The sequence below is a fragment of the Momordica charantia genome (assembly GCF_013281855.1).
Source record: "Momordica charantia cultivar OHB3-1 chromosome 4 unlocalized genomic scaffold, Mcharantia_2.0 BLBB01000004.1, whole genome shotgun sequence".
Taxonomy (NCBI): Eukaryota; Viridiplantae; Streptophyta; class Magnoliopsida; order Cucurbitales; family Cucurbitaceae; genus Momordica; species Momordica charantia.
Genome location: NW_028275162.1, coordinates 26,527,227 through 26,664,154, shown reverse-complemented (window position 1 = coordinate 26,664,154; position 136,928 = coordinate 26,527,227). Strand labels below are relative to the sequence as shown.

Below are 136,928 nucleotides of genomic sequence, written 5' to 3'. Positions count from 1 at the left end.
ATAAGTCAAAGCAAGTCTAGGTAAGTGGTAATTGAAATATATCTCCAACCAGGTTGTGAGTTCGATCCCCGACCCATTTCACATGTTGTACAAGAAAAACTACACTTACATAAATTGGTTTAGTCATTGTTTGGTATGCATGAATAACAAAAATGAAACCATTTAAATAGTGAGCGTTAATATAAAAAAAATCATATAGATTCTTCTTTCTATAATTTTATAGTGATATTCTTTAAAAATAATTATTTGGTTTAGTTTTATGAACCAATTATGTATTTATTATATACTTAAACATCACATTTGTATATTATAAATATACTAAGTAGGTGCTACTCTTTATTCAAAAAGGAGAAAAAGAAAGTGTGTTGCATTTCAACTTACCCTTGGATTTTGTCTCCTAAAATTTAGAATAAAAAATAATTTGTATTTTAGTTTAAACTCTTGTAGTTATTATGCCTTCGTCTCTCTAAACTATATTAGTCTTCCAAATTATATTTTAGTCTTTAAACTTTATATAAAATAATACTTTAATCATTGGAAAAAATTTTGAATTATTTCAAATGATAATAAAAAATTAAATTTTATTATTAGGACAACAAAATGAGATTTAAATCTAATTTGAGGAATAACAATTTTGAAAAGAAAAAGTGATGGCCATCCAATATGGGAAGAGTCAATTTAAGTGGGCAACCAAAAGAAACAAAAAAACAAAAAAGCTTTTGATGGGGAAGCCATGCAGTGAAGGCCTAGAAACCACAATGTGATTTTTTTTTTCTTTTTTTTTTCTTTTTCTTTTTTGACTTCTAGAAACCACAATGTTGAAAAAGGGACTTTGGAGGCTAATAATAATCCAGGTCTTGTGAGAAAAATAAATAAGTCATTGGTGTGGAACTCTTTAAAGCTAGCAGCCCCATACTTTAAAAGTACCATATTTTTGGATGAAAGTGACTTCATTCAATGTACCACTTGAGACATGATTTATTAGGACCACTTCCATAGCATAATGTAAGGTAAAGATGAACCAAAAGAGTTGGAATCATTGGCTCGTCCATTGCCTTGTTGGGATTTTCTACATAAAAGTTGATATTTTTTTCAACTTTGTGGTCAAATATTTATGACCTTTTTTAAGTACTACTTTTTATTAAAGATAGGTGTCTTGGCCGATTGAGATATGCTCGTATTATCAAACGTTTATGATTTATTAGACTATGAACAATAAATGTGAATATAAAAATATATTATATTTGTTGGAAATTTCTAGATCATGGGAATTAATGATCAGCTCGTCTGTTACCTTGTTGGATTTTTTTTTTTTATTCGTGAGCGTCACACCTCGATTAAATGTTACGGGACAACTGTCTGATCTTACAACATTTGATGTCGAGAAACACATAGGAATTACTGATTCCTAAGATAGGTGACCATCATGGGATTAGAGCGCATTTCCTCTTAATTAATCCTAGTCTTTTTGGACCAATGTGCCACCTATGATAGTTACTTTGTTGGAATTTACTACATAAAAGTTGATGTTTTTTTTCAACTTCGTAGTCAAATATTTATAATTTTTTTTTAATACGATATGTGGTAGAAATTTAAATTCACGACTTTTTAGTTAAACATAGGTGTTAGATTATTGTCAAATGCTTTTAGATAGTGAACAAATACATTTGAACATAAAAATATATTATATTTGTTGGCCTAAATTTCTAGATCCATGGGAAGGAAGTTTCCTTAGACGTAAAATCTCAACCATTTGGCCCTACGCAATATCTTTGAAAGTTTTATCAATTCCCTTTTATTAAAAATGTTTTCATTGTCTAATTGGACAAGGATATTCAAAAGAAAAACAAAATCATCACTTAATCTAAATTATAAATTATACAAAACAACCAGAGATTTGCCAACGTGCAATCTCTCGCCTTGCACGTTATTGTTTTTTAGATGCATGAAAGTTTGAATTCTCGCTCCTTTATTTATGATGATTAATATTTTAAAAAGTATATATTAATTCACTTTCACGAAAGGATATAATAAAATGAATATTGACGATAAATTGAATATTTTGGACCACTTGTATAATGTACTAAGGATAACATGTAAGGTCAAGATGAGCAAATGGAACTTCTTGCCTTTTTACACTTTATTCTTTGGCCCCATCTAATTAAATTTAAATTCTCTACTTTGTATTTCAATTTTTTTAGTATAATAAATTTTTTTTTTTGAAGTACGAGAGTTTGAACCTCCAATCTCCGATCCTAAGAGAATGAATAAATAATGTTGAAACTCTATACTTGAATTTTAGTTGTATATGTATGTGTGTATATATAGTGAAGGTAGGGATTCAAACTCTTTAAATAATATTTGAGTGGCCTATAAAAAGCTATATTATCTGCCATATTCTCAAAGTACACTTAAAAATGCATTTTCGATTTTGATTTTATTATTTTTCTTGACAGATACTATTATTATTATTGTTTTTAGTTCAAATGATTCTCTAACGAATCTCTCTAATATATAAACAAATACCATAAAAAATTTTGAATTTTCTTTACGGCAATGCATTTTTATGATATCAAAAATAGAGTTCTAAACTTTGGGTAAGACTCTCCTCGTAATTTTTTATATTGTTATTTTCTTAGTATACTAAATATGAGGTATGAGAAATTTCAACCTCTTACTTTAAGTGAAAGTATTGATGCCATCTCCATGGTTATCATTTTTCTATAAAATTTTACTATAATTTTATGATATTTCACCATTACACTATAGATGGAAAATGATTAACATTCAAGTTGTTTAAACTTTAATATACCATTACCCATTAGCCTATTAAATTAATAATATATGGCCATACTTTAATATATTAAAATACTAAGTTAACCAAATTTTACTAAGCTTAAAATGCTGTAAATTGAGTAAGTATCCGGAGATAAAAGTAAATATGATTGAAATCTAAAATGTAATTGGTTTTTTTCATTGAAACTACAAGATAAACTATTAGTTTCACCTTCAAAATAATAGAGTTGAAATGAGAAATTAAATGGATCAAATTTATGCTATCTATTTTATTCACGAACAAAGTAAAAAAAAAAAACCTCTTACAATATTTCAATGTTGAACCTTTGAAGTATAAAAATAAAAAGTTCGACCTATTTATTTTGGTTAAGTTATATTGTTAGTGATTTAGTCTATAGAATTAGAGAGCTACATTTATTTGGTCCTTAATACTCCATTTAGAAAAAATATAATTCTTTAAACTTTAGAATTATATTTTATTTAACTAGTTTATGCACTTTAAAAATAGTTTAGGAAGACAATAAATTTTTAAATTTGTATTCAATCTCTTCCTATTAGCTAATTTAGTGCTTACTATTAAAGGTATGAACTTTCAATCTTTCTTTTTAAATTTTTTTTTTATTACAATGAACCTACACAAAATTAGTCCACCACATAATTTCTTAAATAATATTTTCAACATATCAAATAAGTGTTAATCATAGTATAGTTAAAGTGATAAGACACTTTAATATTATCCGAAAGCATAAGTGTTCATTTTTCCGGCATGTATGCATCTTAAATGGGATGAGGAATCCCCATTTAGTCTCTTTAGAGGGTTGGGATAAGAGACATTTTGTCTTCATCGATCTCCGTCCCTATCTCTTTTTTAAAAATAAATATTATAGGCTTGTTATGATATATTTACACTTTAATACTTATGTATATGAATAATTTTATGTTATTTAGTACAACAAATGAGGTGGGGGATTCAAACTCATAACTTCTTAGTAAAAGACGAGACAGATGTCAATGAACATTAAGTTATTTAAGTGATAAATCATGTAAAAGGATATTAAAGAACCCATCTTTGTCCAAATCCTCGAACCCAAAATATTAGCGGGGAATTCCTCTTATCCAACGGTTCAACTTTCACCCTCGCAAGGATTAAATTTAACAAAAGGAAAAAAAAAAAAGGATTAGTTAAGCATTCAACCGATGAAATCTCTATTAATTATAACATAAAAAATTGGAAAGTAAAAAAAGTTGATAATTTATTTATTTATTTGTGTGGGTTTATGAACAGCTGAGTTTGGACAGTGAGCGACACGTAACTCGGATTCCTGAGGGGTTTGAAAGTTTCTTCCACCAGAGAGAGATGCGCGGCCAAGATTTCAGAGGTTTCCGTTTCCCCCAACCGTCTGCTTCATCTTCACTCATCTTCTTCATCCTTCATCGTCTCCTTCCCGGACCTACTCTCTCTTCGGTTTGATCCGCTCACCAATTACTCCGCCCGGCAATGGGAAATTGGATGAACAAGGAGCCTCCGCCGCCCATGGTTCTCGTTCCCCCACTCTTCGATTATCCTCCTCTTGCTGCTCGTACCAGGTATAATCGCCTCCATCACATTTCTCGGCAATGCCGGAGACTAACAGTTTAGCTAACCATTTCTGGACTTCAGCTGAGTTTTGCATGTTGATGTTGCCGTTTTCTGTTATAGTCTTACTTGTGGATTCCATGGCTTAAGCTTTGCCTGTGTGAATAGCGCCTTGAAGTTTTGTTGAGTTTCAGACTTCGAGCTTCGAGATTGTATTTTTCTGAAATAAACGTATCAAAATGCTTTTGTGACATTTTAACGCGATGCAGGATGTTGGAGTCGTCGTATAACTTGTTGTTTGGGAAGCTTGCTTTAAAATGTCTTTTCGATGATTATTTCGATGAAGCTAGGCATTTTAGCACAATGATCATGCTGAAGCCCATTGATGACCCCCACGTGGATTTGGTCGCAACCGTATCCCTTGGAATCTATATGTTCCTTAATTTACTATCCCTTTGCGATAAATGAATGTTGTTAAGAGTAAATTGGGTGCAAAAGGATCTTGGTTTCTGCTTAACCTGTTTAGGTATCAGGTCCACTCGATCATAAACCTGAGGAGAAGATTGTAGGGAATGCACTGTTTCGATGGCAAAGGTAATCTTTTATGCTTCCTATACTGCCAACGGTTTCCTCTTTGACACTTGATTATTTCTTCTTGAAAACAAGATTCTTTCGTTGGGCAGTAACATTGATGATCCCCATACATTCGTGGACCTTTATGTATCAAACTCTGACCCGTAAGAGATGCTCCTTCAAGTTAAATGCTTGTTCCATTGATGTTTTCCTGCTTATTCGCTGTGGTGATTTGTATATGCTGGCTTACGGCTTCAGGGTTTTACAAATGAGGTCATGTGCATACTATCCTAAATATGGATTTGGAGCTTTTGGTATTTTCCCACTGCTACGGCAGCAAAGGTTTGCAACACTTGAACACCTATTAACACATGCACATATTAACATAGTGCAAACTTTTGTGGACAAAGAAATGTGTCCTAGAATAATTTGGTGGACATCTTCAAGGCATATGTTGACATGGTTCACTATCTGCAGATTATGTTCTGAGGACTATGGTCTTATGGGACTCAGATATGGCTCAAGGAATCTGTCACTTGGAGTCACACTTATGCCTTTCTCCTGTAATTAATGAGTTACCTTCTGATAAGCATGTTGGTGTGGGAGTACAGTTCCATAATATATGTGTCAGTTATCTTTTGTCTTATATTCCAACCATTACATATGCACTTATCGAATTTTTCTTCTTCTTCTTCTTCTTCTGTTTTTGCTGGTGAAGCAAGGAGTGGGTTATGAAATATAAAGCTAGCCTTGGGATGGGAGAGAATATACTATGATAGTACTCAGATATCCATTCTTAGTTTTGATTTGTGCAAATAGTGTTATAATATGAAAGTACAATATCGTTTCAATCGGAGGCAAGCTATGAGTTGTTTTTTAACTCGTAGCTTTAATGGTTTGATGTTCTGCCATTTGTTTTGTTTTCAAAAAAAAAAAAAAAGAAAAAAAAAAGAAAAATGAAAGAACAATAGATTTATAAGTATTACTCAGTACTTAGTACTCTTGTAAAGTAAATGTTTTTCCCTTAAAAGAAAAAGTAATATGTAGTAAATCCTTAAGCAGTTATAATATTTTTGTCTTGATGCACTTTTATGCTTATATGTATTGAGCTATAATGGTTGGAATTTCATGGCATTGTTTTTAACTCTCAAAAAAACTTATAGTAAAGAGTCATATACCTCTGTATTTTCTTCATAATGCTTTACAGCGAAAGATGAACTACCAAAAAGTGCATGGCTGGTCAGCAAGATGGGGAGGCTAACTACTGGAGTGCAATATGAACCACAATGTAAGTATTACTAAGCATTAACCCATGTAAATAACCATCATAGGTTGAGCTAATAATATCCTAAGGCGCAACAGAGATCCTAAGGCGAAACAGAGATCACGTTAGATTAGTTTAAGTGCGCATGGACCAACATCTACAAATGTTGGTTTCAATTCACTAAATTTGATATTTTTCACTCCAGATGGTGTTAAAAAAAGGATCATAGATACAAAATGAACTAGAATGAGTACAACAAGGGGAACTCCAAAAAAAAAAAAAATGGTCCAACAAGGCAACAACCCAACTTAATCTTTTATTGTTTGAGAGAAAAACCATGAGAAAGTTGTTTCGCATGTGTAAAAGTTCTGCTGGGAAACATCATGAAAAACTGAAAGTTTTGAGAATTTTAATATAAATATTGTAGTTGTAAGAGCATTGAAAGAAGAGAGTATGAAATGATTTAACCCTAGAATCTAATCTCTGAGAACAATCAAAGTTTTTTTTTTGCAAGTGTAATCAAATAGTAATCATCTCTTAAATTTCCTATTAAAAAAAAAGAGTAATCAAATAATTGGTATTTTAGCTTAAAAGAAGTTTCTTTTGTCTTAATGTTTGTCAAAAATTTTATATTAATAGTTAAATGATAGGAACCCAATAGTTAAAATAGACTGAAAGATAAAAGGATAGAAGGATTACAATAATCCCCAAGTCATCTGAGGTACTTGAACTCTCCCTCTTGAGATCACTCAAGCCTAAACCACCCTACACAATTGCCTACCTTCCTTCCTACCCCCTCACTCTATTTATAACAACTCTCACTAACAACTTCCATATCTAATTATTAACATACCCTCACTATTCTATCAATAACCCTAATTATCTCCAAAGGTCATTCTTATTATTGAACTTGTTCATGTTAGAAAAAATAACTGATCTTGTTGTTTTGTTTCTTTCAGATGGGAATAAAGATGGTGTGTCATATAAAAATTTAATGAATTGGAGTTGTGCAGTTGGCTACGATGTGGGTTCAGGGAGTCCTTTGAGCCCGTCTTTCAATTTTGGTCTTGAACTTGCTAAAAATTCAAAGGTTTGTTTAAACATAAATTGAATTAGTGGTTTCATGTTTTATTACTATCTTTTTAACTGTAAGATTTGGTTAGGTTTATGGATGTTAGAAAATATATATCATATTTATGTTTGAAATTTGGGGAAGAACTTAAAGGAGATGGTATTTAGGTGAAAAAAATTAATGTTTAGGAAATTAATGTGATCTCTCCAACTCTCATACAGTCTGAATCTTTGATTTTTGGTTTATCTAAAATAATGGAATAGACATCCTTCCAATCATACGAGACTGTAAAATAATGTAGTCCATAAACTGATTTAAATGGGTTTGATCATAGTGCATACAATATTTGAAATTTTGATGAAGAATAACGGGAACTTGAATTCAAGACATTTGTTATTTTACTTCATCTTTTGCAATGTAACTAAAATTTTTAGCTGCATTGCTGTGTTCAAGGGGCAGTTAAGATTCAAGAGGAACTGAAAATACAGTCGAGAGGCTTCCTCTTCCTCCCTTTTTCTAAACTCTCTTCTGATTTAATATATTGGTTCTGATTCACAAAAAACAAAATATAATGAAAAATTAAAAAACATAAATAAATAAATTAAAATAAAAAGAGGTATTGTGGAACTGAAAGGGGATAGCTTACTGGAGGGTGATGCTTGGGTGTGTCTATGACTCTATGTATTCATAGAATCATAATGAGAGCTGTGTAAAGTATAACGTGTTGGTTATGATATTGCAAAATGCCAAAATCTCGACTCAACATGCTGTCCAAGAGTCAATTGTTAGTGAGTGTTACAGTGCTATGTCTCAAAGTTGGAATCTTAATTTCAGAAGATCACTGGTGGAGCAAGAGGTAGAAATAATTGTGTTATTAGAAAAGACACAAGTAAAGCATATATTCAATAGTGGTGGTAAGAGAATTGAGGACATGCAGTTGACATGGGATTTTTTTCAAGTTGTTGGTTTTTAAACTGCTACAAGTAGTACTCTTTGGAGATAATCTAGATAAACAAGGCTCCAGGATAAGGTTACTTACTAGTTTGGACACTGATTCATGGTGTAGTCTATATGGTGGACATTGTCATCTGAGACCAGATCTGGTAATAAATTTCGAAATTGGTGTGTGCTCTATTTTGTTAATGGAGAAACTCAATCACTCATTTTCAGCTGGCAGTATAGTTTATTTTGTTGGAGGGTCCTGTTTCAAGTGCGGGGAGCACAATGGATCTTTCTAACACGTAGATGCAAAAGAGAATTTAGAGCAGTTACTTCCCAGTCACAAGTTTAAAAGGAAGGTGGGCAGTTATCTGGAAAATTCTATTAGGGTGAAATAGTAGATATTTTCTCGGAAAAAGGAAGCATTGGTAAGAGATTTGGATCTAGCTTAATTTTTGGCTTCTAGGTGGTGTGCTCTCGCCAAATAACATTTGTGGTCATATCTTTTATAATTATTTCTTCTTTGAGCAGTTTTCTGTGAGCTATTTTGGGTTGCGGGAAGATTTTCCATTTTGTGTACTTTTCATATATATTAAAAGAAAATTATTGTTTCTTGTCCAAGAAAGAAAGTACTGCAATTTCTTGAAAAATACAAAGCCGTATATATAACTCAATGCTTCCAAAGCTCCAGAGCTTCATATTCATTAACTTTATCATGCACAGTAGTCTTATGAATGGCTCTTAGAAATGTAATGTCTGGACTCATTAATGCAATTACTGATAGGTTGTGTATTGATTTCGATTTGCAGTTCATTGCCTCATTCTATCAACATGTTGTGGTTCAACGGAGGGTATGACTCTTTTCTCCCTTGTGTGTTCACCTCTCTTTTCTATCGTAAATATACTTAACATGCAGATGCAATTGCTACTTGCCTCCTTTCTTATCAATTACTGGGAACATTTTTAGAGGGCTAAACTTCTTCCCGTGTCCAAAAACATCAAACATCCAGTGTAACTTCTAAATAATTACGCAACTGCCTGTCATACTTTATCACCAAAAGTTGATTGAAACAACATATACTGGAAATTTCAAGATGTTATCCTGGTGCATTACTAATTTACTAATTTTGAGAGATTAACATATTTATGAACTCTAAATTTGGTTGACCATGATCACTTTTAATACTTTTAACTTGAATACACTCTACAATCGGCTCTGGCCGATAAATTTTATGGCTGCGTCTTTCATTTTAGCTGGCTTCAGACTCTAGGTACCAAATTGTGTGGTCAATATTAATTCTTAATGATGTTATTTATTTTCCTTCGTTTATCTAGGGTGCAGGGGAGGAGATTATATCTAATAAGTCAAGATGTGCAATTTTAGTAAATGTGTCGTTTTCTTTCTTATACTGTTGCTGATTTTGTTGACTGTACTTGTATTGTCTGTTAATTAGATTCCAGCAGCATTGTAGCTATATCCTCTTCTGTTTTTCTCTCCAAGGTAGCGGTTTTCCTTTTTCTTTTTGTAAGTGGTAGGAAATGATATTTCATTCATAAGATGAAATACTCATATAAAAAGAATTCATAAGATGAAATATAAGAAAAGGAAAAGGTGAAATACCAAAGTTAATGGAATTACAAGAAAGCCTTTGAATTAGACAAAAGATCATTTAAATTGTATGTAGAAAAAGGTGAAGAACATGTACACCATGAAAGAGCAACAGCAACCAAATCCAAAAACACATCAAAGGAGACCGCCTTGTCATTGCAAGTTTGGCTTAGTTTGAAGTGAAGTCCAGTGTTATTTAAGTATTGCTCTGAGTACATTTGTATGAGATATCTATGATTGTCACCTAGGTTGTGCATCTGCATCATTGATGATTCAATTACTGTACTTTCTTACGAATGTGTTTAGTCCTTACCATTTCTCTCATATATAATGTATATACCCTCTTTTTTTGACTAGGGATTCTATCTCTTGTTATATCTGCCATTGCATCTGTAGGCTTGAGCATGCATCCTTCTTCTACTTGTATCCAAGAACTTACAATATTTCAGTTTCTTAAATCAAATAGGTGAAGAACCCCCTTGAAGAAAATGAAATTGTTGGAATTACAAATTACATCGACTTTGGCTTTGAGTTGGAGACTAGGTATTAAATTTCAAGTAGTGAGTGAGATAATAACCAACCAAATGGTAGTTTCTAATGTTCCTATAATCTTGTTTCAGAGTTGATGATGTCAAACCAGAAAATAATATTCCCGATTCCACTTTTCAAGTAGCAGCATCATGGCAAGCCAATAAAAATTTCTTACTGAAGGTAATACAAGCGTATGTTCTTTTTATTTTTTGTACATTGTGGAAAAAACCAAGTTCTATAACTATATTTTGCCCTTAACAGGGGAAGTTGGGCCCTCTTAGCTCTACACTTGCTATGGCATTCAAGTCATGGTGGAAACCTTCATTCACTTTCAGCATCTCAGGTATTATCTTTAGGGGTTTTGTACAGACCGTAGGGGTCCGTTGGTTTATGTGGTAGCTTATTAAGAATATTTTGTGTGCTACTAAATCATACACTGATAAATGCCAGGCTATGCCTTTTAATATAACTATATGCTGCCTTAATTTTATTGCCAACACTCTAGTAAACTCTAATGGAACCACTCCCAAAGTCGTTTGTAACTCTAGACAAGTAACCTAATATCTACAAGTTTCAGTTATACCAGGTTTCTCCATGCATGAACTGTATATTATATCCAGATTTTGGATGCGTGGAACTGGGTTCTTAATTTAGCACTTTCTCAGCAAAGGACACTTCAAGTAAAAAGAGGTAAGATGAGAAGACAAAAAGTCCTCACATGAGACACCTGCCACCTAAAGAGCTGACTGGAAAGCAGCCCAATTGTTAAAAATGGATGCTGGTCGAGTCGCTATTAAAATTTCTCAATAAACAGCTCCATGAGGTAGCTACAGAAAGAATACCATCCAAGAAATTGTCAATTGAATATTCTAATTCTTCAGAGATCCTACAACTCCTCTCTATCCACAATTTCGAGGAACAAACATTAGTCCACAACAGTCCATCTTTTTTCCTTTAAAAGGTTAATCTAGCATAGCTTGATCAGATAATTCTCTGGTTGCACCAATTAATATCCACCATTTATTTCCTCTGAAGAAGAGAGAACTATATATACCATTTATTTGTATATTTGTGTTGTAAATCGAAAAGATAAGAGGTGCTGAAAACAACAGTTAGCTGAGGATTGACACTCGAGGAAAAGGTGGTGTGATCTCAATCTCTTATTTAAAAAGACAGCATCAACTCAGAAGGAGATAATTTAGCTTATTGATTCAGTTGGTCTTCATGTGATTTGGTTGAACTTTCTATTAGTTTCATATTAACTCTTTCGGAAGGGTCTTGACCTGTTATGGATGATTGGGAAGTAGTACTGTAGCAGAGATGAATTATCTAATTACATCTTTCCCTTGAATCTAATATACCACAATGGATCATACATTATCATACAAGTACTAAACGATTACATGGACTGTTGTGCAGCTACCAGGGATCGTACAGTTGGAAGAACTGCATATGGATTTGGCATCCGTGTCGAAAATCTTAGAGAAGCCAGGTTGTTTGAAAGCTTTATTTACTTTTTACTTTTATCCTCTTCCATATACAATAAGCATTCCTGCACTTTGTGATCAACTATTGTTGCAATATCAGAGAGTAGAGTGCTATCTGAAATATGAATTTCTGGCTTGCTCAGTGATTCTCAGTTACTGAGTTTTGAACCTTTGAGCTCTTCTGCTAACTGTGGACTCACTTCACTGTTTTTCAGTTATCAAAGAGCTGATCCAAACTTTGTGATGCTTACACCGAGCAAGGAGCACCTTGCTGAAGGCATGGTTTGGAAAATTGGGAAGAGACCGATGCTGCAGTCCGCTATAAATGCTGGAAATTTTGATGGCATACCAAAGGAATTAAGACCCTTGAACAAAATTTTGTGAACTTTGTTGCTTCCTTGCAATTTTTTACCTGACACAAGCAGAAATTTCTTCTTATCCTGAAGAACAGAAGATGCTGCCTTTGTAATCTTGGATTAGAGTTGGCTCTGCTAGTAGTGTAGTAGTGACTTGCAGAATTGTTATTCCTTTCCCTCTTTTTCCACTTCACTGACAAGGAAGCCTAGACTGGGAAGCATCTGTCATCTGTCAAAGGAATTAAAATGATCTATTTTTCAATAGTCAGGTTATGAATTATGATGGCTCATTACCTGTTTTGCCTCATATTTACTCTTTTTGCATCTTGTTGAGTTCATAAGGTTCTTTTTTATCAAAGATAGCGAATTTCAGGTATGTTTGTTATTTGGAAATGATATTTTGTTTTGGGCAAAAATTACGAACTTAGTATAAAATGTTGTGAAATGGTTGAGTTGACACGAGTTGGTTTCAAACGGCCTTCAAAAGGTTCTTGCCATCCCAATTCGTTCAAAATTTTTATATCTTTGTTTGCATTACTTTTATATCTTTATTTCTAAATACCGATTAGTTTACTCATGAACTTTCTATCCCCTCCTTCAAAAGGACTTAAAAAGACTACTTTTATTTAGAAAACATGTTTTTTTTTAGTAAAGTTTATCAATCATGTTAGAAGTACAAGATTATTTTAAAAACTAAAATACATAAATTATGAATTAGTTATACTAAATTAGAAAATAAAAGAAAAATAAGATGAATATTACTCGCTCTTAATTTAAAGATGTTATATAAACCTTCAATCTGTTCCTTCATAATTTTTTCAGAAACCCATCCATGGATCTACAAAGATTGCACCTCGAAATTATTTTCAATTGATAAAGAAAAAAAATTCAACACGACCGTTATATTTATAATCATTGTATGTATTTTTTAGGATCATTAAAAAATGACTTTAAAACCGCCATTTAAAAAATCTGAGAAATGTGTGTCCCGTCCACCAATAAGTCAACAGTTGCAGCAGCTAGCTCAGAGGATATAAATAACAAATTTTATATTGGCAAAAGTTATAAAAATAATCTATTATCATAAAACAAAACTGGTTGAATAAGAAGAATTGGATTCAGCGATCCAATTTGCGGCAACTGTCCAAACAACAGAAAAGTCATGGCTGCTGCATATTCCCTCGCTTCCACTTTCTTCCATTTCTCTCCACTTTCTCGGCCTCCAAACAGACGATCCACTGCCTTCCTTCTCCCTAAATCCATTTCTCTTCACAATTTCTCCAACCCCACTTGCCATCTTCGATTCCCCATCTTCTCTCTTCTCAAGAAGAACTCCCAAATTTCAGCCACAAATGCCCCAAAACTCACCATTCCCTCGAACCCCTTTGCTTCAATTTGGGAGTCGCTGCTAATTTTCTCCACTTCGGTTCTCTTGTCCTTCTCTCTCTTTGTTACAGATGTGGATCCGGCGGCTGCTTTTGTCGTCACCACGCCCAGGAAATTGCAGACCGATGAGCTCGCCACTGTTCGTCTCTTTCAGGAGAATACTCCTTCTGTGGTTTATATCACCAATCTTGCTGCAAGGTAATTGTACCTTTTTGGAGCTGAGTTCTGATTATAAATTGGGCGTTTCTTACTTTTTCTTTTTCTTTTTCTTTTTTGGGCACGATTGTATGTTTGAAATGTGATTTTGATGTGGGTTTAGGCAGGATGCTTTTACTTTGGATGTGCTGGAGGTACCACAGGGGTCAGGTTCTGGATTTGTGTGGGACAAAGATGGCCATATTGTCACCAATTATCATGTAATTCGTGGTGCTTCTGATCTCAGGTTAGTTCTGAACACTCTAGATTTCTTTGCAGTTTGTTTTCCATATGTCTAAAGTGGCTGATGACTTTATGCTTAACTTCTATGGTTTGAGGTTTCTGATTTTGGTTATGTTTGGAGTATATTTATCAGTTGTTTTAGCATCTTGAGCTACTTGAGTTTGTACTGGTTTGTGTGTGTTTATTACCTCAGGGTCTGTGAAACTTCTAGAAGAACAATACTTAGGTGTCATCTTTTGCCGACCACCATTACAGTTTTGATATGCAGGAGAGAGAAATATAGAAAAAGAGATATATATTTTCTTTTTTCTGATTTTCAAAAGAATGTAAGGGATGTCAAATTTCTAGTGGTGGTCAGTAGCGAGATGAGTGTTGACATGTTATTATCCAAGTATTTTTCCTTGTAAATCACTCACGAACATCATTGAAGCATTTAATTGTAGAACCTCCATGTTGCTAATGGTCCTCAAAGAACGCTTTTAGGCTTTATATTTTTCGGAAATTTACGACCACATTTGGCTATGTGAAGAAAAAGAGATTTCTGAGGCTTGCATCGTGGGAAATTTCCTTATGGAGTTTAATGAGTAAATTAGATTCTCTCAAGTTTGATATATTAGAGATTTGCTCCTTTGCCTATAAAGGGTGGTCTTTCTTTATGAAAAAATGTGGTATTGCTGGATGCCTTCCCCGGTCAATAGAGGATTGGCTTCTAGAGGTGGCTCGGAGGATCCTTGAAAGAAAAGGCAAAATTTTTGTGGAGTTGTGTGGCTAGAGCTTTAATCTGGGGCCTTCTAGAGGAACCAAAGAATCTTCAACAACTCATCGTTATCCTTTGATATTTTTTGTGATAATGTACAGATGACTATAACCTCATAGAAAATTCTTTTGTAATTACATTATAGTCTGTTCCAACAAGATTGGCAAGCTGTAATGTAGTAGCTCTTTGGGAGGGCCTCCTCGGCCCTTGCCTCTAGAATGTTGTTCCCCTTCTTTTTGTTCGTTATAATATATCTTCGTTTCTTATATTAAAAAAAAAAAGGATATTTTAGAGATATTTCTCTAGTCAACACTCAATAGCTTTTTTCTAACTCTTTCTTGCCTTGGGAGAATGATTTCAATGAGGTCCTTTTTTATCCAAAAAATATCATCAAGTTCTTTTATTCCTTGTATTGAGCTAAAATTTTGGATTTGATTTTGGACTCTGGACTTAGAGGTGGCTCCTTATTATTCACATTTAAACTGGTTTTAGTTATGTACAGAGTCACTCTAGCCGACCAAACTACATACGATGCTAAAGTTGTCGGGTTCGACCAAGACAAGGATGTTGCTGTCTTACGTATCGAGGCGCCCAAAGACAAGCTAAGACCTATACCTGTTGGTATCTCAGCAGACTTGCTTGTTGGTCAGAAAGTGTTTGCTATTGGAAACCCTGTAAGTTTTCCTATTCACTGCTTTGGCCTTCGTGTTCAGGTTATTCATTTCTTAAAACAAAAAATGAACCATCAATCTATGATGGAGCATTGTTTGGAAAACAGAATTCACCATTAAAACCATTCTCTCAGAATATTACTATATAATACAATGTTTCTTTGTTCTCTTGTACGTTTCCCATTTGATGTCCTAAAGTATGATCATTATGTTTGTGCAGTTTGGACTTGATCATACTCTTACGACTGGCGTAATCAGGTACGAAGCCTATTTAGAAAATTTTCTTTTAATTTGGTTATACAAATCTTATACTATAATTGAGCCCCATAAACATTTTAGAGCATCATAGTCATGGACGATAATATATTTATCTTTTTGTGGTCGTCGAAATGAGAAGTGAATTCGCGATTCAGCGTATATGAGATATGTTAATTTTCTACTTTTACTGTTTGATTGCTGTTAGAACCTGTATTTCCAAGCTTGGAGAACGGAGAGTGTTGTTCTAAGCATTCATCTTGCTCTTGACAGTGGCCTTCGCCGAGAAATTAGTTCTGCTGCAACTGGTAGGCCAATACAAGATGTCATACAGACAGATGCTGCAATTAATCCGGGCAACAGCGGAGGGCCGCTTCTTGATAGTTCGGGAAACCTTATCGGAATAAACACCGCAATATATTCTCCATCAGGGGCATCCTCAGGCGTTGGGTTTTCAATCCCAGTTGACACAGTTAGTAAACAATGACTTATATTTAACAAGCTGCTGAAGTTCCCTTGGTTTGAAGTCGGTTATTCATCAATATTCTGTCAATGTAGGTGAGTGGCATTGTTGAACAGTTGGTGCAGTTTGGGAAGGTGACGAGACCGATTTTAGGAATTAAGTTTGCTCCTGATCAGTCTGTCGAACAGTTGGGCGTGAGCGGAGTGCTCGTCTTAGATGCTCCTGCAAATGGTCCTGCTGGGAAAGCTGTATTCATTTCCTCTCTTTTTTCTCTTTTCATTTCTATTCTTGTACCTATAGGCTATAGTTTTCAATATTCCATTATGGTTTCAAGAACTCCATCTGATCGCTTCACGTTATGCAGGGCTTGCTACCAACTAAGCGGGATGCTTACGGGAGACTTATATTGGGAGACATAATAACATCAGTGAACGGGAAGAAGGTGACGAATGGAAGCGATTTGTACAGAATTCTTGACCAGTGTAAAGTTGGTGACAAGGTACTGTGAACTCAAACTCTTAACTTTTGATGGAAAGGCCTTGTTCTGGTTTTATGTTGAGATGTTGGGAAAGAAATCAGAATTTTAGCTCATACTTGAGTGGATCCATCATAAAGTTAACAAAGAGGCTGGTTTGATAGAATCTGTTGGAAGTATGCTCTGTCTGCCATAGGGACTAACTTGGAATAACAAAAGGTATCAACTAATCATGTTGTTTCTGACCAAAGAATTAGGGTCAGTTTTGAGTGTTTCTCTCTAAAATATTACAATATAAATTAATATATTGAATACCACTTGAATTAATGAATTATCTTCAAAACTCTGGGTCCTGAAAAAGACAGCAAGACTCCATGTGATGAAACCAATTGCCTTAAGATATATTGCCTCGTGATCCAGAACAGTAGCATTGCATGTGGCTTTGAGTGACATTACATAACCACAAACCTTTGAATTAGGCTTTTTAGATAGGACAAGAAAAAGGTATCCTATTGTTCGTCATACCTATTTATTTTTGGTTCCTAAACTTTTAAATATCCTGTCTCTAAACTCTACGTAAAAGAACTATTTTAATTCATACTATAACTTAACACATTGAACAAAGCTTCCCAAATAAAATATATCATAATGAAACAATGAAACAAAATGTTTGAAAGTTTATATACCGAAATAAAACAAGGATGGAAGTTCAAGAATTATAATAGGTATCAAACAAATGTAATACAATAAAATAAAATACATCAAGTCTGCATGGATGATGATGTTCCCATTAAGATGAGAATTATGAGTGAACTTGAACTTTTGTTCAACAAGAAAATGGTATGTTTTGATGGATGTTTGGAGTTGGAGTAGTTAGTTTGGTATAGCTAAGAATTGTTTGGTGTTCAGGTTACTGTGGAGGTGCTACGTGGTGATCACATGGAGAAAATTCCAGTAACTCTGGAGCCAAAGCCTGACGAATCTTGAGCCAAAAATAGGCAGACTTGTTTGTATTTTTGTACATTACATTAATCAATATCAGTATACTGTTGTAAATAGTCCATTCTGGCTGCCACTCAATTAATCATATTTATACTTCCAAGCTTTTCGTCTTTCGACTGGAGAATTGAATGGTTGTAAATATAGTATGATGGAGACAAAATGCTGTGCAAGTAGCAGCTAAATAAAGAAAATATTGGTAAATTTAGCAAACTGTAAAACACACAAGTAAATGATTGTTATTATTATAATTAGTTAATGTTTAGGTTAATTAGTAATTGTAAGGAGTATAGTAAATTAATATCTAAGTTATCTACCTAAGATTCAAAGTTTTACGAATTTCGATGATAACTAAATAAAGTAAGATCAGGTGTTGTAGTTCTATCGTGAAATTTAGCATATAAATTGGTCTAATAAAACCATCCATTCAAATATTTGGCAGATAAATGAGATGGTTAAAATTATTGGGGTGTGATATATGCAAGACACTCTCATGTTTAAAAAAATTTCTATAATATTTTTTCCTCTGCAAAATAGTTAAAAAGTCAATGAACAAATAATTTGCTTAAAATAATTTTTGTCTGCAAAGTTTACAAACTAAAATGGTATAATTACAAAGGTCCATGAGTTATAAAATAGGATCTGAACCTAAACAATAAAATAAGAATGAGACAACTTTTTGAGAAGAGGCTTAAAAAGAAAAGAGAAAAAGAAGAGGAAGAGGAAGAAAAAGAAAAAGAAGTGTACAGCTGGTACTTGATTTTGTGGATAATGTGGGCTTTCTTAATTCTGAATCCAAAAAGAGATATCAGGTGTAGCGTTGGAGAAGATTGTGGCATCAAATCAAATCAACCCCACTTGCATTGCATGTCCTCTCCCCCAACCCCAACCCCACCCCCACCTTCTTTCCCAATTTCCTAATCTCACTTTTGCTGCACATCCCACCTTCCATCATCATCCAAATTTCCATTTCTTTCAACTCAGCCTCAGGCTTCCTTGCTCCCCTTACACGACAATGGAATCCGGATTCCAATTACTTTAAGTATTTCTATAATGATATGATATTGTTCGCTTTAAATATATTCCTCATAACTCTATAAACCAAGCACTTACTTTACCCACCATCAACCAGTCGGGTCTTTTAAAATGAAAACACTACTTCTAGAACTGCTTAATTAAACTAATCATATTTTGGTCAACTCATCCATCATCAGACTGTTTTCTTCTGCCTTGTAGTACTTAACACTTCTTGATTCTCTACCGAATACTACTACTAAAAATGAATCAGAAAGTCGAGAGATGCCACTTGGTGAACAGAAACTGAAATTTGGTGAGGGATTAAATAAATTGTATAGATCTCTACCAGTCTGGCCTTATTAACAAAAAGAGCATTAATGGAACTATGGAAGGGTTACGAAATCACAGATTATGTTATATATCTCAAACAAACATGAAACATCAACTATATAAATATATAATCATATATTTATATATACAGCCAAACAAACCAATCGGTTCTGTGTTTAAAGATAAAAAATCTTGGATGTATGTTAATAACTACGATTATCAAAATTAACAAAATAATTACTCTAAGCAATCCAATTTAGTAGAACCTGATGAGAAGCCCTAGAATGGAGGGAACGCTTTGCTCGCGCTGTTTAGATTGGCCCAGAATCCGACGAGTTCTTGCCGGTAGGGAAGGTAGGATCGTCTCCTATCTCCTTCCTTCAACATTCTGTTCCTCATGTAAAATAATTCGTGCGCCGATGATGGCTTCTCGACGGAGCCTCCTTTGACCTTTGATTTTCCGGTGACGACGTTGGCCTCTGAACAGCTCTTCTTTCCCTTGACGCCTTCGCCTAATTTCTTTGATTTCTCTTCTTTCTTCCTCGTCGATTCCGCCGCCTTCGAAGACGGTGTTAAGAAGACGAACAGATTCTTTCCGCCTTCGCTGTTGCTTCGTGGAAGCAAATTTCGGAGCCTCCACCGTCTTGAAGACGAGGATCCTGATCCAGTGGACTTGCTCTTCTTGCATTTTCCTCGCTCCGCCTCTTGCTCTGGCTTAGGCGTCCAAACGCAGTATGTTCCCGGTGGAATTCCGTCCAATTCGTCGGCATCAGACGACGACGACGACGGAGGATCACGATCGCGGTCACGTTCCCTATCACGATCATCAATTATAAGCTTCTCCAGAGAAATCCTTACAGTCGGAGCATTTCCGTGGTTAAAATCATACACCTCTGCTCCATCACTCTTCTCCAATAGGTCGTAATTGAAGATAGGAAAAACAGAACCAATCGGACAGTCGAAAACCATTTGTTCTCCAGTCTTCTGAAACGAAACAAATTCGAATTCATCCTCTTCACCGCCGCCCATTCCTTCAAACTCCCTGGTAACTCTCGCAGCAGTATTTGCAAGTCCGTCGATAGAATAGCTGTTGAAGCTTGGACAGAAATCCAAAGCACCGTCGTCTTCCATAGTTGGAGGAGAAGTTAGTTCCTTCCAAAATTGAGGCGATCCTTCTTCCTCTGTCTCTTCTGCTTCCATGGCCGCCATTGAAGAAGTTAAAGCGGCCTTTTCATATTTATAAAGGGGAGGTTGTTGCAGAGAGAGAAGAACATTAAAGAAGAGTCGGGTAAAAATTAACACTAAAATTAATATCAAATTTTAATTTTCACTAGTAATTAATAAACACCTATATGACTTGCCTCAAGAAAAATAAATAAACACCTATATGACTCCTGTGCAAATAAGGTTTAAAACCACATCGTAAAAAAAAAGTTTAATTATAATTTTATTATCTCTTAAATACATTATTTAACTCATAATTTAAACATTTTTATTTTTATATTTTGAAACTTTTTGTTGGCTATAATAAGCGATTAAACAATATCTTTATTTTTATTTTTTTAATGATGTTCCATTCTAATTATTAATAATAAAAAATTTCATATAAACATGTTAACTTTTTCTTTTTAATAGCCAAAATTATACATGGATATTTAGTTATAACAACTTCCAAAGAAATAGCAATAATCATTTAATAATTTTCGATAATGATTAAATTCTATTCAATATTTTGTTTTCAATAATTATTGAATGATATTCCATTATTATTGAAGCACATTATTATTTTATAAATACAGGTGAAATCATAAATATATCCAATTGAAAACATGGTGCAACAATACGATTTTATAATATTTTCTCTACATAAAAAAAAATTGTTTTTTAGCAAGTAAACTTTATACTTTATTAGTAACACAATTAGTCTTCCTTCATGACTCCATAATTTTGAAATCTTAGCTAAATCTATCTTGAAATAAGTTAAAAAAAACCAAGTTTACAATAATTTAAATATAACTTAAAAAGTAAATTTCTTCCTTTGATGGTACAATAAACGCAAGAAACTTCGTATGAAAGTGGGATTATTAGTTTTCAAAGAAAAAAAAGTCTCGATGGATTAAAAGTAGTAAAATATCATTAATTATTATCAAATTGAAAATAATAGATTTTTTTATTAAATATTGAAAATAATCGATTGAAAAAGAAGTTTGGATGGATTAAAAGTCCAATATATTAATAATCCATACTATATATAAGGAGAAATTTTTAATTCTAATTTTGCCCTTCATTTGTTGCATTATTATTTCTATATTGTCCTTCATTTTTCTATTTCTTTTTAATACATATTATCCTTTCATTTTACAACACTTAAAATGGATCAAACTTCTTTTTTATCTCTCATGTATCTCATGACTATGGCGGAAATTTTAAATAAGTTTTTTTTTTTTTAACCAAGAAAGATACAATTTTAAAATTTGTTGTTTCCACATAAACTTTTTTTTCCAATCAAATCCATATAAACTTTCTTTTTCAATTAAATGAGTAAAATTAATAAAGTAGTATTTTGTTTTTATGTTTTTTGAGTCGTGAGGATAGGGATCGAACTCACAGCCTCTTGACTGGAGAAAATGAGTGGAGGGATTGCACCCTTCAAGATAAGACAAGTGATGTCACTCACGATATTTTAATCGGGGATAAATGTCTTAGGTTCAAGTTGGCTAATTATTGCATATGAGATTATATAAAGTGGGCTAAGTATGAGATTTTAAGAATGTGTATGTCTAATCTAGTATATTTTAATTAACTTGAATACCAAATATTTTGACTAACAATAGTATAGTGTAACTAATTAAGGCATCAATAATCTACTAGTTAAAATTAGTTAGAAGTTTAAATCCCGAGAAAAATATAAAGTATTTGTAACTCAATTACTATACTATATTTAAATATCACGTTATTCATTTTATTAGTAAATTTATGTCACCGCTCCTAAGACTTTTATTTTTAAAAAAATTAGTGTAAATAAAATTGCAAAGTAATACAAATATCAATAACAAAAGTATATATATTTAGCTGAATTTCTTTTCAAAGATAGTGGGCAAACCTAGGAACTAATGAATGTGGCTTAGCATTAGGGTGTGATTTTGGTTTCTAGAAGGCAAAGAATAGTAGACTTTGGAATAAAAAATATCTTCCTTAGAAAAAAGAATAGAAAATATTCATAAATGAAGGGGGAAAAGAGAGAAAAAAAATAATAAAAAGAAAAAAAAAACGTATGCTTGGAAAATAAAGTTGACCCATAATCTAAGGTAACTGTTTTTGGGAATACGTAAGAGTCAATATTATGCTCACTAACATTAATTAATATAAAATTATTTATTTATTATTCATAAGGAATACTAAAAATATATAATATAATTATAAATCTTCCTTTTTCTTTGTAAAAAAAAAAGAAAAGAAAAGAAATCTTCCTTATATGATGTATTTTTACATGTCTTATAATGTATGACTTGATTGTAATAATACTTGTAATATTAAAGATTCACTCGTTGTATTTTTTATTCTTTTTATATTGAGTATATAGATTTACTTGCCATGAAAAAAATATTAAAAATCAAAACATTTATAACCAAGGATGTTTTTTTCATCGAACAAACGTGGAGATGAAAGATTGAACCTCCAACTCCTAAAAAATGAATAAATACTTTGAGGTATGTTCCTTTTCCACGTATTTAAAATTTTAAATACTTTTATGACTTATAAATTTATAAATTATACTCTTTATTATAGTTAATATTAACGAAATGGATAGATTTGGTATTTACAGAATAAGCAGGTAATATTTGTAATTATCCAACGGAAAAAGTAGGTAATGCTTTGGACTCCCCCTTGAAGGTCTTTTATTTCTTTCATTTTTGAATAACAAATATAAATAAAACTTAAGCAACAAAATCAGTCATTGTGCGTTGTTTAAGCCTTTAATAAAGGTAGAACACGCCACAGCCTCATTGTCGAAGTCGATGAAGAAATGCATTAGGGACTAATGACAAATATATGATTTTGTTTCTGTTTTGGAGAAATGCATTAAGGATTAATGACAAACATATGTTTTTGTTTCTATTTTGGAATAGATTAATTTTGATCCGAAAATTGACTAAGTTCAAAATCCAAATAGATCGAAATAGTTGTGACGATCCCTCCTCTTTTCATGAGGAACATGCAAGATAAGGTTAGCACTCCAACGAGTAAGTCAGTCAATATATGAATTTACGTATCTTGTATAAAGAGCATGCATCTCTATTTATAGGGATGAACTCCGACAAGACCCTCGACAGCAACATAACTGCCATCTAACTGTCCATGAAATACGGTGTGCTATCGGAATAACATGGTATCTACATTCTTGTGGACAAAATAAAATAAGTTGGCTTGTACCTTTGTTAAGTTACGATAGCTCGGCTTGGTGTTGCACCTTCAAGCTAAAGGAACTTGTCATAATCCCAATTGTTCAAGTAGAAACATCTTTAAATTGTTGACACGTGACATTTGGTAAATAGCTTCCAATAGATTAGAAATGGTAACAAGAAACAAGGAATTTATTTTCATTGTTTCCAAAATCGTTTCTAAAAGATGAGAAACAAGAAATATAAATACTTGTCAAATGTCTAGATTTCTTAATAAAACTTGAAAGAAAAAAAAAGAAACGAGAAGTTCGCTAGGTGGACTCGGAGACCTTTCTCTTAAAAGGTGGATAATAATGTAAATGGTCACAAGACCACAAAGAAGGCAGAGTTTCCTTCCCTACTTTTACGATTACTCGTTCAAGCGAAGGGGTATAATTTAATCATTATGTTGAGTAAAATTTTTAATTAGTAATCAACTGTGTGATTTTTGTTTAATTTCCTATTTTCACCTACCACCATGATTTACTTAATTTTTTTTTTTTTTGTGGCCTTTCTTTGCCATTGGTGGATAATGTTGATTTTGATAGAAAGGAAGCTTCTGATATGTCATGAGCTAATCAAATCATTTAAATAATTCATTAGGACTTCGCTTGAGATTTCAACTCTATACAGTAAAAAAGAATTCTATACCGAAAAAATAAATAAATTAAGGATTTGATTATTAAGACCGACGAGACTTCTCATATTATTGTTCTTTAATCATAGAAATAAATAAAAATTATAATTGTTGGAAAAATAGGGAGTAAAAGACTGATCAAAGAGAATAATTTTAAATATCTATGTTGGGACAATGACCCTCCACATTTTCATAAACATATGATATTATTTATTTTGGACATAAGTCTTCGTGACTTTATTCTTTGTTTCACAAAAAGAGTCTCATAATAATAAAGATGTTGTCTCTCACTTATATATATGGATCTTCAGCTTCACTAGCTAATAACTGACTTGATCGCATTTCTAATCATTTAGATCCCTAAAAATAATTGTGAGTAAAAAGTAATTTGTGCATGCCACAAAGATAATGCAAATAGGTTATATTTGGACGATAATAAAAAGTATTTAGAGGGACTAGTAGAATTTTTTTACTCCTTTATGTTTCTAGGGCAAAATGGTCATTTTGCCCTCAATCATTCATTAATGCTATGAGTTTAATTAGCTTGGTCGCCCTTCATTTCTCATAGCCCAAAAAAAAAAAAAAAGTTAAAGAAGCTCTTTCTCTTACTTTATTTTGTGAACCCAACCCTGGTATAACCATAGTTGTATTTAAAAAATTTAATAACCTAAAATATATGGCCGACTCAAATTTAATCCATCAAACACCAACGTAGCTTTTAACAGGTCATATAAAGATGAAAGTTCAAACTTACAATTTTTAGATCGGAGATACGTGCCTTAACGATTCTACTTTAGAATTAGTTTAGAATCGAGATTCTCAATTCCTTAATAAAAATATTATTGTAAAAAAACTTATTTATTAAGTCTCCAAACTTGTTGTTTGGGAGTTTAGAGTTTGGTTTTATCATGATGTGATGTGAATTAATGTTCATCACCTAAATTGAGCAGATAAATAATTTTAGATCTTTGCAAGCTTTTAAAGCTTTTACTTACAGGCTTATTTTTCATGGAGTTTGGTTATATATTTGAAGATTATTTTAGAAATTTTAAAAATATTGTATTTTAAAGTCCTTTGAAAAACACTCCATTGTTCTTGTATTTAAAAACATTATTCTAAAAAGGATCCAAAATTCGCTTTTATAATATATAGTTAATTTTGATATTTTTCCATTAAAAAAAACTTCTAACAAAAGCTTCCCACGAACACATCCTAATTAAAGAAAATTTTGATGAAATTTCCCTACAATTATTATGAAGTCATTATCATATAAAACAAGCAACAATCGCTACCTCTTTCATTATAATTTATTGTTTACAATAGAAAAAATGGGTAGAAAATTTAGATCATCACCAAACAATCGCAAACACACGCATTCTAGAAAGTTATATATAACACCTCAGAAAAAAAAGAAAAAAAATTAAATAGAGGGAGAAAAAGACCTAGCCCGTGTGGTAACATTTTTTTTGTTCTTGTTTTTTTTAATAAATAAAAAAAGAGATGCAATGAGTAATTATTTCTTGTTTATTATTTATTTTATTTAAAAAAAATAGAAACATCCTACCTATTCTCTAAAGTTTTAAATTTAAAAACTAAAATTTTTAATATGAAAATTAAATATTTAAAAAATTTATCTTATATTTATTTTTAATATTTATTACACATTTTATAAGTTAAAGATAATAAAATAATATTTTTATTTATGTGTTTGGAAAAAATAAGAAACGAGACAAGAAATAACAAATTTCATTTTGTTGTTTTTGAAATTTTTACACAAGTTAGAAAAACGTTTCTTAAAATGAGAAATGAGAAATAGGAACCATTACCGTAGCTTATGTTTCTCAAAACCTAGAAATGAGAAATGAGAAACAATAAACATAAATATTAGGACATATTTGATAACGTTCCTCGTTCTTGTTTATTGTTTTCAAATTTATCTACAAATTTAATCATTTAACAACTATTTATATTTCTTGTTTTTCAATTTTTAGAGACCTTGTCAAAATTTGTATAAAAATTTTAGAAACAACAAAAATAAGTTTTTTGTTTATGCATGTCTCTAGTCTTTTCCAACATAAAAAAATGTTGCTTTATCATTCTTGAATGTATGAGTTGTTGGGTTGTGGGATATTTAATTATATTTTTCCTTGTGAAAATAGAAGAAACAAAAATGAAAACGTTACCAAACATGTCAACAGATAATGAACGTCTCTCCTCAGAATAAGTATGACTTTGATTGATGAGCTAAATGGCTTGTCTAATGATAATGAGATCAACATCAAAATTCCGCACCTAATTTTTCTTTCTTGTTTCTATATAATTTAGAACATTTGGATTTGAATATAAGTTTTTGAGTTCTTTTTCCTTGAAAAATAATAGATGGGGAAGGAAATTCTAAATCTTTGATTTTTTTTTTATGCCAATCACCCCTAAGCAATACTAGTTTTTACCTAAATCTTTGATTATTAATATAATACACATGTAAAAGTTTCATGCTAACAAAAGTTTTAATTTATGAAAGAAGCAGCAACAAAAATAAATATACATATCATTTGGTTTTTATACAACATTATTTTTCAACTAGGTGATCCTTATTAAGTTTTGTAAAATTGAATAATTAAATCGTGATTTGATAGTTAATAACTTTTTAACCGTTAAAATCTACTTTGCACCCATCATTGAGGATCTTTATCTGAAAAATTAAATGAACTCACATATGGTATTGAATACATGACGCGATATCATAAGGTGTAATTCAAAAATAAAATTATACCAATTTAAGTCCATAGTAGATAATAAACATAAATATAAAGTTGAATAATTTGTATTTATTAAATTTCTAACTATTTATTAGGGTTGCTCTCCTAAGATTTTTTTTATTAGGGTTGTTCTCCTAAGATTTTTTTTTTCACGCTAAAGGTCAAGTATATTGTAAAGATGGATCAAGACACACAAAAGAATAAGGAGACCGGTTTGAAAAAGTTCTAGAGATCAAACACTAACAAAAAAGTCAACAATGCAACTAAAACATATAAATAAACTACACATATACCTCATAAACTAGGCCAAAACATATAACAATCACACAAAGCTCGTAACATTTTCCCATCTCGGGACCCTAATCCTATACGTCCACTATTAAATAAGGGAATCCCTACCCTACTCCAAGGTCTTCAACAGAGAAAAACAATCCTCCATAAAGAGCAAGAAACCACATGGAAACTAAAAGAAAAGAAAACAAAAAGAGAAAAAAGGGCCATAACTTCTCAGAAAAGCCACATATTCTCAGCCCTGGCTGTCTTCTTCATATGTCATTCTCCTATATCTCATTTTTTCAATATTTTCTGTCAACCATGAAAAAACTCAACCAACTTAATAAAGCTTCCTCCTGATGCCAAAGCAAATTACTTGGGATATACCTTTTTTTTGGGCTGAAATAGGCCTTGTAAGGGAGTGGCTGTATTAATACTTTCTTGGGCTGAATTCATCAATGAAGTTCATGGATGATTTTTCACATCAATATAATACATCATTCTCTTCTCTGTAGTATCATGTCTAGCTAGCTATGACCATAGGAAGTTAGGAAAAATTGGTAAGTTTGATATTGCTTTTAGATCGATAGTAAAGATGTTTTTAACAAAGTGGGCAAAGTGAGTATAATTAGGTACGTAGTTAAAATGAAGGAAAAACCAAACGAGTACTCATAGCTTGAGATATTATTTGAGAATATTGGTCCTTGAGTACTTTCTAAAACAAAAACATCGAGCATCAGGACAAGGCTCTTTGTATCGATAAAACTAATTTTGATTTCTTTATCCATGGAAATGTATAGTTGTTGCATTCGTCAATAAGAGTATTCGACAATTTCTCTAACGTTGGAAGAGTTTTCTTGAGGAAGGTGAGTATTATTTCTATTTATTTAAATTTACAACAATAACTCCAACTCCTATCCTACGACGAGAGAGAAGCAGATTGAAGTGTCTATATTTTTAGATTATTTCACATGATATAATGAATGAAGATGTTTCTACGTTTTTTTTGTAACATAATATAAATAGTTAAATCTACTAGTCAACTACAAGGTCAAAATGTTTTCCATGTTGACTTCTTGCACTCAATCCACACATCCTTTCTCCTAACTTGATTGATGCAATCGTCTCAAAAAATGGATCTATTCCTCCTACCCCCTAAAACTCAACTTATAAATCGCTATAAACTTTTCCATTATCTCTTAGAGAACTTTGATTTGAAATCATATATTGCACTCCCAAATCACACGAAAGCAATCTCATTCTTGGCATTAGTCTTCAATCTCCATCATTCTCAATCATATATAAAAAAATAATAGGAAGAAAATTATTAATAGCGTCATTCCAACTAAAAACTTAAGCTTTCATCAAATTGCCACGTCCCCATTCTATAAATGATCTCGAGGACTACATTTTACCGCTCAATCTAAGTAGATTTTTGGAAAAAAAAATTCCTAAAAATGAATAACTATCAAAATAATTCTAAATAATCTCTTAGACTAATTTTGGTGGTGAACAATTGACCCCTTAATTTTGTCAATAATGATAAACTCACACTAAATTTGAAATCATTTAAAAATAAACAAAAATCCCTTTACAAGTCATCCGATTTTGTGAACACGTTTTATCTATAAATTTGCAAGTTGGCAAATGGCATAAACTAAACTGAAACTGAAAAAATCGCCGATCTAAATCCAGTGCGGCCGATGTTTTCAACCGCTGAACTGAGAAGCCCTTCGCCTCTGGGGCGGGCCCCACCTACCCAGCTCCACCTGCACGATCTTATAACCATAACTATTTTTTATTTTCATTTTTCATTTTAAAAACTTTTCCTCTTAAAAGACCATTTCATTTGCATCTAATGCGTCTCCATTCATATTTTCTGGGATTGTAATTAAATTCCAGAAAATATATTTGATTATTAATTGTCATTTTTAATTTATATTGTATTTTTTTTTTGTTTCTCTTTGATATTTTTATTAGCGGCGACGGCGAGAGATTCGATCACGGGAACTCAGGCTCAATAATTAGTAGTTGGATGCAGAGAAAAAAAGAAAAAAGGAAAATAGGAAAAAAAGAAGGTGAAATTCAGTCACTGGAGAGCCCAAATCTGGACCTTCATCGTCTGTTTCTACTTGGACTGCAAACTGAAATCCACTTCGATGCACTTCTCTGCTGCTTTTTCCGCTTTTGTTTTCGCCGGAGTTTGTTGTTAGCTTCACTCGTCTAACCCTAGCTGCGTTTGACAATTGCGGGAAGTCAATTTCTGTGGTATTCTCTCCTATCTGATTGCAATTCTGTTCTGTTTGTTCCAATCTGATGTCGACTTTGTTTTTGTTCGTTTCAGCTGCTTCTCTTATCTGATATGCATTTGTTTTTACTTTAAACTAAAAGGATTTAAGCGATTGCTGATGTGGAGTGTTAATTGTGCATCGTGAAGTTAGAATTTTGTTAGTTACGAGTTGAAGTTGGAATTCGTTTGTTTGCGCCAATTGAATGTGGTGTCTGGATTTGGGAATTGGAGATTTTTGTCAGTGTTTGCTGTAGATTTTAGTTTGAAGATTTGAAAGTTGGAACACTATGGTCTTTTTATCGAAAGGTTATTCATTTATTTGTCGTTCTGCTGACAGGACGTATTTCCTTGTTAGTGAGGTGATGAATGGGTAGTCACGAATCCAGTGTTTGAGAAATTTTGTTTGAAAAGCTATGTTGGGTTGGGGGCTAGAGCCACAATAAGTAAACATAGCTTGTTCTGTAGATTAGCATCCTTCCTGTAGCAAGCTCTTAGGAGAGCGTGTTAGAAGAGTCAGGTCATGCATAAGCGTGCTCCTAGCCTCTATCATTTGATATCCGTAAAGGATCAAGGGTTTTTACACCCCTTTCCCTCCCCTTATTATTTTTTTTTTCCCAGTTATAGGAATCACACCTTCAATTAACAATTAAGAATACAGAATAGAGGGATAGGGTAGTAAGCCAACGGATATTTAAGAAGAAGCATTGAGGACTGTATCAGAAGACGATCAGGACATACCAACCTACCTAAGGAAAGATACATGCATGTGTCCATACTTCTTCTGTGGGTAGTGTGGGATGGCAACATACTTGGGGTTCGGTTGGATTGCAGTAGAGGTAAAGGATATAATGGTAGATTGGTAGTAATACCAAAATGCCTAGGGATAGGAAATTTTGGGTACGAGTCTCTGGGTTTTACAATGTAAGAGAAAAATCACAGTTGGGCTCTATGATTGATGGTCAATGCTGTAATTAGGGTTGGAGTTCTAGCTTTCAGTAAGACGCAGGGAAATAGCATAGCAATACTAATATAACTAAGGTTGGGACTAGGTTGATCGTTCCACTTTCCAGGTCAGATGGAAGCCATTGGAGTTCAGTGTAGTGAATTTGGCAGGAGTGGCAGCAAATGTACAACTTGCTGAAGTTGGAGAATCTTCCTAAGCAAGCAAGCACACAAGGAAGGTTGGAACTGGAAGTGGTTTACAGGTGGGATGGAAGTAGTTGGAGTTTGGTGTAGCAAATTCGGCTGGAATAGTCGTGAATGAACAACTTCAGCAAGTTGGCGAATCTTTATAATAGAAATCTTAAATGTAGGAGAGAAGGAAAGAGGCTAATTACAAGTATAATGTTGTTAGGAAGGTCTGTGGGGTTTTTATTTTTCCTTATTCTCCCTAAGGGAGCTGTTATTATAACCTTTGACTGGTGTATCCATTAATGAAATTCGTTTTTGTTAAAAAAAAAACAATACAAGTATAACCGCAATGTGGGGGCTGGATGTTGCCAATTGTGGCCAACTAATCGTAGATGATATGGTATATATTCAATGGTTAAGGATGATGACAGAAAGGAGCCAAATATTATTGTGCAGGACAGCAGGAGTCGAAAGGCAGCATTATTTTAGGGTTGAGATGATGTTATGCAAGCTGCCATTGTGCAGCAATGGGACATAGTTTGGGAGAATGTTGGGTCTAGAGCATCCTTTCAGCCTCATACAATTTGCCCTAGTCCCTGGTAAAAAAATTATAGTCGATTGGCATGCTTCCACATAAATCACCATGAACTTGGGAGGAGATGGTGCCAATCAATTACCAACACTTGATGCACATCTTGATGACAAGGTGTGTTTTGGGAGCTCAGTAATGATAGGATTTTCATTAATGTTATATTAGTCATAATCAGGGAGTTTGTTAGTCTGAAGATGACTATATAAATGGAGTGTGCGAGAGGGGGTGATGTTTGGAAATTTGTAGTTTGGGATTGAGCTTGCTCAAGAGGGAGGTATCAAAGGTCCCTGGATTACTTAAATTATTTCACTCTATTTTTTTGTTCTATACAATATCCATTCTAATTTTATAGTTTCTATCAATATTGAACAACGTTTCTTGGTGTGGCTAATGTACCATCCTGTATTACCTTGTATGGCCTCTGGGCTTGGCTGTGTGGTGTTTAACAAGTGTTAAAATACATGCATTAGTTGCTTATTCTTGAAAGCTGTTATGATGGAATTATTGAATGTACTTCTGCAGTCATATAGTTCCTATCATTTTCTACATATATGATGTATACTTTTAAATTCACATCAGTCATGAAATGATAATTACTAGAATAAACAGTTAAGAAAAGTAGCTGGTTAAATAATTTTCGATCTTGGCAAATTTGACATGAAAATTTGGAATTTTGTGCATATATTTTGACCCAAACTGTTGCATGTTTCAGAGAGTTCATGAAGTAAAGTGACTTTTGATTTGTCTACATTCATTTTCAGTTGTGAAAATCTAAAAGTAAGTCTTTGTTGGAGCTTTGTTAGATTTTCTAAATTTCTTCCCCTTTTGAGTTTGTTACCACACTTGTTCCTTTTGCCTCTAATATGCCTTGTTCTTCATCATATTTATATGTGCAGAAATTTTTTCAGTGGTCTTGGGAGCTTTGTTCAGTTGTTGGCATGCATATTGATATCAACTTTTTGGGGTTCATCGGATGAACTCATTTTCCAATTGTCTTGATGCAGTTACGAATTATTTACAGTGTCCTGCTGCTCTGAGAAACATGCCATCGAAATGGAAGATGCCTTACATTGATTTGAAGATTATTTCTTCAGAATACATTCTATTTAATTTTACATCAGTTGGGACATCGGTGGGCAAAAAAGGTTCACTACTGTAATGTAAAAGGAAAATTATGGAGAATCCTTCAGAAAAAAAATATCCATTGAATGCAAAGGATTATAACTTACATGAAGAAGTTGGTGAAGGCGTCAGTGCCACTGTGTACAAAGCACTGTGCATTCCACTAAATGAGATTGTCGCTATAAAGGTTCTTGATTTGGAGAAGTGCAACAATGACCTAGTATGTTGTTCAACCTCTGGGATTTTTTTTCTTTCTCATTTTAATAACACTTGTGGAGCTTTTTTCACCTTTTGTATGTGATTACCTTGTTTCATAAGTCCTAACTGTATCTTTCAGCAAAAAGTTATTTATATTTCTTATATATCCGAACTTTAATGTTTTTTTTTTTTATAAAGTGGAGTCACCGTTTCTCAAGTAAGCAATGTCATCATTTTGGGGGAACTGGATTATTCTGTTCTACACAGATTGTTCTGTTATGCCTGCTATTGTTTTCCCTTCCGTTTAATGTGTTTCTTTATCTGACCTAGCATTTAATGTATTTAACCATTCAATTTACATTCCAGAAAATTTTAAGTTTGCTGTATTAGGGATATCACTTTGAGGATATTCTCTCTCCCCCTTTCTTTCCTAATATCCTCAAGCATAATTCTTATATATATATATATATTTTATTTACATTAGGAGCATATTTTAGATTTACCCGCGCAGTATTTGGCAAATTTGACAAAGTCATTTTAAGACAAGCAACTAGTCTGATAAAATTTTTCTAAAAACAATTGTTATGCATTGTGTTTTTACAACTAATGTTGGAAGAAATTGTTCAGGATGGTATTCGACGAGAAGTTCAAACAATGACTTTGATTGATCATCCAAATTTATTAAGAGCACATTGTTCATTCACAGCTGGCCACCACCTCTGGGTTGTGATGCCTTACATGTCTGGGGGATCTTGCCTTCATATTATGAAATCTACTTATTCTGAAGGTTTTGATGAGCCTGTCATAGCTACTTTGTTGCGCGAGGTTCTGAAAGCTCTTGTTTATCTTCATGCTCATGGCCACATTCATAGAGATGTAAAGGTTGAGTACAGCTCCAAGATCTTATCATATTTTGACAAACATATTGTTAATAATTGAATAGCACTGCTGGATACCAATGCAACATTTAGTAAAAGAAATAACAATAGCATCCTAGAAACTAAGGTCACAAGCATTTAATATAATTTGTTCAAAAAACATGTAATGTGTTTGACAGGGCTAGAAATCTTTATTATGGAGAATGCAGAACCTTGTCTCTAAATTTAGTTTTTTCAACTTATGAGCTTTACCTGGAGAATAGCTAATTTCATTCTTTATCCATATGAACTCCAGTAAGGAGATGAGAGGTGAAAGACCTTCTCGTGTTAGAGATAAAATAATATTCAAGTTTTCAACTACTTCCCACCTGAGATAACTGATGCCTTGCATTGAACTACACCTCCATGCAGTTGCTAGCAACGATGGTAGTCCCACATAAGTCTCTTGAGTTTCCTATTGAACTAAATGTTAATGGACGACTACATACTGAACAATCTAGCTCAATTTTGTACTTTGGCCATTGGGTGGCATTGGAGTTTCTTCTCCTGCATGTCAAGACATTAATTCAAGACATAATGTTGTTAGGTGATTTGTCCCTTTTCTAGGTAAAGTTATTTACTCTGTTGTTTTTGTTATTTGTATTTTGCCTTATTTTTTGGCAGGCTGGGAATATTTTAATTGATTCTAATGGTACGGTCAAGTTAGCTGATTTTGGAGTCTCAGCCTGCATGTTTGATACTGGAGATAGGCAACGCTCAAGAAACACATTTGTTGGAACTCCTTGCTGGTACCCTTCCATTCCTCACTAGATATTTTGGGGTTGTTCTGTTATTCGTTGATTTAGAGCTGTAACTAAAAAGAAGGGAAGTAATGCTGAGACATTTCCTCTTTTGAAATCCTCAGGATGGCACCTGAGGTTATGCAGCAATTACATGGATATGACTTCAAGTGAGTAGGTTGCTTATCTGCATGTGATGTGATATCTCGTCACTTATATTATAGTATTTCTTCTTCTTCTTTTTTTTTTTTATTAGTATCGTGCAGAAGGGTAAGGCTAAGCCAGAAGTTTTTTCTGTGATACGCTTTCTTTTATGTGTCTTTTTCTTCCTTTCTGAAATAGGGCAGACATCTGGTCATTTGGAATAACAGCACTTGAACTGGCTCATGGGCATGCTCCATTTTCAAAGTACCCACCAATGAAAGTATGTTCTCAATGTCCTTATCAGTTTTTTCTGTGAACATGTAAAAACTTGTGAAATTACTGATGTATATGACTGCTGTATTTGTCTAAGTTCAACCTTCGTATGTTACTCAGCACTTTGGCATTATCAATTTTTTCTGTGGAAACGAAAGCATTGTGAACTTACTGGTGTATATGACCGCTGTAGTTGACTAAGTTCAACTTTTGTATGTCACTCGGTTCTTTGGCATTACAGGTTTTGCTAATGACATTACAAAATGCTCCTCCTGGTCTCGACTATGAAAGAGATAAGAGGTTCTCTAAGGTATGTGATCTCATAGGGAGCTTTAAATACCCACCGATTTTTATAATTTTGTTTATGTTTTGTTATTTCAGGAGCCTTCCTTTTATTTTCTCTCCCCTCTCTTGTTTATATCATTTTTTGTAATAAAAATTTCTTATTATATATATATATATATATATATATTTATTTATTTATTTATTTATTTATTTATTTTGGCTTCAGTCGTTCAAAGAAATGGTGGCTACATGCCTAGTGAAGGATCCTAAGAAACGGCCAAGTTCAGAGAAGCTCTTAAAGCACCCATTTTTTAAACAAGCCCGTTCAGTTGATTATCTTGCTCGAACAATTCTGGATGGCCTTTCTCCATTAGGGGAACGTTTTAAGAAGCTACAGGTCTTAAGCTTATCTCAGGCCTTTCTTTTCCCAGCTTGGACAACTTTCTAGAAAACATGGATAGTTCGTTCAATCGTTTGTCTTTTTCCTTTACAGGCAAAAGAAGCTGATCTTCTAGGGCAGAACAAGGCTTTGTATGGGGACAAGGAGCATTTGTCACAGGTGCTAATTATAAAAACTTAACATCTGAGATGTTGAAGGCTATATAATTTTTGTATGATGGTTTAAGATGCATGCTTGTGCTATTGGCATTTTGGCTTTGGACCCTAGATTTCAGGTGTGTTGTACTCAACACAAAAGCATATGACTCGAGTAAATGATTGCAAACACCACATGAAAATCAATATAACTCAAGGCTTCTTCAAGAAATTGCTTCTAATAGTTTTCAGGAAAACGACCCATGTCATGGAGAACCCCATAGCGATCCAAAATAATTCTTGGTTGTTTTAATAATTGTGAAATGATACCTTATCGGACCATTGATTGGAGACAAATAATATGTAAAAGTAAGGGCAAACAGGAACAACTAGTTTTCTACTCCTCGGTTTATTTGTACATCTCAATTGCTTGATCTGAATGTACTTCAAGTTTGTTAATTGTATATTGTTTAAAATAAAGAAAAAGTTAGTATCTTTTGTCTTGGCTTTGCGTTATTGTTATCTAAATTCTGTTATCCTGCACAGCAAGAGTATATTCGAGGAATTAGTGCCTGGAACTTCAATCTTGAGGATTTAAAGAATCAGGCTGCCCTTGTAAGTATTAATATTGCCTAATTTAGTGTTTACGGAAATTTATGCCTCAATTTCTTAGCAGAATTGTTAGTGAAGTCTTTTTACATTCTGACTATTGAGTTTCCTGCAGATTCAAGATGATGATATGTCAAACATAGAAGATTTAGATGTACATACAACAAAGCAAAGAAACAAGAATAATGATTTTAGCTTTCCAGTAGAGGGTTCATCCCTTGAAAAGCCGAATCACCTAACTGCTGCAGCTAGTCAGGAGGTTTTACTGCCTATGAATTCAAAACCTTCTTTACTAAAATCTTTTATTGTTGACATGGAAAAACTAGCATCTGTTATTTGAATCAATAGTTCAAATAGTCTGTTGACTATAGACCAAACATTTTCTGACATCCTTTTTCCTGTCCGTCTGTTTTAGGATGGTTTCAGTGATCTTCATGATCTGGAGAGCTCCCTTGCTTCTTTCCCTATAAAACCTCTCGAAGCACTGAAGTATGGTTATTTTCTATTAACCCCCATAGTCTATTAGTTATTATGTAAATTTCCCTAGAACATCTATACTAAATAAACGTCAAGAAATTAATTTTGTACTCTGAACAATTTGTAAGTTTTTCATTTTATGTTGCATTCATATTTTACTTTACAATTTTGGAAAAACTAGTGAATTTTGATCTGATATTTTAAAGAGAAACGGAAATAACAATTTCTATTTGTTGTAATGGTGCATTTTGATAATTCAATGCAGAGATTGTTTTGACATCTATGAAGATATAAGCACAGACAGTGTAAGGCCAGGGGATCGAGAAAATGGAAGAACTGAGGGTGAAAGTTCAGGGCAAAGTGGTTCCTTACCACGTCATTACATGGCAGAGAATAAGAGGTCCTTCAGTGGTTCACTAATCTCTGACAATGCAGTTTCCCCTAAAAAGATTATTGTAGATGGTGATAGGTATGCTTTATTCTGATTAATATTGATAGTGTTGTGTATGCAATTGCGCATTATGTTTTTGTGTTCATGGTTCGTTAGTTTCAGAGAAGCCACCGTTCATCTGTCCTCACCCACTATATAGATAATAAGCTTGTTACTTGAGGGTGAGCCTTTTTGTTCAACTGATTATTTGAAGGAAATTGACTTATTATTTTATTTTCTTTATTTTAAGTCCGAGGGATCCTTGGCCATCTCCTCACACTACAAACACCATTAAGGCCAAAGGCAAAAAGCAGCCAATATTCTTAACAGAAAGAAAGGCAGCCACCGTCCATGATGTTGCTTTTAAATTTAAATTTGAGAATGAGCTTCTTTTGGTTGATTTAATGTTTCTTTTTTGGATGTTCACAATGTGGTTTAGGCAAGTATGGCCTTGACTCGTTTTCTTCAATTTTCAATGAAGGGACTATCTTCAGTCAAAACTTCCAGCTGAGCGTAGTTACAGTGGTCCATTATTATATCGCCAGAAAAGAGATACAAGTAATATTTCAGCTGGTATGTCTTTAGGAATCTCCTCTCTGGTTTTAAATTATTTCATATTTACAACTTAAGGTAATAATATTCCTTCATATCTTTTTTAGTCGATGATACATCAGATGGAACAGTTGTCCAACGCAAGGGGCGATTTAAAGTTACTTCGGCAGAGCTCAGTCCAAAGGTATTTTTGATTCAATTTTGATATCCTGTACTCAACTCAATCATCTTGCAGATTCTGACCATGTCTAGAAGGGAAGTATCGTAGAGATTAACAACTTAAAGGTTCTTTATACACAAAATCTGACATTCTTTTGAATTGGAGCCCCTTTATGTAATTTGCTTGTCTTGTTTCTTTTCTTTTTTCTTTCTCTTGTTTTGGTTGTTTCTTGGCCCTTTAGACTTTTTTTTTTCCTTTTTTTTTAAATATATATTTCCCTCTTGTAATCTTTCCTTTATTCTCAATGAAAGTTTTGTTTTTCATTAAAATAAAAAAATCTATAGTAAATTGGTCCATGATAGAAAGCATGCTAACTTTTGTCTCAGTTTGTTTTTCCTGGCCAACGCTACCTTTTCTAGTGTGATCCTTGAAATACCATCAAGTTTGATCCTCATTATTATGTTTATGTAACCATGTCAGGGAGAAAAAAACTCAAAGGTCAGGAGTTTCAGTTTTGTTCTTTCATGGGCTGTTTGAACATTTTCAGAAAGATGAACTTTCTTTTGCAAATTTTCATTATGCTCGTGAGCACATGCTAGGCTGCTCAAGTTTTAGTTAAATTCCTTTGTATTTGTGAAACATTTTATTTTGAATAATTTGAGAAAATATTGTGGCGTAAACCAATAATAAGAAAATATGATATTATTGAGTAACCTCAACAAGGGAGGTAGGCCTCCTTTTTATAGGAAGAGGACCTCGGACAGATTAGAGCTAGCCGAAACAAACTTAACAAACTAACAGAACCTAACAGCTAACTAACCTATAACTCAAATTTAGAATTGACTACTTCATAGATCACATCATATTGTGACGTTAAGATATTTCTCTCTACACAGAAATTGGGGTTTATTATCTTCTGTTCAAGTTTATTTGTTACAGTGAACCACTTTGATACTTGATTTTGTTTCCTGTTATTTCAATTTCACGTAATGCATGCTGTTCGTGCTTGCTTTTGCAACTGATTTAGTATATTGCATTTCCTTCTACATTATTGACTAGTTGAGGCTCTTGGTACTTTTTATTGGTAGAAAGTTTCCCCATCAAACATAGCCTTGTTTTCAAGTGAAGTTTTGATTATGTCAATTTTTAATTTTAACTCATGTCCCAATTTATCAATTTAGGTATGGTGCAACTTAGGATATGACTTATTTTGAACAATTTGAGCAAAATTTTGTGACGAAATGTTTCTTTACATAGAAATTGAAGTATGTGCTCTTTCTAAGTTTACATGTTATAGTGAACAAGTGGTGGTACTTGTGGATCTGTTACCGGTTATTTCCATTTTATACCTTGCATGCATTTTTGTTCATCTTTGCTGGTTAATTTCATGCACTTTATTCTGCATTATCGACTTTTTATGAGGCTCTTGGTACATTTGATTGGTAAAAAACTTTCCTGTCAAATGTATACCATTGCTTTTAAGTGGACTTTTGATCACTAGTTTTCATTTGATTTCCTACATCACCAGTTTGGATATGGTATGACATAGGATTTTGTTCATTTGACTTCTCAATAACCAATGAACTTAGACATTTACCTTTTAGGCAATGGCTTTGTAACCATTGCCATTCTCTTTTTGTATTTAGGGTCCTATGACGGGCTCATTTAGTCCAGTCTGCGGAGGGACGATAAGTCCGACGTCCCTGAACTTTACACCTGCTCTGCTCCTCCCACCGATGCAATGCATTTTGCAGCAGAACATCCTGCAACGGGTCTGTTTTGATTACCTTCTTATTTCCAAGGGCAACGCTTCAAAATAAATTTCTTATTTTTCTCCATTAATGCTGACAGGAAGAGATCGTCAAATTGATCAAGTATTTGGAACAAATGACTGGTATTTCCCCATTTTTTATTTTATAAATGGCTTTTTGGCACCTTTTCTTCTGCTATATCTTTGTTGACTGACTCAGGCAAGAATCCAGATGTATCAGAGACAGTCACCAGTGAAACTCTGCAGGTATGTAGATGAATTTAAAAGCTGCTAACTAGTACATAATTGAGCGCAACCAACTTCCAGTGAAAAGAAATGAATGCAACTATTTGTGCTTTGAACGTGACAATTTCTAGGCCTCAAAGTAATAGTTATGTTTATATGATGTCCAGATGCCTCCGGCTTCCTCTAGGGAAAGAGAGTTACAATCTCAGGTCGTTCATTTGCAACAGAGGTATTACTTCAAGTCCAATGAATTCAACTTGCCTTTCTATTTCCAACCAAACTTTCATGGAACTAATGTTATATCTGTTTTTCGAATTTCAGAATCGATAATCTTGCTGAGGAATTAGAGAAGCAGAAGTTGAAAAACGCCGAGGTTTTGCATCATACTTGACTGGAAACTCAAGTTTATTTTGTTTCATTGCCTCGAATATAGTGCGCTTTGTGATGCAAGTGATCAGTCTTTTTGTCTCTTTGGTTTTCACAGTTTGAAAGACACATGATGCGCAATGGGTAGCTCTCATCCTGAGGCCTTGGTTCCTGGATTATTCTTTAGCAATTCATGTGAGGCTGTCTCTGCCTGCAAATTTCAGTGGATGATGATGATATGGCCAAATCTTTATTGTATTTGTAGTGTACTATAAGTGTGATGTCAAAAGGCAGACACCAAAAATTTTGTGATGTTCTTTAATGTATTTCCTATGTATCTTGTAATGCTGATCGTGTAATATATTGCAGTTTCTTTCTCTTGCTTTCTCACACTTGCTTCTAAGCCTACAGTTAATACACAGAATATTGAATCATATTCTCGTGCAAAACAATAGCGTTAAAGTTCAACATTTCCACTACCAAACACTTGAAAACCTATTTTAGAGATTCATTTATTGCATTTGAAATAAGTAGCCATGACTCTTGTTTATTGATGTCATAAGTTTTATTATGTGCTTCAAAGCAAGTTTTTACGTAATTATATCTCAAATATAGGACAAAATATATAATTGATCTACAATAACAAACCATTAGCTACATCAGTTTTCTTTTTAATCAAGTATTTTAAATAACTAAACCTTCGTAAAAAAGTTGCATAGAATAAAATGACTTGCAAGCCATATGTGTGCACATTGAACGGTTGGTATCTAGTTAAAAGGCAAAGTAGCGAGGTCAAAGGTTTAAATTTCCACTTTTACCCATCGTTGATTGCTATCGGTGCACAAACTTGGACCAAAAGGATATTTTGCCCAAAATCAAGACTGTGATTGAGGTCAAGAGAGGTTAATAGACGTTGGTGAGGGGTAGAGATAACACTTTCCAACTACTGTTGAGATGCAAAAGGCTAATAGTGAATTTTTATTCATAGAAATTAATTTTATACTATTTTTTAGTAATGCAAACATATAAAAAAAAATCTTTATATTTTTATTTAGATATAAACTCTTCTCTCTCCATTTCTCACTCCCTCCATTCCACTATCCAGTTCCAGCCACAGTGGAATACAGTACATGTGCAACATCATATAAAGCAAGTAGAAATCTAAATATGTATTCCTCACTAAATAAGAACAAACGGGGGTTTCCAAGGCAAAAGTTTACCAAAGTCGATTCTCAGACACAGCAGAAACAATGCCTTTCATCGTCTCCTGCAAAACATAAAACAATCCATTTTAAACTCAGCTCAACTCCCGAAAGCAGGGAAATATATAATTGAGTAATTACCACAGAATGGTCTTTGAGGCCAAGAGAGATTAGTAATGGCTTGTAGGAACCTGACAAACTGCAAATACACAGAAAAAAAAAATAAAAATTCAGCAATGTTATTCGAATATTGTTATCTTGATGGGATGTAAAATGTTCTGAGCTTCGAATACTCAAGCCGTTCAACAAAAATCAAACAGGCTCAAAAACACCAAATATGGAAAGTATCCTATCCATCATAAGGAACCCAAAAAGTCAAGATCCCAAACTTTTACAAGTAATTACTACTTTCATAGTCAGATAGATTATCCACTTTCAAAAGATTCAAAGAGGGCATGCACGCACACACAAGAAGTCAGATGTCCGGAAGGCGTAGGTGAAGAATCCTAACTGTAAGCTTCCACAATGTTGAATTGAAAGGTTTACCTGATTTGTTCGATCAACTGGCGGGCACATGCGACCAGCATCGGCTGCATATTCCATGTATCAGTCACAGCAGTATTCAGTAACAAACTACTAAAACGCAGCTGACTTACCTCATCTCTTTTGCCAAAAACGGTCGAAACTGAGAAGGTTGGCTGCATTGCCATCCCTTCCTCCTTCCTGGGAATTAAAACATATAGATGTAAGAAGCTTCTAATATAGAACAATCAAATAACAAAATCCTATATTTTAGCCTTTATTGCAATGTTTTATTTGTGCCTATGAATCTCAAAGTTCTAAAGCCATTATGTAGGTTTCTTGCAGATGATCGCTAAAAGGAAAAAAAAAAGGCCTTTTATGAATTATGATGATATTGGAACCATTATATTCTAAGGAAACAAGTCATGTATCATGGTGTTAAGCATATATCATGGGTTTGAAGAACTTGAGTAGTTAAGTTTTGATTTCAAGGAAAGTAAACATTATTTAGCCATAGGGATTGTATATTTTAAGTCTATGAAGTTGTAATAGTTGTGATCTTAATTGGGGGCAGTTTGATCACAAAAAATCACTCTGCTTTGCAGTAACGACCGGTAATTGCTCACCTGGCTTGCAGCATTGTCCCCATTGCTCCAATTTGAGTTGCGATAACCTTACAATCAGTTTCAAACATCAGAGATGAAATAACACACTTCTAGTTACCAGAAACCCCATTTCCCCATCGTCCCCAACAAAAACATATGTACTACTAGCAATAATAAAAACCAAACTCCTTTACTGACAAGATAGTGATCATCGTGACGACAAATGACTATATCCGTTTTGATTCCCTGCAAGCACAAAATGTACGAATGAGGTCACTGCCAGATGGATAGTAAAGTGCCTGGAACTAGAACATAGGCAATGGAATTCCCCAAATCATATAACCGCATAGATGAAAGGCAACTAGCCAGAGGGAGAACTATTAGTTCAGCCAGAATGCAGAATGAAGCATTTCTTCAAATGGTTAATACGAGAGTTACTTTTTCCAAAAAAGCCATTTATTTTCGGTACACATTCTGCATATTCATAACTTGAATTCACCAAAAAGCGAACAAATTATCCATTTAACTTTCAAATCACCGAACCCCACTTTAAAATTCGTTTCTATTAATCCAAATTCAAGCTTCCCGCCCGTGATTCACCAATCCGTTTAATAAAAGCAAATAAAAATAGCAGCGGCATTAAATCAAACAGGTTGTGGGCAAACTCGAATCCTTCATAAGAACCCTTAAGAATCAGAACTACGTTTCTACAGGAAAAATCACGAAACAGAAATCCCGAATTCGTTCGGGGGGCGTGGAGGATGGGTTATTTCAATCGGGGGCAAGTAAAATAAAAAAATTACCTTAATCTCGATTGAGACCTGCTTGTGGGAAACGGGAAAGCGGGTACCCGAGATTTCCATGGGGGAAGTAGAATCAAAGTCGTTTAGACTCGGGTCAACTAAATCAGCAAATCAAGTAGGCCTCGCCCACTAACATTTGTAGAATCAAAGTCGTTTAGAGTCGGGTCAATGGGAAAATTTTCAATAATCCACTATGATTTTGGTTTGATCTTCTTTCTTCGCATGTTGGCATTATAATTTTATCTTTATAAATAAATTTTTTTTTAAACTTTTTTCTTTTCTAAGATTATAGGTCGGCGGTTGATCCTTTGGCTTTTACGGCGATACGAACATATTTAAGTAATTGTCGTTCTGTAAGACCATAATGAAAACGCAATTTTTGTTTTTCTTCTAAACGAATACGATATTGAGATTTTTTACCGGACCGCGATTGGTTTTTAAGATCGTTTCCGGTTTTGGGCCTTTTACTAGTTAGTCCCAGTAAAGCCTCCAGACGGCGTATTTTTTTGAAACGAGGCCCTCTGGAACGCAGTATGAAAAGAAATTGCAAAACCGAAGACCAAAATTCAATTGAGAATTAGCTAGTTTGTTTTGACCATGATGGACATGTAGGAAGTTGCACGAATGGAAAATGCAAGATCTCGTCTTGATTTCATAAATTCAAATCCGATATGTTCTTCTTCCAAATACTCTGAATCGCTACAATAAGAAAGATTGCGTAGGGAGAATCTGATTCAACAATTAACCGTGAACAATCCAAAGAAATGACAAATTTGACTCCTCAAGAATGGCGAGGAGCTCATCAAATAGGGACAAATAAGTAATTAAGTAATTAGAATTCCACATTACTTTTAATAAATTACTTACTTTAAATAGTAAATGAAAAATAATATCAAACATTTTTTTCCAAGTCAAGCTGATGAAGTCAATTATCCCCCAATTGTTTTTCATTTTAGTGTGTATTCTTATAGTAAAACCACCCTCATGGGTTTGTTTCATTTTTGTGGACCAATGACAAGGACTTTGAATTTGTTAAAACAAAACTTAAACCTCAAATTTAAATTAAATTTTGACTATTAAATTTTTTAGTTTGAAATATATATTCGTTATACTTGCCTTGGCTACATGTATGCATTTACATTTAAGTTGTTAATTGTTAAATAAATTTATAGCATGTGTTTTAAATTTTCATGAATAAAAATTTGAAAATCTCTTTACCTTTCTATTCAATTAACAAATATTGAATTTGAGAAATTAAGTCAAATTTCTTTTGTCACCTCATAAAAACTTTCGTGGTAACTTGAGTTTATCTTAGACCTTGAACTTATATTAATTATTTTTTATATCTAAATTTTAAATATTTTATCTTAATTCCAAAACCTGACGTATGTGTGAGTTTTTCTTAATACTATTTAGCGTAGATATGGTATAAATATATTTTTTTAATATTTGTTCAATCAATCAATATTTTATATCAACTTAGTGCACCGATAATTGGTATAAGTTATGAGTTCGAATCTCCCCTACGTATTTTATTAAAAAAAAATCTAATAAATATGGTTTAAATCTATTCTTTGTTTAAATATTTACTTAATCAATCAATATTTATGTGCTCAAATATATTAAAAAGCCAAACGTGGTAGCTAGCTATCATATTATGAAATAAATCAAACTTTAATCATCCACAAAAAAATTAATTAAATCTAAAACAATTTTTTATGGAAAACTCAGAGATTAAAAATAGCATTTAAAGATTTAAAGACTAAAATAAAATAAGTAAAAGTTAAGGAACATGTAAAATGAATAAATATACTTAATTTTGTAATTTTGATATTTGTAGAGAAAAAAATACCAACCAAAATAAACTTAATTATCAACATTATTCCAATTTTACCGACCTAAATATAACTCAATTGGTTAAGACATGTATCATCAACTAAAAAGCCGAAAGTACAGTTCAAATCCCTACCTGAACTAAAAAAAAAAAATTTAATTTTAGATTTGGTACAATGTAATAGCTCAACAATCACGACATACATTTATTTATTTTCTTGAAGTAGAATGTTCTTAAAAAAAAAAAAGAAAGAATTTTTAATAATGACATGAGGTTTGAAATTTGGCTTGAGTTAGTCAATAAAACTTGGTATGACCATTGAATGTGCCACAAAGTCGATTGGCTGAAGTTTAAATTATATTTGAAAAACTAGCCTTCTTTCTGCATTTTATTTTTGGGTTGGTGCTCAACTAACTACCCATTGGGAACAACTTTTACTTGGTCGGAATGAAATGAGACAACCTCAAAATCTTCATTTTAAATAAATATAGTAAGATCCATACCTCCTTTAAATTAAAATTAAAAAATTTATTAACTAATCAATCAATAAATCACACAAAATTAAACTAATTAAATGCTCCAAATCAAACCATAAAAGTTACCAAATTTAATCTTGAAAATACATCCAAACATGACCATAAACTAGTAATCACACAAAAATCACTTCATCCAACCACAAAAAATGCCCATAGGTCATAGCTAGGGCATAAAAACAGACATTTGTGACTAATTAACTACATTGATTTCACTATTTCCTCAAGTTTTAGAATCAAGTTTGTTGAGGGGAAACCACGCGGTGCCAAGTGGAGTTACCTCTTGGGAACACGTCGTTATCCTTCTCCACTTGCAAAGTGGGTGAGGGGAGCACATCGAGGCAACGCCGAGTGCACTGAAAGAAGGACAATAAGCATATTGGATAGAGGCACCCAACAGACGCTCCCAACACGGTTTGGGGTACTGTCAAAATGGTGTCATGAACGCGCACCTCATACGTTGTCGCACCACTCAGCGATAGCTAGAAAGAAGATAGAATGCACTCAGGAGGAGTCCCCGCACCCTCAATGGGTTATCCATCCTACCTCACTCGACTTGCCCGCTCTCCATATATAAGGAAAAGGACAACAAGTCAAGGTAAGCCATCTTACCTTTACATCATAACTCTTTGTTTTCTACCTTTTAAAATTTTGAGAGAGGTTACATTTTCTTTAATCTTCTTTGACTAATGGACTCGTTTAAATGTTAAATAACAATAGATTAAATTATATTAGTTTTTTACTAATGCTACCTTGAATTCTAATGCTAAGGATTGAATATGAAGACTTGAGAAACTAAAATAAATATATATATAATTTTTTTTTTTTTTACTTTAAAGACCAAGTTAGAAAATGGAGTATATCAATATTATAATGAAATATCATTTTTTTAATTATATTATGTTTCATAATTAAATCATAATTTTGAAAGAGTAGTTTTATATATATCATTTGTCTGACTGCAGTAGGAAAAAAATTTCTAAAATAAAAATTATCCAAATACATTTTCATAAAAATTTTACTTTAGAAAATAGAAAATCTATTTTGAAAACAATCTCTAAACATTTCCTTGGCTACACAATAACCAATTAATTAATAGCTCTCATGTGATTATTTTTTAATAATATATACTTGTTAAAACAATTATCAACATACTAAATTTAGTGAAAATATGAATGGATCATAGAAAATAAAATTTTCTGTGATCATAAAATAAAATTAAATGTTGAGAGACATGAACTAAAAAATTGTAAAGTTATATATTTTACCATTTTAAAATAAACTTATAATTCACATTAAGAAAATATTAGGTCCAAATTAGTGATATTTTGATGATATGTATTTTTTTATATATTTCATCGACCTTTTTATAACATAAGAAAAATATCAAATCATGTCAAATAAGGTATTAAATGCACATTGGATATGTCGACATTTCTATTGACATTTTCATATATTTATGAATTTGATATCAATATAATCGACATTTCCACAGTATTGTAAAAAAAATCGACAAAATAAAAAATATTAATAAAATATCACTTATATAGACATAAAATTAATATTAATATTTTTAACTTATTTAGAAGAGTGAAATAATTATTTATTAATTTAAATATTTTTTTTCTAATAATAATATCCCTCGTTTGAGGTGAGGAAATAATTATTTATTAATTTAAATATTTTTTTTCTAATAATAATATCCCTCGTTTGAGGTGAGGTTTGAGGTGAGGATGGAACTTACCACCTTAGTTTTGACAATCACTTATATTTTAACTATATTTCTATCGAGAAAGTCACATTTCGACCTTTGATGTCAATGAATTTAAAAACGCACGTGACTAAAAAGGGAAAAAAATAAATTAAAAACTCACTCTTAAATCCCTTCTTTTGTGTACTTTCTCCGAAAATGAGGTTATGGAAGCCGACGCGGATATTTCCGGCGACTATAAATTATATTATTATTCTTCCGCAGTCTAATTTGAACGCACCCAAAATTTATTTATTCTTTTTTTTTTCTCTATTTTTCTCCTCAGTGTTCCGTTAGCTCTGTTATAAAAAAAGGGAAGATCCAACGCAGCCAACGACCACGAACAAATTTTCCAGCTCCAATTCTCTCTTTCTATCTCTCTCTCTCTCTCTCTCTCTCTCTCTCTAGATTTTCAGTGTACTCGGAGAAATGGGTGTTGTTTTTCGGGCTGAAGAGACCTTGGTGTTGGAGTTGGAGCAGCTCCGCCGCAAGCTCGTCGCGTGCGGCGGCATCCAGAGGAGGAAGGACGGCGACGAATATAGAAACCTCAAATCGAAGCCTATCGACGACGCCGAGGAGAAGATCGTGTGTGTAACTAGCGGCGCTTCCTTTCTAGGCGCCGCCCTCGTCAACGAACTCTTGCTTCACGGATACTCTGTTCGAGTCATTGTTGATAATCCTGGTAAGTAATCGAAGCTTCAAATCTTCAATTTTAACTTCAATTTCGAATATGAAGTTACGTATTCGATGAATCTTCATAAATGACATTCGATTGAGTCCGGTAGGGAGAGATTTCAATTGCTAAAACTCCGATTCCTTGTTTTGTGAATAAATGATTAATCGAGCTTATCATGAAAAAATCGATCACTAATCGAAGCCCTGAATTGCAGAGGATGTGAGCAAATTGGAAGAGACGATGAGCAACCGCCATGACGTGACGGTGGTTGCTGCGAAGCTTACAGATGTAGAGAGCTTAGTGGAAGCATTCGATGGCTGTCGTGGCGTTTTCCACACCTCTTCCTCCATCGATCCTTCTGGTCTTTCTGGTTACACGGTGAGTTTCTTTTCAATCGCATAATATAGCTTTGAATCTGTAGGCATTGCTATTTCATTGTCAAGATTCTTTTCAAGTTTTCTAAACAGAGATTTGGGGATTTGGACAGAAAATTATGAGCGAAGTGGAAATGAAGACCACTGAGAATGTGATGGAGGCGTGCACTAGAACAGAAACTGTACGAAATTGTGTGCTTACATCTTCTCTCCTGGCTTGCATCTGGCAGGATCAAGCCGGTGAAAGTGAAAGTGAAACCTCAAGAGTCGTTGACCATGGCTGCTGGAGCAGTTTACAGCTCTGCCAAGACAAAAAGGTCAGCCCCTTTTCTTCCTCTTCTATTGCTCAAACCATTATGAAACTCAATCAAACACTTGATGGCTTTAATTTTGACGTTGGGTGTATGAGGTGAATTCAAACAAAGTCTCACGTTAGTTAGAGACGAGCATGATCTATGATATATAAATACCGACAATTATTTTCATTGATATGATATCTTTCAGGTGAAACCAAAAGCAAAAGCAAAGTCATGAGATTATACTTAAAGTAGACAATATTATATCATTATATAGATACTTGGAGTATTTGATATACCATTGCCCTTAACATTTTAAACACAAAATTAGATCAAAATAATATTACAAAAATTTGAATCCGAAGCTATTTACGAAACCCAAAAATTTACCTACCAAGTTGGGATAAGGTTAAATTATGCAAAATACTCTTGACGCATGTAGTTAATTTTAACATTTTACAAAGTAAAATTGAAATAAACTACAAAAATTTGGGAGAAATTTTATGTTGATGGGTTTCTAACAAAGAAAGTTTGGTAAATGGATTGTGCAGCTATGGTATGCATTGGGGAAGCTGAAATCTGAAAAAGTAGCATGGAGAATGGCACAAGAAAGTGGCCTAAAACTGGCCACCATCTGTTCTGCTCTCATAACTGGTCCCAACTTTCATCGCAGAAATTCAACTCCAACCATGGCTTATCTCAAAGGTAGAAATTCAACACCAAAACAACAAACTTTATCATTCATATCCATTTATCAAGAACCAACTTTCATACTAAAATCAAAATCCTTCTCCATTAGGAGCTCGAGAGATGTACGCAAATGGTGTGCTAGCAACAGTGGAGGTGACCAAATTGGCCAAGGCTCATGTCTGTGTCTATGAAGGGATGAAGGAGAATGCTTCCGGCAGATACATTTGCTTTGATCGGGTGATCTCGACGGTCGGTGAGGCGGAGAAGTTGGCGGCGGAGATGGCCGTCCCCGTCACCACCATGCTCCAAACAACCCCTCCAACACACTCATCAATTCCATTTCAATTGTCAAATAAGAAGCTCTCTCATCTGATGTCTAGAACTGACCTTCCGCGTACTTGTTTAAATGAAAGTATATTTCTTTAAGAAAAAAATAAAGAAATAAATATATTAGTGAGATCTACTTATTCATCAAATCAAATATAATATAAGTCAACAATAGTATATCATAGAAATGAGCTTCTAAGCTTTATTGATTTAGAAAGTAAAATGTGTACTTTTTTTAATACTTTGTTTATATTGAAGAGGGTGCAAACTTCTAATCCCGTATTCTTGATTGTTTTTTTTTTAATCGACTTTATTGTTGATGTTACAAAATAGTCACTTTTAAAAATTACCAAAAAATATAGGGACTAAAATAAATTAAAATAAAAAATACAAAGACCAAAATAAGAAAGTATTATTTAAATATATATATATATATATATATATATATATATATATAAACAAAGGGCTATCAATGACCTAAATGCCAAGTAAAAAGAACGAAAAAAAGAAGTGTCTAGAGAAAATATTAATGTGTAATTAATACAATATGATTGGTGCCACTAAATGTCAAGGAAATTATTGAAAAAAAAAATATCGTGAAGGAAAGAAAAATAAAATTATTTGTAAATTAATTAATAACGGACTTTGAAAGAGTTGTCAATCAATGAGCCATAAGCTATATCGTGCAAAGTCTTAATTATTAAATAACTACTCTACACTTACATCACTGTAATCTGCTAAATTAATTAAGTGTGTAGGCTTAATTAAATTAACCCCTAAGAAAAAAGACAAGTCATTTAAAGAAAAAGAAAAAAGACACTCAACTTTAAGTTGTTGTAGAAAAAAAGTCACTAGTGAGAGTAAAAAAAAAACAAGCTAAAAAGACTAACATAGTTCGGAAAATAATTCAACAGTTTTACTTGAATTTTTATTCTAAAAATTAGAAATAAAATTTTAAGGGAAAATTGCAAATTTAGTCCTTATAAACTTTGATGATTACACTATGTTATCTATAGTCTTTAAAAATTTTCAAGTTAAATTTTTAATCACAGTTAACCAAATAATATTATAACATATTTATTGAATAAATGTTGATTGGTTTGGTACAACATAAATAATAAATTAAGAGTTTTGATTTACTGTTTAAAAAGAAGGTAATATATATTTTTTTTCTCCTCTAAGTCTTGATTGAAGCATGTGGTAGGTGGAGTAGAATTTAACATAAGGACAGTCTCTTCAAGATGACAATTTTCCTTCAATTCTCCGTAGAATTTAACTTAGTGATACGAGACCGTTTCAAATTGATTATGAAATAATTTTAATTGTTTTTTTAGGAAAATTGATTATATAATAATTTGGCAAACTCATTTTTCTCTATTATGTTGATTAGAAAATTTTGGTCATAGGCCTCTTCTGAGATTAGATTTCCAGAAATCCAATACTTCTGACAAAAATCTGTTTTTGTTTTTCTGCTTTACTATCTATGTATTTATTTACCTTGCATTTATTTCTAAATCTAAACCAAAATTTAAAAAAAAAAAAATTGTTTTAAAAAAGTTCTAATTTGTTGTTTTTTTTTTCTTTTTAAATTCGGCTAAAAGTTAAATTTGTTTTTAAGAAATGTTATTAACAAATAAAAAAAATTTGTGAGCAAAACAATATAATTTTCAAAAATAGAAAACTAAAAATGAAGGGTTATCAAATAAGTCTACAAATTATATTTTTTAACCCATGAAGGATTCCCTCGATTAAACTAGGTAGGATTGATTAATATAAGTGCTTCTAAAATTACTTTTTAAAAACGCATTTAAGTAATTCTACTTTATTTTTCCTAAACTTTTAACAAAATATATATATATATATATATATATATATATATATATTTTGTTGATTAGCTAAATCACAACAATTTAATATCAATTTATCAAATACTAAAACCTAAACTTTTATGTTTAAAATTAAAATTCACCAAACAGTAGTTTACTTCACTTTGCAGTCCATTTTTCTAAAAGCAAAGTTGACAACAATTATTTACGCATTTATACAGCAATCTCAAGCTAGATCGTTATAGTCTCTCCCAACAATTTCCTTTCAAATCTCAGGTGGTAGTTGCTAGAAAGAATTTTGAAAACCCTTAATTATTCTTTGACAATTGCACAAGAAGCTATATTCATCTTCTTCATTGGGGGTAGGTCACTTAATTAAATGTACAAAATTCAAAATTCTAGAGAAGAATATCAAACATATTAATATAATTGGAATATGAAAAGTATATTATAAGTTGAAATTAGTTTTGAAGATATATATATAACTTTAACTATATAGTGTGATGATTGAGTTGAAAGATAACTACTCCCTCTAATTAATAAGAAAAAAATAACCCAAGAGATGAGAGGATCAATAATTTGTGTTTTGACAACTAAATCTCTTTCTATATAAACTCATACTCAGTAATTATTATTCATTTATTTTTCATTAATGCTTTACTACTAGGTGTTTTAGTACCTAATTGCTTCAATTCTTTTTCTAAACTTTTCTCTTTTGTTAGAATTGTAGAGTTTGAATCATAAAATTAAAAAAATTAAAAGGTAAAATTGGTCAAAATTTAAATAGAAAATTAGTTCGTGGACATTTATAGGGTGTATCCATAATTATATTAAGAGCTCACGTCATAGTACTAGAAGGAAAAAAATTGATATTATGGTTTCTACGCTGAAATTTTAAAGAGGAGAAATACGTGCCATTTGAGTTTAAGGCTAATCGATCAAGAGATAAAATAAAGTTTTTTTTTCGGATGTGAGATGCAATTTTGAGGAACTGCATGAGAGTTATTTTGTCAATCTTGAACATTTTTTCACGGTAAAATATTAACCAAAAAGCTTTTAAATTTTTCAAACAGTCGATGCCCAAAATTTAATGGCCCAATCTCTTGCTCATACAATTGTTGAACTAAAAAAAACTATAACACGTCGAGATATATATATATATATATAACAATCCAATCCACGTTGGTTACATTACAATTGATTTGTAAAAAATTATACCAACCAAACTTCTAGGAATGGCCTTAACTATAATTGGTGGGCTGAATTTAATGCTTATAAATAAGAAGAACCAAAATAAAATTATTGTATATGTTACATTATTATATGTTGTTGCATGCCAAAATCTTAGGGGCCTGCCCTTTAGGTGTGGGGCAAATTTAGAATTAGATTATACTTCCAAGTCCAGCTTGCCTTTATGTTTCTTGGGTTCTTTTTCTCGGATTTGTGCTTACATTCTCGTGGAGTAGATTAGTGGGGTTAATTATTTGAAACGTATTCCCTCTCTAAGTCCTTTTCCTTCATGTTTTTGTAATGTATTATAATTACAATGATATCGCCGATATTTATTAATCATAATCTTAAGTTAATTATGACATATTATAGGTCTAGTATTTACGATTGGTGCACGTGATGAATTGACTATAGAGTAATTTGAGGGATAAAAATAATATTGAATAGAAATCATTATACATTAATCATCTTATTCATAATTATATAAATTTTTGTGCCTAGTGTTAATTAGAATTAATGTTTTGGATGGGGATTAAGAAGAAAAAATTATTTCCTATTATGCCCATTCAAATAAAATAATGTTCATATGAATTAGGAGTCAAAAAAAAAATGTTCATATAATATCATTTACGTGTGTGTATTTAGTGTAGCATTTGAAATTCAAATATTATTAAAGGTTTAACATTTAAAAATAATATTTCAATTATTTTTAGAAAAAATATAAGGTGGGAGATCGAACTCACAAATCTTGATTGAAGATGTATATCAATTACCGCTGAACTAGGTTCGCATTGACATGATATTTCAATTTTAAAATTAATGTAGATAGAGAAATGATAAAAAAAAGTGCAAACTAATATTAAATATATATATATATATATATATATTATAACCCTTACTAAATTGTAAAAAATACCGACACCGAAGTGATCGTTTTTAGGGACAAAACTTGAATTCTCTTTCATTTTTAGAATGAATTATCAAGGAGCTAAGTTTCACCTATATTAATTATATTGATTCATTTTAATTTAATGAATAACGTCAAATACTTCCACATTCCTTCGTTCAAATGTAGAAAAATATCTTAATTAAATCGAACAAATTTTTGACAAGCATGTCGTTTAACCTAACCAATATAATGAACAATATGGGTCCAAAGTTAAATTCGATATAGATTAGAAATAAAATGATAGAATAGGAAATGTTGTGTCATTGTTTTGTGTTATTTAATCACACTCATGTTGGGCTTGTCCCTTCATAATACCACATTGCATATATGTTGTCACTCTTCATATTTTATTTTGGTTGATTTCTTTCGTTCAATCACATGAGATTCAAGGATTAAAGATATATAATTTAACGATCGGATTGGCGTTAGGTTACGATTGAAATGAAATGATATATTTGACTTCACATTTCAACCAAAAGAAAAGTACAATTATTATACACCAATTATACCATATTGTCTCGTGAATGATCGTATTCATCAAAGGACAATTTGCTTTGTTTTTATTCCAATCTAATTTTTAAGAAATTTTAGGAATCGCTTTCATAAGGTTGTTTTTTATTTTTTTTTATTTTTTGCCGATTAAATGAAATAAAGTATTTTGATAGCATTTTTTTATAGGTTTAAAAAATATTTTCTTCTATTATTTATTAGAATATAAAATTTTAGAAGTGGATAAAAAATATCTTTTTAAAGGTATATTGTAAAAAAAAAAAAAAGCTTAAAAGAGGTATAGATAAAAGGAAGTTATTATCAAATATCGAAATACTAGAAAAGTGCTAATGATGAGTTAGGGGAGAAATCGTATTCCAAATAAATTAGTGGAAAAAGTATGTTTATATATATATTGGAAAAAAATGTGAAAACAAAATGAAAATAAAGATTATATATGTTGAAAAGTTATCACTTTTCAAAAGGAAAAAAAACGTATACTCTTAAAATTTGTAATTTAGACAATAAAAAAATAAGAGAGAAATAAACAAAACCTATTTATGGAAGAAGAAAAAGGAAATAAAATTGTTTATCAAATTGTTTGACTTATTTTTCATTTGCAGATTATTATTATTAGAGAAAATTTTTGGTCAATTCTAATGACTTTCCTAATCATTATTTCTATGTTGACATGTTCTCGAAAATGGTGACAAAGAAATACAACAAAATGAATAGATTGAATGGTAAAATTCTAAAATTTCTTCCACTCTTTCACAATTTTTTCCATAAGATAAATTTTTAGTATGAATTAAGAAAAGTTTCTTTCCTTAGTAATGAGAAACATAACATTGAGGTAATAAAAGAATTCGATAATTAAATATTAGATAATTTATTCATAATGTATAAAATAAATTAAAACATATAACAAAATACCACACCTGTAATTTTAAGAATTCATTATTGAATCATTCAAATTATTTGAATATGGTTTAAGTTTAACATCATTAATTTAAAACTCTAAATTAAAAAACATAGATGCCGGAGACATCATATCTCCAACAAATTGGGCATATGTTTGTTCCCTAATTTCTTTGAACATATCGAAGTCCAATTATTTCATTTCATGTCAACCTATCAATTGATTTTAACACTTATATTTTCGATCAAAAAGTTGTGATTTCGAATATTCGTTAGGTATCTTATAATTAATACGAGCATAACGAAGTGAAGATCGATGATTTAATCCTATACCTCCACCTCACAATTGTTGAGATTAAAAATGAAAGAAAAAAAAAGTTATCCTCTTACGGGTCTCATATAAGCACACAAAATTATAACTAACAAATACCAACCGTTGCATAACTCTATGGTATACTGGTATACTTTATTTTAGTTCTTACATCGATATTGATATTTTATTGATACTTTTTTAATTTTGACAATGAGCATCTTAATATAAATTTAATAGTTAAATATTAGTATGAAAATCTCCAGACAAATTATTAATTAACAAAATCTGACGTACAAAATTGAGTAAGAAAAAAAGTGGTTCAAAAAGCAAGGAGTCGGTTGGATGTGGGTGCACGTGCCGCGGCGTCCCCTCCGAGTGCAACACCATGAGCCATGCACACTAAAATATACAGACACATTATTTTATTATATAATTTATTTGTTAAATATATAATTTAACTCCTAATTCTTTTGAAATTTTTAAATTTCATTTAGTCTCTAATCTTTTAAAAGAAAATTATTCCATCCCTCACATTCTTACTATTACAAAATGTTAAAACTCATTGACAAGAAAATAATAGTAATGTGACGTGCAAATACGTTTTATAATTAGTTTGAACGATCACCATCCTAGAGATCAGGATTCAACTTCTATAAATAGGGAAGTAAGTCAAACCTATGCTCACAACACTCTACATTTTATATATTTTATACTCAACTACTCCACCAAGCCTGTGTGGCAAGAGCCACACCGGTCTTTAATACTATTTTGCAGGTCTCGTCGATCCTTTTTATTCTTGAAGATTGGTGCGACAAGAGCTGGTCTTTAATGCGAATTTGGCAGAATGTGAGGAGACCAAATTTCTGCATCAACAGGTATGATTGATGAGACTCATAATTTTATCCATCAAATTCTATATTTGAGGAACATGGGAGACAAAAAAAAGAAAGACTGATAATTAGTTAGAGTATTAAGGAAAATGATACTCTAAGTATCTTATAATATTGTTTGTTTTGTTTTTTGTTTCACAAAAAATGCTCATATTAAAGGAGATCATTGTTTTCACGTATATATTATAAGTACTCTCCTCCTTAATCAATCTAAGGCTATGTTTGTACATCTTAGCAACTCCAACTTGAGAGGAAGTACAAAATTGAAAATTTGAAAAGATTGAGGACTTGATATAAATATTAGTGCAAAAGTGTGCGTGGCATTTAAAAAGGAGAAAAGTGAAAGTGAAACTGTTTTTGAAGGGGAGAAGCAGTTCCCAATATTCGCTGTCAACTGCCATCGGTACTCATCAAACCCCAAAGATGCCTTTAATTTTAATTTTAATTTTAATTTCTTCTTCTTCTTCTTCTTCTTCTTCCCTCTCCATTTTTTTAATTCTCTCTCTGATCTCTCCATGAATCCACCAGTTTTTTAATGCATGCCTCGCCATATTATATTATAATCCCATCGTTTTTTTTTTTTTTATAAATCCAAGAAATGCTCACGCATTTATTTAATATATTATTCTCACTTCCTCGCACCACATTCCACATCTCTCCATATATTACTTAAATCACTGAGTTTATAAGAACCTCTGAATTATATTCAGAAAGTTAAAAAATCACTCCCAAGAAGAAGAAGAAGAACTACTACTCATAGTCATCGCAACAGTTGATCTGGAACGACGTCGCATTCCTCTGTTTTCCGGTGAGTTCGTTCGTTCTCGCTTTCTTTTAATTTAATTCTTGGGTTTCTCTTTTTCCTTTTTTCTTTAATATTCGGATGTGATTTCTGCTCTCATCTCTGTGGTCTGTGTTTCTGATGTTTATTATAATTTGAATAGCAAATGCAATTCAAATTGTAAGATTATTTCTGTTTTTTCTGCATTTTTTGAATTAATTGTGATATTGTTTGGATGTTGGAAACCACTCTAGAAATTATGGCCATCGGATTAATTTCTTTATCCTTTTTTCCCTATATTTTGACTTATTAAATCATTTATTTTCTTATTTTTCTCTACTTTTGGTATTTACTATCTAATAAACAACTTCATTCATAGACTTTTGGAACCCTTTTTTTTATTTATCCATAATAATAAATACAAATATATGGGGGTGGGGATTTGAACTCACGATCTTTTGGTCATGATCGTGAGCTGAGCTAAGTTCATTTGTTTAATTTCGAAAACCATTTTGAGACTTAAACTTATTTTGTGAGTGAAGTTATGTGTAGTTTATGAAATCGGAAAATTAATTCTGCTAATGGTTTGAACTAAATAAATTTAATTGTATATAGTTTTTATGTTTCATACTATGACTATATAATTTTATGGCAATTAAGAAATCATACCTCCAGTTAAAAGAAAAAAAAAATCCTACTTCCAATAAAAGTCATAGATTCTAACTTCCTCGAATAATATTTTGAAATATATATACACACTAAAAAATTCCTAATGAAAATATTGGATCAGATTCAAACTAGGGAGAAAAAACATTAAAATAGGGAGAAATCATTTGAAAGTATTTTGGGCTTTATTGGGTAACATTTGCGTTTGTTTTCCCTCTTTTTATAATAAACATAATTGGAATTGCGATTATTTTAGGTTCTCTAAAATTTTAAATAAAATTAATTTTTATATGAACAATACTTTTTAAAAATTAAATATTAAAAAAAATTATATATATATATATATATTTTTTTAATATTTACTATAATGATAAAATTATGTTTTGGAAAAAATTGGGAATGAGAATAAGAAGTTTGCTTTTTTATTGTTTTAGAATGAATGGATAAAAAATAAAAAATAAAAAAATAGGAATAATTACCAACCACTTATATTTTCTAAAAATTTAAAATATGAAAAAAAATAAGAAACATTTGCTAAATACCCTTTTTAATGTCATCCCTAACATGGAAACAATAATCTCAGTCAAATTATCGTGGAGGTCGCCAAATATATAATTTAAAAATTATTTTTCAAATTACTCTCCCTACTATTGACTGGTAGCTCAATTTTTTTTTAATTATATATATATATATGGCAGGATTATATTTCCAAGGATGATATAACAAATCAAAAGCATAGTACTTTTTCGTTTTATTTATAAATTGCCTCTCCCCTCTTTACTTTAAATATCTTTCATATATATAATTTTTCATTTCACTCTTTCAAGATCCTTAAGCAAAGTTGATTAATACTAATATTATTCTATCATCTTAGAAATAAATAAATAGCTTTATTTTTCTGAATCCTAGAGATATTCTCAGCATAGTTTAATCAAATATTAAACTATATGTTAGTTGATGGGCAGGGGAGTAATATTAAAAAAAAAAAGATAATATTATTAATTTAAAGACAAAAGAAATATAAATTTTGGTGGGGCATGTTGTTGGGGTATCCTAGTCATGGAGTTTGACCCCATAAAAATAAAAATCATGGCATGTGAATAAGAGCATCCTTCTTCTATTATTATTGTTCAATTTTTGCTTTGTTTCTTTGCTGCCCATAACAGACAAATCATACACTTTAATGCCATGTTATTTACCTCATCTTCAAAAACACATGGCCATGTCCTTTTTTTTTCCTTTCTCTTTTATTGTTTTGTTGCCTATTTTAGGGTTTAATAATCCGAACGACCACAAATTAAAGCTTAGTTTAGTGCATTTTGTAAAGCCATAAAAGAAAAATAAATTAAAAAAGAATAGTTTTTTTTCCAAGTACAAATTTTAGAAAATTTGTTAGGTATAGAAAAGGTTTTGGGGTGGCACTTGACTTCATAGTATAATCTGTCAGGTTCCAATTACATCAATATGTGAAAGCCATTAAGTTAGGTAATAACTCTGATTCATAAATAAAGGAATATATGTCCCATCAATATAATCTAGCTTAAAAAAAATATATTCATCAACATTTTAAATCTCTCTGTCATTAATATTTTTATAAGAAAAATATAATGAAATATACGTCGTCCAATTCCAACTAGTTTGGTTAGAACATGTTTTTAAGAACAAATATGTCATTTTTTGCTCTTAAATTTTCTTTTAAAGAACTTGTAATAGAAAACTTCTTTATTAAAACGCTACTTTCAAACAACTATTCAATCTCTCTCTTAATAAATTGCTTTAAATTTATAGGAGGAAAAATGTCAGGTTAGGGAGGAAAATTTCTAATTCTTCCAATTTTATAAGAAATTGGTATAAATTTCAAAATTTCTTACCGTTTTTTAATTCCTTTCCTAAATTTTTCGCCTATTTACTTCATCATGTTATCTAAGTCTATCCTTAGCTAATTTCAACATTCTAAAACTCTTTAAATAATAGGGACTAAAATAAAAATTTTTAAAAAAATACCTAAACACCTAAACTAATATTTACCATAAAATTAATATATATTATAAAAAATGTCACAATTGTCTTTTTTCTTTTTTCAAATATAGCATAATTGTTGACTTTGATTTGAATGATGTTATTTTTGTAAAATTTTAAACTTTATGTATATTTAATGTTATCTATATAATTTTCTCAAATTTTTAATCTCAAGAGCTAAATAACTAAATTATTACATAAAAAAGTGATATAAATTTTTAGGAATCAAAGTATGGGACCTAAAAAGTAGGTAAGAAAGCAAAAATAGGAATGAGACATGAAGTAATAATTATATTTACTAAATAACAAAAGGAGGAATATTTTTCATAAACTTAGGCTCTGATGTGAAGTGTGTGGTCTCACTCACATTCCCCATTTCATAGCCCACCTTTTTCATTCATGGAAATTTGTTATTAATAATTTTTTTTTTCCTTGCTTTGGTTTTAATGTGGTCACCACATTTCACTTCTTCAATTTCCAATTAATACCCATATTATCCTTTTACTCATTTTCATTTCTCTCTCTATCTTTTTCCTATTCAAGTGTTGGGGAAAAAGAAGATCATACATATGGGGCCTCTTTCTTTGAATTGGTGAGCTTTCTTTAACAAAGATTTGGTAATTTTGATCTAATGCTTCAAATTTATTTACTCTTATATACTATGGAGTAAAAATATATATATATATATATATATATATATATATATATATTTTAGAAGTACTAGGATATATAACATCATTTGCTACTAACAAACTCTAGAAACAAAGAAAAAGGAACTATATTCATTTATCTATTACACTATTAGGTCCATACATAAGTGACTCATTTACTTAATAACTTTAAACTATTTTCAGAATTTATAAATCGTTTTACCAAAAATACCTATATAGATATATATATCTATAGGAAAGAACTTTAGTTACTTTTTTACCTTGTACTAAGTTGAGTAAAATTGATGTCCTTTCTTTGTTCGCCATCCATTTGTCTTCAACTTTGTTAGCGATTATGGATGTTCTTTTAATTTAACATGATTGTTTTTTTGTAGGTGCTATTGCTTTTTTCTTTTTTTTTTTATAACTATATTGGATTCATTTTGACGTCGAGTTTGAACACTCTATTGCTCGGTAGTTAGAGTAAATTTTATTTACGGTTAAGTTATGTTGATGTTGACAACTTCGTGTGATTTATTATTTGGTTTGTAGATAATTTTGTAATTTAGTTTTGGTTAAAGTATTAGTTTGGTCCCTGAACTTTTCAACTTTGGTTCATTTTTTGTCCCTATATTTTCAAAAGGTTCGTTTTAGTCACTGTATTTCCAAAGTGTTCATTTTGGTCCATTTTGTCCCTTAATTTTATTTTTAATCACAATTTCAATACGGCAACAAAATTAATATATTTCTTAAATTGTAAACATTACTTTATACTAAATAATTTCTGTTAGATGTAAAATTTGTGTTAAAGAAAAATAAATAGGGACTAAATTATCACTTTTTACAAGTTCATGGACAAAAATGAACATTTTTAAAATACAGATACTAAAATGAATATTTTCAAAATACGAAAACTAAAATTAATCGATGCTGAAAATACAAGGACCAAAGTAATATTTTAACCTCTAGTTTTTAGTTTTTAGTTTTTAGCGTGTCTTGTGCTAACTTATCAATGGTAATTGACGTCTAAATTCAAACGGTACCTCTAATTTGTTGTTAAAAGAATGCATGTAAAAATGTATTAACCCACGCGCTGGGATCCCAAAGTCTGTTTTATTTTATCCCAAAACGGCATCTTTCGTAAATCTCTCACGCGCTGCCACGCTTTCCAAAAATGGAAACTCTCTCCTTTTACTCACCCAATCCAATTCCATTTTTTCTTCCCTTCCACACCCTCTTCCATTTTGGTTAAATTTATTTATTTTATAACCTCCAATTTTTAAAGATATTACCGGTACCCCCAACTAGTTCATGATATTTGAGTATAATTTTGTTTTTATTTAGTTATAGTAAAACTTAATTACGTTATTTATTCCTTATGATTTGGATTTATATATTTTCAATTTAATTTCTATAATTTCAAAAGTAAGAAAAATTCATAAAGACCAATTTGAATGTAAGCCCATGTAGTATAAGGACTAAATTGGTAATCTGCAACCTATTTTAACTTATAGCAAGTTTGGAATGTGTTTTTTTTATTATTATTATTATTTTAATTTTTATATATAGAAGTAGTGTAAGTGAAAACACTTTTGGAAGTCCTTTAGGTTAAACCAAAAATGCTTTTCACCCCAACTCACTTTTAGAAAATCTCTCTCTTCATGCAAATACACAGTCATTCTCATTCATATAATGAACAAAAGTGTATTAAATGAGAGAGAGAAAGTTTTCATTTCCTATACTTATAAATAATAAGGTCATAAATCCAGAAAATTTCCAAGGGAATTTATATGACTCCCCAAACTCCAAATTCCAAACAAACTGATAAATGAACAATACATTGATATTCAATTTCAGAGTATTCAATTTTCACTCCCCATTTTCTTCCTCCTAATTCTCTTGCAGTTGCAGCCTCTGAATCGGAACAAAAATCAAAATGGAACAAAACCCATCTCGCCCTTCGCCGGCGAGACCCACGCGGCGGCGCAGATTCGCCGTGGACGACGGCGCCGATCTAATCGACTGCTCCGGCAAGCATTGCCGGTCGTGCACCGCCGGCTTGATCGCCGACTGCGTCGCCGTCTGCTGCTGCCCCTGCTCTGTGGTCAGCTTCCTGGCTCTGGCTCTGGTCAAACTGCCGTGGATGGTCGGCCGGAGGACCCTGCAGCACGCCAGGAAGAAGTGGAAGATGAAATCCCTCCGCCGGAGAGGGGAAGTCGACGGCGGCCCTGCGGCAAACACAGGTGGCACTCCGGCGAACAGGGATGAAAAAATGCCGGAAATTTCGCCGGCGTTCGGCGGCGAACAAGCAGAGACAGGGAATTTGAGTGCGAGATTTGAAGCAGAGAGAATATGGTTGCAATTGTATCAGGTTGGTCAATTGGGTTTTGGAAGAGTTTCCTTCACTGGGAATTCAAGTCTCAATTAGCCCAAATTTAAGCCACTAATTTGTAAAGTTCCAAATTAGATCAATCATTAATTTAGTATTATATTATTGTATCTACTTAGCCTCTCAATTTATCATTGAGTTTAGAGAAATTAAATTAAATTAAAAAAAAAAAGGTTTCCCTAATAGTGAAATTAGAAGTGATGGAGGAGAAGATTTGGGTTAATTAATGAGGGGACATGAATTTCTATTTGGCAGCTGGGAATGGAATAGTAAGATCCTCAACTGAATACCATCTCTGCAGATCCACTATGTATTCACAGCAATAACTTCCTTTTCTGCCCTTTACTTCTAAACTAAATAATTTAATTCTCATTTTATTTTCTTCTTTGTCTTCCTTCTTTTTGGAAACCAAACAACCACTGCAAATTTAATTTTGGAAAAAAAAAAAGAAAAGAAAAGTGAGGGATGTGGTGAGGTTAGAATGTGTATCGGGTTTTTTTCTTATTTGAAGAGATTTGATGATGTGATGAGCATATTCCCTTCCCTTTCGCTCCAAATTGGTCTCATCCTTCAATCCATGGATTCAAATATTGGGGGATCCATGTGAATACACCTTGGCTTTTCCCCGAGTTGGCGTGTTGATTAAAGACTTCGACGGGTAGGAATCATAACCGCTAAGGCCGTGTTTTGTTTCGTAACGTTTTTGTTTATCATTTTCAATTAAGTATTTGGTAATTGTTTATTTTCTTGATCGTTTTTCATTTTCATTTTCAGAATTGTGTATAAATTTTGGAAATGACAAAGTTACGGGTTCATTTAATAACGCTCTCGTATCTAATCTTATAAAGAATTCTAAACATCTAGCAACTATTTATATTTCCTTGTTTCTCGTTGTTTTAGAAACATTTTCAAAATTATATAAATCTCAACTATTGGATGCAACAAAAATAAGCTAGTTTCTTGTCTATTATTCTTGTTTCCGATCTGTTTCAAAATATAAATAAAAGTATTGTTTTATCATTTTTGAATCCATGAACTGTGGACTATGTAATTCTATTTTTCTTTATTACAAAAGATCCAACAAAGACAAGAAATAAGAAAACTTCCAAATTTATTGTTTATTGTTTCTATTTTTATTTTTCTCAAAAACATAGATAGATAAAAGTATTATTTTATCAATTTTTATTTTGAAATACATTATAAATATCAAAAATTAAATACATGAAAATTTTGAAAAATTAAATGTCATATAGAATTTTTATCTTTTTTTAAGAACAATAAACAAGAAATTATTATTAAATATGTTTTGTTTCTTTTTTCAACCCAAAAAGAAAGGACGAGAAGTAAGAAAACAACTATAACATAGTTATATTTTTCTTAAATTAAAAAGATGGAGCAAGAAACAAGAAACATGAATATTATCAAACAAGTCGTAAATGTTTTGTTTCTAGATTCATTAGTTGTCCAATCATTGGTGATGACTTTCAAATCTCGTTTAATGATCATCTAATGGTTAGATAAGAAGCTCCCAATATTGAAGATTTAAAAATTTGTCACTAAAAATTTTTCTCTCTTAATGTCGATTATAAAAGAGTGTACTGTATTCACTTTGTTATGTATGTGACGTTGAATTACAGCTAAACAAGACCGACATTTACACATCTCTCATGCTTCACTAGCTTATTTCTCATTACTAGAAATCATTAGAATTTTATAATAATATTTTTGGAAAGTTTAATTAATTAATTCCTTATTTTGTTTAATTTATAACTATTAATTCCTTTAATAGTTATAGTTGTTTGAACTGAGTTGAATTTAAACGCTTATCAGGACAAGAAATAATTAACACAACCAACTAACTTGAATAATAAAGAGCCCAATTCCCAAAATGCTTAGTATTTTAAAAATTTTGTAGAAATTTTCAAGAAAAAGGCTCAAACCAAAGACTATTTCATCTTTCTAGAAATGAAAACAAATATATAATTTGTATCTTTGTTTTGCTTTACTTAAACATGGAATACTTGTAATTTATATATATACACACCTATCTCACTTTTTAATAATTTTCAAATTCTAATCGACTTAAATATAATTTAATTGGTTAAGGTACATATTTCCAACCAAAAATAATCGTGAGTTCAATTTTTAGTACAACAACATAGTTCAACTGATCAAGACTCATGTTTCGATAAACAAGTCATGAGTTCAAATTCATACTTCTAGAGGTTGCTATTTTACTAAAAAATAATTTAAAATTTCCAAACATATTTTTAGTTGATGATTTATTTATTCTGTTACTTTTATTAACATTACAACAATATTTATTGAATCATGTTAAACTAAAAATGTCTTGAAATTTTTTTTTAAAAAAAAGAAAAAGATAAATTTAAAAATTTAAGACTTTTTTTTAGGATGAAAATTCGAATACAATTCAACCACGTCAAATTGACTAAAAATCTATCTTTTCTTGTTCACGAAGGCTAAAATCAAAGACCATCATTCCATTTTTAAAACTACATTATTTTTAAAATAAATTTAAAAACCTACAATATTTTTAATTAAACTACAATATTTTTAAAATAAGTTTCATTTACAACAATATTTAAAAAAAAAACCGTCCAAATTGACTAAAAATCTATCTTTCTCTTGTCCAGGAAGGCTAAAATAAAATAAAAAAAGAAAAAAATTTAAAGATACAACATAAAATTATTATGAAATTAAGTCGCTGCTGCGTGGATAAACTTTTTTTTTTTAATAAATAAAATTATGGGGTTTTATTTTTTTTTTCCTTTTGTCTTTTTTGGAAGGACATAAAATTGTGGGGGTTGCAGAAGGCAGGCGACGAAGCATCGAGAGGAGAGAGAGAGAGAGATCGTTGAAGTTGGAGGAGAGAGCGAAGAAGAATGGAGGGAGAACCTACTCGAATAATGTTGGCTGTGAATCAGTCAACCATCAAAGGCTATCCACACGCTTCCATAAGTAGCACAAGGGCCTTCCAATGGACTCTCCACAAGATCGTCCGCTCCAACACCTCCGGTTTCAAGTTGCTCTTCCTCCATGTCCAAATCCCCGACGAAGACGGTTCGTTCTCATTATCTCCATTTCCATTACCATTTCCATTTCTTTCTTCTTTTGTTGTTGATGCTCCTCAACTCTGTGGGATGGAGCGCGATGTGATTCTGTTTGTTCTCTATTGGTTTTGCGGAATCGCGAACTTGGTTATTGCTAGAATTCCGGCCTTTAGTCTGATCAATTGTTGATTAATTGGAAGCAGACGGAGAGGAGGGAAGTACTGTTTGGAAAGTGTGTGTAAGGGCATATAGTCACGCATTTAATTCAATAATGTGTTGTGAAGTACGGTTTTCAAGTCTTTAATGTCGTCTAAGCCCTAATTTTGTTTTCTTCTTTCATCCAATCGTCTCTTTTGATCTGAACTTGTGTGAATTAGTTGATAAGAATTATAGCGATCACAGTGATGACTGATTTATATATGATTAGCATGTGCTCGGTGGATTCTCTGTTTTATAATCTCTCCAGGTTCAGGATTGTCTCTTTCGGAGACTCTGGATAGGAAACAAGCTTCCTCTGTCCTTTTGTTAATGGATTTTCCCCTGTTAGATACGTGTAATATTTAGGTGATTGAGTCCTTTATTTTTTTTTTTTGGGGTGGTAAAGCACTTTTTTCATTTAACATTTTTGGGAGGAGGGCTTGTTATTTCTTTCTAAATGTTTTTGTTTTCTTTAAGGAACTTATTAAATCAACGTAGCCGACCATTACGAAAAAAATGTTTTTAATTAGTTTAGGATAATTTGCTCCCAAGGGGCAATCCTGTTAGCAAAATCTTGGGTCTCTTTGTCCTACTGGTTTAGAAGTCTCAAGTTTGAACTTTCTGGTGAGTTTAATACAAAAAACCTTCGATGTCTCCCGGGTCTAAGCCTTGGGACGAGTGCGGTTGCCCCTGGGTATAGGGGAGCAAAGCTCCGATTCTCGGTTATCAAAAAAAAAAATTAGTTAAGAATAACTTTTTAAAAAATCAAAAGTGCTGCACATGCTTACTGCTTGTGTTTCTATTAATGTTGATGAATGATGATGTTGCAGCATTAGCTGTTTTTCTCCCTCTTTTCGTTTGCCATTTTCTCTGTTATGGGCGGTGGGTGGAATATAACTTTATCTAAAGTTTCAGATATGGACATCATGTACAAACTTGGCACAAACCATTTTAGAAAAGCTTAGGACATGGCCTTTGCAGAGAAAGATGGAATCAAATTTGTTTTGAAGCTTAAGGAAGCTAGCTGAAGTAGTTGATAAGGGAGTAAAGCAATGTTAGTGTCTTTTTGCCTTCATTTTCTCTCCCGAGCATGTCTCCATGTCTTAAACATGCCCAAAACTTAAATATTAAAAAAACGGGTGAAAGAACATGAATTCCAAATCATGTGCTTAGAGCATATTTTTGTTTGATATTCAAGACAAAAACACTTTGCTCGATTTGATGCTTGTGCTTCCCTAAGCTGTATTTGATTTGTGAATCTTTTGCCATAATTGGATGTTTTGCGAGAGCATGTTCATGTTAGATACTTAGGCACCAACACTAGTGCTCAATTTGATGCTTGCGCGTCCTTGAGCTTCGTATTTGGTTTGTGAATCTTTTGTCATATTTGGTTGTTTTGCAGTTAACACTTATCACTAACTCTCTAGAATCTACCATAAAGATCGTATAACATCAGCAATTTATACATATATTGCTGATAATGATTTCTTGAGTGGTTATATATATCATTTTTACCCATTTCATGAAAATTTTAAATTCATTGGCCATTTTTGAGAAAGACCATCTCCCTTCTCACTGTACGCTAGAGTTCTCAACATAATGTTTATTGGTTTTATTAGTAGGTAATGTACTATGACTTGAGGAAGTGGATCACAATTTCTGCAGTAATTAGTATGCATTCATTTCTTGTAACTCTTTCAATAGTTTGACCTTCTTGATGACTTCTCCTTTCGGTTTATCCCCTCTTACATAATTACAATGAGAAATGAGGTGTGGGATGGCATGGCAGTGATTTCAAAATGCAACTGATTCCATAAATCATATGTTAGAAAGATATCTACTAATCAGAATAGTATCTACTCATTTTGTTTCTTGTAGCTTTTGATGACGTCGATAGCATCTTTGCGTCACCTGATGATTTTAAAGACTTAAAGCATAGGGAGAGGGCAAGAGGGCTTCTTCTACTGGAGTTCTTTGTGAATAGATGTCATGAAATTGGGGTAATCCATATTTTTACGACTTTTCTTGCTGGAGTGATCTGTCAACATAAATACTTCAAATTATAGTCAAGCTGTAAAGTTATTTTGTCTGTTTAAACACCAAAAAGAATGCAGTGTTTGGATAAATCCCGTTCTTTTTGGATATTTAAACACTGTTTTGTGTTTTTGGACAAAGTTCTTTTGCAAGTTGGTCGAGGTCATTTTTGCTGTAATTATTTTATGGTTACTTATGTAGGTTGGTTGTGAAGCTTGGCTTAAGAAAGGCGATCCAACAGAAGTAATTTGCCTCGAGGCAAAACGTGTGCGACCTGATTTTCTAGTTGTGGGAAGTAGAGGCCTTGGCCCTTTCAAAAGGTAAGCTTCAGGTGTATTAGCTCTTCAAAATTACTGATTCTCAAATATAAGGCACACATCGTTTAGGTCCGGAGCCTGTTTTTACTTTTTGATGGATATTGAAACCTAACTACCTGGCAAATCCTCTTGTGGATGTCTGCAGGGTTTTCGTGGGCACTGTAAGTGAATTCTGTGTAAAACATGCCGAGTGCCCCGTCATTACAATCAAACGCGGGGAGGACGAGACACCCGAAGATCCAGTCGACGACTGACCGACTTTCCAGTATAACTCATGGCATCTTTGATTTCGTTTCATCCTGTTTATAAATAAGAAACTTCTTAGTGAGCGTCTGTGTATTTAGTGAGCAAAAGTTACCAATTCGCCACTGATTTTCTCTTGTGTTGTGATTTGTTCGAGCATACAGTCACTGTTTGTTCAATTGATTGATGACTCCCATTTAGGAATCGGCAACATTTTCCCATTCATGTGAGATAACTAAGACCATTCTCTCTCTAGAATACAGGTCTTTTGTACTGAACTCCACAGAAACATAGTTGAATTACAAGTTTTTGTAAATTGTACAGACCCAATGAAGAAGAAGAAAGAAGAAGACAACAATTTGGCAAACAGAAACCATAATAAACATGCCAGAATCTAAATGGGTTTATATCAGAACGCAGACTTCAGATCAAGAGAGAATGGAAAAATCCACAAGATTGAAGTAAGTTTCTCTGAAACAAATGAAGTATTTTTCCCATTAAACAATGGCGATTTTAGCGCCAGCTTCTTCAAGCTGTTTCTTGGCATCCTCTGCTTCTTCTTTCGAAACCCCTTCCTTAAACTTCTTCGGCAACCCTTCAATAAGTTCTTTGGCTTCCTTCAAAGCCAAGCTTGTCAATGCCCTCACTGCCTTAATGACTGCGATTCTCGCATTGCTCGGCACGTCCTCGATCACCACGTCGAATTCCGTCTTCTCCTCCACCGCTTCGGCGGCTGCGTCCCCGGCCCCGGCAGCACCAGGGGCGGCCACGACGGCGGCGGGAGCGAAGGCGGCGGCCGACACCCCGAGCTTGTCTTGGAGGAAGTCGACCAGAAGCCGGGCTTCTTCGAGGGTGAGGTTGGAGATGTCGGAGCCGAGCTTTTCGATCTTTTCAGGGGCGGAGACGGCGGCGATGGGGCGGAGGAGGGTGGCGCGGTGGGAGATGGCCGCGGCGGAAGAAGGGTAGAAGGGGAATTGGACGGCGGATTTGGAGGAGTGCGTAGAAATAGAGCGAGGGGAGTGGGAAAGGTAAGATGGGGAGCGGAGGGTGAGAGTGGAGAGTGTGGAAGCCATTTTCTTCTGCAACAACAATCAGCAGAGGAAGATGAAGATAGGATAAGGAATTTGGGTTTACTATAGGTTGCAGGAGGTGTTTGATAATTTTATTTTCCTTCCGCTACCCCTCATCTTCTTACTTATTACTACCCAGAGCAGAGACTGGAAGGGTAGAATTGGAAAAAATAAAGAGAAGCAAATTAAAAGAGAGGGAAGTTATTGTAAAATGACGGGGAAAAAGGGGCATTCCGAGAATCGAACTCGGGACCTCTCGCACCCAAAGCGAGAATCATACCACTAGACCAAATGCCCGTTGATGTTTAATGTTTTGACATTAATTAATATATTACTTTATGTAGTCTTTTTTCCCTCTTGTACTCGAACAGTTACAGGGAAAAAACAAGGAAGAAGTATATCAATTAAAGGATCGAAGACGAGTTTTGGCCACTGATTTTCTGCTATTAAAAACAAAATTGTTTGAATGAAACAAAATCCTAGGCAACATTCTCGTCTTCACGTCCCTAATATCCATGGATTAAAAAATTTTCACGTTCCAAATGCCCATGGATTAAAAAATGATAAATAAATTCTTTATTTATGTTCAATGAATTAGAAACGAGAATGAGAAACAAAAAACTTGTTTTTGTTGTTTTCAAAATTTATATACAATTTTGAGATTGTTCTTCAAATAAATGAGAAACAATAAATATAAATAGTTTGTCAAAGGTTTAAATTTCTTAATAAAATTAGAAACAAAAAATGAGAAACTGAAGCATTATCAAACGGGTCCATCCTATACTCCTCCATATTACTAGTTCGACTCATTCATTTTTTGAATGGACTAATATTGAAGGTTACCAAACAACATAAGAAAAAGAGTAATTGCTCCTAAGTTTTAAGTGAATCTTTTTTTTAGAACACTTTGGAGAGAAAAGAACTAATTAAGGAAATGTTTAGTAATGATTTAAACTATAATAGAAGTACTTTTAAATGGTGAAAAACACATTCTATTAATCTATTCTATTCTATATAGCGGCCAAAATTGCTCAGCTGATCGGATCCTATGCATGATAAAAGGCGAGATGCTTAAAATTAAAGTAAATATAAATGTTGTTCAAAAAATTAAAAAGTGAAATATAAACTTTTGCCTACGGTCGACCCTATACATCAACAAAACTTTAACGTTTGTCGATTCCGATAAACGAGTCTCACCATCGTCGACGTCTCCTCCCATACCAAAAGGCAAATGCAGCAATCGTCCCGGCGAGGATGACCCCAGCAGTTGCGTGCCATCGATACACAGGTCTTTCTAAAACAAGGGAAGAAATAGAGGCAGCAACATCAGTGGCTGGTGGTGATGTTGGCGGCTCACGACTCACTGCCAAAGCATAGCTCAGCCCCTGCCTTTCCAATTCACCCAAATCCTCAATTGCAGGTTTCAAACTGGTCACCATCGCAATTGCCGCATACTCTTCTTTTGTTCCACCTTCAAGAAAAGATCCAACTAGGTGACCTTTGTTTACCCAGTAAGCCCCAAATGTGTTCCCTGAGAAATCCCCGAAATGTATGACGTCCCCGATATTGTCCCCGTAGAATTGCCATGACAGTGCGAACACTCTGGAGTAGAAAAATGGCAAGTAGTCAAAGTCTCCAGTTTTCTCTGGTTCCATAATGGCAGCAACAGCATGTCTAGCAGATTTTCTGGCAGAGTCAACATGCTCCAGTCTCCGAGTTTCGCCAAATAGCTTGACTGGAAATGCTGCTACATCTCCAACCGCATAGACCGAGCTGTTACTCGACTGCATCTTTCCATTTACCTTGATTCCACCCTTTTCCAAGGTCAGTTGGCCTTCAAAGAGGCTTGTGTTTGGGCGGATTCCTATTCCAACAACCACCATGTCTACGGGTAGCTGTTTTCCGTCTCTCAGGGTGACAGCAACAACCTGAAAATGGTTAGTGAATCAGCCTAATTTACAGTTACACTAAGATGATACTTTGAATCAAAAGTGTCTAGCCTATCTGTCACTCTACAAGAAACATCGAGGACAGTTTTTCATCCCACAATATATCAATCACTAAAGTTGCATATGCAGTACCTTTCCATCAGAGTCCATATCAAATGATGACAAGACAGTTCCTTTGACAAACTCCACTCCTTTAGACTTGTAATAATCTTCGTAAAAACTTGCGATCTTGGGGGTAAATAGACGAGGCACTATAAAGAAGAAAAGAACCTTAAGTTTACCAATCATCTATTCATTTTCCAATAAAACAAGGAAGGTTAATCACCAAGCATAAAAGAAAGCATCACAACTAGGTTACTTACTGCACTGTGCTTCAGGGAAAACCATTGTTACATTAATTTTGTTGATCACCAAAGATGCAGCACACTCCATTCCTATGTAGCCACCACCAATTACAACGGCATTACCCCCAGGACAAGAATGTATTGCATCAACAAGCCTGTTTGCATCATTTAGGTCTCGTAGATAACATACATTTTTTGCATCTGAACCACTCACTCCAAATTCTTCTAGCTTCAAAGCCTAGACTCAAAGAAAAAGTTTACTTAACCCATTGTGAGAAGTCATCATTTGCACAAAGTATATTTGCATATTTTGAATCTAGGGACTATGATTATATATATATACATATATATATATTTTTTTTTCTGAAATCCGTGTGTCTGGGCCAGCTTGCGTGCACCTCGACTAATCACGGGTCAACTGTCTGACCCTACTACATTTGGTTGACAAGGTAACTCGTACGATATTAAATCCTAGGTAGGTGGCCACCATGGTTTGGATTATATTAATATCACTAAACTTCCATGAACTTCAAGATCTATTAAACCAGTGAAATACATCTACATGAAATGCAACAGGAACATGTTTTGACCACTTAAACTCAGATATAAACTAAAGAAAATGGAAATGTTAAGACTATCAGCTAATTTTTAAGGGTGAACACGTGAAGAGTGTGCTTTCTTTAAAAGATTGGTTCTATACCCGAGCACCTGTTGCAATGATAAGAATCTTGTAACTAATAGTCTCTCCGGCTGCTGTTAACAGGGTCCTGCGCCTAACATCAGCAGATATTACTCGGGTCCCAAGAACTAACTCAATTCCTGAAAAAGCAAAATCATGCAACATGTTACAACAGATATAAAGATGGGTGCCAGGCTTTACATCCTATACCTGCATGAATCATGAGATATACAAATTTGTATTTGGAAATGCAGAAATGAAATGAGATAATCTAAAGAATCAAATGCTCCATAGATTTATTGTGCTAAAGTAGCGTACATTTAAATATACAGGTAAAAGGTACAAATTGATATGAAATGACTCAATTAGAGGCGAGAATAAGTATAAAATAATTAGCATGCTCAAATGGACCGGACTGTAAACTTCCTAAACCAATATATATTAGAATTGCAGACGAAGCATGGTAAATACGAGTTACTTGCCATGTTCTTTGTACCACTTTGGAGTCAACCGTTCCTCATTAGCACCAACGCATGTGTGGAATGCTGGAAGGCGTGCTGGAGCTGCAAATCACCATAGAATTCTAAATTACATTTGTGGTCTTATAAAGCAACAAGAAAAATAGCAATAACAATGGCAAAAGGTTCTTTCTGGTGCTACTAAAGATGGATAATTACAAAACTATCATATCTAGATAAATGATAAAAAGAACGATCTTAGTAAAAATAATATCCATCAAGCTGCATCGATTTTATCTCCAAAGAGTTCAAATGCTAGCTAGGCAGAGCAGCCATCCTATGCTCGAGGAACTGTCTGATTTTTCACAATTTAAAGGCTTTAATCATTTCAAAATGGTGTTGTTTGTTCTGTTTAATTTACTATCCTATTGTGCAAGAAAAGTCAATGTTACAGCAAGATAAGAAGCCATACCTTCTGGAAGTAAATACCCTTTACTTAAAGCAGGTCTCTCATAAGGTGCAACCTATCAGAGACTCAAAGAAACTCCGTGTTATAAAAAATCAAAGAGACTTCCCACTTGATACATAGCTACCAAATGGAAGAAAATAACAAAATGTTGATCTATTAATGTCGATGAAGAACTTTATGGCTTTTAATTTAGAAACCAATTCATCTTCCAGTTTACATGTTCAATCCAACTCAGATGCTCCACTACAGCAGGGAACCGTGGAGAAATTTATTTCATATGTTATATGATATTCAAATTGTACGCAAAACTTTTCCATTTGTGAAGAAAAGAACACAGGTAGAATTATAAATTTTAAGGTACCTAAAACAGATAAACATTTTTAGTTTCATATTAGGCTTTTAGATTTCAATTTAGTAAATGAAATTTGCTAATTTCGGTCCCCAGCTCTTTATGATATGATGGCAAATACATATATAAGACAGCTATAATGACGAGACTGGAGAAATCTTGAGATTTCAAAAACAATGCCTCAATGGGAAATTCACTTTTGGAAAGTCAGACTCTGATTGTGAACTAAAAGTAGAATCGTGAAGTGCCTGGCGAGGACATGCGATGATTATTGCGAACAAGAAGTAACAGAAAGTATAAAGTTACGAAAAGAATTTGCAAGATAGAGGGAGAGATTTTGCTCACTGATTCCTCAGAAATTATGCAGAGTTCGCCATGAGAGACTCCTCTCTTCGTGAATTCAAGGGCTACATATCCAGCTGCAACACCTCCACCAAGAATTACATAAACGAAGGCCCGTCCCATCTCTCCGCCGCTATCTCCGCCGCTCTCTTCCTATCTCTTTATTGGCTATTGGTCTTCGGACGAGGTGTCGATTCTGGGCATAAGCTCCCCTTGGAAGCATTCCAGAAAATAAGAAGATAAAATTACAATATTTAATTTGTTGTTTCTTTCCGATTTTTTTAGGTCAAATTACCATTTTAGTGCATATGTGATATCTATTAATAAAGTATGATTAAATCTCTCCAAACGTCTTTCACTTGTAAACTACCCTCCACTTCTCCTAATTTTAAAAAACTTTGATCTAAAAAGAAAAAAAAAATCGTGTTTCAAAAATAGCTTCAAGCGATTGTAAACCTTTCAAAAAGACTATTTGAGTGAGTGAACATTCGTTAATATTTTAAACAAAAGTTGACATAATAAAATCTAAGATAATGTAGTAATTAATGTCACAATTTTTGTCTTAAAAGTCTTATTTCTCTATTGTCAAAGAGTTTGCATCTTTCTTCTAACAAAATTTGCATCTCTGTTGTCTATCTACTCTAATATTCTTTTAAAGACATTAATTTTTTCCACATTTTCTCTCTTGTAATATTTAATTATACCGATTGTTCTAAATTCTACCATGTTAATTTTTTGTTCATTAAAAGATAAGAGTAGTATTGAAACTTTTGAAAATATATGAGAAAAATATTATTGAAACGTTTATAAAATACAAGGGTAGTATTGAAATTTTTAAAAAGATATGAAAAAAATATTGTTGAGACGTTTATAAAATATAAGAATAGTATTGAAACTTTTGAAAAATTATGAGTATTTTTTAACATAGTACAAAATTGAAGATTTTATTTTATTTTATTTTTTGTAATTTAACTTTTTTTCTACTCACTATAAATTTTATTAGTCGGCCTAACACAACCAATGAATTTAATTTTTGCACATTCTTAATACCATCAGCTCATCGCTCCACACATTCAAAGACAAAATTAGTATCAATATTTGGTGATAATAGAAATATTTCAAGAGATTTAACAAAACTACATAAATTAAATTAAAACTTTTGAAATTATGAAAGTCAAACATAAATTATAAAGACTAGAATGGTAATTTAACATTCTTTTAAATATTATTTCGGCTGACAGAAGATAATCGGTTTCCAGCGATCCTACATCGGCGACGTGTGGCAGTCAAAGAAATGATTCAAATTTACGGTTTTGTCCTTTGTAATCCAGTGGTACTGGATGTACCAAAACCGTGGATGATGGAGCAACCTCAACCGTCGATAATTTAGCTGTTCTGTTTGAATCTCAAATCCGAGAGTGGAGATTTCTTTTACGCCAAGAAAACCAGCAGAAGTGGGACCGATCGGAGTGGTTGGACAAACCGTATGACGCCACGTGGCTTTGTCGTGAATGTAACGGACAACAAACGTCGTTTGAGATGAGCGGCGGTCAGAGACTGAGAGATCAAATGGAAGCATGGGGTGGGGAGGAGGATAACGATAACGATACATACCGGTTCAATATCTGCCACATACTACCTTTTCTTTTTTCTTTTTTTCTTTCCTTCATTTTTTTTTTGTTTTGGTGATTTTATTGTTTTTCTTTTTATTTTCTAGAATGGGTTGTAGTGTTGTTCTCTAATGGGCTTTGCGTGTAGTATCCCATTTTTCAAATTTAAAAGTTTACAAATTGTTAACATGAATGAGAGATTTCAACCTCCAAAGTTATTGAAAAGTAGAAACATTTTAATCATTATAGATTATGCTTAGATTTATAAATATTTATGTTATAGCCAAAAATTGAACAAAACACTTAAATCCAAACAATAGGCGACTTGGGAATCGTGCATGTAATCGTATTCAGATACCATCTCAATATTCATGAAGTTCAATTTCAAATCAATTGACAATGAAAAGAGTAGTTTAAGTTTATTATAGAGTAGTGATGACACGTGTCAAGTTCGAAATTGGTCCTTCGTCAATTTCTTTAACCGTCTATACCATGTGTTTGTTTATACTTTCAAACAAAAACACGTAGTATTTATCCCTCTTTTTGATAGAATATAATTTTATTCAAGTTCAAATTCTCACGGCTCGATCAAACATGTAAAGAAAAAAGAAAACTAGAACCATCTATTTGATTGAAAATTGGGCCAACGTAGCAAATTTGAACCCAAAGGAAAATTGGCCCATTTAAACTCGACATTCTTAATTGAACCCTTCCAATCTAGATGACATATATATCTATATGTATGTGATGCATAGCATGTATATACACATACAAAATTCAAAATTCTAGGAGGGCCATATGGATGGGATATATACACACACATATATATATATATATGGCCGACCCCATCATGTGATGAAATTCTCCAAATGTTCCACGTGCTTGTCATGTATCTCATGATCCTTTAGCCTCATATAACATGTGCAATAAATAGAAAGAGGGTTTTGATATATATAATTTTAATTTTAAGATATGGTTGTGTTGGGGGCAAAAAGAAAAAGGAGGTTTTCTTTGGTCATTTTACCTTTCGTCCTTCGTTTAGCTTTTCAAATGTAAGTAATTTTAAATACCTACCTACATCATCTCTCTATCTCTCTATCTGATGCTTTTTGGCTTGCATTTTTTTTTTTTATAATATATATTTGCTTTGTAATTCTATGCATGTTTAATGGCTTACACTTACTTTTTGAGGACTTTTTGGGATTCAATAAAAAGTATTATTTTTGGGTTGGTTATGTTATGGACCATGTTATAATTGTCCTTCATTGCTCGTGCTCGTGGTTATAATCAACCACACTTTATTATCAGTCTAGGGTTTAAGTAGTTTGAGTTTCTACAATATTGTGTTTAGATTTTGTACAAAGAAAAAATATGTTATCTCGATTTTGGTTTGTGTAATTTGTGTTTGGTACGTGAGTTTGTTTAATTATGATTTGATTCGTAAAAGGTAGTTGGAGTATAAAAGTTTAGTCAGTGAGCCTATATTTATATAACATGGATTTATGTAGTCAATGAGATAATTAATAAATAATTTAAATAAATTCCGAGTTTGGGTTCTTCTTAAATCTAGGTTGCAAAACGAATCTGATCCGTAAGTCAAAACGTCTCGTTTAATTGAGGTTTAATTTTGATTTTGAATCTTGATTTCGTATATGATTTATCATGGCCTAAGTTTGTCTATAATGGATTTGAATTATATCACGTGCGATCACCAACCTGCTTTTATCATAATTATATTTATATTTTCTTTCGTATGAGACATCAATTTTTTGGCATAGTGATGGTATTAATGTGTTTGAGCAAAATTTTATTGACCCTGTAAATTTAAGTTTATATCTAAGTCCACACATGAAAAGAAAAATGTGTTGGAGAATCTGAGGAAAAAAAATTAACCTTGCATCTCTATCTAAATTCATGTGTTGATCAACTAATCACTTTTTAATTAATAAGTGCTTGACTGAAACGTAATATATAAAATCAAAGGTTAAAAATAATTTTTGTTTCACGTGTTTTCATCCCAGTAACTATTTAATCTCTCCACTTTAATTTGTAACGATTTCGAATGTGCTTTTACATTTGTAACAATTTAGTCGTTGAAAATTAATATGTAACAATTTAGTCCATATAATTTAAGTTTTTGTAACACGATTTAGTCCCATGGTGAAAAATGTTGTTAGAATTTAATGTGGTTTTTGATATATTTAAATCGATATAAAATGTTGAGTGACCAAGTGTGGTTATAAACTATGAATCATTACATAATTAAATCGATATTTAATTCTAATTAGATTTTTACGAAAGCTAAATTGTTACCAAATTGACAACCCAATGACTAAATCGTTATAAACTAAAGTTCAGATACTAAATCGTAAGGGCGAGATGCATTTTTAACCTAAAATCAAGAATTCAATTACATTCAACTTCTAGCAACTTAAAGTCACAACAATTTAATTGGCAAAATCAATAAATAAACATACTCATAATCAAATTGCAATAAATTAGAGAGAGTGCAAATATATATCTTGCAATAATTGAGATGTAGATTAGATCAACCAATCACAATTTAGGTCCACTCTTGGAGTACCTCTAAAAATTTTAGCCCCTCTTTTTATACTATTCAAAATCCATCACAAATTCAATCCATTTATAGAAGCAATATTAATTGGACACGTGGCAACACATCAATGGATGAGCATACCATTTCTTTATTCATCACTAAATTGACTATAGTTATTAAGTTCTTAGCTCTTTGGGTTACTATTTTTTTTATTTATCTCATTATTAATTAGCCATATACCAAAGCTGTAGGTGTTTTTAATCTATCAACAATAATTAGTAAATTTTAGTTAACAAATTAAAAATGAAAAGAAAATTATATATCCCTATGTTATAAAATTTTAGTGGCAATTAATTATATATTTTCATCACCTAGTACTTTTATGTTTAAATAATAAATTAAATTGCAATAAATTAAAGAGGACAGGGTGTACAACGTCAAATGCAATTGATGTACAGTACAGTAGTCCCTTGATCTCAGTAAGCATCAAAATTTTGACTTTTGATTAGTTTTAAATAAAAAATAAAAAGAAGTTTTGAATTTTGAGAGCCATCTGATATGACTTTGATCAAATGTTGTTCGTTAGATGAAAGGAGTGCACCGTAGCAACATACGAGCACTTACACCGGAACATTTTTCGTCTTAAGTAATATAGGCCACATGTTTCTCTAAGATTTCATATGGTCCGTTCAATAAAAGTGAGCTAATAAAAATAGCAACATGCATTTTGGCATTTAGTTTAAGTCAAATTCCTTTCTTTTTTTTTTTTTTTTGTTTTTGGCGAGTTCGATTTTCTAATATATCACTATAATATGTAATGTTGATGCAGAAATTTGGACTCCGCGTGTTTTTCGATTAGGGGTCGCCAAACAAGTTTAATTTGCAGCAATAAATCTCGATATCGGTGTGGTGCCTCGCCAAGTGTCTTCCGACTATCAAGTTAGTAATTGCAAGAGAGATGTGAGAAACGGTAAGCACCTTAATATTTAGTGACAGATTTTTACTCACTCTATAGCCATGGTATCTCATCTCCGGTTAGAATTGACTAGGGAGGATGTTTGACATGAGGCGTGGTGGGACCCACCCGTGTACGAACTTTGTTAGAATTAACGTCTCTCCTTCTATTGGTTGTACGACAATAAGAGTTTGGTCCTCAACGATAGATGTCGCCTCATGAGCTTCCCTGTTTTCTACTCGGTTTTCACCTCCAACGTGTAAATTTAAAATTAAATAATACAAGTGTATTTATTACCATTAAAATATTAATTAAATGAGATTAAAGCCCTAAAAACCACCAAGTGCATTATTCATAACTCGAAAGAAAAAAAAAAGACTTTTTAATTTTTTAATTAAACTTTTGTACTTATCATTTTGGACTAAATATAATTTTACTCTAAAACTTTTATCTAATTTCAAGTTTAATTTTAATCTTTGAACTTTTATACTTTCTATTTGGATCTCATAACATTTGAAATCTCAATTTAGAGGAAATGCTAAATTAATACTCAACTATTCATTACTACAAATAAGATTACAAACATGAAACATTATAGCAAAAGAAAAAGAATAATAATTGAATAACGTCATTGCAATTTGCGAGGAGAATATAATTTATTTCATTTGTATCTGGTTTTAAGATACTGAAAATATATTCTCTCAAGGAACTCGTGTACAATTCTCCAGAGAACAGAGTTTGATTTTTTTAAAAAAAGTAATTTCAAAACTACTCTCAAAAGAGGAAAAAAAAATTCCAACCTATTTTTTGAACAAACACTCGCACAACAGATTAGGCTAATTTCAAGGCACGAGCAAGACATTTCAAAGCTCAAGACACGGAAAAAACATTAGCCTCAAATCTGTGGATAAGATCAGCCACATGTGGACTTGTCATGTTCCAACAGAGCTTTCAAACTTTGATGATGAGCATGTGAGAAAATTTCCTCACAATATGCCATTGCTTGTAACATCTCTACTTCATTGTTGCATGCTCAGGCGCGAAAACGACGTATGAACTCGACGGGTTCAAACTTTTGCAAACAGGGATCCTATGAAAACTTTTTATAAGAAACAAAGTAATCAGATTGAGTCATTTCTCGAGAACAAAAGCTAAGGGTGATATATACTAGCTACCACTTGGACTTAGAACTTCGATACTAATGCTATGAACTCAAAGGGTTTAGTTTAGGGTCGTGTTTCCACGGTGCTCGTTTTAGTACCTGAGTTTTTATCCCATTACAAGATTATACAAAAGTAAATGTTTATTTATGGTTCAACTGTACATAAACACAACACTAGTTTCATCCTTGAAACATTTCAATTAAGTAATTGCATGGACCAAAGATCCTCCATGCTCCAGTAGTTGTCATTCTCGCCGTCCCCACGAGGCCAAGTTGTCTGCTGATAAGCCATGCCCTCCATATCTCCTTGACATGATGGGAAGTAGCCATGGCCGATATCCATCAGTTCTGCAACGTTACCAAAGCTCGAAACTTGGCTGCTCGGGCTGATGGTGCGGTCATCGTTTGTGTCTGAACAACTGCCGACTGACATCATCTGCTCACCAACACTCTTGACCTCCTGCTGCTTGATATGTTTCTGTATCCTCGTCCTCCAGTAGTTCTTTATCTCGTTATCTGTTCTTCCAGGTAGATGTCTTGCAATTTTTGACCACCTGGTGAATATTCGAATCTTCGACTGGTAAAGAAAAAGTTTTTGATGCACCTACCGTTGAATGAAGCAATATTATTTATGTTTTTTCTTCCACTAATTTCTACTTGAATTTCCCACTATTTTCCATATTCTTCTCGTGCTTATTGTTTTTGTATGTGTCTTCTTCAGATATAAACCAAAGGAAGACAAGCTTTGTAGATTGGGGTCTCCATCACCAAACAAAAAATTAAAATAAACCCCTTTTGCATTTTTTCCTTTTTTAAAAAAGGAAATGCTAACAACTAACTGTAAAGGGTTCAGCTAAAAATGGAAAGTTTTCATCACTATAGTCTCTCCTTTAGCTGGTTTTTAAAACGTGCTATAAAGCTGTCCTAAATGGTATTTTGTACAGAGAGAATTGAAGATCCTGCTTCCATGTCAAACATTCCTAAAATTTACTACCCATGTGGTCACATAAGCATTTATGTTCGTAAGAGATATGTGGCTGTTGTTTGGTTTTCCGAATCGTAAGTCGTCAAAAATTCAGCTTACTAATCAATAAACACTATTTTCTCCTATTTTCCTTTAGTTTGTTCTCATGAACAACTTATTTTTCAAAAACAATGAAGATACTTATCCTCCCAAACTCCCAAACCTGTGACAAGTGTATAATAACCTCAAATCTTATGACTCAAAAGAATTTTGGAAACAGAATTTTTAGAAGTAAACTGACCTGTTACCCCATTTGGAATGCAAGTCCATGATCAAGAGCTGTTCTTCAGCAGTTATATTCCCCCTCCGAACATCAGGACGGAGATAGTTCAGCCACCGGAGGCGACAACTCTTCCCAGTACGTTTGAGACCTACAAAGACAACAGCAAAGTTTCCATTCTGTATAAGAAAACATGAAGCCAAAGATCTGATACACAAGAGTAGGCTAAAAGAAACAGAGGGAATTTACCAGCAGCTTTGGCAAGTGAATTCCATACACCTTCACCATGGATGGCAATGTAATTCATCAGAATCAAATCCTCTTCTGTTGTCCATGGCCCCTTTCTCACTTCATCTTCATCCTGAGAAGAGCTTAATCTCTCTGTACCCATTATCTCTCTCTCTAGTTTCTAGTTTTCCTTATATGAGAGAGAGAGAGAGTAGTATAGGAAGCCACTGATATGTGGGGATGGATGGAGGATTATATATAGGGAGGGCAACCCTTATGAGAGTAACTGTTTGTTTTTTTTCATGTAATCTCACAAGCCTATAAATATTTACCTAACTTCCACAGTTAAATGGTTGTATATATGTAATGTATGTATGTGAATGAACTACAACATCAATGTCATGTGCCATGTTCCATTCTATGCATGACTTATACATCAATTGGTCAAAAATGATGGGGGAAGCCACATTTTGGGCAAATGAAAAGGGAGATGAGTTTGAAGGACAAATTTGACTTTTTGACGTTTTTATAAAGTTGTATACCCAATCAATTTTAGTAGATCTAGATCGCTAGGGTTTTAGATAGTAGTTTGAAGCGATCGTTTTCAACGCTCGTTAGGAAGAAAAAGGGAATGGTTGCGTTGTTAATTCATGGATGAGGGTATTAAATTCATTGATTAAATGTAATGTAGTAATAAATGTTGCTTCAAATTCATGGTCACTTGAAGAAAATATAGTTTTGAAGAATTTGAGTTCATTTATTAACCAAAGACCAAAAGCCAAGTATGAAAGTTTTTGAAGAATTTGAGTTCATTTATTAACCAAAGACCAAAAGCCAAGTATGAAAGTTGAAGTGGGGAGAGGTTGTGACCAAGGAGTTGCAAAAAGAATTTGTTATTTTCCAAAAAGTATGCAAAAGGACACCGGTTGGTTACTTTCTTTGAGATCAAAAATTTAATTTCCCACCTCCACATTTATGGTACTAAAAAAATCAAAAGAAAACTTCGGTAAAACATTTATTCAAATATATTTTTACTAGCTTTTCCTTTAATTAAAAACAAAAATCCGGCAAACTCAATTTCAATAACCCACAAGATTTTGTTATATGAAAAAATCATTTTCGAAGCACCCGAAAACCCCCTATGCATAAAAATCTGTAAAATTACATTTAGATATGAATATGCCATATCATCAGCCACTGAATTGAACTTCAACGCACACAGAATTTAGCTATTACAGAATTTTGTATTTGGTTGGCTCGGAGTTTCGGAAAAACAATTGATTTAAGAAACGGGAATATTACCAAACACATCATCATCTCCAAAGTGCTACCTGATTAACAATTGCATAAAGAATCATAATGTTGATGGCTCAGACCCAGATCATTCAAAATCACGCAAGTATAAACGAACAAGTATGAATAAGAAAATAGACAATATTCTAATAGGTTTTGGAGAAAAGCTACTAAAAATCATGAAGCAATGTCCCTAGGCATGTAAGGCTGAAGTTAAAATGGAGGCAATACTATTCATAAGCAAAGGAAACCTGTGTTCTGGTTTGTAAATGTCTCAAGTTTCAAGGTTTCAAACTTTCTATATCCAATGTGTGGAGGTCATCTCTTCATGTCCCTAAAAGAAATTGATGTTAAATTTAAGGTAGGGGAGCATGGGCCTTTATATTAAGCTTGGGAGTGGGACAATTCAGATTTTAAAGGGATCCTTCAACTTATCAAGCAAAAAAAGGTAGGAGCAACCCCATAGGATAACCTTTTTCACTTGATTTTAGAGCATCAATTCTATGAGGATGGTTCTGATGTGGATAGGTCGGTTGGAATCTGCGAGCCTAACATTTTGTCCCGCAGAGCCGAGCCAGGTCGGCACAGACAAGGTCCTTCCCATAGAACTCTACACCCAAGTAGAGAGACAAAGGAGATCTCAAAAACAAAATAACACATGATCACAACCTCAGCTTGTTAACTTCCCAAAGAAACTAGAACAAGGTTAGATAATTTCAGACAAAGTCGCAAGTATACAAACAGAGAGTACATATAGAAGTCTGGCAAACTGTTCTGCTACTAATGACATTTTTCTCAAGAAAAGCGAACTATACCCCCCTACCACCATCGGCCAAACCTTTACCACAGTCCCGTCTGACAGTCAAAAACCTCAACTGCCTCATGCCTGTAAAAGAAGGAAGGCTACCAAATTCATAAATGATCTTAAAAGTAATATTTAGTTTCCTCTCTTCAAATAATTAATCCGAAATACAAATATGAAGAAATTTTGTACTAAATTATGGTGAGAAAATGACTTTTAAGATGGTGTCAATAGATTTGTGTGCTTACCTTGCTAGCAATATTGTTGGAAAGCCAGTCTAAACCCTCGTATAGACCCTCTCCAGATGTTGCGCAAGTGCTCTGGATGTACCTGAAATTAAAGGTTACTTCACATGTTAGCACAAATGTTGTTATAGACCATGGTTCTTAAATCTTAACAGTATATAATAATGTTTCCACAATATACATTTAAGTAAATGAAAATATCAACTCTACTCAATGAATTTGGCTTTATTGATACCTCGTCAGTAAGCCGATAACGTTACTGAGAGGGGCAGACGAGCCAAATTTCAAAAAATAAATTCCAAAAACTAGAGGGCCATGGAGCCAACTAACAAACTTCTCAATATCATCTGTTCTAAGTCTCCTCATTGGCTTTGCATATAAACAAAATAGGCCCATCTCATGCTCAGGGAAAATCCCCCATCAGTCTCTTTAATCCAATTTATGCATAATAATGAGCATGGTTAACGCTTCACATGTTCAGGAATATTAAAAGAAATCAAACCATGAATAAAAGTTTCTTATGCAGAAATACTAATCATAGCTTCAGGAGATGAAAGAAATATACAAATAAAAATAAAAATCTTTTACCAGTGGCGTTGACGGAGTGAATGAAGACCAAGCTTGTCAGTTATTTCAGCAGCATTCATCGCATTAGGAAGATCTTGCTTGTTGGCAAATACGAGCAGTACAGCATCTCTCAGTTCATCCTGAAACCAAATTAGTTGTGAAACTCAGTGTCTATAATCTTTAAGGTTGAGAGACGCCAACAAATTATGAATAAATCAAAAGAAACTGAAATGTTCAAATGTTACAGGACCAAGACATAGAGAACTGCTGCAACAATAACAGGCTAGAAACCCAAAAAAAAAAAGGTTTGAAGGCCAGTTGAATATGTAGAAAAAGAAAACTGAGATAGCATCACCAATTTTCCATCCAATTTTTTTCATTTGGTACATATGAAGACAAAAAAGTATGAAATAAGCAGATCAGTAAGTATCATTTGTTCAACAAGAAACAACCTATGATATGATTCTAAATACATTCAGTCTACAAGTTTTCTTCCAAAACATCAAGCAGGTGCTATGTATGAAAAAAAAATAGAGCAGGGCCACACCTCATTCAACATTCTATGCAACTCATCTCTTGCCTCAACAACACGATCCCTGTCATTGCTATCCACAACAAATATAAGACCCTGAGTATTCTGGAAGTAATGCCTCCAAAGTGGACGAATCTATTCAATTAAAAAAAAAAAAATCAGTTTCCATCATCTAAAATAAAATTGTCCAGAAATAAATCAATTTCTCAAAACGAATAAAAGATGTGAAATTAAAAGTATGGAGACATCCCAAATTTCAATTAGGACACTGACTAGCATGCTAGACACACTTGAAATAACATAATGGACCCATGACACAAGCATTGAGATTTCCAAGCAATTATGAACAGTAACCTTTTTTACTAAGAAACTACACTCGTTAAGAAGAATGAAAGATTACAAAAGGGTCGTACAAAAACATAGGCCCAAACACACACCAGAGCTCCAACTTTATATATATATATATATATATATACACATATATATAACAGAGCTCCATCGATAGAGAAAAAAAAACAAAGGAATATCACAAAATAGTTGACCCGACAACCCAGATGGAGGCGTTAAAGGAACTGAAAAGTACAGCCATTTGTTGGTTCAATGCGAAAATTGTCATGGATTAAATTATAAGAAAGTTTTGAAATCAAAAATGAAAATTTGTGAACAATATGTATACCATTTGAAAATAAGTGGTAATTCAAACCGGCACAGATAAATTAAAAGATATGCCAAAGTCCAAAAAACTTCTTCTTTAAGATCCCTTGACACCCTTAAAAATTATACTATTCCTTACAAACCCCAAATATTCAATAGGATCACTAAGAACCCCACTTGCAAAAGACTCCTTTGTTTTGAATCCTCTCCTTAATAGGGAGACAAGATTTGCTTGAAACTGAGGCCACCCTAGAAATCGATAAAAAGCTCCACCAAGTCTTCCTATCAAATAAACACCTCCAAAAAAATATGATCAAGATCCTCTAGAGCTCGCTTACAACGAATGGCATTGCTGAGACCCAATTATAAAAGGATGAAACTTCTAGATGAAATGCATGGTATTGATTCATAGAAAATTAATCGACTAATAAGAGTAAAATATCCATTGCATTTTCTATTGCAATAAGAGAATACCAACTTTGAATATCCTCTGACAGGACAATATGATATCTTGAGGTTATAGAAAATACATCTACAAATATTTAAGACTACGACCCGTGATCCAGAAGAAAACCAGAACATAAAAGAAAAGGTGCATTCAATATTTTGTTGGGTAAGAGATACAGCCACATCTAGATATCAAAACTTCGGTGGTGCTCTAAGGAAAGGACATAACATTATATGATGAGCTTGAACTTGAACTTTTGGTAATGAAAAAGTTTCAAAAAACTTAATACTTTCAAGTTTATTCTTCAGAAGTCAAGTTATAATCAGCACAGCAGTATAAGCCGGCGGACTAGTAAAATTGGGGCGCTTCATCAGCAACCCCCAAAGTTATATATTCTGATCCTGAAGCTAACAAGGCTGACAAACACATAGGAACGACAAGAGAGGAGAGAGATGCATACTTTGTCCTGACCGCCAACATCCCATACGGTGAAGCTGATGTTCTTATACTCCACAGTCTCCACGTTAAATCCTGAAAAAAAGTAGCAACTCTAAGATCTATCTTATATTGTTTAGTAGAGTACTTCAACGTAATGCAAGTAATACATCAAGAGGCAAACAATTAATATCATAACACTAAAAATTGTCCCATCCCGCACCTTAAACAACAACCAATACTTCAAAATTAAAAACCTGATAAGTACCAAACTGAAAAGAAAACATATGCCTTACGTACTGGAGAAAATATAAAAATCAATCCAATGAGCGAAGGTTCCCACGTGAACCATCTTCACAAGCAGAGTAACAATAATTCGAACTAAGCAATCAGAATTTTATATTTCAAAATCAAAGCACTCACCAATTGTAGGAATAGTTGTGACGATTTCTCCGAGCTTGAGCTTGTACAAGATCGTGGTCTTTCCGGCAGCATCAAGACCAACCATCAAAATGCGCATCTCTTTCTTGGCGAAAAGCCTGCTGAAGAGTTTGGTGAAAGTCAACCCCATTTCCGCTTTGCCTTAGCCGGCTATCTCTATTAGTCTGAGCAGATACAAGATCACCACAAAAGTGATTGAATCAAGCAGTTCAACATTAACCAAAACGCCACGAATCATATTAAAACATTATATATATTTTCCAGGAAGGCAAAGTTGAGATCCCCATCCTCATCTCATCATCCGCAACAAATCAAACAAAAATCGAAACTAAGCTAAGATCGTGTCACAAACTACCAACATAAGAAAATCCGAGCCACAAATCCCGTACGATTTCCCTTCCCAGGCAAGGATATAAATTCAATTTCCAAATATGACGAAGAAAAGGAGCGATTAATCCCGTCAAAACCTCAAATCGCAAGAACATCAAATATTCTAACAGATTTCACGAGCGATTAGAAAACTGAAGGCATCAATCGAAAGAAAATATGCAGAAATCAATAGAGAGCGGGAAGAATACCGGAGTTGGAGAATGGCGCAGAAAGGTCGCGCTGTGGAAAGCTCTGAATCGGGGGAGGGGCCGGGAGGGGCAAACAAAGTTTACCGCGGTCTGTTTTAAGCCACGATTTTTCTTTTCCCCTTTTATTCAGGTGTTCTGTTAATCAACTTTCGGTATAATATTATATCCGGAGGGTAAAATTGGAAAAATTATTTTTTTGCATTATTTTTCTTTAAACCAAGGGCCCGGGGTTTTTTGAAAAAATAAAGACATTTTGGAACTTAATTGAGAAAAACGGGTGGGGTTGAAATATTTAGGTTTTTAGGGTGTTGCGTCTGTTGAAAAGATGCATTTGGTTAGTTTTATACGAATGCGTCTTTTGAAGAGACGCATTCAGTACTCCGTCGGACGGCGTAACGGAACGACATAACGAGACCTTGACGGCGTAAGGAGACCTGACGGACCGACTAGATGCGTCTCTTAGAGAGACGCATCCGGTTTTTTTTTATTATTATTATTTTGTTATTACTTCCCTTCACATCTCATCCTAATTTTTATTAAACACCATAATTATGATATTCGTATTAAACAACTTCACTCGTATCTCATCTTTGACGGATACATACGTCGCCGGTTTTCGTTGAATGGACATCACTACGTTTTTTTCTTTTGAATTAATTGTTTTATATATTTATATTATTTTGTGAGTATTTTAGCTTAAGAGTTTATTACTTTATATTAATAAACTCATCTTTTTGTTCAACTATATTTAAATATATTTATAAATATAGTTGAACAAATTTTTAACTGGAAATTCAATTTATAAATATGAAGTCAGCAAGATGATATTATTTATTGTTTTATCATTTTAAGACGTGGTACAGTCTTGTCTACAAAAATGTTGCTAATCCGAATATAGCTAATCGGTTAAGACATATATTATTGACTAAAATGTCAAAGGTTTGGATAACTATCATATATATTATTTAAGTTGTTGAATGAGAAATTTCGGCCAATTACGACTAAATGTCACGTCACAATTTAAGATTATATTTATGACCAATCATAAAATTACATATGTCCTAAATTAATTTTAAAATTAATAAATCAAATTATATCACGTGTCTCTCTTTTGACCGTCCGATGAATCAACTAATTGGACCAAACCATAAAAAGATTGAGCCCAAGCTCATGGCCCATTAAGTCCAAGACCCATATATATGATCCACCAAAACTCTATAAATAGAGGGAGTCACCTCACATTTGAGACATTGAGCCGAAGTTAGAAGAATTGGAGATTTAGAGCCCTTGGATTATTCAAAATCGTCTACTATCATTCGGAGTAAGGGAAAGCCAAGACTTGAAGAATTAAAAACTTGAAAACTACTTCTCTTCGTCAAGTAACTTACTGAAGAACTCTTTGCCCAACAACAAGACTCGAAGTCAAAAGCTCCATCAAGCTGCAAATTCTTCATCAAGCTTCAAAGCCAAAGAACTTCACAAGTTACAAACTGCACTTTAACAAGCTGCAAAGCCAAAGAACTTCAACAGACTGCAAAGTCGAAGAACTTCACAAGCTATAAAGTTGAAGAACTTTAACAAGCTGCAAATCCGAAGAACTTCACATGCTACAAGCCGAATAACTACAACAAACTGCAAAGCCGAAGAACTTCACTAGCTGCAAAACTGAAGAGTTTCACAAGTTACAAGCCGAAGAACTTCAACAAACTGTAAAGCTGAAGAATTTCTCGAGCGTAAAGCCCGAAGAATTCAAAGATTCTCCAATAAGCTCAAAGCCGATAACTTCACAAAGTCTTCATCAAACTACAAGCCAAATAACTTCATCAAGTTGAAGTCTTCAACAAAACTTAAAATCAAAGACTTCAAAGAATATCCTTTGACAAGCAAGAAGCTGAAGGCATCAACTATTGATTCAAGAACAAACTCACAACTCTTGAATTAAAGTTTGCATCTGAGAGAATTAATCAGAGGATTATGAGATTGTACACTACATACACAAACAAATATATAAGTTCATTAATTCGAGTTTTCTCTTATTTGAATTTCTCATCGAACAGAAATAAAAATAAGATGACTAATTAAAAATGTTTGTACATTATGGGTGAAATTAAACTTTTAAAATGTTGAAAATTTGTGATATTTATTAAAGACAATTTTCTTTTTTCTTTCTTTCTTTCTTTTTTTGAAAAGAAGTTCCTAACTTAACTAGTTAAAATATATACCATTGATTAAAATATCGAATATTTGAATACCAACCAAAATAACTTTAATTAACTTGGCTATAGCTACTGGAAAACAAGCAGAAAAGTAAATTAGATGGGAGATAAACTTTCAATTTGAGTTTTAAAAATAAACTCAATTAAGGCCTATTTCTTTGTACTAAAAAAATGAAAGCTTTTTTTTCATTGAACGCTAATATTTAAGACTCTCCTTAAAAACCACAGAGAAAAAGAAGAATATTCTGAAATATAGTTAATTTATCTTAATTAATTAATTATATAATGCAAACTTAAAACCCAGCAAAATTTAGGCAAAACTTAATTAATTTTGTAATGAATTTAGAGAGAGAGAGATGTTGAATGGGGTTCCAATATTTAATAAAGAACCATTTTAAAGGATCAGTTACCAAAATGAGGGTTTTTTGTTGGAAGTTTTAGCAAAATGCAGATATTATATAATATTTCAAAAACCCTAATTTGTTACTTTTCAGTACTTGAGACCAAATTAGAAATGGAAATGGAAATTGAGGAGCTCTTGGCCATTTACCAGCTTCTCCTTCCTCAACCAATTATATGATTTTCTTGAAATTATATGTTTGATTCTCTGTTATTATGTTTCAATCACATTACATGTGTATATATGGTTCAATAGGAAAATACAAAACCCTAATCTCGAATGATTTTTTTTTCTCAATAATCATTTGAACTGATTTTTTTTTTATTTTCTAAAAAATTGATGTCGTGTGGCTTACGCTAGTAGATCCTATATCACGATTCGTTGCCTGGTTGAGCAACACTAGTTGTACAAGACTCGAATTTGAGACCTTAGATAAGTTGTATCTCAAGGTCTCAAGCACTTGTCCCTGGCTTTTGTTCTTTTGACGAGAGATATATATATATATATATATATATATATATATTTAAGTTAAGTAGATTGCAAAGAAAATATAGATCTCACAACTTGAAATTAAGGTATAAATAGAAAAAAAAAAATCTACTAAATAAGACGACAAAAATACCAATAAAAAAGTCAACAACGCAACTAAGGTAGAGAAATAGCAAAAGAAACACCACAAAGTACTTCATAAACGAGATACAATATAACAACTCATTTATGAAAATAAATCCTAATTTTTCTTGAATATCCAGCAGCTCTAAGTTAAATTTCAGTCAAGTAAAACCAAAACAATAATAATTCAAAGAAAAAAAAACTGATTAAAATCAGGGTTGGGATTTCTGCCTCCTTTAATTACTTGGTATTAATTAATACAAAGAATAAATGGAAAATAAAAGGCATTGATTTATACAAGCAATTAATTAATTAAAACAAAAGTTTCTCAGTACAATCCATTGTACCATATACACATCTGCCTCAAGTGTCTCCCCACCGTCTGATCATTATCAAACCTGTGATTAAATAAATTAATTAAAAAAAACAAGTATATAGTTTTTTTTTTAAATTTTTTTATTTTGTTAACATGAAAATTAACGAAGAACATAACAATGTCTTCCACGTCTCCTTCAACATGCATGTCCCAGAAATTTTCCTAAAATACAAGACTTTATAACGACCTAATGATGAATTATTTACATATTATTCTTTAATTTCTCTTTTTTTCCCCTTTTCTTTCTCTTTTTCCTGTTAATCCTTCTTCCTTAAAAATACCCAAGAGAGGGGAGCTCAACAGTCATAATCAACAAGCAATATCAACCGTTGGATCAAAGATTAACCAACGGCTTTAGATCTGATGGGGTCCACTACCTTTGCCTTTCCTCACTAATAAAACCCTGTAACAATATTACAAGACAGACATTTTTATTAAAAACAAGAAAAAAACAGCCTATGTTTTTTTTTTCCTTTCTTTTTTTTCTCTTGAGCTAGCTTTGGTTTGAAGCTCTCTGATTTTTCTTCCTCCTCTTCTCCCATGGAGTTTGATTCCAACTTCAAAGATGATCTCCCCCTCCTTTCAAGCTTCTTCTCTGATAAGACGGACTCGAAGCTGAAGCTCGACATCGATGTTGACAGCGGTGGCGGTGATGATGGGGGCGAGTTTTTGGGCATGGAGTTACCCTCATCATCCTCCTCCAAGGGTTTGTTCCACAGTTTGCAGGTTCACCATTATGATCATCATCATCAGAACCATCAATATCTTCATCACTTCCCCATCAATGGATCTGATTCAATCAATCCCCAGCATCATAATTTTTCAATTGATGGGTCCTTACAGAGCCTTATTTCTGGGATGAATATGCCTGCATCATCTCAAAGCTGTAATTTTGATCCAAATTTTCAACCCAATTTTTTGGGAAATGAATTCTCCAAAGATCACACCTTTGAAAATGGGGCCAAGTTCATGCATGGCCTTCTGGGTTCTGGGGCTGTTTGGACAAATTTTCCCGGAAACTTTTTGCCTCAAATTTCTCAGCTGCCAAACAGTAATAATAATAATAGTATTATTCATCAAGCAGCCTTGGGATCAGCCTCTATGTTTCTTGATCATGAGGCCTCTTGTATTACAGCAGACAGTTCTGGGTTTAATGATCAGAACAAGAAGAAAAAAAGAGTTCTTCAGATAAGAAAGGAAAACAAGCCCCCAAAGAAGCTTCCAAACATAATTAAAGGACAGTGGACTCCTCAAGAAGACAGGTACAATTACAATTAACCTTAATTTTATCTAGTTTCATAGTTTCTTTGTTCTTGAATTAGGTTTTTTTTTTTTTTTTTTGATGATTTCTTTGTGTTTTTTCAGATTGTTGGTTCAGTTGGTCGATCAATATGGCATCAAAAAATGGTCACAAATTGCAAAAATGCTGGAAGGAAGAGTTGGGAAGCAGTGTAGAGAGAGATGGCACAACCATCTGAGGCCAGACATTAGGGTTTTTTTTTCTCTCTCTTCCTTCTTTTTTTTTCTCTCTCCATCATACATAATTATTATCCATATATCATATACCATACATACATGCGTACATATAGATATTGGAAGATGCTGGTGACAGTACGGTGGTCGTTTTTTGATATATGCATAGTTATGTCATATCATACATAACATGTGTTATTTATACCGGCATACCATACATTTTGCATATATGCCAACATGCAATTTATAGCATATCATTTAATTATCAGAATGAATGATTCGCTATTTCGACGCGTGTCGCACGATGTTTCGAGATATGACGTGACGTTTTGGTCTTTGTTACAATCTTTTTTTCTAACATATTTTTATGGAGTTTTAAACACTTGCCATGTCTACCATTTGTCTATTTCTAGTTGACAACTCATGGACAAAGTGAAAGATATAATTAGAGCTTTTCTTAGGTTATTAATCATAAAATTTCATTCTCATTGATTTTCTTCATTTTTTTTCCAATGAAAGAAAATATTTTTGTGATTGAGTCATTGTTTTTTCCCATTTTGTACATGGATCACTGTGTGAGTTTTATTTGGTTTATTTAGTTTTGATGAAAATTAGCCAATTAGTTATGTTTTGATGTCAAAGCCCAAGTGTTATATGTAATTAATTTCCCTCACAAATGTTTACCTTATTTTAGCTATTTTTGTGTAACAGTCATTTGAGACATCTTTCATTAGTTAATTGCTGCAAATGGAGGATCAAATGGTTATTAATGAGGAAAAGTTGGTGTACTAATTAAAAAAAACAAAAGAGGAAAAGTTGGCTTTTGGCATTCATAATTTTGTTGTAGTTTTGAAAAATATGTTCGTTCTCACACTTTACTGAAAAAAAAAGGTTTATTCTCGCGTAACCTTCTTCTTTTTTTTTTTTTTTGTTAAAATGCTGTCAAAATTTTAGTCAAATTTAAAAATCTAAAAAAATATATAGTTTTTTAGTTTTAATTTTTTTTCCCTTCTGAAATTTACAAGTACAAGAATGAAAAATGTTTTAAAGAAGCTGAAAAACAACTTAATTTTTGAAAGGGGAAAAAACCAAAAAGTTTAAGACCTAAACCTAGTCTCATTACTCATTACCATCCTATTATTTTGTATATTTTTCAATTTATAGTTTCTAAATATTAAGGTCTGCTCGATAACGATTTCATTTTTTGTTTCTATTTCTAAAAATTAAGTTAAAAAAATTATTTTCAATTAGGTATTCTTTTATTTTGTTGTAGGGTTTGTAAAAAGTATTTTCAAAACTTGTTTTGTTATAGGCTTTCTTGAAAGGTGAAAAACTAACTTATAAAATTATAGCATCTTAGCATTTTTTCCCTGAGTTCAACTATGTGGGATCGATGTAGAGGTTCGAACATCTTATCTAAACTAGTTGAGCTATGCTAAAATCAGCTAATTTTATCTATTTAGATCATAAACTTTACCATCTCTAAGCTTATCCACGCTTCAATAGCCCTCATCGACATGACATATAGTTATTAGATTAATTTGGGTTTTTTAAACATTTGGGTCACAATTAGTATACTATGTGACATACAAACAATATATATACACACCATGTTAGGGAGCAATTTTAATTAATAATGTTAATTCATGGCAAATATGGCATCAAATGTATAATGTGATGGTAATTGAAACTTTGGTTTAACAATATTTGTGCACTAGATTATTGGGATATTATGGTAATTAATTGTGATGGTGGGTGCAGAAAGACGCATGGAGTGAAGAAGAAGACAGAATACTAATAGAAGCCCACAAAGATATCGGAAACAAATGGGCCGAGATTGCCCGCCGGCTGCCCGGACGGACCGAAAACACCATAAAAAACCACTGGAACGCCACCAAACGCCGCCAGAACTCCAAAAAACTCAAAGGCAAATTAGATAATTCCGACGATTCCGCCGCTTCCACCGCCTCCATCCTCCAAAACTACATCAAGACCGTCACCGCCGCCGCCGTCGGAGACCGCCAACAAATTTCCGACTCTCTCCCCCAGCTGGTCGACAGCACCCCCGCCGCCGCCGATGGGTTCTGCTTCGGTTTCGGGTTCGGGTCCGGGTCCGGATCCGGGTCGGAGAGCAACATGGATTTGGAGATGGAGAGCTTGAATCTGATGCAGAGCGATCAGATGAAATCGGAGATGGATCTGCTGGACCTAATCTGCCAGGGAAATCTTTGATTAAATAAATATACATTTTAATTTTATATATCAAAGAATAATTAGGCCTAAAACAAATGGGATTAGGAAACTTTATTTTTAGGATTTAATTTTCGATGAAAGTTTCGAGCTTAATTTCTAAAAATGGTTTCGCATTCGCAGGATGATTATCATAATATATGATGTTTAATTAATTTTGTTGTGGATTTTTCCTTTTTCTTTTTTTTTTTTTTGTTGCTGCTTTGCTTCTGAAGAAGATGAAATTGGAGAAGGATGAAAACTAAACAGCAGGAGATCAAAACCAGCCCAGCCTATATTTGGTATGTAAAATTTGTTTTTTTTTTCAACTAATTTGATCTTTCAAATTATTCATCCATTGACTAATTTCGTGTTATTGCAAATCTACCACTATATCTCTTTTCTTTTATTTTTCTTATAGTACGATTTTAAACAAAAGAGCTTTTTTAGTTTTGAAATAGTTGATTTAAATGTAGTTGAGATAAATATAATATACTTATACGTATGTTGAGATAAATTTATAAGTTTGGTTTTAGGATGATAATCTACTTTAAGAATTAATTTTTATGTATTTTTTTATACTAAATATTATAGAATCAGACGTCTATTAGTGAAATTAGTCACGCATGCGGTTCGAATACTTGTTCTAAGAAAAAAGAGTTTGGTCTTTAAATTTTTTAATGAACATTTTTCTTATATTTTTACACGGGCTCAAAAGTGGTTTTTTTTCTTTTGTCATAAATTGTATTTAATAATTAATTTTAACTTGTTTCTAACCATTTTATGTGTGTATATATATATATATTTTTTTTTTGCCTTAAATAATTTTAGACTTAGTTTGAGATCGTTGTTCCCGTCAAAATAGTTGTGGTAAATAGATTACAGTGTTTGATAAATTTTATTCTGATTTTCGGGATGTTGTTTTTTTAGAATTCAGAATCGAATCATAAACTTTTTTTATAATAAAAAATATTTTATCCACTTACAACATTGTATTTGCAATTTTTTTTTTGAGTATTTCTCTAATTTCGAGGTTTCTCGAGATGAATTTCCCATTTAGCTAAAATAAATTGCTATTAACCGATTGCCATTTTTGCTAACTGATTGATGTTTTCAATGTTCAAATAAAAAATGCAAAATTAAAGTCACAAAATTTATAGAAAGTTGGTAAGAATATTAAAGCCGAGATTCAACATCTTTTTCTTCCAAAATTGGTAAAAATATTTTGACCACCAAACAATCTTTAAATTACTTTACTCTTTCTTATTTTTTTTCCTGAGTTAAACAATGGCAGGTTGGAAGATCGAACCATCAACCTTTGAGATGATGATAATTGTCTTTATCTAATTCTTTATTACTAGTTTGAACCATAAAAAGCCAATAAAAAAACTAAAAAATAAAAGATCCCTAGTTTATTGGCACAAAACAAAACCCTTAAACTAGAAATAACACTAATTTTTATGTATGTTGTATTCTTTTTGTTAGTTCTCTTTCATCATACAACAATTTATACTGCCTTCAACTTGGGCTTAATACGCTTTGCTCTTGAATATAAGAAAACTCCCACAAGCGCTATGGCAGTTCCTGCAACCAAATATCGCCACAAGCATAAGCTAATTTCGAAACACTAACACGTTTGAATCAGTTTATACTTCAAAAATTGAATAATTAATGACTATAAGCTAAATTATACTAAACGTTCTTGATCTATAAACATGTTTTAAAAGTTTCAATTCAACTTAATGTTTCAAGGACAAAGAATTCACCCGATAGAATTTTTTTGTGTTTCTTTTTTCTAAAACTTCTGTAAAAAATTGGAGAAATTATTTTTTGTTTTAAAAGACCAAAAACAAAATGTGAACATTGGATTTCCAAGCCTAAGTTAAATTAATCTTAGCAATCAAGTTTTCTACAGTATCACATAAAAATTGATAAAATATATAATAAACTATCAATAATATAGATATAATATTAATATTAATAATTTTTAACCTTATGTGTTGATTTATAATTTTGTTATGAACTTGTTAATTTTCATAATTTTTCTAGAAATATCTATCAACATTGATATTTTATGAATATTTCTATAGAATTGAGACTTCAGCATTTTCATCCAGATCACATTTAAAACTTTATTCTCCGCTGGTAAAAAGTAAAAAGGAATGAGAAATATACCTAGGGCGTTTAGAGGTGAGACAGCTGTTTGGAAGAAAATAACTGAGGAGACTATAACCACCACACGCTTCAGAGAATTTCCTACTGCATGGGTGACTGGTGAAATTACTTGTAGTATTGAATAAGAAACCTGCCCAAAAATAACCATGAATGTTTGAATTTGAAGCCATTTCTAACTCCCAAGGGTAAATTTTGCAAGATATGGTAACTGTAAAGAGGGAAATGGAAAGCAGAGCATGCACCAATCACTGACAATTACCATTACTATGATTAATTTAATCAATATCTAAGTAAGTCACCAATTTGATACTGGTATCTCAAGAGAATGCTATATTTGAAATGACTTTTCATTTTCCATGTAAAAATTTATTTACTGACCTGCTGATAACTATGGAAACAGATACCAGATAGAAGCAACCTAGTGAATAGCTCTCTTACATTCAACCCTTGATTTGCCTGAAATGAACAAGATTAATTAGAGACAGCTCCCCATCAGTACCAATCTTGTAAATCAAAAGCTTTTACTCTTAATTTAGTTTTTAATGTAGATTTCACTTACAGCTAATTGCAGGTATGAAGGAGATAACTTAGTGCCTTCAAGGACAAGGGCCGTGGGAACCAGAAGGATGAACGAAATGATAGTAATCACAGAGAAGAGGTTGATATTGTCCAATGCCTGGACCACAGAAACAGTTGAACTTTTTCTTATAACGATTTCGTTTTTAGTTGTATGTAGAAGAACGGTATAGAAAAGTGGTACCTCTTTGTGAACCATGAACTTTTTGCTGAAGATATTACGTGATTGATTTGTAAGATTTGAAGCCATGGCACTGCTGAAACCAATCCTGTAACCAAAATTTGATGATATTGTAGCCCAAAATGAGAGGCTTTTCGAATCGGTATTCTTGATCTTTTGGATTGATTGCAGTCAAATCAAATCAAGTGAAGTCAGGTGTGTGATCTTACCAATTAAATGAGGCTTCAGTGAAAGATGCGAGTGCCACTCCTCCTACAACCGGTACGAGAGAAAGAACAACCCAGAAAGAGGGCCTCTGCGTATGGATACAGCAGAGAAATCAAACAACTTAGGGACAGATTCTACACTAATGTATTTGATTAGTTTAATCACCAATCTCAACCTGTTTTTTCATAGTTCATTTTCCAGAATAATAGAAGCTATTTCAGAATCAGATAGTTCATCAATCGAAACAGAGGAAGGATTTATGAAACCAATAAAACTTTTACAAGTTTAAGCTATTGGACAATGATAGAGTAAAGAAAAGTAAAAATTGAAGTTTGAAGTAGAGATACCTCAGCCAAAAAGAGAAAAGAGAGAAGGACAGTGAAGAATGGCTCCATTGCTTTGATGGTGTGAGTGAACGAAACCGCAACTCTTCCAAGACTCACATTGGTCAGTATGTTTCCCATCGTGTGCGCTATGGCCAGCGGAAGAATGGCCGAAAGCTTAATACATACAAAGTTTGATCCTTATATACAAATTTATGGTTATATTTCAAGAAATTAAATGAGTGAAATATTATGTTAAAATACTCGAACTAAATGAGGTACAAATAAGAATGAATGTAACAGAGTGATAAAAAAATACAAGACCAAAACGAATATTTTAAAATTACATGGAACAAAAATTATAGGATCAAAATCAACGTTCGAGAGCGAACAAAGAGTATTTGGACCTTCAAAAGGGATTATGTTAGAAAAAATATATAATCAGCAAGCTTATTAGAAAGGGTATTAAAGGTAATACCTGGGAGCGCTTGATCTTGGGCCTGGGATGAAAATTAAGGGCCCACATTAAGCTTACTATTACTGTCCCACAGCCTAACTGAAAAGCTGTGACCGTAGTTGGAAAGGGAAACGCTTTCAGAACCTGCAAATTATAATTGAATGCAAAATCAATGCAAAGAAATTCTTCTGTTTTTAATTTCATATTTTAATAATACTAATCTTAGCTAAATCCATGATAAATGGAATAAATCACCAAAAATTACATTATTGCACCAACAAACTTCTAATAATTGTACTGACAGTGAGTTCGAAACCCACACCACCACTTGTTGTAGAAAATAAAAGGAGCAAGGGGCAAACTTCTAATGATTAAAAGGAATTGGATTCTACTGTTAATTTTTTAGTAAAAGTTCATTGGTTATAATCAAAATATTCAGTCTTACAAGTAGCAATTGTTTTCAGCTTGTCGCCATTGTTTTCTCAAATAGATAAAGTGTACAAAGTTACGTCAAAGAGAATCAGAGATCCAAGATGCAACAAAGCAATGAAAAAAACTGACCCGATTAGACAAGGCAAACTTGCCCAATTGACTCAATTTTTAACTTGGCCAACGGTGGAGTCCAAAATTTTTCCAGACTTCAGTTTTTACAATAGAAAAAAAGTGAGTGCCATGTCAATTTCTTTACTTCATGTGTAGTTTGTACGATATGGTCATAAATAGTTTATTTATCTCTTTTCCTCGTTTCCCCCGAAATTGTTTTACGTCGGTAGACCCCTCATGATTTTTTAATTAAAAAAAAAAAAAACTTTGATGAGTACCTGTTTAAAAGAAGATACTTCCTCTGTTTTAAAAAAATAAATAAAGATCTTCGAACTTCTAACTTCTAAAGAAGAAAATGGGCGAGGACAAATTAGTTTGTTGGAAAATATAGAGAGATTATTTTTCTAATAATAAACATTTTAAATGAAAAAATATATATATATCAAATCGACGGTGGAAGAAGGCCCATCCATCATCAGTGTTAATTATTTATGGGGTGATTGACAGAAATACCCACAGAAACGGAACAAAAATATTATTGGAGGAAACCGCAACGGGCATGCTGACCCCGTAACGGTTTCCGTTGAAAAAGAAAAGGGAAAAAAAAAAAAGCATTTATTTTCTCTCCCCTACATTCTAGGAAGCCAAACAACAAGTTTCTCGAAACTGGATCTGATTCTGACTGAGTAAACCGCCATCAAAATTTGAAAATCAAATCAAATCGAATCAGCAGAAGGAAAAAAAAAAGAGAAGAAAGGGAATCGGGAGGGGACCTGTTTGTTGAAAATGTTGTAGTAGATGTTCAAGAGGTACCAAACTCCAAACATTGCGCCGAGGCGGAGATTGTTAATGAAATCAACGGATTCGACGGCGTCGCCGGCGCTCTCCGGCAGGGAAGCGGCGAAGAGGCCGGAGAGATTGTGGAGCCTGGGAGTGAATCTGGAAGAAGAGGCGGAGGAGGCCAAGGAGCGGCGCCATGAGATGGAACAGAAGCTGGGAATGTGGGAGGAAATTAAGTGAGGGAAATTAGGGTTCCGGCTGCGGGATGGGAGAAGAGGCGAGGGAGAATTAGAAGAAGCAGCGGAAGAATTAACAGGAGAGAAAGAGAGGGCCAGACCCAATACGGCGCTCTGCATCTTTCGAAGGCGGAGAGAGAGAGTGAGTAGAATGAAGAAGACGAAGAAGAAGAAGAAGAAGAAGAAATGATGGAGTCGGGAAACGACGTCGCTTTCACGTGGAAACATGCATTTCACGTGGAACTGGCTAGGGCCGCCGGGAACGACGGCGGAGGAGGGAGATCGTACGGCGGTGGGGAGTCGGAAGAATTGAAATGAATGGATGGAAGTGCTCTGGGGGAAAGCTGGGTGTGGAGTGAAGTGCTTTGGGTTTGGCGCCATTATTTTCTGGTTAGTGTGTGGCAGAGGCCCACGGTGGGACCACCCATCCATACACGGACACCTCATCTTGGAGGACAATTTAATTTATCGAAATGACCTTTTTGACATTTTATTTTTATTTATTCTTACTGAATTTGGTCATAAGGTTCTCCTTCTCGTAGGTTTTTCTAACAGCCTTGAATGTAACCATGGTTTGAGATTTAAAATGTGATGAATATTTCGAAAAAAATAAATAAGTATGAAATTTTCATTAATTTTTTATATAGTTTGTGTCCAGTTTTTATATGATTTAATCTACCTTATCATTTTACAAATTTTAATTTAATTTTTATAGTTTCAGTTTAATTTTAATTTGAATTCTATGATTTTACTTGTGATAAGTAAATTATAAATTGCGTGGCATATACACTGTAGACGGCTCTCTGACCTTTGTAGCTTACGTAACTCCTATTTATAGGCAAGACATTCTTAAACCCTAAGTAAAAAAAATGCATTTCTACACCCTTCCTAAACCTTACCTAGAAAATATTTCTCTTGTAAATATTTATAGGATATTTTTAGAACATTATTTATTTCTAATCTTCGAGATAAATCTAATTTTGTTTTAACATTTTTTAAGAGCAATGAAAAATGTGGTTGATGAGATTTAATTCGCATGGAGAATATATAACTCTCACGAATTTACTTTTAATTTCACATAATAATTCATGCCATAATACTCTCATTTTTTCACAAAAGATTTCATGCTAAATATACTTTTATTGGTGCGCACTATTTGTAAACCTAGTAATATTTCAAGCCACCAAATTTGTAATTTAACCTTAACTTCTTAACTTCAAAATTTTATGAGAGTAATAATAAGTTTTGGGGTCTAAGATCAAGAATGATTGAGTTTAAACTTGTTTGCCAACTGACATATATCATCTACATTGCTCAACTAAAAAGAAAAAAAAAATTTTAAACTGTTTTTTTTTTCTTTTATATTTCACGTGTACAGATTCTATAAACATGTTTCACGATTTTTATTTTTTTTTTGGTTGGTTTTTTAACGGGACACGTTGCACGATTGTAGTGGTTGATAGGGAAGTATCTGGAAATTGTGGAATCAATGCAACAACAAAGACACCTATAAAGTTTGTTTTGATATTGGAGCATAGCACGGCAGGACAAGTTGAATCTATGGCCAATATTTCATCTTTGTCTCCGCCTAATTATTTAGGGTATTAAATTTCATCAATATTTTTATTTGTAAAAAAGTTGACAAAATAATATCTCTCTAACATAGATATAACAATGATTTTTTACTTATTTAAAAAAATTGAAATGTTTATCATTATATTTTTCACCGATATTTTCATCAAGACCTCAACCATTTCTTACTCAGTTATCTAATATTACAGAGTTGACGTCGACAATTCTTGCTCATTTTTTAATATTAGAGAGTTAAAAAGCAGGGCCCAAGAATCCTCCAAATGTTGTGGAGAATTCTATATGAATAATATAGACATAGAATAAAGATAATCATCCAATATATATAGTGTATTTGCATGTAAAAAACAGTTTAAATTATTTTGCGTTACTTTCCTCAAAAGAATATATACATATATACCCAGGGGAGGCAGAGAAAAAAAAAAAACAAAGTCATATACAACCAAAAGAAGGGCAAATTTCAGAAATGGTGTAATTTTAAAATAAATAAAAAATAATGAAACTTTCAAGGTAATAATATCAAATAAGAAACTATTTAAACTAGGGCATGTATTTAAAATACATATCAAACCTACCAGAAAAAAGGAATTAACAGCAGAAAGAAAAAAGGTATTCTATATTAGAGCATGAATTAGCTTACTACAAAGGAAATTAAATGCTAAATGAGATTTAAAAATATATATATATATATTGAACCACTGAGTAATGTGGGTAGCCACGAGACAATAACCCAGAAAATATAAGAATTTCACTCGACCATGAACGAGTACTTACCAAGCACAATATGAAAAACTATGTCCATAATGGTATTTCTCAAGCACAATTTCGCAAACCACCTACTTTAGTTACTTTTCAAAATACCCAATTCTTCTTCTTTTGTCTTTTTTAATGCATAAAAAAGAATGAAGAAAGAAATCAGGCATAGGAGACCCTGAACATTTTGATTTATCATAGAAGCAAAGGAAGCACAAGTTCCTTCCAATTATAACTAAAGTTACAATTTCAAGAGCATTTTTGTTCGTAGAAATGCCAACAGAACATCCAGAAAACCACACGCAGAACGTTTATTAATCTAACTGCACCATTTATTAACATAACTCTGAATCCTAAGCAGAAACTTTGGCAACTGCTCCTGCTTCGGCCAGCATAGGAACCAGCCCCCCTTTCTTATGAAGTGCTACTGTTGCTGCGAAGCAACCAAAAGAGATTCTTGGTAAAGGAAACCAAAAAATATATACATATAATTATAGTTAAATCACCCCTAAATCTAAAAGCTTAAACTAACAAGGTTATGATGTTTTTAATCTTTTATATGTGTGTGTGTGTGTGTTCATTCTTAACCCTTCCGCTACCGTGTGTGCGTTTGAATAACGTGACAAATGACAGAGTTCAATTTAAGACTCTATTTGGATGGTAAGCTAAATGACCACTAATTTCAAAAGCTTAAACTAATACATTAGAATATATTCGTTCTTCGATATATATTATTAACATTTAATACTCTCGGACATGGAAACAGAGAGTGACAAGGCAAAAATGTGCAATAACCGTTGTTCAAGTTGAGAGGGTAGTAAACAATTACCATCACAGCCACCAATGTGCTTCCCACCAATGAAGACATTGGGTACAGTCCGTTGTCCAGTCCACTGAGCAAGTGCAGCTTGTATTTCGCTTCCATCACCTTCAAATTCAGTTTAACCAATCGTTAAATTGCACACTATGAATCCTCTAGAAAGCTTCTAAAGCAAATAAAATTGATGATCGTCTCAGAATTGCACTCATCCTGCTCACTGCTCAGGCTGAAAGGGTCGGAAACTCAAGGAAATGAGATCCAATAACCCAATCTTACATTACAAGATGAGTCACATTTAAGAAATCCAAATGATTAGGACGGTCCAGTTGAAATTAATCAAATATTTGCGTTTTTTCTGCCAAAAGAAAAAACAACAGACTGTATTTTGCATAGACAGGTTTCAATCAAATGTCCTGTTGAACTGTGCATGTCATCAAACATGTAATGTGTGTCCCTACTTGTCCTACCCTGTCACCGTCCCCGGACTCCTTTCCAGTATCCATCTTTCAAACTAAATCCATTGAACGCTATGTTGTGTCCTAAGCTTTCAGTTCTCCTTTCGGAAGTTTTTCTTATCTTAAACAATTAGAGCTAGAACATGCATCGAAAGATAGGTCTCTCCCTAAACTTACAGTCCATAAACAGCACTCACGACACGAACTAGTGAAATTACAAAATCCGAATCCCTAGAAATGACGGGAAAATAGCACCTGAATCCGAGTACATCAATGAATAAAGAGAATCGGAATGCATAATATAAAACCAATAAAGACTCCATCAATTTCGGCAGCATCAGAACACAGAATACAGAATACAGAAAATACAGCCACAGATTCACCGATAACCAAACAGATGGAAAACAATTCGATGACATGCATCCGAGACGAGGTTACGAGATTGAACGCAAAGAGTAGAAAAAGAAGAAATAGACTACGCACTCTCTCTATCCAATTCGACAGCCTTGAAACTGGCTCCCACTTCAGTTAATAGTTTCTTCACATCGACGCAGAATGGACAGTAACTCTTGCTGTCATTCGAAACAACAACAGCATCGATTTCCGATCAGCAAAACCGATAGAAAGCATATAAATTCGTAAGGAGAAAAACGAAGATCGAGAGAGAGATACCTGAAGACGGCAACGGGATTGGAAGACACAATCTCTTTAGCTTTCTCCAACGCCATATCGATTATCGTTGGATTTGAAATCCCTAACGAAGCTTGCTCTGTAGAAATTTAGGAAATGAGAGGGGAAATGCTCAGAGTGAGAATAAATAAAGTTACACCCGTCGATCGCGTAAGAATCTCGTAGTCGGTGACGTCCAACCGTCAGATAAAAACAAAATTCAGAAAATAATAATGTACCGACAAATTAATTTATATCCCTAAGAACCAAAATTCTAATATTTCATTTGCTATATAAAAAAAACAAAAAAATTCTAATATTTCATTACATTTAAAGAAGTATTTACGTGTGCGACAATTATGCATTAATCGTTTTCATACGGAACCTTATGAGGTAAATTATTTCACTTCAAAGTTTTAAGGGTTTTGAGTGATGCGATTATTAGTTTAGTGAATAAATTGATTTTTTTTCAAACAAATTTTAGTCTCAATTTCTATTATAAACTTTTTAATTTCGTTTTTGAGATGTTTTTTATTTGGTCCATCTTGGGCTATGCATCTCAGGTTAAATTACAATTTTAATCTCTAAATTTTTAGGGCTGTGTTGATAGATGTTAATTTTTTATTTAATAGGTTTTTAAACTTTCAATTTTGTATATGATCACTAAACTAATCGGTCAACTATTAGACATTTTTTAAAATTAACGAATCAGTCAACTATTAGACATTTTTAAAATTGAAAATTCAAGTACCTATTAAAACAAAGTTCAAAGTCCTATTAATAAGACTATTTAAATTTTGTAGATATGTTAGACACGATAGTTGTAATTTAACCAATTGAGTTATGTTCAAATTGATAACCAATTGAGTTATGTTCAGATTGGTAACCTTCACAATGTAATCTAAATGTAATTAATAATATTGAACTATGTTCAGATTGGTAATCTTCGCAATGTAATCTAAATGTAATTAATAATATTGAACTGTAATATGAAAAAACAAGGGCATTATTGGAATCCATGTAAAACAAATAATGCAGTCATGACCCATGACATCTAGATTTTATATAAAAAAACAAAGCTGGTGAGGAAAATCCAATTGTTTAGTTTAATTTGAAGTATGAGAGCATAGTTTGATTTGTCAAAATGAATTTCTAATCGAGTGTGCTGGTCTTCTTATTTTATTTGTCAAAATAATAGATTTTCAAAAATGGGAAACAATACAATTAATTAACCAATTGTCAAGTGTCATTTACTTATAAAAAATTGTGTAGGTTTGAATTTTGAGGCTTACATTTATAAATAAAGTAAATATAATAATGAATACTCAGTACATATACATGTCACAATCGATGCAACTCTAAACTGGCGAGCCTTATTTTATTTCTCGGTTTCTCAGTTTTTTTAGGAGGAAAGGAAAAAGTAAACAAACAGGACGAGTAAGCACTAGTATGAATCAACAATGCGAGAAATAACATAGGGTCATCTTCAAACCAAACATTGTCAATCTGCTACGACAAGGCGAGTTGGGCAAGTTGGTGGGCAGCACCGTTGCCCTCCCCAAAAGTGAAGCCAAAACTAACGGCAGACGAATGAGCACAGCACGGGCGAAGGTCAGAAAGAAAAACACCCACCTCAGAAACATCATCAGAATCCTGGGTCAGCAACGAGAAAGAGAGTGAAGAGTTTCTCACCTTGGAAATCAAAAATCGAATCTCCATCTTTTATAATAACAAGTCATTCAGTTAACCGCTACAGGAGGTTGCTGGAGTTTTGCAGCCAGATTCTGTGCCACGGCGTCGATAAATTCCTCCGTGTTCAAGTAAAACTCCCTTGATACCCTGCAAGAAGCTTACGCGTCTGAATAATTCTAGACTTGGAATATCAGAGAAGTGTATGAGATAAAATGTTTGAAACCTTACTTGGATCCGTGTATCAGTAAGGCAAGATCCTTTGTCATTTTCCCGGATTCCACTGTCTCAATGCACGAAGCCTCCAACTTCTGAACAAATTCCAACAGCCTCTCGTTGTGATCTAATTTCGCCCTGAAGACATTTCATTGCAGCTAAAAATTGTCAGTTCCTAGGTAATTCACTACTTAGCAAAGCCCCACTATGAATATGCATCAAATTATAAAGTTGCAGTAGTAGTTCAGTGAAACGATGGTTTTGGTAACCTTTAATGAAGCTAGAAGTGATTCATATACAAGTGTTCATACACTATTTAGAAGAATTAAGAACCACAAAATGTATGCACTATGCACCATTCTGAATAGCATGCCAACAAATTTTCACACACTTGGGGTCATTACCTATGCTCGAGCCCGCGCGTCCATGCAAAAATAGAAGCAATACTATTTGTACTGGTTTCTTGTCCCTTTTGATATAATCGGTAGTGCCGCGTTACAGTGCCATGAGCTGCCTCAGCTTCCAACGTCTTCCCATCAGATGACAACTGCAATAAATCTCAATTTTTGAGGCGTTTGTTAAGGAAATGAGTCCATGAGGATAATAAATTCCATATTCTCGACTCGGGTGTTTAATACCCACCAATACAGATGTCATTAGTCCCAAAGATCCAAATCCTGCCAATGGAAAATAACCATTAGAAGACATTAAAGTGAGTAGTGGCTTTTTTTGATAATTATATTATTAGTAATCATTGTCTATATATATCTATCGTTAAATTCATTATTGCAATCAAAGTAACCAAAGGGTATCCCAATTCATAGATTCTAGTGAAAAACACAACTGTTTCCCACAGGTGTTATGGACATAAAAATTCTCAAATGGTATGGATGTATATTTGACTTTAAATGGGATCCAGACAGAAAAGCTGATAGCATTACCCTGTGCTAGTAAATCACTCTGAACGTCCCCATCATAATTTTTGCAAGCCCAAACGTATCCACCTTCACTTTTCACAGCATAGGCTACCATATCATCAATAAGCCGATGTTCATACCTAAATGCCAAACCAAAATATATTCAGACATAAGCAATAGATTACGCACAACGACAAAGATCCATGTGAGTTAAATGTAATAAACCATATCGATTTTCCTTCAAACTTCTGCTTCCACTTCTCCTCATACACTTTCTGAAATATATCTTTAAACCTGCGGGCAAGTATTAAAAGAACTATCACTTCGGCAATTTCTAGGAAACTGACAAGAAGATATCAACAGTACAAGCAATTAGGTATAGGGGACCAAGCAAAGATCACCTGCCATCATATTTCTTGAGAATCGTATTTTTAGTGCTCAAATATAGAGGCCACTTCTTCTCAAAAGCCAGTGACATTGACGACTCTGCAAATGCTTGAATAGACTACCAATTGCATAGGAACGTATTAAAAGGGGAATTTATGTGATATAAAAAAGGAACAGGGTTGAAGAAATAAATAAAAGACCAACCTCGTCAACATTATACATTGTAAGTGCTATGCCTGGTCCTTTGAAGTCATAAACATCGAGCTCTGTTGGTGTCTCCCCATTTTCTGGAACTGAATAGAAAGAAACGAATAAGAGTAGTCAAATAATAAAAAGTCAGGAGGAAAAAAAAACAAAAAGGTTCTCCCAGAGCAACACATGAGGATGAATGAAGAAAAGAAAATCATCTCACCATACACCATTTTAAGCTTTCCAGGCCCCGGGATGATTGTATCTGTGGCACGGTATTGATCACCAAAAGCATGCCTGCCGATACATATGGGCTTCTTCCAACCAGGAACAATTCTTGGGATATTTTGGCATAAGATAGGTTCTCGGAAAACAGTACCTACACAAAAAGTTATGTTATATTGAAGCTCATACTCCTTGTATACGACATTAAAAATAAATTAACATGAAAGGGAAAACCAAAAATGGGCTACATAAGATATCCACACAACACCAATAGAGCTCAGAAAGGTCTCCAATTGGTATAACCAACAAAGGAATTGTAAATTCCCAGAATCCTAAGAAAGGGTACCCCAACTAGAAGCCAACCATTTGGCTAAGTCCGAAACATCTTCCCACCGTCTTAGTTTTACTGCCAAAATATGAAGGTTCACTCCACCAAAATTTCCCAAGAAAACAACCTTAAAAACATTAGACTATAAGACTTACCTCTCTTTTATTTATTTATTTATTTTTTTTTGTTAGGTTGTGTCCAAATACACACATAGCCTCCCTAACACTGTAACAAAAACACCATACTATAATGAAAACACCAAACACTTTTGTCGAACACTTGACTGCAAAGTTATAATGGAAGGAAAGAAGAAAGTCCATTACTTTTTCACACAACACATACCAATAAGGACGAAACCTAGGGAAAAGCCTTTTCTGAATTTTGGGAGGCATGTTAAAGCTCATCTTGCACCAAAGTGCAAATGAAGAACTTGATCTTCTTAAGAGTATTAAGAAGTGAAATGCCCTGAAGAATTTAGGGACCATATCCTAGCATCTAATGGTGGATGCAAGTGGACAAATTGAAGCAAATTGAGGAAGCTAGCAACTTCTCAGCCTCAAAATCCAAGAGACGCCTTCTGTAAAGAGGCAAAATAAAATTTCAACAGACCTCCACATAATGTGTCTTTTAAAGATTACCATCTTTAAGTTTCCAAAAATAACAGAAATTTCCCTGGTAAAATAAGAGACTGTATTTAGCAAAACAAACCATTAAGAATGTTCCTAATCGTCCCATTGGGACTTCTCCACATAGCTTTAAGTCCAAACTCTTTGACTCTGGCCTCATCTGAAAAATGATACAAAGATCAAGGGAGATCAATAAAGCTTATAATTATTGCAAATAATGAAATAAGCGAGGAAAATCTAATTAGTATGCTATATGATTCGCTGCTTGTAAGAAATGAGACTTGCATGGACAAAAATGACGAACCTGGAGTAATTGTAGCACATTTTACAGCAACATTGTACCTGCATTCGCAAGGTCAGAAGGAGGACCAAAAAGACTACTTTGAGTTAGGTAAAATAACTCATGTAACGTGCTATGATTGAGCAGAAGTTCAGTTATATTTGCTTTAGTAAATCTGACATAAACACCAAGTTAAAGAGTATGTCAATCGAGCAGAAACTGGTATCCATATACCCCAATGCAATCAATTACTTGCTATTTCGTTTAATTCCTTATCTCAGCTCTCCACCCATATATACATTATTTATAGTTTGAACAGCTTCCTTCCACTTTGAAAGGCCACGCCATTAACACACAAGGGAATAGATAATGTTGAATCCAAAATAAGGAAACAGTTACAATTCACAAATATAAAATAGTTGGAATTCTACCAGCAGAACTTACTTGAGAGTGGCTTCTGCACTCTCCGTGGTAACTCTGTCATCAGTAGCGTCTCGATTCAATATACCCAAGTCAAAATACTTTATATCCAAATCCAGGTACGGGAAAATAAGCTACAACGTTATGAAAAGAAAATCGACATTAGAACAAATCATCTCTCTCTCCAAAAGATTCAAACACAATCAAAGTTCGTGTAGAAGTCAAGAAAAACATACTTTCTCTTTTATCATTGCCCATATGATCCTCGTCATTTCATCACCTAAATGTAAAAAAGAAAAACATGAAAATCGGTTAAGCTGTAACAAGCATCCAAGGGCAAAATACAAGTTTACAAGACAAGAATCTGATGAATTCGATAATCATAACTAATCAACTCAAGCTCAAATTGAAGTGATTGAAGCGGAAGGAAACCGAGTTCGAAAGTTCAAATTCAGTATCAACATTACTCAGTTTTTAAACTGATTCAGAGCCAAAGGAACTACAGCCAGAAACACGATTCCATAACCATACTCCATCATTCACTTGATAAGAACAGATTGACAAGCCAACAGGCTGGTGTCTTACCGTCCATTTCGACAATAGGATTCAAGACGCGAACTCGATCAAAACCAGAAGAAGATGCGTAGCATCGAAGCGAAACAGCAGGGGAGCGAATCGGACAGGAGAGCTGATTCCGGAGAAGACGTCCATTGAAGAGACTAGAAGAGGTGGGGGAGAAAGGTAGAGAAGGGTTTTTGGGAGCAACGGGCGAAGAAAACAGTGTGGCGCTTGGCATGGCGCTTCGTAAGAGTCTGGCTCTCATCTCATCGCTGAGATTTGGACACTGCGGAGGAGAATTTATAGGGGTTTTAACAGCAGCTGGAGTTTTCACGGGGGGTTTATGTGTATGCCGTCCACCTACAATTTTTTCCTTTGGAAGCTATCATTCATGCCAACTTTCCAATGCTTCCCTTCGCAAATTCGTACACATCTCAATTATCCAATTCCGGTTTTTTTTTTCCCTTTAGGTTAATCCAATATCAACTTATATATTACTCTTACATTTCTATAAAGAATAGAGATTCCTTTTACCTCAATCGAAAGAGCAGATATCATACTGTTGCTTAGTCAAGCTTATGTCAGGCAGTTTTATTCATTCATTATCATTTTTGAAAAACTTGTATTACATTGTACTGACAGATTTTCTCTCGACAATGTATTAACCACTAATTTTGGTTGTACACAAATTATAAAAAGATTATTTTTAACCTTAAATGTACTATTTTTTTAACTTAAAATAAACAACAAAACACACTAGCAAAAAGTTATATTTTCAAACATTTTAACATTTTTTAAAAGCAATTTTTAATACAATTCTTAGAAGATACACAACACCCGAATATGGCACATAACCGCCCATATATGATATTAGGGAAAAAAATAAAAAATAAAAATCCATATTAGATGAGAAAGGAGTCAAAGGAATGAAAAGACGCTCTTAAATCCAACAAAAGGATCTACTTCCCTGGTCTCCGTGGCAGTTTCTAGGGAGCAGCACTTCTTTTTGCTGTCTACCGGTGGGCTCTGGTGGCTCCAGGTGCTACTGATATTAGGGCTCGCTGGCCGCGGCCGCTTCTTTTCCTTCATCATGGAGATATCAAAAGACAGCATTTGGGCGGATGCCAGTTCCGCATCTGAAAGTGAAAGACTTGAATCTCTCGACGGCTGGTTCAATTTGCCGTATGTACCGGCTGTATTTACACAAAACTGGGATACCACTGGGAAACTGTTGGCTTTTCTTTTTATATGATCAAATATGGTTTCCTCAGTTACAATGATTTTACTTTCTTCCGTCTGAAGATCAAGCTCAAGCTCCCCTGTATTTTTTGGGAATCATTAGAATTTGATCATGATAAAGGAAATACTAAATATTGAAATAGATTGGTAATGTAGTTGTAGTCCTAAATTATAGTCATCCAACTTTTAGTAAACTCTTTCTAGGTACCGTTAGACTGAAAATATATGAATGAGATTCATTCTCTTCACTTACCAAGTAACTCATGATCTAATATACCGCTTTTCACGATGAAGATTAAAGGTAAAATTTAGTAGATGTTTGGGACCCTAATTGAAATTTAAATGTTAAAGGAAAGTAAAATAAAAATTTGACCAAAATCAACTTTCATTTAGACATCAAAATGAAAATTAGATAAAATTTAAACCTTTGTTTTTTTACCAACATGAGATAGTAATTAACACCTATCTCTCGAATCTTACACTCCTATTTGTTGTACTAAAAAAATCGTTTTTTATTTTCTATTTTCAAAAATTAAAATTAGACATCTTACTTTGACCTAATTTTTATTTTGTTATATACTTCTAATAATATTTTCAAAATTTAGGTCAAAAATTTTAAAATAAAGAAATGTAGTTTTTAAAAAATTATTTTTACCTATAAAATTTGACTAAAAATTCAAACTGTCATACCTGAAAACAACAGAAAACCAAGTTAACAAATTTACACAAAATAGATACGTACCTTTATTATCATCCTTTTCATGTGATCCAGAGGTGATGTGGTTTTGTAGGGTCAGATATTGATTCCCTAGTTCCTCTCTGAATCCTGAAAATGAATCCACATTGGCATGCGGGGAAGGTTCATTTCTCTGTTTCTCTTCCAAAGCTTCAACCTGGAGTTCTATCTGCTGCATATTTCTAGTGAGACTGTATGCCTCTGGTGCTGGCAAATAAGCTCTGTTTTTTGATGCGCCCAACACAGGGAAGCTTTTGGCTTTCTCCCGTATGTGGTCAAATACAGTTCGTTCCGTGATGATTTTGCATTCATCTTCGTCGTTCCCAGTTGCAGGCTCGGCTGCGACAGTTTCGAGTTAGAAAGAAATCAAGGGGAGAAATATAATACGAAGCTACTTTACGCACCTTCGCCCAACTCTTCATCTAGGAGGTTGAAACTCGGCCTGGAAATTTTTGAAAGAAAATGTAAAAAATAAACTATTAAATAATCGATGAATTCAAAAGTTTAATCGAATTATATTGTAGGATTCAAGATCTCCAGCTCAAATACCACATTAAATCTCTTATAAATATTCTTAACAAAAGACCAAGGGATGAACAATTTATGGAAAAGGGTACCCAATTTAACTCCTATTGAAAAGTTTAGGAATCTAGGTGAAGATCACTCACATGGAGTCGAGCAACGCGTTCGAGTCGGCAGATCTAGGCAGCTCTTTGGTTGCATCTTGTGGTAGAGGCTCGCTGTCGTCGTCTATGACATATAATTCCTCAGGTGGATGAAAGGAGGACGACGGCATTCTTCCCCATTTGTTTCTCGCGTTTGAATTTCGTTCCATTAGTTGAAGTTTTCGGTGGAGATCAATGCCAACTAAATGAAGAAACGCTCAAAAAATGTATCAAAGGGCGCTAGGAATTTTGTCAATGTAAGTGAATTTGCAGAACTTCCAAAACAGCTAGCATAGATTCTTACTGTATTCATCAAAAATAAGATCAGCTTTAATCGTCAACTTTCCTCGTTGAGGATGTGGGACAAGAACAATTGCACTGTAGGGGCTGCAAAAAGAACAAAACTTTCCTCAACATGGTATGATAACAGAAGAAGCTGTTCGTAGCTCGGTGAAGAATGAATGCCATTCAACCAAGCTTTTTCAGTAGGATTAGGCTTGCGTACCTGGAGAATTCATCCACTCTGCTGCACAAAAAAATCGAGTTAAACTGAAGGCTATATTTGGAACTATGAACTCCAGACGAGATGTTTAAAGCATTATTCTGACCCAAAAAAGTGGTAATTTTTATGAATATCTAAAGCTCGAACCTTTATCTCTTTTCTGGATAAAATCCACGCTCAGTCTTTTGCTAAAGTTATACATTAAAGTGTCAAAAGGAATCACCTTATTTTCTCATGGAAGAGAATCTGGTTATCTTCTTCTGAGCCAACAATCTGCGAGAGAGAAAAGTTCTCTGTCGCAACGGTCTATTCTACGTGAAAAACAGAATTAGATATTTAAGTCAACATACCATATCAGCGTAATGTTGTTTACTTGGTCGGTAAGACTGGGGCAGCCTAGTTAATGTTACGATGAGCTTGGCCTTCCCTTGCCTGGGGCATTCAACTTCCTCAAGCTTTAGGTCCACTCCCGGTGGTAAAGATGATAAAGACTCCTTGATATGATTTCCAAATGGGTATTTTCTACCAGTGACTATCTCTATTTTCCTTGGATCAGCATCAGCAAGTGCCTCAAATGATTTGATTCCCATAGAATGCAACGCCTTGAAAGAACAATTGAAAGGATTCAGAGAATGAAAAAGGCTTTTCATCTAGAACCTAACCGAAATCTTTTAGAAAGCAATTAAAAAAAAGGTTAAATAGAAACCTTCGCAGTCACCATTCCAATGCCGGGTAGTTGTTTGAGCAGAAAGGGACTGTCATCCCAGAGTTTCTGATATAAAGACTTTGATAGAAGCATCGAGTTGAAGGTTCCTTTGTAATTCTTTCTGTATACAAAATACTCTTTCATGCACTTGGCAATTCTGCATCCATTTGAGCAAATAGAATTCATGTCCTGTACAAGGATATTAGTTGTAATTTGACTTCTTTCAAGCACCATATGATTTAAAAGCCACTTGCATTATGAGAAAATGAACCTGACTGAGGGATAAATCATGAATGGAAGGATCACCGGTCAAGCAATCATTTGCTAAAATAAATATCTTTTCTTCTCTTGTCTGTATACGCTTTTTCTTCTTTCCCTTTTCACCAAGAATGTGAAAACGCAGCCTCCCATCTTTATCATTGTTTACATCGTTAAGAAGCTTTTTCTCATTGCGCCTAAGCTGGATCCCTTCAGTTTCCCAAATTGTTGATAACCTCTTTCAGTTGAATTCTGAACCAGCATGTTCACAAGGTAAAAAGGGCAGAGGCACATACAAGCAATTTCCTCGGCATGGCAGATGATGTGTAATGCCTCATCTAGACTGCAATTTTCAGGGGCCTGCATAATGTGTTTCATGGTATCGAACTTCAAATAGTATTTTGTCATCAACCTCCCGGGATCTGCTGACCAAAAAAAATGTAAGTCAGGAAGTTTTATTTCATTCGTTAGTAGAAAATATTTGATGTCGTTACTCCCTAAAAGTTACCTAGTGGCTTCAAGAGGAAGCCATCTTCATCCATCCAGATCATCTGATGTCGAGATAATTCATTTACTTTCTCTATGCAAATGTCTGATTGTAAAATATAATTGATTATAATTTTCAAGAAGAGCATATGGAGGGTTAAGTGCAAAAAATTTTAACAATTCGACAAAATTATACCATAGAGAAGGTGATAGTACCTTCCATGTGCTTCTCTGTATTGTGATTAAAAATTCCATTTCTGATAGCATATTTCTCTGGATTCTAGCTTGAAATAAATTTGTAACAAATAAAAAATGGGTTAAGATAATCACAAAATTATCTGGACTATAAACTCAAAAGGATGGCAAAACAAACATACCTTTTTCATTCTTACGTATAAATAGGAACACTTAATCCATTCAATTGCCTTTATTATATCTGGGATTGTCATTTGAACTATCTCCGCAGTTAAATGCTCCGTCACGCATGAAAGCAGTCTAAAGTTGGAAGAGGATATGTAAAAACAAAACATTTTAAAGTGCTCCATATGACAAGCGTACTGAATCAAAGACATACTGCGATTCTACAATTTCACATCCATTCAGGAGATTCTCATACAAATGGACCTGAGACCAAATAAAAAAGGTATTATTGAAAGATATTTTGTGTAGAAATAAGAAAATCGATGTTTAAACCAATTAACGCTGTAAACTTCATAAGTGAATAAAGAAAATGAGAAAAATGAAGCTAGCATCGTGGCATTACCGTATCCCTTCTTGTCATGATTATGACAATACCAGTATCATCGAATGGAGGCCGGCCTGCTCTCCCACACATCTGCGTATGACAAAGCAAACCATATTTGTAAGGCCACAAGACAATTCCCTGAAAGATATAAAATATGAAATATACATTCTTATTTTCCTCTGGTATGTGAGTATGACTGTGAGTCTTTTCTGTTAATTTCCACCGCATTTCAGAAAGACATCCAACTTACATGTGGGATCACAACAAGAACGTGAAAAGCACGACCCAAGATGAAAGAAAATCATGACAATGAAGAACCTGTAATATTGTGGACCGGTCATATTCCATGTAAAGGCCCTTCTCCTTGTTGCTACATTAATAAGGTAGAAATTAGCTGAGTGAGACAGGAGATATCTGTCAACTTTCTTGCATTTTTTCTTTTAGAATTCCGAAACACATTGAATATTAAAAGATGCTGAACATACAAGTGCTGTGTTGATTTTATTATGACTGTATGTGCCGGCAAGTTGATTCCATGAGCAAGAGTATTTGTAGTGCAAATAACTTGAATATCACCCTTGAGAAAAAGACTTTCGATGAGATTGCGATCCTTCAAGCAAAGCCCGCCGTTGTGATAGCCAACTGTAAATTTGTGAGATGTTTATTTCCACGCCATCAAGTAGCCAATAATAACTCAACAACACGAGTTTTGCAATAAATTCAGAGTGCATTAAAAGAAGAAGAAGAAGAAGTCAGCCTCCTACCACCATAAAGAATATTAGATTGCATTTGCTTATCACTACATGATAGTGAAGCTTCTCGTAACCTTTCCAGCTGTTCCTTGCTTTTAATGAATGGATTTGAATAACCAAAGGTCATTGCTGTTTGAGACAGCCGTTGAGCTGCTTCTTGCGCTCCTTTTCTAGTTGAACAAAAAACTAAAGCAGATTTTCCTCTTGAATATTGCATGAGAACATCTGCAAACTCGTTTGAACATCTACATTTCTTAGTGTAACAATATTAATATAAGTCCGGAAACAGAAGTACATAAAAGAATATTGGTTCAGAGAAAAAGAAAATTTAATGGTCCCACTTACCGAAAATGTAGTTCTGAAGGCGCTGTAATACACAATGAAATAAAGTTGGGATCGGTTAGATAATTCCAAACATATCTTTTGCAGGTCGTAACTTCTTGAAAACAACCTATACCGAATTTCAATCAAATACCTTCTCAAACATGAAATCATTTTTGGCAGGGGCATAGCCTGCAGGAGGATTACATAAATAAGTATATAACAGCAAAAAATACAAAATATATCACGTACTGCACACTTATTGATATTCCCATTTACTCTAAGCACTGAACCATCATAATTCGTACTCCCCCATTCTACATTTTTAAGATAGTAGTACTGTATCTGACAAAGAAGCAAACCAGAGAACTAGAAATTTTAGAAATCAATTGGACAATTACCAAATACTTTGCTAGTTAACTTCACAGGCCTCATTTCCTCTCCAAACCTGATGAAACATTGAAAACCAGATATACTTACTCCTGCAATGAAGACACTAGGTGTGCCTGTTAAATAATACCAAAAGCATACCTTTTAACTCCTTGAACAGGAACCTTAAGCCATTCCGCTGCAATGGTTTTAATCAATCTTAACATTTTTAAAACTTTTAAATACTTTCAGATACTTAGAAATGGTAGTAAAACTAACAATAACAAACTAAAGTAAAATTTACCAAGATCCCCAATATTTGGGATTGTGGCAGATACAGCTAAGAAACGAACTTGAGAGAGAGGACTGGATTTCATTTCGGGGCTGCGAGCAATCATTTTAATTCTACTAACTATGGCTTCCAAGGCTGCTCCACGTGGATCATTCAAAAGGTGAACTTCATCAATGAGTACGAGAGCTATGTCACTGAAAAAGCTCAAACCACCATCCTTTATGCGATACCGAGTCACTGCATCAAATTTCTAATCGATGCAAAAAAATTAGAGGAAAGAGTATTTAGCCTTCCAGAAAGATGATGTTAAAATTGGAACCAGTGAACGCCATCTCTTTTATTTATAGTATGGAATCGCTGAATCAAATATATGCAAGTGAAATTCAAACTACAAGAAGCGCCTAAAATTATTAAATTTTAAGACTATGCAGCTTGGGACAATCATGTTAAGCAAGAAGTGTCGCTCTCTTGAAAAGAACGATTGAATGGAAATGATAAACTTAGAAGAATTGCGTGGCTAAAAGTGTTATTAGCATTGAATTGCATGTGGACTTTATTTTGTATATAAGAATTGATACACTAAAAGAAGGATTCTATATCCTCATTAGAATCCTGTGTTCAAAGCGCTGACCTCAGGCGTCGTTAGAATAATGTCAGCTTCTTGAATATACTTCATGCTGTAAGTTTCATTATCTCCTGTTAGCTCCAAACAACTGACCCCCCAGGACCCGAATTTCTGATTCCAATCACGGAGCTTCTCCTGTACTAAAGCCTTAGATGGAGCAACGTATATCTGCATAAATGTAAAAGGAAGAATGATATTATAGTAATATAACACTAGATGCACACAAAATTTCAACTTGAAGGTATTTCATCTAAAGAACAAAAGCTTTCCAAAATTGTAATTTCCCACTGAATAAGTTTTGAAAAAGATTATGCAAATAATAACATCTTTGTATGTATATGAACACGCGCGCAATAAAAAAAGAGAGAAGAAATGAAACATGGAATAAATTGTTGAAGAGAAGAATGCATGCATATGAATTATATACATATACTGCAATGCTCTCCTCTATTATGACAAGAATAAATTTAGCACTTTTTTACACCTGTCCAATGGCGTAATTGCATATGAGACTTACGCTTTTTAGAGTTCCCTTCACATGGATGAACTTCCCTTCGGCAATAAACTTTGAAAGAAGCCTCAAAATGCAGAGCTCAAAGAGTACGGTTTTACCACTACCAGTAGGTGCTGAAATGACCATGTTTGCATCGGAGTTGAAGCAAACAGGGAAACATTCACTCTGCAGTGAATTGAAGTACCTGTATGTAGAGAAATTAGTAAGTGAGAACATGGATTAGCCTAGTACACAACTTGAGTTGGAGAGGACACAACATATATAAGGAAACAGTCGTATAAGATTGTGTCCTCCAATTTTAAAATTGGATGTCATCTCACATCTTTAAAGCGTCAATAGTACATCACTTACGAAGTTAAGACAGTTGTTTTCTGCTCTAACTTGGAATTTACTCTACTTATGAAACAAACTGTTGGTAATTTGGACTTTCTTCTTGAGAAATAATGGGAAAGTAAATAGATACAAATTACAAACTCAATGACACATCTGATGCTGCTAAGCAGATTGATAGGAAGCGATGATTGGTTCATTCTACAGCAAGAAATAGGCGACTGAAAATGATATGCAATAGGCAAAATAAGAATAAGTCTAACGATTAGAAAATTTACAGAGAACTTAAATATGAAAAAAAATATATCGTTCATAGACACTTCCTCGGTTTGAAATCCATCAGCGAAAAGTCATAATTGCTAAAATAACAATCTATCTGCAGTAGTGTCCAAGAATACTAGAGCTGAAGTTTCAATAGAACTGGCACATTACCTGAAACTAAAAGTCGAACGAAAAGGTGCAGGTAAATCTGACACTGATTTCAGTGAATATGAGTCCACCATCGCGTTCAAGCTTACTTCTGGACACTGATGTAGGCAAGTTGAGCTTATCGATACTGATACAAGGAAAACATTACAGTCAATAGTAAGGTCTACACAATTAACAAGCAGATAATTCAATAAACACCTACTGTTTAAACATTATGAAGAAGGAATAGACATTTGCACGATCCTTAGTGTCAATCTCGACCTCATACATTCAAAGATCCAGACGGAAAAGTCTTTAAAGTAAATACAATGTAGAAAAACCAGAAATATGAAGAAGCACCAAGTGTGAAAAGGCTCAATCAAGCAGAGGCATCCAGTATATAAAAATTAATTCAAACAATGAAATCATCCACCAGTAATCTCAAATTCAGAACCGTCCTGAACAAAGTCCGTCGAGAAGCTCTCTAACATTACATTTTTGTAATCTAATAGAATATAAATCGAGGAACGCTGTAGTACCGAGGTAGTTCTGAGCTCAATCTTATCGGAAATGCTTCATAGCAGATTACTCAGGCGTGATCGTTGACGAAACTAGTATTCCATTTTCTGCGCACTTCTTCGCTTGACAGTTACAGGAACAGATTCAGAGCTTCAGTGTGGGTGTTCGTGAGCGCGAGTGGAAGGCAAGAAGCTCGAGTTCGCGGTGGAGACGCTAATCATGGAGCTAAATTCAAAATGCCATAGAAGATGAAACGGAAATTTGCACCGTATATTTATAGGAACGATGGCGGGAAATCGCTGGTTGCGGCAATTGCGATACCTTATTTCTCTTTTCTTTTCCTTTTTTTTTTTCTTTTTCTTTTTTTTTCCCTTCATTTCAATATTTACTCCTTTCTTTCCTCTAATTTAGCAGTGAAATTGAAATGTAAAGCGAGCAAATTCAATCTGAAAATTAGAGTTTTTAAATTTAATAAATTTAGGGAAAAAAAATCAATTTTATATCACTAAACTACAAAGGCTGAATCAATTTACACAATATGCTATGGTATATGATTTATGTTATAGACTATATTAAATGTAAAATTAACAAAATATTAAATAAAAATAAAAATGTTAGAATTAAGCCCGAGAGATAACAACTTTTATTAATATGGTCGGTTTTTTACCTTTTCTTATTTATCTATTTTTCTCTTGACGAAATATATTTCCTTCTAATATTTCGTTTTTTTAAACAATTTTATAACATTTCATTAATTTAAGCTTTGAATTAATTATGGTTTAATATAGCATTAGAGCTTATTCCAATTTTTATTAATCAAACTTCAGTTTGTTAGTCATATACTTATATTAAGTGTTTCAATAAGAAAAATGGCACATTAATGAGGTATGAGTTAAGAAAAATTAACAGTTTAAGAGGCACTGTCGGAGGCGTCAGCACCTGTGGAAGTTATGCAACTCGAATAGATTGTCTTTTTCTACCGACAAACTACAAATGTAATTGTTGAGAATGAATTTCGGAGAGGGTCACGTGTCCCTTAGGTTGTCTTTTTCTTCGAAGGGGCAAATAAACCTGCAGCAATAAACTCAAAAATAAGAGTAAACACGAAAGGTTTAGTGACAGACTTTTCACCTTATTTTATAGTGATAGGGTCATTCCCTTTAATAGGCACGATGGGTCGACCATAAAAGACGATGATTAGAGGTGAAGTGGTACGTCGAATCTCTACGAGGTATTGACGGATTAGGGTGCACGTCCCTGACAACCCGTGGGCGATGCATTCGCCTACCAGTTTGTCCCCCTATAGCCACAAGTTGCATGTTGCAGTCTTCGACGTATCACCCGCACAGTTATAGTAACGACGTGTACATGTACATGCACAATATATAGTGTTAATCGTTTGTGATCCTGCACTGCGCCGCGCTGTCGCCTATAGCGTCTGACACATGTCCGGCTCGATTTGCTCCCTCGATAATAATAACGGGTTTTTTTAAGTACAAATCAATAATTAGTTATGCTGCCCATTATAGGTAATTTTTTAATATAATTTTAATTTAACAATTAACACAAACTTTTATTATTGATGTCTAAATATGAGGATAAGAGCTATTTATACGAGAAAAAATAAAACAAAAACTGAGGCAAAATCAATGGAAAACGAAAACATTATTCAAAATATCTCGAATGCGAAGAAATATCCGATCCACTTCAGACGCTTCCTTCCTCCTCCTGGACTGCCGACTTGCAGCAGAAACTTTGTCTTCCCAAAAACCTCCTAAAGAATCTCCAGTTTCATCAATTCTTCCCCCAGAAACCTCCTAAAGAATCTCCAGTTTCATCAATTCTTCCTCGCCAGTCATGGCCATCTCCACTGTTCCATCTATGCAACACTCAATGGCAATGGCTTCTCCATCTATCGCGCATTCTAATGAACATAACCACATCTTAAGGTAAAATTTTCCTCTACAGATACCATCGGAGTTCCGTCTTAAATTTTGGAGCGGAAGAGAGCTTAAATTCCTCAAGCTTATGTATAGCGTTGAATCGTAACCACTTAGATCTTCTACTACACAATACTTATTGCTTCGCGGAAGCTCTGACGAAAAATTTTTGGTCGAAAGGAGGCAGAGACGGACGGCGATACGATGCAGCGCTAGAGAAAGATCGAACGAGATGAACTATTACGAGGTGCTTGGAGTTCCTGCAGATTCAAAGACTCAAGAAATCAAAGAAGCGTACAGAAAATTGCAGAAGAAGTACCATCCGGATATCGCAGGCCAAGAGGTTGTTTATTTATTTCAAAAATTGATCGTAAACACATTACTGTCTGATGAATTTTGAACTCTGTTAGGGCCACGAGCATACGTTGAGGCTGAACGAGGCGTATAGGGTTCTGATGAGAGAGGATCAAAGGAAGGAATATGATTCTTCAATGGGTGAGACGAGGGTGAGGTTTGGAAACTATTCCCCCGGATTAGGTTACAGCTCCTGGAAAGGACCTCTGAGACCTCAGGCTTTGTTCGTCGATGGAAATGCATGCATAGGTATGGTTCTGTGCATGTGCATCCTTCATTATTCACTATATAAATTGTTCACAAATTTTATCAAACATATATATAAGGAGACTTGATTTTTAAATAAAATCAACACACACTATATTTTAGAGATATATAACTAGTTTTAGAAGATCTTGTGGCTAGAAAAGATTATTTAGGATGAGTTGTTTGATTTTATTATAGTTCAATTGAACCTCCAATTTTTAGAGAGGTCGGGATGTCTTAACTAGTTTACCTGCCGTCACATCGGGATGTCTTAACTAGTTTGCCTGTCGTCACGTCGCCTTTGATAAAGTGGATTTTTTATAAAAACTTTTCAAGGAAGGTATAAATTGACTGAACTCGCCAAGTTACATAATTTTGCACAGGGTGCAGGGAATGCGTGCACCATGCAAGTAATACATTCGCCATGGATGAGACTCTTGGCCGTGCAAGAGTTCAGGTTCAGTATGGAGACAATGACAAAAAAATTCAGGTAAAAAGAAAAGGGAAAAAAAGAGTAAATTACAAGAAAGTAAAGTACACTAAACTGCGTCGTTTGATTCTTGCAGGTTTCAGTGGAGTCGTGTCCCGTGAATTGCATATATTGGGTAGACCGGGAGGAGCTGGCGGTGCTGGAGTATCTGATGCAGCCGCTGCCCAAGGAAGGGTATGGCGTGTTCGGCGGCGGCTGGGAGATTCCGGCCAATGTCTTCGCGGCGGCAAAGGCCTTCACCAAGCGGCTGGAACGCCAGAAACATGACACAAAATATGGTGAGTTTGAAGCTAATTTTCAGCTGGGTTTCTGTTCTGTTCTATTCTATTCGATCTCCTTGTGAAGAATGTTGGGGTTGGATGGACTGTGGTTACAGGAAGGGAAACGGTTGAAGAAAGAGAAACCCCAGCTCAAGCTCAGGCTCGAGCTAATGCAAGCATGGAAATACAGAGGGAGAAGTTCTATGGAGTTTGGAATTGGGTAAAGCAAGTTTTTGGGAGAATTGTGATTGAACAAATCTAATAAGTTTGTTTGGGAAACTGTTCTCAAAACCAATTGTGAGAATTGTGATTGAACAAGCTTGTGAAAATTAGTATTATTGTGTACAGTAGTCATTTGCTCTCAAATACAAATTATACAATAAAGAAAAACCACCAAGTTCCTACTCTTCCTTTCAACATTCTTAGAAGCCCTTCGGGTAGATGTCATCGAAAAACTACATTGTTCCATCCCGATTTCTGACTTTCAGGTTTCAATACATTTAATAAAATCTGCATTTGCCTGTTCCAGCACAAACTTCACATTCATCTGCAACTCCAGCAGCATGGCTTAAGCAGTGATTTATTCTATCATTCACAACATCCTGCGAACAGAATACCCAAGTTTAATTCGAACAAATATATTTTTTTCTTTTATCACTTATGAGTCTATGAAGTATGCCCTTGCTTTCTTCATTATCCTGTACTGGAAAAAAGTCCACTTGAGAAATTCTTACCACAAGTTTTTCATGAAGACCAAGAGGAGCTGTTACTATATATGATATTCCTGGGTGATCCTTTGCTGCTTCAGCTGTTAAGGAAGGAATGTCCTGCAAAATTTCAGCCATTTCTATCAATCCTGTTGCTGGAAGTCACAGAAGATGAAACAGACACTGGTTCATCGCATCAAATTAACCATCTTACAGTGAGCTACCTGTTGCCAATGTCGGCCGGGAAAGAGGAAGAATGGGCTTACAATGATATGTTTCGCCCCCTGTTCAACACACGATGCAAATGAGTCTCTTATCGACGGTTCGGCCAGCTCCTGTGTAGTTTCAGAACAGAGTAGAAGAAAAATCATTAGAGCCCCCGGCCGGCCACACCAATAATAGCTAAGAATAGACCAAGAAAGCACAAGTACATTAGACGTGGTTGTGACTGTTACTCTTTCTAATCAAATCAGTTAACATCATGTGTTGTGTTCAAACATGCGTGCACGGGACCAGAAGAAAAAGACGATGAAAAAGAAACTTCTAGTAGCTCGATAGAATAGAATAATTTCCGCCCCTGAGCATAGGAGAGCGACTCTCAATTATTAAAAAACGGGAGAGGGGGGAGGTTATGTACTACTATACTATTCATATTTAAAGATATCATTATTTATTGGGTTGGGTCCATGTTATTTTGAATGTTCGTGATGCTGTACTTAAGAGTAGATTGATATTTTCATAAGTTGAAGGGTTCAACATAAATATTAAGGATGAAACAATATTCTCCGTTACTGCTTACGGATGTTAAAAATAGGGAACAGAGATGAACGTAATACAAAATGTAGGATAATTCAAAACTAAAATATATGGATGAACAAGTGAAAAAACAGTTAAAAGAACATACCATGTGGGCAGGCTCCACTATAGGGTAACCAGTTTTATCCCTAAACATAGCAACAAACTCATCTGAAATTTTCAAGAAATTCGGAGCCACAAGTGGATTAGACGCATAGAACTTCAAAAAAATTTCAAGCAAATTCGAAATTCCAAAACCCTAGCTTACTCAGCATGAGGTTAGATTCCTGGCGGCGAGAGCCATGGTCGACGATGATGACGGCATCTCCAGAACCAATCCGAGCTCCGCTCCTATTAGCGCCTCCATTATCAACACTCATGCGGAACCGCGAGGCGAAATTTCTGAATCTAGAGGAACGTCCGATCGGAACAGAAGATTTCTGAGATGCGCAGATTTTGTATCTTCCAGCTTCGCTTCCGGAGGCTCCTCTTCAATGGCGAAACGAACGGCCATTAGAGGGAATTTAACCAAATTGAAAACGTGAAAATTAGGTCAGAATCGAAAGATTTTCAGACCTCTCCACTGTGATTTGAGGACGAAAGGATAACGATCCCATAGGCTGTAATGTAATCCTCGCCAAGGCAGAGCTACTCCTTCTAGTTCTGAACCAGACTGTGGAAGATTGACTTTGAAACGACGTCGTATGGTGATCTAAGATAAAACTTTAAACAAACAAAATCTAAAAAAAGTAATTAAAAATTTATAATTTGTTATCAATTAAATCTCTCTAAGTTTGACATAGAGATACTAACTTCCCAAGATTCCAACACAACCAGTTGTTGGGTTTGGGTTGCTTGGATTTTAAAATGCTACAACTAACTCTTATTTTACAAAATGCACATGAAACTTTATAATTTAAAAGAGTGTCTTCCAAGAATACATAATTAGTTTTCTGACCAAACTTTGTTTCCACTCCCTACTCGGATTCCGCTGCAGTCTACACTCGACATGACCCACTTCTTTTTCAATAATTTTTAGTTTGGCTTTCAATCGTTTTCTTTTCATTTTTAGTTCGCACTGTATTATTAATTAATGTTGCCACTAATTTTTTTAAAAAAATAAGTAATGTTTTTTATTAGTTTGACAATTATTTTACTCATTAATAGCATTTTTTGTTTAATGATAATTGGGTTGATAATGAAATAAGCCAAAACAAAAACCATTGAGATTTAAAAACTATGGATAATGATTCAAATTCATGATATTTTGTTTACTAAACTTATTTTTAAAATATAATTGTTCTTTATTAATATTCGAAATGAGAGTTGGTTTAACTTTTAAGATGAGATCTATCTCAAAAGTAATGGTAAAATATGGATGAAAACACATAATTGGTTTTTGGTACAATAATAAAGATTGAATCTCCAATAACCTCAGAAAAAATAGCAAAATGCCAAGGTCGCAAATGCCTTACCCCTAAACTACGACCACAAAGAATAATAATGGTTGAATTGCAATAATTGTCCATATAAGAAATTAACTTATTATTCCTTGCCAATTGAAACTTAAAAATATATTTTTTTAATACAATATGTGAAGGTGAAGATTCAAACTCGTGATATTTTGGTCAGAGACAAATGTTTTTATCCATCTCTACTCGGTAAAAGTTAAAAGTAACACGGATTGCAATTTTTTCATACACATTTAGAATTATTGAATTCCCATTTATTGTTAGGCAAGAGGACTATAAATTACCCTTTAAAATTTAGCCAGTAAATTGATTGAAGTTGGGAATATAATTAGAATGTTTGTTTTTTAAAATCAAGTTAGTTTTTGCTTTGAGCTTGTGGAATCGTTTATAAAATATGTAGGTTTGATTTGATATATACATATATATTTGTCGAGCTATTTAATTTTTTGAAAAACATAATAAGTATCCCTTTTCTTTTACTTCTAATTTAATGGTGGTAAAGTTGAAAAGCACGAAACTATTATTACATTAAAATGTGTTTTTTTCCCTAATAAACATTAAAAATATTTAACCATTAGAAGTTTCATAATTTGTGGATGAAAATTGGAAAACATGGAGTTAATTAGAAAGGACGAGAATACCCAACTTTGCACGCAAAGTTGAAGCCTATATAAATATCAAAATCCAACTATAATTTAATGAAAGGGGAAACTAAACTGTCTTCACAGAGCACCCAAACTGAAGTTATCTCACTCCAACTCTCTCTCTCTCTCTCTCTCTCTCTCTCTCTCTCTCTCTCTCAAGTTCCTACGCTGCCGCCGAAGAAAATTCTGCTTTCACGAGTCCTCCTTGCTCTTCACAAGCTTCTCGATCTCCGTTACCGCACTACCACGCAATTTCGTCATCAATTTGTTTCCAATTTCCACTCAATTCGCCTTTTCGCAGCTCGAATAATCGGAAATTGCTTCGCCCAGCCGATGGATCGTGCTGGGTTTAAGGAAGCGAAACGATGATACATATCACGATGAGCTCGTTGATGTACTGTTTTTCCTGCTGTGCCTGTAATGGTGGAGCAATTTGAGTGAACAGGAGAGGAAGTCCGATGAAGCAGAAGGTTGCGCAGCGGAAAGCGCTCTTCAAATGGAAGAGGAAGCTTGCGATTGTTCTATTGCTTGTATTTTGCTTCGGGAGCTTCGTCTTGATGCAGACTCGGTACGGTCGGGTTATGATGCTGGCGTCGTTGCATCCTCAATCAGTTCAGGAACCGAAAATCGCGTTTCTGTTCATAGCTCGAAACCGGCTTCCGTTGGACATACTTTGGGATGCGTTTTTTCTGGTAGTGTTTTTGATATCGTGCTAAATATTTCTATACGGATATTTATTAGCAATTTCTGTAAATTATTACTTGATCATTTTATAAGATTTAATGTTCTATCATTTTTCGAAATTATGTAGCACATAGCGTTAACGAAGTTAGTATACTTGCAGGAAGGGGAGAATAAGTTTTCAATCTTTGTTCACTCGAGGCCAGGGTTTTTATTTAACAAGGCGACGACAAGATCGATCTATTTTTTGAATCGTCAAGTTAATGACAGTATACAGGTAACGATTTCTACAATGGAATGAGAAATTCGAACTGTCAGCAAATTGATACTCTGGTTAAGTAATTGTGGTGCTTGTCCTTATTAGGCGGCTAATATGTATGTATAATTCTCAAGTATAACTAGTTTGTAGCATCTTTGCTGCTCAGTGAAGATTGCTGCAAGAGCATCAAAAGAATTTTATTGTAAAAGCTAGTAGCCAATCATTTGCTCAAAAGCTACATCTCATGAAATGTGATACAACTGAGTAAATACTTCACAACCTCAGCTCGTTTTGCTTTCCGAGTACCAAAATGCATTATTTTACAGTTATTTGTATTTATGGTGCACAAGCATTAATATGTTTAGAGGGTTAGTGACCCCGTTCAGTCTTCAATCTTGATTCTATGTAAATTTATTACATCAAGGGTAGTAGGATGAGGAAATATTATTTAATTGGTTGGATTGCTTCACTGCAAAGTTCATTTACATGTCTATATTCGTCTTGATGCTAATGTTGTCTGTTGTATACCAGGTAGACTGGGGTGAAGCAAGCATGATTGAGGCAGAACGTATATTGCTTAGACATGCCCTTACTGATACTTTGAATGAGCGATTTATTTTTCTTTCTGACAGGTGAGACTTGATGTGAATAGCCTGTGCAGTCTCTTATGTGGTCAGGGAAATTTTTAAAAAGCATTTAGTAATTTTTTTTGGTATAGGCTATTTATTTGATTAATTTTATGGATGAGGACTTCATGTGTTATGTTCTCTCCAATATGTTATTTGAAGGTTGTCTTATGGGATTAGTCAATCCTTACAATGTTTCAGTTAATTGATCTTTTCTCAGCTGCATACCTTTATACAACTTCAGCTACACATATGACTATGTCATGTCAACTTCAACTAGTTTTGTGGACAGGTAAGCAGACTAATTTATAATACATTATAGCTCTACTTCTGCAGAAGTGTTTTTTCTTGTTTGACTCCCCCCTCCCACTTCAATTATCTAAAATAAAAATAGCATTTTTTAAAATATATCTCCATACAACTAGAGTTATAATCTTTGGATATAACTTACTACAACTAGAGCTAAATTGGAAGTTGGAACTAAATCCAATGACAGTTTCTTCAGTTGGAAGACATTATGAAAGTTTTGATGTGTTGTTTTCTATTTCCAATTGAAACTTCATCAACTATAGCTAAGTTTTGTTTTATGCTAAAGAGATTGCAGGTTACAAATAAGCTAATCTACCAATTCCTTGTAGCTTCTTTGTATTCAGAATGATTCACATCTTAGTTTATTCAAGCTTATGGAATTTAAACGTATATCAGCTAAACTTTATACGAGACTTTTCAAACGATGTCTGTGCCCATCACTGAGATTTTTTATCCATCAACATTCATTGTGGAAGGAATTTATTATTGCCAATTTATTGGATTAAAATTATCCTCATGCATGTTATCAAAGTTTTTAACGTTGATAGTAAATATTATTAACAAGTAAATGATTAAATCAGTTTTGCTGATACAAAGGAAGGGCGATACAATCCTAAAATGGATCCTCTAATTCCTGTTTACAACTGGAGGAAAGGATCTCAGGTAATCATAATATCTAATAACCCAATAAAATCAAATATTTTCTCTCCATGTAATTTTCTGCAGATTACTCATGGTCTTCATTATCCTCTTGTAGTGGGTTGTATTGACAAGAAAGCATGCAAATGTTGTGGTGAAGGACAGTACAGTCTTTCCTATGTTTCAACAGCATTGTAAGGCAAGTCATCTTGTTGAACTTTTATCATTCTCTTATATGGACGCCATGTTTGCCTCTTGGTAGCTTCTTCACGTTTACTTGTGTATATTTCCATGCCCCTTTTTGTTATCAATTTAGGATTATTATTAACTATTTAACTCATGCTTTATGTTTGATGATTATGCAGAGGAAGTCACTACCAGAGTTTTGGCGGGATCGTCCATTTGTAAGAATTTTCAATCATACGAAAATTTTTTTATCATTTCCCAAAATAAAATTAGGTTTCATATTAACAATATAATTGTAGCATGTACCATGAAATTAGATTTAATATAAAGGAACTTATACTAATATAAATTGTTTTTTAAGAATTAACTTACCAAGGTTGTGTATCTTATGCCTTGAAACTAATTTGTGTGCAGCCTAATGATGCATGGAAGGAACACAATTGCATACCTGATGAACATTATGTTCAGACTTTATTGGCTGTAAGATTTTTTTCAATATTAGAGCTCTTTCCATTTCAAGAAAAACTCGGCTGTTTATCTAAAAAAGCATAGAACATTGAGCCTCAAAAACTTTAGGATCTTATTTACCATGAGGGAGGGGGAAGATGACAATGAACATTCCAAGCATGCTATGATCCTATGTTTTACTTTTGCTTGCACTCTCTTTCCAAAAACTGGCTTTAGTTTACTGTTCTTGTTGGCGATAATCATATATTAGTCTTTGTGCACGAAATGCAATATTAGTAGTTGAATGTCATACTTCAGAGAACATTTGACGTCGTTGCTGGAAGCTTAGAATACGTCCTTTTGCTTGGTAATATGCTGAAATTGCAATTTAGATCAAAGCTTGTTCACGTGGTAATGATCTGAACATCCAAATGGTGACACAAAGTATGAGTTTCTATTTTCTAACAATAATGAAAAAAATTTTACCTGAAACTTTATTTAATAATTTCCAAATGCTCTCAAGATTTTATATCATACAAATACTAGAGTTCCAATAAAGGTATATATATTTAGATTTTGTTGTTTAGTTTAATAATCATTAACGTTTCATGATTCAGCAAGAAGGGCTTGAAGGAGAAGTCACACGAAGATCACTTTCATATTCAGCATGGGATCTCTCATTCTCCAAAGACAATGAGCGTCGTAATTGGCATCCTGTAACATACAAATTTTCAGATGCTACTCTTGATCTAATACAATCTATAAAGGTATTTAGTGCTCATTCATAACTTGTGTTAATCGAGTGGCTACATCTATTTTGCATTTCCCCAAGTTAAGTGGAACTTCCAAATATTGCTTCAAAATATTATTTATAGGTGGTTTCCTCATTTTTCGGTAAATAACTGAACCACCATCAAGGTTTTGAGGTACTAAAATTCTTTTAACTTGTATTTATCGGATCCTATTCACGCCCTCTTTATCTTCCTCTGCAACACTCCCAAAACGATGCGATTCTTCACTTTACTCATACAAATGAGAGTTTAATCTGATATATTATTCATTCAGTCTGCGACTGATACATAGTAAAATTATCCCCAGGCACATAGCCAGCAAGTTGCTTGTCTTTTCAGTTCCTCTCATGTGGTTCGTGATAAATAACATTTGCCTTCTGCAGAGTATTGATAATATATATTATGAAACTGAATATCGAAGAGAATGGTGTACCAGTAAGGGAAGACCATCCATATGTTTTCTTTTTGCAAGGAAGTTCACCCGTCCAGCTGCCCTCCGCCTTCTTAATATGGTCAGTTTTGTATCTTCCCAAAACTTTACGAATTAAAATGCTTGAAAACCATATGCTATTCTCTTTTCTTCTTTATAAGCCTCTTTATTTCTATATTTTGACAGTCTGCGCTGGGAGTGAAGCCTCAGTAATATTGTAAAGGCAGCCAAGTTCCAGTCAGGGATAACTACAATTAAGCAGAATATACAAGCTCGCTGTAAATGAGAGGAAGGTCTCGAGTCGGAGGTTACACTGAATAATTTCTCTCCATAGAGGTGTGTATTTACAATTTCCACGGTGTATATTGTCATTCTTTTATACAGAAAATAAATGAGAGTGATAGAGGATTGTTTTTATTCACTTGATCGTGCATGGAGCTAACTTCTAGAGAACTCAGAGCATTAGGGAGTTTACTTTTAGGATAACCCAAGCCAGGAATGCTGATCTCTGAACATTAGGATCTTGAAATTATAATGTGATACATAGTTTACTAGATATCAATGTCTGTTTAGGTTCAAACAAACTTGCAAAATAAATCTCTTTATCAGTTGTTCTTGCTATGCATAGATTTAGAAACTTCGCATCGCGCCTAAATCAATGTCAAGACTCATTTGTACCAAGAATGGTCATTGGAATAATATAACCTTCACTACTCCTGACATTTATTCATTTCCCTTAACAGTTCTCAAAGTCCAGAGTTAATTTTAGGTTGTAAATATTATTTAGAATACAAGATGATTCTTAACTGGAAGGGCATAATCATTAAAATGGAGTGACTGTCATTTTTTTCTGCGTTCTCGTTGATGTTGTTCGGGTTTGGCCATAGACACACCTCAATTGACGTAACAAATAGGACTGAATTAGAGAACAAATAGAGTAAAGTAATGCTAACTAAGCTATGAATCCTGCAAGAAGGTGGTCGTTTTCATTACGAGTGAATTGACGTCAGGAGGGCATGCAATGTCCTTAATTGCAACGACTTCAAGCACGTGCAGTTCGCAGCGAACTTGCATGTGAAGATGTGCTTCGTCTTCTAGATAGATAGTCCTTGCCTGTCTTGAACAGGAGATCCATGCTGAAATGGAGATGAAATTGGATTATCCAGGTAAGAATTAACTATATGAGAACCAAATTACCCATGGCCATAATTATTTCAACCTATGCAAGGGAAGCTCCCTTAACTGAATTGGTCAATCTACTCTATGCAATGCAAGGGCAGGAACAAAAATAGAAGGGTTTTCTTTTTATTAAAAAAAAGAAAAAGAAATGAATTTAGAATTGAAAGATTATACATATAAAAAGTTTGTAAATTTTTTTCATCTATCAGTTAGGACTTGGGATGATATTATTGAACCTAACAGTTAGAACCAGGGTAAGAGCATTTTTTTTGGGGCATCTTTGATAAAATTGAAACATACAAAAAATTTCTTTCCAAATTTTTTTTCTCGAGTTTAACATGTGTGGGTGCATCTTTTGTTCAAGAATATATGTCTTAATTAATTAAATTATTAACTATTAGCCTTTAGATTAGAAAATACCTAGCTACCTGCCATTAAACAATTGACAGCCTATTTTTGTTTTAAAAAAGTATTGTTTTTGCACTTTTCTTTTTAATTGTTAAACATTTAATGATGACGAGGAGATCATCATCGGTACGGAAATGAATATATACTTTTGCACTTTTCTTTTTTAGTTGTTAAACATTTAATGATGACGAGGAGATCATCATCGATACGGAAATGAATATTTTTTCAATTTATGTATTATATGTTTATTGTATTGGAAGAAGACCTGTGAATCATAACGATAGCTAGATTCACACCTAATAGAATTCCTCACACCTAATAGAATTCCTCTTGCTGTTGACAATAATGACACAGAATTTTTGCGAATGAGAATGAACTCGGTGAATACAAAATAAAAAAGAAAAAAAAAAACCACATACAAATTTTTCAAAATCAAAGACAGGTTTTGAAAAAAACATTTTAAAGAGAGACGTAAACAACTTGTTTCGTCTACTGTTTTTTTTTTTTTTGCCAAAAATTTTTATTTTATATAAATTACGACAAAACATCAGAAATCTTGTTTTAAAAAAAAAGTGAATTTAGAATATGATTGGTCATGTAGGAAATCTTTTACAAATATATAAATATTTAGCCATGTGCTTAATCTAAACAAGAAGTAGAAAACCCATGTAATATCACGTTGCTTGATTTAGATTTCACGTGCTTAGTCACATGAGAATATAATATGAAGTACATTTCAGTAAACAACTTGCTGAAATCAAAGGCAAAAAGAAGAAAAAAACAGCATTAGTCAATTCAAACAAAATATAAATCACATGCTTCCTAACCACATCTAATACTTTAATATCTTTCATCCATTAGACAAAGATTCTCTCAATTTTATGGACTATTGAGAATCATTCAAATATGTGAAATTAAATATATATTAGTATTTCTACTTAGACGGATAAGAAGTACAATAAATCCTTCACAATTTTTACAATGATATAATATTGTCCATTTTAAATATAAATTATTCCGTTTTTAATTTCACTCAAAATGTCTCGTACCAATAGAATTAGTTGTCTTTAATTCATATTGCGGATTTTTCACTTCCTAATTAGTGTAGGTCTTTAATTGCATTCTTCAAAAAAATTGATTTTCAAGTTTTTGGGTTTTTTTTTTGAGCCACAAAAAGTTTTTGAAGTTGATGACCATTCAGTTTGAATCTTTTGAACATTCTTGATGATCTTTGAACTCTTAAACTTTTTGCACTTAAGGTTTTGCTGATGTGTCAAATCATTTAAGAAAAGAAGTTTCTCCAAATTCATTTAACTTTTGTTAACATTTTATAGAATTCTTTTCCTTGTATAGTCAATTATTGTGGACCCATATGACCTAATCAACGTTAGTTGAAATTTGTTTGATTTTTTTATTATTTTTTTTATTTTGGGATGAAAATCTGTTTGAATTAAAGAATTTGCTACTTATTTTTTTTTAATGGCAAATTGGTTAATTAGTGACAATCCCTGCTTTTTCTTTATTTGGGAGTACTTATTCTTTAAACATTTAAAATTACCCTTTTTTAGATGTAACCAAACCATGAAGAAATTAAAATGTAATTTTATTTATTTAATAACACTTCCATGATACTACTTAAAAAAAAAAAACACTTCATGAAATTGAAAAAGCACTCTCAACTGTGATGCATACATCAATGAACTCATTTTAATAAGTGATGAGACGTTTTTTTAGCTTTAAACATAGACTTCAAATTTGGTGATATGACAAAATCACAACTACATCAATTACCAAATATGTCTGGAAACACTTTTTCAAATTGCTTACCCAAAAACATGAATAGTGTGGAATTTTTTAAAACAAATTATTTTTATTTAACGCTTATAATTTATAATTTATTATTATTATTTTTTGTTTAGAAACTATCAAATGCACTATTTGCCGACATCTTACATAATTCACTTTAATAAGTGATGAGGCATTATTAAAAAAAAAAGTTTTTAAAATACATGTTTAAATTTGGTGATATAACAAAATCACAAAACACATCATTATTAAATAGGTCAAAAATCATGAAAACTCAGGAAGTTTGTTTTAATCTCTTTTTAAGATTTTCATTTTCCGATATTGTAGTCTTAATTTTAAGTATAACTACAATAGGGTCTACTATCACGATGTTCGTGTTTTATCATAGTAATGACAGCTTAATAATCGTAATCAATGTACAAGCCTTAAAATGCCTTATTTTTCACAACTTTATTTGGCTAATATGAGGCAATTCATACTCATAACGAAATGATTTTTCGTTTTATGCTCAAAATGATTAGAACTTAAAAAAAAAAAAACCAATTTATTTTCGTGTTAGGGACTTCAACAAATATGTCAGTGGAACGAACTTATAACCAAAAACTTCGGAATCAAAATGGTACTTTTCCCACAAAAATTTACAGATTTGGCAATATGACAAAATCACCGTCACAAATTATCATCAAATATGTTAAAAAAGTGCTTAATTAGAAACCTTTCTTTTAATTAACATTTTCAGAACACTGAAAAACAACACTCATACGTACACCATTACAGGCAAGAAGCCAAGTTTAATAATTGACAGACCCAATTTTTTAATTAAGAAAAAGAAAAAGCTTTAAACAAGAATTTGGTAAAATGACATAATCAAAAAACCCCATCACCAAAACCGAACCTAATAAAAACCAAATCCCCTCTCCATCTCCTCCATTTTCCACTGAAACTTTACAGAGAGCATGAAGAAGAAGGGTTTAAATTGCAGAATTTGTTGGTGCCTTTTTGTTCTGATTCTGATTCAAAATTTCACAGTCAGTTCTTCGTTCTGTTTTCGGCATGGACAGAGCCAAAGAAGAAGCATAGGAAGAAGGGTAATGGTTTCAATGGAAAGTGGAAGATCCGCCATTAAAGAGCCCAAGAAAGCTGTGGAACAGAGCTTGAGGAACGCGCCGCCCAGTGGAGCAAATCCAATCCAGAATAAGTAGGACCCAAAACGACGCCGCATCGATCGGAGAAATATCAGTCTGATCTTCACTCTTCTTCTTCTTCTTCTTTTTTTTTTAGTTTTTTTTTTCTTTTGGATTTGATTATTAGTTCAGATCTTTGGGTCTTCCAGTTTTTCTTTTCCTTTTTTTTTTGTTGTAAATCAGTAAGTTTTAAGGCTTAAATTACAATTTTGGTTATATAGTTTGGATGGAGTTTAATTCGGTACCATAGTTCTGAAAAGTTACCATTTATTTACTATGATTTCGGTCTAGTTTCAAAATGATATAAAAAGGTTCAAGAAGGTGTAAAGTTTATTCAAACTATAGTAATAAAATTGAAACTTTAAAATGATAGAAATCAAATTAAAACTAAATTTAAATCTTAAAAAATTAAATTGAAAATTTTAAAATTATAAAGATGTATCGAGATAGTTTAAACAAAATCTTGCAGATTAATTTATAGTATACAGGTAAGGATGAATAGTTATAAGATATTTTGGTGAAACAAAATCCAAAAAATAAAATCGTGAGAATTCTACCGATAATATCGAGAGTTTTCTTTTGCAATATTTTCTCAATAAATTAAAGTTTTGTTTTAATTTTCTATTCTATCTTCTCTCACAAATCCTAAATTGGATTGATTTGGAAAGTTTTAGAAGTTATATTTTAATCTCTCAAAATTATAAAATAATTTATTTGAGTTTTATAATTTTCAAGATATTTATTTACACTTTTACAAAATTAACACAAGATTAAT

General features: G+C 33.3%; 20 protein-coding genes and 1 non-coding gene across 31 annotated transcripts; 9 read left to right on the top strand and 12 right to left on the bottom strand.

Moving 5' to 3' along the window:
- Window positions 1-4,073: 4,073 nt before the first annotated feature.
- LOC111006302 (beta-galactosidase) lies at window positions 4,074-12,510 on the top strand. The gene is made up of 14 exons (XM_022278158.2): window positions 4,074-4,383; window positions 4,642-4,786; window positions 4,899-4,966; window positions 5,056-5,109; window positions 5,204-5,287; window positions 5,423-5,508; window positions 6,153-6,233; window positions 7,169-7,299; window positions 9,030-9,071; window positions 10,296-10,372; window positions 10,450-10,540; window positions 10,622-10,703; window positions 11,780-11,852; window positions 12,063-12,510. Exons 1-14 carry the CDS (start codon window positions 4,295-4,297, stop codon window positions 12,229-12,231), a joined length of 1,272 nt encoding a protein of 423 aa, XP_022133850.1. The 5' UTR covers window positions 4,074-4,294; the 3' UTR covers window positions 12,232-12,510.
- Window positions 12,511-13,291: 781 nt separating this feature from the next.
- Window positions 13,292-17,763, top strand: DEG1 (DegP protease 1). The gene is made up of 8 exons (XM_022278417.2): window positions 13,292-13,787; window positions 13,909-14,031; window positions 15,287-15,458; window positions 15,676-15,713; window positions 15,984-16,182; window positions 16,269-16,421; window positions 16,538-16,672; window positions 17,558-17,763. The coding sequence occupies exons 1-8, from the start codon at window positions 13,366-13,368 to the stop codon at window positions 17,633-17,635; spliced, it is 1,320 nt and encodes a 439-aa protein (XP_022134109.1). The 5' UTR covers window positions 13,292-13,365; the 3' UTR covers window positions 17,636-17,763.
- Window positions 17,764-19,058: 1,295 nt separating this feature from the next.
- Window positions 19,059-20,264, bottom strand: LOC111006464 (uncharacterized). Its single transcript, XM_022278418.2, has one exon. The coding sequence runs from the start codon at window positions 20,201-20,203 to the stop codon at window positions 19,274-19,276; it is 930 nt and encodes a 309-aa protein (XP_022134110.1). The 5' UTR covers window positions 20,204-20,264; the 3' UTR covers window positions 19,059-19,273.
- Window positions 20,265-28,932: 8,668 nt separating this feature from the next.
- On the top strand, window positions 28,933-40,298 carry LOC111006198 (Protein kinase superfamily protein). Of its 5 annotated transcripts, none has more exons than XM_022277980.2 (22): window positions 28,934-29,373; window positions 31,831-31,895; window positions 32,015-32,460; window positions 33,066-33,320; window positions 33,980-34,104; window positions 34,221-34,265; window positions 34,438-34,519; window positions 34,754-34,822; window positions 35,024-35,194; window positions 35,291-35,356; window positions 35,878-35,946; window positions 36,056-36,199; window positions 36,356-36,429; window positions 36,683-36,886; window positions 37,329-37,420; window positions 37,507-37,583; window positions 39,206-39,331; window positions 39,411-39,453; window positions 39,542-39,576; window positions 39,723-39,784; window positions 39,877-39,928; window positions 40,040-40,298. In XM_022277980.2, the coding sequence occupies exons 3-22, from the start codon at window positions 32,293-32,295 to the stop codon at window positions 40,067-40,069; spliced, it is 1,989 nt and encodes a 662-aa protein (XP_022133672.1). In that variant the 5' UTR covers window positions 28,934-29,373; window positions 31,831-31,895; window positions 32,015-32,292; the 3' UTR covers window positions 40,070-40,298. The 5 variants fall into 5 exon arrangements, with proteins under 5 accessions (XP_022133673.1, XP_022133672.1, XP_022133669.1 ...); XM_022277977.2 differs by having other exon boundaries at window positions 28,935-29,373; window positions 39,530-39,576; XM_022277979.2 differs by lacking the exon at window positions 31,831-31,895 and having other exon boundaries at window positions 28,935-29,373; window positions 32,123-32,460; window positions 39,530-39,576.
- A 649-nt stretch (window positions 40,299-40,947) lies between these two features.
- LOC111006156 (proteasome assembly chaperone-like protein) lies at window positions 40,948-43,273 on the bottom strand. Its single transcript, XM_022277925.2, has 7 exons — window positions 43,054-43,273; window positions 42,449-42,496; window positions 42,272-42,318; window positions 41,780-41,846; window positions 41,670-41,713; window positions 41,265-41,322; window positions 40,948-41,188 (listed from the first exon to the last, which is right to left on the bottom strand). Exons 1-7 carry the CDS (start codon window positions 43,111-43,113, stop codon window positions 41,138-41,140), a joined length of 375 nt encoding a protein of 124 aa, XP_022133617.1. The 5' UTR covers window positions 43,114-43,273; the 3' UTR covers window positions 40,948-41,137.
- A 4,182-nt stretch (window positions 43,274-47,455) lies between these two features.
- LOC111006177 (cinnamoyl-CoA reductase-like SNL6) lies at window positions 47,456-49,815 on the top strand. The gene is made up of 5 exons (XM_022277946.2): window positions 47,456-47,852; window positions 48,061-48,224; window positions 48,334-48,537; window positions 49,068-49,221; window positions 49,316-49,815. Exons 1-5 carry the CDS (start codon window positions 47,600-47,602, stop codon window positions 49,630-49,632), a joined length of 1,092 nt encoding a protein of 363 aa, XP_022133638.1. The 5' UTR covers window positions 47,456-47,599; the 3' UTR covers window positions 49,633-49,815.
- Window positions 49,816-56,474: 6,659 nt separating this feature from the next.
- LOC111006530 (uncharacterized) lies at window positions 56,475-63,036 on the top strand. Of its 3 annotated transcripts, XM_022278527.2 has the most exons (4): window positions 56,475-56,551; window positions 56,859-56,956; window positions 60,158-60,206; window positions 62,170-63,036. In XM_022278527.2, exon 4 carries the CDS (start codon window positions 62,201-62,203, stop codon window positions 62,690-62,692), a length of 492 nt encoding a protein of 163 aa, XP_022134219.1. In that variant the 5' UTR covers window positions 56,475-56,551; window positions 56,859-56,956; window positions 60,158-60,206; window positions 62,170-62,200; the 3' UTR covers window positions 62,693-63,036. The 3 variants fall into 3 exon arrangements, with proteins under 3 accessions (XP_022134219.1, XP_022134220.1, XP_087979328.1); XM_022278528.2 differs by lacking the exon at window positions 60,158-60,206; XM_088123202.1 differs by lacking the exon at window positions 56,475-56,551 and having other exon boundaries at window positions 56,621-56,956.
- Window positions 63,037-65,452: 2,416 nt separating this feature from the next.
- On the top strand, window positions 65,453-68,741 carry LOC111006432 (Adenine nucleotide alpha hydrolases-like superfamily protein). Its single transcript, XM_022278378.2, has 4 exons — window positions 65,453-65,734; window positions 67,801-67,922; window positions 68,158-68,276; window positions 68,419-68,741. Exons 1-4 carry the CDS (start codon window positions 65,557-65,559, stop codon window positions 68,525-68,527), a joined length of 528 nt encoding a protein of 175 aa, XP_022134070.1. The 5' UTR covers window positions 65,453-65,556; the 3' UTR covers window positions 68,528-68,741.
- Window positions 68,742-68,743: 2 nt separating this feature from the next.
- LOC111006430 (large ribosomal subunit protein bL12c-like) lies at window positions 68,744-69,651 on the bottom strand. Its single transcript, XM_022278377.2, has one exon. The coding sequence runs from the start codon at window positions 69,587-69,589 to the stop codon at window positions 69,014-69,016; it is 576 nt and encodes a 191-aa protein (XP_022134069.1). The 5' UTR covers window positions 69,590-69,651; the 3' UTR covers window positions 68,744-69,013.
- Window positions 69,652-69,811: 160 nt separating this feature from the next.
- TRNAP-UGG (transfer RNA proline (anticodon UGG)) lies at window positions 69,812-69,883 on the bottom strand. Its single transcript has one exon. It is a non-coding gene; the product is annotated as a tRNA-Pro (tRNA).
- A 756-nt stretch (window positions 69,884-70,639) lies between these two features.
- MDAR4 (monodehydroascorbate reductase 4) lies at window positions 70,640-74,411 on the bottom strand. The gene is made up of 7 exons (XM_022278554.2): window positions 74,180-74,411; window positions 73,489-73,540; window positions 73,041-73,121; window positions 72,580-72,698; window positions 71,898-72,117; window positions 71,668-71,786; window positions 70,640-71,514 (listed from the first exon to the last, which is right to left on the bottom strand). The coding sequence occupies exons 1-7, from the start codon at window positions 74,297-74,299 to the stop codon at window positions 70,780-70,782; spliced, it is 1,446 nt and encodes a 481-aa protein (XP_022134246.1). The 5' UTR covers window positions 74,300-74,411; the 3' UTR covers window positions 70,640-70,779.
- Window positions 74,412-80,482: 6,071 nt separating this feature from the next.
- LOC111006268 (MYB-like transcription factor EOBI) lies at window positions 80,483-83,740 on the bottom strand. The gene is made up of 3 exons (XM_022278095.2): window positions 81,954-83,740; window positions 81,726-81,855; window positions 80,483-81,014 (listed from the first exon to the last, which is right to left on the bottom strand). Exons 1-3 carry the CDS (start codon window positions 82,093-82,095, stop codon window positions 80,657-80,659), a joined length of 630 nt encoding a protein of 209 aa, XP_022133787.1. The 5' UTR covers window positions 82,096-83,740; the 3' UTR covers window positions 80,483-80,656.
- A 144-nt stretch (window positions 83,741-83,884) lies between these two features.
- On the bottom strand, window positions 83,885-88,085 carry LOC111006269 (ADP-ribosylation factor 1). 2 transcript variants are annotated; one of them, XM_022278097.2, is made up of 7 exons: window positions 87,928-88,084; window positions 87,332-87,513; window positions 86,934-87,004; window positions 85,387-85,506; window positions 84,861-84,979; window positions 84,276-84,357; window positions 83,885-84,111 (listed from the first exon to the last, which is right to left on the bottom strand). In XM_022278097.2, the coding sequence occupies exons 2-7, from the start codon at window positions 87,477-87,479 to the stop codon at window positions 84,106-84,108; spliced, it is 546 nt and encodes a 181-aa protein (XP_022133789.1). In that variant the 5' UTR covers window positions 87,480-87,513; window positions 87,928-88,084; the 3' UTR covers window positions 83,885-84,105. The 2 variants fall into 2 exon arrangements, with proteins under 2 accessions (XP_022133789.1, XP_087978625.1); XM_088122499.1 differs by having other exon boundaries at window positions 84,031-84,357; window positions 87,928-88,085.
- Window positions 88,086-91,983: 3,898 nt separating this feature from the next.
- On the top strand, window positions 91,984-96,411 carry MYB118 (myb domain protein 118). Its single transcript, XM_022278408.2, has 3 exons — window positions 91,984-92,793; window positions 92,897-93,023; window positions 94,766-96,411. Exons 1-3 carry the CDS (start codon window positions 92,072-92,074, stop codon window positions 95,234-95,236), a joined length of 1,320 nt encoding a protein of 439 aa, XP_022134100.1. The 5' UTR covers window positions 91,984-92,071; the 3' UTR covers window positions 95,237-96,411.
- Window positions 96,412-96,557: 146 nt separating this feature from the next.
- Window positions 96,558-101,065, bottom strand: LOC111006122 (phosphoenolpyruvate/phosphate translocator 2, chloroplastic). The gene is made up of 9 exons (XM_088123153.1): window positions 100,469-101,065; window positions 99,174-99,296; window positions 98,720-98,872; window positions 98,375-98,460; window positions 98,169-98,253; window positions 97,968-98,084; window positions 97,787-97,864; window positions 97,409-97,538; window positions 96,558-96,817 (listed from the first exon to the last, which is right to left on the bottom strand). Exons 1-9 carry the CDS (start codon window positions 100,937-100,939, stop codon window positions 96,741-96,743), a joined length of 1,320 nt encoding a protein of 439 aa, XP_087979279.1. The 5' UTR covers window positions 100,940-101,065; the 3' UTR covers window positions 96,558-96,740.
- A 2,139-nt stretch (window positions 101,066-103,204) lies between these two features.
- Window positions 103,205-105,161, bottom strand: GRXC2 (Glutaredoxin family protein). The gene is made up of 4 exons (XM_022278733.2): window positions 105,002-105,161; window positions 104,813-104,901; window positions 103,884-103,982; window positions 103,205-103,487 (listed from the first exon to the last, which is right to left on the bottom strand). The coding sequence occupies exons 1-4, from the start codon at window positions 105,055-105,057 to the stop codon at window positions 103,408-103,410; spliced, it is 324 nt and encodes a 107-aa protein (XP_022134425.1). The 5' UTR covers window positions 105,058-105,161; the 3' UTR covers window positions 103,205-103,407.
- A 1,188-nt stretch (window positions 105,162-106,349) lies between these two features.
- LOC111006675 (isocitrate dehydrogenase [NADP]) lies at window positions 106,350-111,240 on the bottom strand. Of its 2 annotated transcripts, XM_022278732.2 has the most exons (15): window positions 110,861-111,240; window positions 110,512-110,555; window positions 110,300-110,409; window positions 109,880-109,917; window positions 109,658-109,735; window positions 108,620-108,775; window positions 108,412-108,500; window positions 108,222-108,325; window positions 108,046-108,114; window positions 107,845-107,960; window positions 107,546-107,580; window positions 107,308-107,450; window positions 106,919-107,041; window positions 106,691-106,837; window positions 106,350-106,574 (listed from the first exon to the last, which is right to left on the bottom strand). In XM_022278732.2, exons 1-14 carry the CDS (start codon window positions 111,096-111,098, stop codon window positions 106,738-106,740), a joined length of 1,443 nt encoding a protein of 480 aa, XP_022134424.1. In that variant the 5' UTR covers window positions 111,099-111,240; the 3' UTR covers window positions 106,350-106,574; window positions 106,691-106,737. The 2 variants fall into 2 exon arrangements, with proteins under 2 accessions (XP_022134424.1, XP_022134423.1); XM_022278731.2 differs by having other exon boundaries at window positions 106,350-106,837.
- A 447-nt stretch (window positions 111,241-111,687) lies between these two features.
- RCK (DNA helicase ROCK-N-ROLLERS) lies at window positions 111,688-120,641 on the bottom strand. Its single transcript, XM_022278734.2, has 28 exons — window positions 120,321-120,641; window positions 119,806-119,929; window positions 119,047-119,227; window positions 118,536-118,697; window positions 117,917-118,154; window positions 117,775-117,811; window positions 117,645-117,691; window positions 117,398-117,435; window positions 117,268-117,289; window positions 116,935-117,147; window positions 116,656-116,812; window positions 116,489-116,540; window positions 116,189-116,260; window positions 116,000-116,049; window positions 115,803-115,920; window positions 115,642-115,705; window positions 115,448-115,531; window positions 115,236-115,361; window positions 114,953-115,149; window positions 114,682-114,870; window positions 114,326-114,577; window positions 114,199-114,248; window positions 113,979-113,996; window positions 113,778-113,860; window positions 113,477-113,675; window positions 113,213-113,250; window positions 112,815-113,147; window positions 111,688-112,152 (listed from the first exon to the last, which is right to left on the bottom strand). The coding sequence occupies exons 2-28, from the start codon at window positions 119,874-119,876 to the stop codon at window positions 111,752-111,754; spliced, it is 3,492 nt and encodes a 1,163-aa protein (XP_022134426.1). The 5' UTR covers window positions 119,877-119,929; window positions 120,321-120,641; the 3' UTR covers window positions 111,688-111,751.
- A 1,286-nt stretch (window positions 120,642-121,927) lies between these two features.
- Window positions 121,928-123,996, top strand: LOC111006725 (chaperone protein dnaJ C76, chloroplastic). Of its 2 annotated transcripts, none has more exons than XM_088123420.1 (6): window positions 121,928-122,249; window positions 122,358-122,583; window positions 122,651-122,843; window positions 123,224-123,330; window positions 123,407-123,608; window positions 123,707-123,996. In XM_088123420.1, the coding sequence occupies exons 1-6, from the start codon at window positions 122,158-122,160 to the stop codon at window positions 123,850-123,852; spliced, it is 966 nt and encodes a 321-aa protein (XP_087979546.1). In that variant the 5' UTR covers window positions 121,928-122,157; the 3' UTR covers window positions 123,853-123,996. The 2 variants fall into 2 exon arrangements, with proteins under 2 accessions (XP_087979546.1, XP_022134498.1); XM_022278806.2 differs by having other exon boundaries at window positions 121,931-122,249; window positions 122,421-122,583.
- Window positions 123,901-125,893, bottom strand: SIRB (sirohydrochlorin ferrochelatase B). Its single transcript, XM_022278807.2, has 6 exons — window positions 125,669-125,893; window positions 125,361-125,581; window positions 125,202-125,263; window positions 124,522-124,632; window positions 124,325-124,417; window positions 123,901-124,192 (listed from the first exon to the last, which is right to left on the bottom strand). Exons 1-6 carry the CDS (start codon window positions 125,707-125,709, stop codon window positions 124,091-124,093), a joined length of 630 nt encoding a protein of 209 aa, XP_022134499.1. The 5' UTR covers window positions 125,710-125,893; the 3' UTR covers window positions 123,901-124,090.
- Window positions 125,894-127,274: 1,381 nt separating this feature from the next.
- On the top strand, window positions 127,275-132,132 carry LOC111006707 (Core-2/I-branching beta-1,6-N-acetylglucosaminyltransferase family protein). 2 transcript variants are annotated; one of them, XM_022278777.2, is made up of 11 exons: window positions 127,275-127,900; window positions 128,053-128,166; window positions 128,680-128,780; window positions 128,995-129,066; window positions 129,665-129,746; window positions 129,841-129,921; window positions 130,088-130,126; window positions 130,323-130,388; window positions 130,973-131,122; window positions 131,530-131,658; window positions 131,763-132,132. In XM_022278777.2, the coding sequence occupies exons 1-11, from the start codon at window positions 127,667-127,669 to the stop codon at window positions 131,787-131,789; spliced, it is 1,095 nt and encodes a 364-aa protein (XP_022134469.1). In that variant the 5' UTR covers window positions 127,275-127,666; the 3' UTR covers window positions 131,790-132,132. The 2 variants fall into 2 exon arrangements, with proteins under 2 accessions (XP_022134469.1, XP_022134470.1); XM_022278778.2 differs by lacking the exon at window positions 131,763-132,132 and having other exon boundaries at window positions 131,454-131,585.
- Window positions 132,133-136,928: the final 4,796 nt, after the last annotated feature.

Bases quoted from the DNA above. Each gene is read 5' to 3' on its own strand.
- LOC111006302 (XM_022278158.2), top strand. From the start codon at position 4,295: ATGGGAAATTGGATGAACAAGGAGCCTCCGCCGCCCATGGTTCTCGTT. The intron at 5,110-5,203 runs GTAAGAGATGCT...TTACGGCTTCAG, and splicing joins TATGTATCAAACTCTGACCC to GGTTTTACAAATGAGGTCAT. The intron at 10,541-10,621 runs GTAATACAAGCG...TGCCCTTAACAG, and splicing joins ATAAAAATTTCTTACTGAAG to GGGAAGTTGGGCCCTCTTAG.
- DEG1 (XM_022278417.2), top strand. From the start codon at position 13,366: ATGGCTGCTGCATATTCCCTCGCTTCCACTTTCTTCCATTTCTCTCCA. The intron at 13,788-13,908 runs GTAATTGTACCT...ATGTGGGTTTAG, and splicing joins ATCACCAATCTTGCTGCAAG to GCAGGATGCTTTTACTTTGG. The intron at 16,183-16,268 runs GTTAGTAAACAA...CTGTCAATGTAG, and splicing joins TTTCAATCCCAGTTGACACA to GTGAGTGGCATTGTTGAACA.
- LOC111006464 (XM_022278418.2), bottom strand. From the start codon at position 20,203: ATGGCGGCCATGGAAGCAGAAGAGACAGAGGAAGAAGGATCGCCTCAA.
- LOC111006198 (XM_022277979.2), top strand. From the start codon at position 32,293: ATGGAGAATCCTTCAGAAAAAAAATATCCATTGAATGCAAAGGATTAT. The intron at 34,520-34,753 runs GTATGTTCTCAA...TTGGCATTACAG, and splicing joins CAAAGTACCCACCAATGAAA to GTTTTGCTAATGACATTACA. The intron at 36,887-37,328 runs GTATGCTTTATT...TTTTCAATGAAG, and splicing joins ATTATTGTAGATGGTGATAG to GGACTATCTTCAGTCAAAAC.
- LOC111006156 (XM_022277925.2), bottom strand. From the start codon at position 43,113: ATGGAAATCTCGGGTACCCGCTTTCCCGTTTCCCACAAGCAGGTCTCA. The intron at 41,323-41,669 runs GTAAACCTTTCA...GTGTATTTGCAG, and splicing joins CAGTTGATCGAACAAATCAG to TTTGTCAGGTTCCTACAAGC. The intron at 41,189-41,264 runs GTAATTACTCAA...TATGTTTTGCAG, and splicing joins GCCTCAAAGACCATTCTGTG to GAGACGATGAAAGGCATTGT.
- LOC111006177 (XM_022277946.2), top strand. From the start codon at position 47,600: ATGGGTGTTGTTTTTCGGGCTGAAGAGACCTTGGTGTTGGAGTTGGAG. The intron at 48,225-48,333 runs GTGAGTTTCTTT...GGATTTGGACAG, and splicing joins CTGGTCTTTCTGGTTACACG to AAAATTATGAGCGAAGTGGA. The intron at 49,222-49,315 runs GTAGAAATTCAA...CTTCTCCATTAG, and splicing joins AACCATGGCTTATCTCAAAG to GAGCTCGAGAGATGTACGCA.
- LOC111006530 (XM_022278528.2), top strand. From the start codon at position 62,201: ATGGAACAAAACCCATCTCGCCCTTCGCCGGCGAGACCCACGCGGCGG.
- LOC111006432 (XM_022278378.2), top strand. From the start codon at position 65,557: ATGGAGGGAGAACCTACTCGAATAATGTTGGCTGTGAATCAGTCAACC. The intron at 65,735-67,800 runs GTTCGTTCTCAT...TGTTTCTTGTAG, and splicing joins CCAAATCCCCGACGAAGACG to CTTTTGATGACGTCGATAGC. The intron at 68,277-68,418 runs GTAAGCTTCAGG...GGATGTCTGCAG, and splicing joins GGCCTTGGCCCTTTCAAAAG to GGTTTTCGTGGGCACTGTAA.
- LOC111006430 (XM_022278377.2), bottom strand. From the start codon at position 69,589: ATGGCTTCCACACTCTCCACTCTCACCCTCCGCTCCCCATCTTACCTT.
- MDAR4 (XM_022278554.2), bottom strand. From the start codon at position 74,299: ATGGGACGGGCCTTCGTTTATGTAATTCTTGGTGGAGGTGTTGCAGCT. The intron at 73,122-73,488 runs GTATGGCTTCTT...GGTGATTTGCAG, and splicing joins AGGGTATTTACTTCCAGAAG to CTCCAGCACGCCTTCCAGCA. The intron at 71,787-71,897 runs GTAAGTAACCTA...TCTTCTTTATAG, and splicing joins TTTCCCTGAAGCACAGTGCA to TGCCTCGTCTATTTACCCCC.
- LOC111006268 (XM_022278095.2), bottom strand. From the start codon at position 82,095: ATGGGTACAGAGAGATTAAGCTCTTCTCAGGATGAAGATGAAGTGAGA. The intron at 81,856-81,953 runs GTAAATTCCCTC...TTGTCTTTGTAG, and splicing joins TTCACTTGCCAAAGCTGCTG to GTCTCAAACGTACTGGGAAG. The intron at 81,015-81,725 runs GTCAGTTTACTT...AATATTCACCAG, and splicing joins CATTCCAAATGGGGTAACAG to GTGGTCAAAAATTGCAAGAC.
- LOC111006269 (XM_088122499.1), bottom strand. From the start codon at position 87,479: ATGGGGTTGACTTTCACCAAACTCTTCAGCAGGCTTTTCGCCAAGAAA. The intron at 87,005-87,331 runs GTGAGTGCTTTG...ACTTTTTTTCAG, and splicing joins CACAACTATTCCTACAATTG to GATTTAACGTGGAGACTGTG. The intron at 84,358-84,860 runs GTAAAAGATTTT...CTTTAATTTCAG, and splicing joins TCACTCCGTCAACGCCACTG to GTACATCCAGAGCACTTGCG.
- MYB118 (XM_022278408.2), top strand. From the start codon at position 92,072: ATGGAGTTTGATTCCAACTTCAAAGATGATCTCCCCCTCCTTTCAAGC. The intron at 92,794-92,896 runs GTACAATTACAA...GTGTTTTTTCAG, and splicing joins TGGACTCCTCAAGAAGACAG to ATTGTTGGTTCAGTTGGTCG. The intron at 93,024-94,765 runs GTTTTTTTTTCT...TGGTGGGTGCAG, and splicing joins ATCTGAGGCCAGACATTAGG to AAAGACGCATGGAGTGAAGA.
- LOC111006122 (XM_088123153.1), bottom strand. From the start codon at position 100,939: ATGTTTCCACGTGAAAGCGACGTCGTTTCCCGACTCCATCATTTCTTC. The intron at 98,254-98,374 runs GTAAGATCACAC...TTTTGGTTACAG, and splicing joins ACTGAAGCCTCATTTAATTG to GATTGGTTTCAGCAGTGCCA. The intron at 97,865-97,967 runs GTAAGTGAAATC...TGTTCATTTCAG, and splicing joins CTTCATACCTGCAATTAGCT to GCAAATCAAGGGTTGAATGT.
- GRXC2 (XM_022278733.2), bottom strand. From the start codon at position 105,057: ATGGCGTTGGAGAAAGCTAAAGAGATTGTGTCTTCCAATCCCGTTGCC. The intron at 103,983-104,812 runs GTGCGTAGTCTA...CTGAATTTGAAG, and splicing joins TGTCGAATTGGATAGAGAGA to GTGATGGAAGCGAAATACAA. The intron at 103,488-103,883 runs GTAATTGTTTAC...GTTGCTTCGCAG, and splicing joins GCACATTGGTGGCTGTGATG to CAACAGTAGCACTTCATAAG.
- LOC111006675 (XM_022278731.2), bottom strand. From the start codon at position 111,098: ATGAGAGCCAGACTCTTACGAAGCGCCATGCCAAGCGCCACACTGTTT. The intron at 110,556-110,860 runs GTAAGACACCAG...TTTTACATTTAG, and splicing joins TCCTATTGTCGAAATGGACG to GTGATGAAATGACGAGGATC. The intron at 107,451-107,545 runs GTGGGTATTAAA...GATTTATTGCAG, and splicing joins GACTAATGACATCTGTATTG to TTGTCATCTGATGGGAAGAC.
- RCK (XM_022278734.2), bottom strand. From the start codon at position 119,876: ATGGTGGACTCATATTCACTGAAATCAGTGTCAGATTTACCTGCACCT. The intron at 115,362-115,447 runs GTAACTTTTAGG...TTTGGTCAGCAG, and splicing joins CTTCCTCTTGAAGCCACTAG to ATCCCGGGAGGTTGATGACA. The intron at 113,251-113,476 runs GTGAGTGATCTT...AAAAATTTCCAG, and splicing joins AACGCGTTGCTCGACTCCAT to GCCGAGTTTCAACCTCCTAG.
- LOC111006725 (XM_088123420.1), top strand. From the start codon at position 122,158: ATGGCCATCTCCACTGTTCCATCTATGCAACACTCAATGGCAATGGCT. The intron at 123,331-123,406 runs GTAAAAAGAAAA...TGATTCTTGCAG, and splicing joins ACAATGACAAAAAAATTCAG to GTTTCAGTGGAGTCGTGTCC. The intron at 123,609-123,706 runs GTGAGTTTGAAG...CTGTGGTTACAG, and splicing joins GAAACATGACACAAAATATG to GAAGGGAAACGGTTGAAGAA.
- SIRB (XM_022278807.2), bottom strand. From the start codon at position 125,709: ATGGGATCGTTATCCTTTCGTCCTCAAATCACAGTGGAGAG. The intron at 125,264-125,360 runs GTAAGCTAGGGT...TGAAAATTTCAG, and splicing joins GGAATCTAACCTCATGCTGA to ATGAGTTTGTTGCTATGTTT. The intron at 124,193-124,324 runs GTAAGAATTTCT...TTCTGTTCGCAG, and splicing joins GTCTTCATGAAAAACTTGTG to GATGTTGTGAATGATAGAAT.
- LOC111006707 (XM_022278777.2), top strand. From the start codon at position 127,667: ATGAAGCAGAAGGTTGCGCAGCGGAAAGCGCTCTTCAAATGGAAGAGG. The intron at 130,127-130,322 runs GTAAGAATTTTC...ATTTGTGTGCAG, and splicing joins TTTGGCGGGATCGTCCATTT to CCTAATGATGCATGGAAGGA. The intron at 130,389-130,972 runs GTAAGATTTTTT...TTCATGATTCAG, and splicing joins ATGTTCAGACTTTATTGGCT to CAAGAAGGGCTTGAAGGAGA.